Source organism: Dermacentor silvarum, chromosome 2 (assembly GCF_013339745.2).
Source record: "Dermacentor silvarum isolate Dsil-2018 chromosome 2, BIME_Dsil_1.4, whole genome shotgun sequence".
NCBI classification, from domain to species: Eukaryota; Metazoa; Arthropoda; class Arachnida; order Ixodida; family Ixodidae; genus Dermacentor; species Dermacentor silvarum.
Window position 1 is genome coordinate 123,312,520 of NC_051155.1, and position 144,179 is coordinate 123,456,698.

At 48.2% G+C, this 144,179-nt stretch overlaps 2 protein-coding genes across 2 annotated transcripts; one reads left to right on the top strand and one right to left on the bottom strand.

Moving 5' to 3' along the window:
* Window positions 1-6,269: 6,269 nt before the first annotated feature.
* On the bottom strand, window positions 6,270-86,659 carry LOC119440341 (phospholipid-transporting ATPase ABCA3). The gene is made up of 15 exons (XM_037705261.2): window positions 86,635-86,659; window positions 85,057-85,352; window positions 81,677-81,928; window positions 56,978-57,284; window positions 54,862-55,110; window positions 51,843-52,031; window positions 48,799-48,983; window positions 46,691-46,816; window positions 45,476-45,593; window positions 27,241-27,395; window positions 23,743-23,898; window positions 19,690-19,862; window positions 18,424-18,637; window positions 10,612-10,766; window positions 6,270-6,528 (listed from the first exon to the last, which is right to left on the bottom strand). The coding sequence occupies exons 1-14, from the start codon at window positions 86,657-86,659 to the stop codon at window positions 10,701-10,703; spliced, it is 2,511 nt and encodes an 836-aa protein (XP_037561189.2). The 3' UTR covers window positions 6,270-6,528; window positions 10,612-10,700.
* A 27,031-nt stretch (window positions 86,660-113,690) lies between these two features.
* Window positions 113,691-115,436, top strand: LOC125943520 (beta-alanine transporter-like). Its single transcript, XM_049662876.1, has one exon. It carries the CDS (start codon window positions 113,691-113,693, stop codon window positions 115,434-115,436), a length of 1,746 nt encoding a protein of 581 aa, XP_049518833.1.
* Window positions 115,437-144,179: the final 28,743 nt, after the last annotated feature.

Sequence of the window (144,179 nt, forward strand, 5' to 3'; positions counted from 1 at the left end):
AGCAACGAAAACACCCATGGATCGTCTTGATATTAGATGTTTTATCAAACCTCCTTCAGCTTCTGCAACTCGAGCGTTACGCCGACAGGCCCAGCATTTCGCCATCCGCGACGGACTTTTATACCGCCGCAACTACCACAATGACGGCCGCACATGGCTATTAGTCGTGCCCTCCTACCTTCGAAATGACTTATGCCCCGGTTTTCACTCCGATCCCCAGTGTGGTCACGGCGGAGTGTCGAAGACCTACACACGTCTTCGCCTACGATACTATTGGCTCGGGATGTACACCTTCATCCGCAAATACGTACGCTAATGCATTGCCTGCCAACGACGCAAATGTGTCTCGCATCTCTCCACCGCAACTCCCCAGCCAAATCCCTGCGCAGCTCATCCATTTGACCGTCTCGGCATGATTTATATGGGCCCCTTCCATCTACTGGCGCTGGCAACCGATGGATCGTCGTCGCCCTAGATCATTTGACACGATATGCTGAAACGGCCGCCTTACCTGCATCAGCAAAAGACGTCGCCACGTTCATTCTAAACAACTTTTTTCTCCGCCATGGCGCATCTTGTAAACTGCTGAGCGATCGGGGTCGCGTATTCTTCTCGGACGTGCTGCAGTCACTCCTATGTGAATGCCAAATTATTCACCGTACCAGTACCGCTTATCAGCACAGACCAATCGCTTAACAAAACGATTCAACAGAACTCTTGGTGACATGCTATCAATGTATGTTGCCTCGGACCACTCCAACTGGGATCTTGTACATCCCTTCGTCACATACTCATAAAACTGCCTCCCAAGCCACTACCGGATTCTCACCATTCTTTCTGCTTTAAGGCTGCCAACCCTCCAGCACCATTGATGCGGTTCTCCTGTACCGGCCGGACCCTGCCGACTGCTCACCTGTTGCTACGGTCGCTCAGTACGCCGAGAAATGCCGACAACCGGTCCGTTTGACATCTGCTCAACAGTGTCACCAAAAACAGCGTCATGACCTCAAACCACCTTCTCACCCTTTTGCCATCGACTCCCTCGTGTGGCTTTGGGTCCCGCCTGTTGCTGCTCCAGTCCAAGCTCCTTCCAAAGTACGACGGGCCCTACCGGGTGGTTGCGCAAACATCACCAGTTAATTACGTGGTAGAACCTGTGTCGCCATCTTCCGATCTCCGTCGTCGCGGGCGAGAGACTGCGCACATTGGCTGGCTCAAGCCGTACTACGATCCGCTGACCTCTTCCTAGGTCGCCAGAATGGCTACTCTTCCATTCCGGGGGTGATTGTGAGGAAGAAGATAGTCACGCCGAAAAGCCCCGTCGCCATCGTGTGGCTCATCCCCTGTTCACTCGCTGGCTTCACCCTACCTGCTGGTGCTGCATTTGTCGCTGCTGCTATACTACCCGAATAAACCCCCTTTACAGGCGTAACGTGAAGAGACAGGGAGAGAGCGGTGTGGATCATATAGCAAACGGGCATAGCTGCTATTCTAGTTGACATTAAGAGAAATAAATGGAGCTTGACAGGGCCATGTAATGCGTAGAGTAGATAACCGGTTGGCCGATTGGAGTTACATAATGGGTAACAAAAGAACGGAAGTGCAGTCGAGGACGGCAAAAAACTTGGTGGGGTGATAAAATTAGGAAACTTGAAGGTAGAAATTGAGAATCAGCTAGCGCAAGACAGGGGTAATTGGAGACCGCAAGGAGAGGCTTTCGTCCTGCAGTGGACATAAACATAGACTGATGATGACGATGATGCACTACGGTATATTCAGAGCACTTCTACGCAATATGGCTTGCGTTAAGACGTTCGTCTTAAGTCCTTTGTAGGAAAACAGCTTATCTTGGTCGCTAAGTTACGCACAGTGAGGAGATTCGTCAACTATTGGCGTGCACGGGAGGCGGCCTACAAGAGCTGTGCGTGATTACTGAACGGGAGCATTGCAATCACAATTAAAGCACCACGTTGCCATTCACTCTACAGTGTACATTCCTCCACTTGGGGATAACATATGGTATAAAGCGCTGCCGGGATAATGTTTGCACCACTAGCCAAGAACGCCCGCGGGGATAACATTATGTAAAGCGCTGCCGGGTTAATGTTTGCACCCTTAGCCTAAAACGCCTGCAACAAACCGACAAAACTTGTTTAGTGGATCTCTAGTTCCCAACCTGAAAGTTGGGAAAACGTTCTTCCCAGAAAAGATTCAAAACCGCACGTTTCAAAAGAATGTACCTGTTTTCGTCTACAATTTGAAATCCGTAGTGCACGCCGAATATGTAGTAACGCAGGTTCCATTTTGCTACATCAAGACCCTTTTCGTTAACGTCCATATTTGGGTCGAAGGTTTGCAGGAAATAGGACCCTGTGCTCAGCTGAGGCTGGATATAGTCGTTGAAGAACTTTCCATCCTTCGGGTGCTTGATTTGCACGAATCCCTGTAACACAACCAAAAAAAAAAATGTCGCAGTTTCTCCCGAAAGGCGAAGCATCAATTGCGATAGCAAATTAGTAGAGAGCTATTCGGAGTAGGGATAGTAGTTTTATCGGCTGCATAAAGTTGGACACATTCGCTTACTAACTGAATTAACATGCGTGGTGTCAGCGCGCACAAGCAAACATGAATAGATCGCACTGAATGACCGCAGACAACGACTGTCAAAACGCTGGCAGCAAGCGCAGCCGCCGCAGCGGGCGAAGGTCCATGCGGTCTATCGCTTCAACGGAAACTGAGCGGCGAATGCACAGCACATACAAAGGTCAGAGCCGTGTGGAGATAACAGACGGTGCGGGCGACCGCTACAGCCGCGGGCAAAGTACGAGCACAGTTGTTGGCAGAGTAGAAGCGGCGCCCCCCTCCCTCCCGCGCTGCCTTCCCGCTTTCTTGCTTTCGCGTGGGAGATTGAGTGGCAAGTTCCCCTTACGCCCGGTTGCAAGATACGCCTTTGGTGCCGGAGCACAGCATCGCCCCACTTCCCTCCTCCCATACCCCCACGGCCTTTCGCGCGGCGGTCGCGTTCGCTTTCCGCCGTGCGTTTGCTCTCCGTGATAGCATGCGTCCCCCGCGTGCTTTCGCTCGCGCATACGGCGCGCGGCGACGAGTTTATCGCCCTTGGACTTTATACGGAACCTCACGGCGACGGCGACGACGACGCAGACGGCAGAAATCCGGTTGAAGTGTCCATATAATTGCTATCGCAATAAAAAAAAGCGGGCAAGTTTGCACTCGGTCGCGCAATGCTTATGCACAGCGAAAGTGTCAATCCTCAAGTCTTACTGGCAGATACTGCTAGGTATTAACTTGGTTTAACTTAACTGCGCATGTAGGGAAGGTATTCTCGAGCGATCATTTTCAGAGGTACCTTCCCTTTCGCGACATTCCGCGTGACTAGCGCTGGACGCGTCGGCGCCTACGAGCGACCGCGTTCCTGGCATGCCACAAACACAGGCGGGCAGCAGGCAGGAGCCGTGTCTGTGTCAGGCGAAGCGAGCGCGCACCTTCGCCTGCGGTTACTATTGACTCTTTTCGCGGCGCTCCCGTGGGCGCTGCCATGTTTGATCACGTGGTGACGCGTCCATTGCTTACCTAAGCTACCTCCGTTGCCTCCGTGTTTATAATGTAAGAGCGTGACGCCGGTGCGGCGCAGCAAACCTGTTTCGACGCGTATCGTAGACGGTGACTGTGTGCACTGAAACGAAGCTTTGGCCACAGCTTTAGAGGCCATGTAAGTTCTTTCAGATCTCATTACGCCTTGTCCAAACGGCGCGAGCAGCGTATACGGTGCTTGTACTGAAAGCGGGGCTAGAAATGTATTCCAAGCTGTCATAACTTTCCGCTTATGAATTATATCGGGATCAGTGTGCTCTTCGTTCTTTATTTGGCAAACATTCTGAAGCAACGGCTTGTCATGTTTCTGACTCAGTAAAGTTCCTCGGTTCCTCGGTGCGGCCACTATCTGATTGTTTATTTTCAGCCTAATCGCTCGCGGGTGTGCTCTGCGGCTATAGATTTGATCTTGTTGCGCACAAAGCTTGGAATGTAAATGTTCTGTACTTTGTGGTAGCTTGCAGCAAGGACGTATATTATCGCTAGTCCCTCGCTTACCCTGTGGACCGTCACGAAACGTTCTGCTTCCAACATTCGTGTCTTGTCGGTGCAGTCGCCGTCACTCACGCTTCGGCACATTGATTCAAGTGTGCGCCCATTCACTTATTGTTGATACGTTGGTGATAGGGTGGGTGTAAGTTTGCGTGCGAGTAGGGGTGGATGAGTGTAGATAACGTGCGGAAAACTTACTAGGTCAGTAAGTGACGTTAGTCTTTCTTATGTAACGAGCGGCACTCACTGGTAAGTTACGACGTTCCGGAGTTGAAGTCCTTTCTTTGGAGTTAAGCTGTGCAGCGCTGGCGGATGAATTATCTTTTTTTATCCTCAAGGAAAGCCGTACATGGCGAAGGACCGGCAACACAGGCAGTTCTTATGTAGCAGCGGCGACTCTGGTTGATACCATTCTTTATTACGCGAATCACTTTTTGCTGCGAACTACTGCACACGTCTTCCCTTTATCGTTACACATTTTGCAGCGTGAAACGGGCACATTGCATTAGCTAACACCCATTTGCATTTTCGATAGCTGATAGCACAGTAGCATGGCAGAAGCAGCAATGGTTTCGTATTCATCCGCATTCGCTGAGGCAACGTATGGCGCGCCGCCGAAAGCGCCATCTCGTTCCTCTAGAGCAAACTGCTCCGCGAAAACGGGTCAATAGGCAACGCGAGGTAACGTCATCGCTACTGCTTCGGCGCATGCGCGGCTAGGCAACGCGGGCCGCGTCGGCAGCAGCTCTGCGCGTTGCCTCGTTGGTGCTGCTACAATTTCTTTCTCTCTGTATCTCGCTCTCATTTCCTCTTTCCCTCTCCCGAGCATTGCGCGCGCCGCGCGCATGCTCTCCTTCCCACTCCTTAACGTCCCATGTCAAGGCAACATGTGCACGACTCGCAGAGTGGCGTGAGGCACATGCCACTCTGCGAGGTGGTTGCTAGGCAACGCAGTGACGTCATAGCTCGGCGAGGTTTTGCGATAGCAGGCGCCACATTTAACAGCTTCGTTAAAAGAAATTAAATACTGTTTACTGCCCCAGCTATTGATAGCTTGTCTATTTCACACGTACCCGCTCGCGTCATGCCCTGCCCCATCTTGATCGGCATTCGCCTGACCAAGTGCGTGCTATATGACAGGTGCGGTTATATGTTAGGCATTTCAGTCTTGCCACGAGAGAGAAAAAGTATTTAGCCCTTAGACCTGTTCCTTACTGCTTCAGGATGGCTCGGGCAAAGCATTATTTTGGCTTGATGGCTTAAAAATAATCATAAGAGCCTTGGGCTACTGCTCATCAATGCAATCATTGCAACCAAGGCATCCTGGAAGTCCACAGCGTGGGTGAGGCAGGGAGCGAGCACACTCTAGTGAGATGTACTCTGAAAGCGACGACATATTCTCGACAGAAATGCTTTCAGGCATGGTTTGCGAGGTAGCGCAAGTCTATAAGGCATGGGCGTTAGCGGGATAACATAACAGTGCCCTATCAATGGGTGCTTTGATCAATGTCATAGCTATCGTGTAAATATTTCGCAATTTTTTGTATGATACTTTGCGATACGCACAGCATCACTGTCCTTTGGCTAATAGCGTAAAATTGTAAAAACCTGTGGTCATATAATATGTGAGAAAGGTGAAGTAATTAATTCCGGGAAAATTACAGGTATCTGACGGAATCGCATTATGACATTTAACGTTTTATTTAACTGGTAATCCTGATCTACGACAGTTAGCAACGCATGGCTTCGGATGGTACGGGCGTTTTTTGACGTGACCAGGCTTCTATGGCTTACATGTGGACTGCTGCGTTCTGCTAATAAAGACAAAGCTCTGTATGCTTTAAGAACCAAGTTCCCACGCTAACCACTACGGCTCCTAAGTTTCTATTCCTGCAGAGCATCGACTGTAAATTTCGCTTTACTGCGCATTGATTAACGATTTCCATCGGGTCCCACAGTTTAAATTTCGCGCTCGTGTTTACTAGACGACTAAAAAAAAAAAAAGAGACATCTCTGCGTACCTTATGTGCGGTTCAGCATGTACATAGTTTTCATTATTATTTGCAATCTTTCATTGTTTAATTAGCTGCATGGTTTCTTGCGCATGCAAAGTGCTTTTATAAGCCGAACGCGGAAGCCATCGGGACTGGCAGTGCAACGTACCTGTGCAAAGTGCACGACGTCGGGGAACGTGAAGGACGAGCGTGTTGGCCACCCGCTCGACGTCCCAGTTGCTGCGGCGTAGCGCCAAGTACTCAAACTCGAAGAGCACACTCAGTAGCAGCGGAGGCAGCAGCCAGCTCAAGAGCGACTGCTTCTTTTCGCGCCAGATGCACGTGGCACGCTTGGCCAGGACGGCCCACGCTTGTGTCAGCAGGCCCGGACTCTCGGACACTGTGGTGGCCATGACCTTCACTAGCTCATCTGCAACACCACAGCGACCATTCTCTTCCGTGGGCCAGTCCATAGAGAAAGCGCGAAAGGAGATAGCCGCCACAAATTGGCACACATCCGCAAAACGTTTCCCGCATAGTATACCAATAACACGGGCCCCATATCTAGCAAACTTGAACTCGGCGTCGCATCCCATACTGCCATGTCATTGGAAAAACATAGGTGTAAAACGCTTCTTAACGCCTTAGATCGGTGCAGATTTACTGCAAATACTATGATTAAAACAGGCGCTTAAAGGTGTGCAGACACATAAGTTGTATCCTGACTCCTGTTTCTTCTAAGCTAATCAGATTCACCCTTTAATTCTCCTAGGAGCGCATACAAAAATTTTAAGCGGTTTTTTTAAGACATGTATAATACTTTGGAGCGCTGGTACAACTAGTTACTGCCAAAGTAATGAAACATGGCCCCAATTCCTTGGAAGCTTATATTTGTTGCCCCGTCTAGTTTTCCACGACAACTAGAAAAGTTCTGCAGCCTGTTACACTCCTGGCTCTTACAGCATCATCCGCCAGGTGACCCCTATCACATATGAAGCGTCTGCATTGGAAGCTACCGTGCCTCTATCTGACATTATCCACGTCAGCCGCCTGAAACAGTTCCTTTTTGGAACCAGTGAGTCGCACCAATAAGGTGCTTCTTCCGCCAAAGGGGGGAGGGGGGGGGGGTTGAAATGTCACAGTCTGTTGTATTGAGAGAAGATTACATGGATGGTGGTCTCGGAGGACGAAGAAGGTTTTGGGCATCGCTTCTCTACGCATGTTGGCTCAGACATTAAAAGCCATCTGCAAATACACGTACGCTTCTATCTTCCCGTTACAATATAATAACAGATGTGATACGAGAATGTGTGTGCATACCTATCATCACGGTGACAACCGATCAAGAGAATAAATGTGTTCGTACTTTTGTTCCAAATTCTGTGCCGCCTCTGTCGTGTGCTAAACCACTTCGTTGGTTATCCACTTTCATAGAGTGAAATGAGTCATGATTTTGTACCACTCGGCTAGACACCGCGTTTCTGTACGCTGTATGCCTGATTCCAATGAATGTATGCACTGTTCGCTTCACTTTGCTGAGTGCTTGTAGCCTCTGCATTACGAGAGGGATGAGCCACTGCATTTTTGTTTGCTTAGGGGGGTATGAGCTATTGCTGATGATGACAACTTTTGTACCACTGAACCGGACAACGCGTGTTTTTTTCAAGGCCATCGGGGGTATGAGCCACTTATTGCTTTCGCCTTAAAACTATGCGGATAAAGCCTGGGAAATGCATTCGAGCATTAAAGAGCATCTAACCATGTTGTGTAATTGCAGAACAACCAGTGCGATGCCCAGATCACGCGCTGAGGATTGTGTCTGCAAAGACTTTTGTGAAACCACCAAGCACAGTTAAGAACACAGGGGCTTTATTTGTACGTCCCGTCCCTTGATCGACTCCATCGTTTCACCTCTTTTTTTCTTCACTCGCACTACTGGCTCATGTCTGAACCGGCGACGTGCCAGAAGAAGAAAGTTTTGCCACAGGTGGGGCCCCTCTGCGGACAATTGGCCATGGTCACTTGGAGACGTGGTCAAACGGAGGTGTTGATAGTGGTAGCCGGTTTGATCCTTGCGATAGTGACTGTGTCTTCCCCTCCATTGCACGAGATTGTGAAATGGTGTTCAGAAGGTTGGATGACTGGGAAAGGACCGCCATAGCGGGGCTGAAGAGAACAACGTGGCGTGTCAACACGGAAAAAACTGTGAGGGTGTTTGCAGGTTTGAGAGTAGGAAAACGTCGTGGTTATTCGTGTGAGCAGAGGCTGCATGAAAGTTTTGCATGAAAATCTGTACACGCTGGACGAAATAAGACGCATCTAAAATGTTCGGCGTAGATACTGGGTTGACGAGTTAACCCGGCAAGCGGAGGGTGCAGCCGTAAACCATCTCAGCTACAGAGCAGGCGAGTTCTGGTCGGAGTGTTGATCGAAGGCCGAGCAGCACGATTGTAGGGTGAGATATCAAATCCTAAGCGTGAGGATGAGCGGTGAGTGCTGCTTTCAAGTAACGACGTAGTCTCTCCAAGATGCTGTTGGATGCAGGATCGTCGGAATGCAGGATGCAGTTGTGCGAATGCGCGCACAACCCAGACGGGATGTTACACATGCGAAAAGTGCCGACTCAAAACTGTCTGCCTCGATTAGTGGTCAGCGTTGATGGCAGACCAAAACGGCTAAACCAGGTAGACAGAAAATTACGAGCAACTGTCGCCGCAGTTATGTCAGGCATTTGAGCTGCTTCAGGCCATCGTGTGTACCTGTCACTACACCTAATCAAATACGTGTAACCACGGCATGGTGGCAAATGTCCAACAATGTCCAAATGAATGGTGTCGAAACGTGCATCGGGGAGAGGGAATTATCCCAATGGCGACTTGGTGTGTCGTTTCACCTTGATACGTTGACACGCTGTACAGGTGCGGAGCCAGTCGCTTAATCAGCGCGTATGCGCGGCCAGACGTAACGTTCGCACCAGAGCGTGACGTCGTGGTCGGGAAAGTTGGCTTGCTCCAAGCGGAGGGATGTAGAAGATCGGAGTCGTGGAAGTTCATCGTCGGATGCTTGTGCCACCGCGAGTGAGGACAAGGAAAGGTGGATAGGACTTGTCGTGGCGCTGATGCTAATACGACTCAAAGCGTCCGCTGCCTGTTGAGGCTGCCTTTGACGTAGCGTATGTCTGTCGTGAATTCTGCAATGAAAGCAAGATGCCGGAGCTCTCTAGGAGTATGGGTTGCACTGCAGGAACGTAAAACCGAAACATGTGGTTTATAGTCGGGGTAATGATAAATTGTCGGCCCTTCAAGGAAGCACCTGAAATGCTTTACTGCAAGGTAGGCCGCGAGGAGCTCCCATCCGAAAGTACTGTATCGGCGCTCAGTGTCACGTAACTTGCGCGAAAAGAAGGAAATTGGAATTCTTTTACTTTTCCTGAAGGGAATCCACTTCAGGAAGTGGAGATCTACGGACAGCATTTATGACTGCCGGAGCGGCGTCCATCATCTCGTCGGCCAGTTCGATTATTTCCGACAACGACTTATACAGAGCTGTGGCGAGATGATGGGCGTCGAGATGACTTTAAACTCTTGCACGGCGCAATTTCATACGGCAATTTCATACGAAAGCCCGTGCACCCTTCCTCTTGAAGGCCGCATGCAACAGCATCGCTTGTATCCGCAAGCTGGTTCTAATGGCTGCCGTAATAGCTGGAAATTTCTCCCAAGAGATGGGAGTGGCACAGCCGACCGCATCTTACATCGTGGGGGAGATTGTTGGAAGCACGAAGGGCGGAAGTTAAATAAAGAATCTTCTGATTCTAATGACTATCATACTTGAACTCAGTAACTATTAACAGCAGCTATGAGCCCCTGACTCCTCTGAATTGTTGTACAATACTAAGACCCCACCACTCCCGAAACTTCTGAAATATAGAACTGCAGTGCTAGCAGAAGAACTCGTGGAAACTCGTTAACAGCGCTGCCGCCTGGAATACATGGAGCGAACAACCAGCTTAAAATGGACAAACTTCGGTGTATTCGACAGGTCGCTTTGAGTGGTCGAAAGTGATCCGGTGGCTTATTTTAGTTGTATACTCGGCGCTGTGAACACAGTCACTTGTTGAAGTCATCCAGAATTCCGAGATTCAGCAGACACTTTCGTGTCAGGAAGTTCTGCTTCTCAGCACAAGGTCATAGATTTACCCCTGGTCGTGGTGAATGCGTTCTGGCGAGTGGAAGGCAAAAGCGACCATGTATCGGAAATCAGATTTCCGTTGAAGTATTCGATATGCGTTAAAATTTCACCGAAATCATTCGCTATGGTGTCTAGCATAGTTCCTGTACTGCTATGACACGGTGTGCTCCAATAAATCACCACTGTAGCCGGTTGATTCATATAATGTCTCGTCCCACGTGGTGCGTAGCGCCATGTCACTACTGTCGCATGAATAGTGCACGAAGCGTGCGTAAAGTTGCTCATGTTCTTATTTTGACGAAGAGTGAACATATTAACTCACCCTTGACTTCAATCCCGGAGGCGTGCTGCTCTCCGATCTCAAGTTGCCTCACATCGTGATGTTCTTCACCGACCTGGACGAGCACGTCTTCAAGCTGAGGTCACCCTGACGCCGATAGTGTCGATGCCAAGTTCCTGGCTGCGCTGTTCCAAGTCCTGGAGCGAAGAAACGTATTTTCTTTCTTAATGCCCCCGTTAAGAACTCTCTCAAGATGCACGCCGAAAGTTGAGTGATTTGGTCTACATTAAATGTCGGGACAAATCAAAAGGCAGCGCAGTGCAAGACCAAAGGATGAAGCCCAAAACTTACAAGTGCTTCTACCTCAAATAATTATATGAAGCCGACAGATAATGAAGCCAAGAAAACCATAGGGGGAATTATTTGGCTCTGTGTTTGAAGTGTAGAAATGATGAGATAAAGGAAAATGCAAGTGGACGAAAAGCATCTTGCCGCCGGTGTAAGCCGAACCTCACACTCTCCGCATGACGCGTGCGCTGCTCGACCAATTGATCTAAGGCGGTGGCTGTTACCACGTCCACATTCTCGGGTATTAATGTACAACATCTAACCTTGGGAGTGTTAGCCAGCTCCACACATGGCAATGGCGGCGGATGTGAAACATCCTTTTGACCATTGACTCGATGGGTAAAGCAACGCATGCGTAATGCGAAGGGTGTGGGTTCAAATCCCACTGGTGGAACTGGCGGCTCTATCGTCCGTATTCGTGTTATGTCGGATGTATGAAGGTGGTCGGATTTGGGCTAGGCTCAAACTCACATAAACCGTATTTATAGCAATGGTGTCATCAGTCGTCATCATCATCATCATCATCATCATCAGGCTATAGTTATGTCTATTGCAATTGATCTCCAATTACCCCTGCCTTGCGCTGATTCCAACTTCCACCTGTAAATTTTCTAACTTCATCACCCCACCTAGTTTTCTGCCGTCCTCGACTGCGCTTCCCTTCTCTTGGTACCCATTCTGTAACTCGAGTGGTCCACCGGTTATCCGTCCTACGCATTACATGGCCTGCCCAGCCCCATTTGTTTCTCGTAATTTCAATTGGAATATGGGCTATCCCCGTTTGCTCTCTGATCCACACCGCTCTCTTCCTGTCTCTTAACATTAGGCCTAACATTTTTCGTTCCATCGCTCTTTGTGCGGTCCTGAACCTTTTCTAGAGCTTCTTTGTTTAACTCCAAGTTTCTGCCCCATATGTTAGCACCGGTAGAATGCAATGATTGTACACTTTTCTTTTCAATGACAGTGGTAAGCTCCTGGTCAGGATTTGGTAATGCCTGCCATATGAACTGCAATCCAATTTTATTGTTCTGTAAATTCCTTCTCATGATCAGGGTCCCTTGTGAGTAATTGACCTAGATAAACGTACTCCTTTACAGACTCTAGAGGCTTATATTAAGTACGTCATATTAATGAGGTCATAATAATGGGTGTAGTTCAAGGTACGTCCTACGTATTGCTTGAATTTTTTAGAGGTAGGTTAGGCGTCACCGCTCACGATCCCCGTTCTGTGCAATGACGGCTACCTACTACTCATCAGGTCCCGTCATATGCAACGGCAACCTCCTGACGACCTGACCAGTCCTGTGTCACGGCGGTTGCTCCGAGAGCGACACAGGTGAACCAGGATGTTCGAATGGTCAGGACTATGCGATAGCACTGTATATATTGTATATGTTTTTGTTCTTAACGTGGTTGCAGCGTTTGTTTTAGGGTTTCATTGTATCATATCAGAATTGGAAGCTCTGTTCATTACTGGAGTAGAAGACAAGCTTTTAAAGCAATACAAACCCTGCAGTACATCACAGGAAATGTATAGAGGTAGGAAAGAAAGGGAGCAAACAGAAAAATTAAAATCAAGGAAATTTCGAAGGCGGTGTGAACGAGGTAGCCGATTTAATAATGAGAGCCAAAAACGCAGTGATTAAGTAAGAATGCAATATTATATACGAAATTCTTATGCATAGGTAAAGAAACGGGAAACTAAAAGGGAACATTACTTTCGTTTCGTATAACTGATAGAGAAAGTTAATGTATATCACCCGCCGGGGTGGCTCATTCAGCTAAGGCGTTGCGCTGCTGAGCACGAGGTCGCCGGATCAAATCCCGCCCGCAGCGGCTGCTTTTCGATGGAGACGAAATGCAAAAACGCCCGTGCGCTTGCGTTGTAGTGCACGTTAAAGAACCCCAGGTGGTCAAAATTAATCCGGAGCACTCCACTACGGCGTGCATCATAATCAGAACTTGTTTTGGCATGTAAAACTCCAGAAAGAAGAAAAAGTAGTAGTAATGTATATCGAGTTGTCTTGATGATTAGCTTAGTTATGGTATAGTTGTCATTCAGTAGTTTACCGCTTTGACCTATAAGGAACGTTACTGTAGCCTTGGCTACCGTATGAAGTAGTAAAGGACAAATTGGGAAGCAGTTTCTGTTCTATATACGACATCTCTAAGTAGAAAATGCGACCCGGGTATGTCTTACGGTGTTTCTAAAATACGGCCAAATTAGATCAACATTATCAAACAGCAAAATATGAACAGTGTTTCCTAAATGTGTGTGAAAAAGCTAACCAAGTTATTAGCATAGTACTTTGCCATTTGTTGGGATAGATATAATGGGAAGCAGTTGGGCTATGTTATATAGTTATAGATGGTCGAAGCAGAATAGTGTGAAGGCTGCTCGTTCATTTTGTTCAGTTTTGTACTGGTAGTGCTAAGACCACGTTTGGGTGAACACTGAGCCTAAATACTTTTGTTTTGTGCTTTCTAGTGAGATATGGTGCACAGAAGATACATTGGATTTGATTGTTAAATGTGTAAGCGTTGCTATAGAACAATAAACATCTTTGCCTTTCTTCTTCTTCTTCTTTCTGGGGTTTTACGTGCCAAAACCAGTTCTGATTATGAGGCACGCCGTAGTGGAGGGCTCCGGATTAATTTTGACCACCTGGGGTTCTTTAACGTACACTACAACGCAAGCACACGGGCGTTTTTGCATTTCGCCTCCACCGAAATGCGGCCGCCGGGGCCGGGATTCGATCCCGCGATCTCGTGCTCAGCAGCGCAACGCCTTAGCTGACTAAGCCACCCCGGCGGGTCTTTGCCTTTCAAGATCATACTTGTGCGAACATATCGTATATAAAGCGTTAAAGCTGATGTCTTTTTATTTAAAAAGGTTGTCGCAGTTTCACCTGAAAGGTGAAGCATCAATTGCGATAGCAAATTTGTAGAGAGCTATACGGAGTAATGATATTAGCTTTATCAGCTGTATAAACTTGGACATGCAGCAGCACCGGCAACACGCAGAACTGTTGTCGACGCCGTCGGCGTTTTGCCCGCGTTCGCTCAAAATGCGTGCGGCGTTGGTGACTGTTGCCGGAGCCTCTGATATAAATAGGCACTTGGTGCCGCAGCTAAACGTCGCCTCCCTTCCCTCCCCCTCCCCCCCACGGCCTTGCGTGCGTCGGAAGAAGGCACGTTCGCTCTACATATATGGTGATTGTAGAGGAGGAAAGAGACGCCTACTTCTGCAGCACAGAGCAGAACGCGCGTTTGTTCTCCGCCGTGCGTTCACTCCCCGTGAAAGCGCGCGTCCCTCGCGCCCTTTCACTCTCACATACAGCGTTCGGCGCGCGGCGACGATTTCATCTCCATTGACGTCATACGGAACCTCACTGCGACGGCGACGGCGACGGCAGAAATCTGCTTTTGAGTGTCCATGTAATTGCTATCGCAATAAAAGAAAGAACAGAAAGGTGTCACGCGACGTGGGTGTGGTATAAAGAAGATGACAACGCCGGTTGGCAAAAAAAAAGTTGTCGCAGTTTCACCTGGAAGGCGAAGCATCAATTGCGATAGCAATTTGTAGAGAGCTATACGGAGTAATGATAGTAGCTTTATCAGCTGTATAAACTTGGACATGCAGCAGCACCGGCAACACGCAGAACTGTTGTCGACGCCGTCGGCGTTTTGCCCGCGTTCGCTCAAAATGCGTGCGGCGTTGGTGACTGTTACCGGAGCCTCTGATATAAATAGGCACTTGGTGCCGCAGCTAAACGTCGCCTCCCTGTGCCGACCTCGTGCTGTGCCACAAAGATCAGCCGAGGCTTCACCATGTCGCCACTCACGATCCACGCGTCGTGTGCTACAACGGCTACCTACTACTCCGGCCGCTGGATAAAAAAAAAAAGTTGTCGCAGTTTCACCTGAAAGGTGAAGCATCAATTGCGATAGCAAATTTGTAGAGAGATATACGGAGTAATGATAGTAGCTTTATCAGCTGTATAAACTTGGACATGCAGCAGCACCGGCAACGCGCCGAACTGTTGTCGACGCCGTCGGCATTTTGCCCGCGTTCGCTCAAAATGCGTGCGGCGTTGGTGACTGTTGCCGGAGCCTCTGATATAAATAGGCACTTGGTGCCGCAGCTAAACGTCGCCTCCCTTCCCTCCCCCTTCCCCCCCTCCCCCACGGTCTCTCGCGCATCGGAAGAAGGCGCGTTTGCTCTACATATATGGTGATTGTAAAGGAGGAAAGAGACGCCTACTTCTGCAGCCCTTAAGGAAGCACGGCGCAGAACGCGCGTTTGTTCTCCGCCGTGCGTTCACTCCCCGAGAAAGAGCGCGTCCCTCGCGCCCTTTCACTCGCACATACAGCGTTCGGCGGCGCGCGGCCACGATTTCATCTCCATTGACGTCATACGGAACCTCACGGCGACGGCGACGGCGACGGCGACGGCGACGCCGACGGCGACGGCGACGCCGACGGCAGAAATCTGCTTTTGAGTGTCCATATAATTGCTATCGCAATAAAAGTACGGCCTGCCGCGCACATCGAAAACGGTTTCGTCAGGAGGCTGCCGTTGTACAGGACGGGGCTCGTGAGTGGCGACGCGTTGAAGCCTGGGCTGACCTCCGTGGCACAGCACGTGGCCGGAACTGCCACGGGAACTTGCCCGGGTACTGCGATGTGCCGTAGCAGCCCTCTAAGGGGACGGCGGTTCTGTGCGTTGCCGGTAGGTCCCCTCTCCGGACCAGGCCTTGTGCGTCACTTGTTGCTGTCTCCAGGGCACCAGCTGGAGACAGATCCGCGCTTGCCGAACGCCATGTCACTCACTGACCTGCTACCTGATCACATTTGCCTTTTCTTCACTTTCTACTTGCAGTCGTGTAACACTTCTCTGTTCCCTTTTGTTGCTGCTCTTTTTTGCCAACCGGCGTCGTCATCTTCACATCACAAGCACGTGGCTCGCCTGTTACTCATGACACTTCTCGGCGTCAATGTTCATTCTGGGTGAGTTGCAGTAGGAGTGAACGCAGCTGGCCCAGATAGGCACGCCCATCGCTGCTGAAACAACCGCCGCATCTGCGTCCATAGCGTTGGTGCGCGTTTTGAATGAAAAGAAAGGCGCATTCCATTCGGTGCTTCTCGATGCTACACTCTCACAAAACGCGCTTCTCGCAATTGGATCAATGATGCAATTACGCTCCACTACCCATCCGCTTGAGTGATTGGTGAAAATGAGTCTGAGTTGCAATGCGAAGTCGAAGTCAGCAATGTAATCCATAAATTAACATAGACGTTAACTAACCAAATCAGGGAATCTTAACGCACCATTGAATACTTAGCTGTGCGGACCACTCTTGAAGTCGCCTTCAGCTTTCGTTTGCAACCACACGCGAGTGACCGTTGTCGCACCGTTTGCTATGTGGCTTAGAAGCTGTTCTTTTTTGACGCTTCTTCGGGAAACTGTGTTAGACTGCTATAAAAAAAAGAAACTTGTAAATTGGTACCGCGTGTTACGGTCTCGTATGAGACGTCTTTTTTCGAACTACGTTTAAGAGCGTACACGGCCATGTGCGTACACATGACTTAGTTTCGATCTGGCTGCTTCGTGTACCTAAAGTAGAGTATAGGTGCGGGTCTGCGCCAACCTGAGGGAGAGTCTAGGTGCAGTAGATTACTTCGATGGCAATCAGTGCCAGCGCGACTGAGGGCTCACTTTTCTTACGAAACAGGCGCATACAAGTGACTTTACGTGTTTAATACGTTATAGATAAAATGTTATAGTAGAATTTACGTAAAGTGCACAAGAATCAGGCGCGTTAAAGAACCCCTGGTGGTCAAAATTAATCCGGAGCCCTCCACTACGGCGTGCCTCATAATCAGAACTGGTTTTGGCACGTAAAACCCCAGAACGAAGAACAAGAATCAGCCTTAAGAAATCAACAGTCAACCCGGAAATCAACAAAGATCATGCGGCAGAAAACAACAGTTTGAAGTCAGTGGTTAATAATACAAGTATGAAATGTATAGCACGTTGGCCTTTGTTTGATAGCGTCGCGGTAGAAATCCCTATTGCTGCGCTGTTTACCCAACTTCACTACCACGTCTTCTCTTAAAAAACAGAAATTATTTCCGGCAGCTTACATGATGTGAGGAAAAATGTACATTTGACAAGTCAAAGTCACAGTCAGTAGCGCGTCCTCACTGCTGCCGGACAGTGACATCCATCGGACCGTCGGGTGACTCGTTTAAGCTTAATACACTGTTTTGGGATGCGCCAGACAGCCCATGTAAAACAGCGGAATAAACGTAGTGTAAAAACTGCGCAATGAACGTACCTAAACGCACGACTTGACGGTTCAAGAGATCATGACTGTCGAGCCGTAGTGAGGACGCACGGCTTGCTGTCATTTGCCATTGTCAGATCTAGTGGCAAAGAGGTTTTTGCCACTGCCAGGGACTGCAGCGTAGCAGTCAGATTATACAGCAACGTCATACTGGAGCTCGCGTAGCGGTTTCGCCACTCGAAATATTAACCACTGCCGGCAAACTGTTCGGGTTTCTGCAACATTTTTTATTGATTTCAGTGTTTTGAAGGCAAATTTCTGTGCACTTTACGTACATTCAGCTCTAACCTTTTATATATCATTTAGTGCCTAGAGACACATAAACGCCTCTTTCGTTAGAATAGCAAGCCCTCAGCCGAGCTGGCCGCGCTGGCTCTAAATTGGCACTGAAGTGAGCTACTTCACGCGAATTTTCTTCTTCCTTGCACAGAATCCCACGTAGCACAAATGATGACGGCAAGGTGTGCATGTATGATGGAACTCTGTGTACATAGTCTAATGACTCTACTCTGAAGATAGTGGGAAGCATTCTAGGATGCGGCTTTGAGGAAGAGCTTTCTCCTTATGGATCTCCCTTATCTTTAAATGGGTCAACTGGATACGTCAGACTTACCTTTAATAAATATTCACGGGTACCTTTAGACACTTTGCACGTTAAATCAACGCCCATACACAATCCTAAAATTACGTTCATAAGATATGCGTCGCGAGCATCATTTCAAAATACCGATATGTTGCCTCATGCTAAATTTGACTTAAAAGCAACCTCTAAATGTAACCGGATTTTCATTCTGATCGCAACTATGTTACGCACCTTTTCATAGTTCGGCCCCCTAATTAATGCCCTAATGTCAATAGTGTCTTAAATTTACGGTGCCTCATTGCGACGGCCTCGGAAATTTTGATCATTTGCTCAACACGATCTAGACATTGATTACTGGCTATTGCTGCTAAAAGCTAACTTCGTAAAGTAACGCAGTATACACATTTCTAGGTTCATTGGTTCAAAACTTTCAGATATTGAAGTTACTGCGATAGCTGCCGGCGGTCAATGATGGCTTATACGATTGTCCTTCACAGTAATTCAACGATTTCATACTATACTTACATGAGAAAGCGGCAAACTGTCACCGTCATTAATCCACGCATGAGTTACCTTGAACATGGTGACGGTGAGACGTGTGGAGACAATCTGTCCCAGGATGAAGACGGCCTCGTTGTACGAGTTGCTCTCCAGCCTGGCTTTGGGCGCGTACTTGCGGAGAAGAGTCTCAATGGACGTGACGTCACAGCCTTCCGGCACTTTGTTGATGATAATGTGGTAGCCCGTGCCGAAGCGATGTTTCAGAAATGCGGGTGAGCCCGCACAGCTAGGGATAGGCAGATCAACAACGTAGTCAATGAAAAGGAAACTGAGGCACGTATCTAATTAGCTATTCAATCAATTGACTCATTGATCGAACAGTCAGGCAGTCACTTCACCTCACTGGGTCAGCCGAGCGGTAATTCCACTAGCCGATCAATTGCTCGGCCGTAAACTCCACCAGCCATTCATTATTTTATCTAAATGGCTCTTCAACCAGTCACTCTTAAGCGCTTACGTTCAGTGCGCTTTTGCATCTGAAAAGGATTGCTTTTGTGTCTTTAGTCAAAAATCTAAGATATTGACGGCAACTTTCCCAAGCTCGGTTTCCTTGGCCACAAGAACAGAGAAGGTGCTCCGTCAGATGTTATTTTTAATACACTGGGCAGAGGGAGAGCAGCGCACCGAAAGGAAGACACAAAAAGCGATAGACGACACATAGGTGCACTTGAAACTCAAGCTTGCTTCTGAACAACCATATATGCACCAACAAGCTAACACCAACGTGGTAACTCCTTGCAGTAAAAAAATAAAAATAGCCATATTCACAAATTTATCACGCTAAAATTGTTCCTACGGACATGTGTCGGATATATTATATACATGAAGGCTACCAGACAATGGAAATAGTCCTTAAGAACGAAAAACTAAATATGGCCCGACGTCTTTAAAAGGCTGTGCTCATTCATAAAACTCACTTTTTTTTTACTTGCCATGACAATAAGTTATCCACGGTCAATCACAAACTACGAAGGTTTAGTTGCAGGTAAACTTGTCTCAGCGTCGGTAGTCGACTGATAATATCGGCGGGGATTTGCACCAGATGAAAAGTGGCAGCCCCTATTAACCCGGCGCTGTCAGATATGTTTCGCACCGCACACTAACCACAGCACCATCGCGGCCCTATTAAAGGAGATTATTAGTTCGCGTGATAACCACCATAGAACCTATGTATGCTCCGACTAAAATCTGCAAACCACGAGCAGATGCACAATGTGCCGAAAATATGACAGATGGGTGCGACACGCGGTTGCCACACCAGAAAAATATTGCACGCACCGGATATGACCACTCGCCAAGATGATGATCCGGTCACCCAGCACGTCCGCTTCGTCTAGATGCTGCGTCGTGAGGAAGATGGAACAGTTCCGGCGTATCTTGAGGAGCAGTTCCCACATCTCACGACGGCCTTCCGGATCCATGTTGGCCGTGGGCTCGTCTAGTATGACCACCTACGGGTGCGGTTCGTCTCGTGTTGGTGCCCATTTATTGGTGGCGTTTAACATTCCGACGTTAAAGAGCTCCGGTAAATTTGATCTGATAATGTTTGTGCGCCTGAATATCGACACAAAAACAGTAGTTCTTTGCTCTTTGTTACGGAAATTATGAAGACCTCATGGCCGCATTGAACCTGTGACATCGTTATCGCCCGTAGAATGGCACAAACCACTGCGGTGGCTGAAAGTGTGTACTATGCCATGCGCCTTCTGAGCAGCCTTCGAAACGCCAGATGCTCTTGTTTTAGCAGTGGGAGATTAAATGTCAGAAAATTGCCACCATAGCGAAAAGAGTAATAGTTGTAAAACAAGGGTCAACTTTAGGAGAAAATTAGGACTAACTTTAAACGGAGACGCTGAGCAAGAATCAGATAAGGCATATAGAAATATGTGCACAATTCTGTCGCCCTTAAGAAGCTAACAGTATCGTCGCCCTCAGCTGAAACGACTCGTCAGCTCGGCATCTCAAACTGATCAGTTGCGAAGGTGGTTGGTCATCGATACAAACTAGCACAGCGAGCAGTGATGCTTATAAGCACTCTAATGAGCACAATCAAATACACGTGCTCAATCTTTATTGGAAAAAGGACTAGCAGCGTGAAACTCAGAAAATAGGAAAGGCACACATACATACACAGCGCTGACTTACAAATCTAAAAAAAACAACAAGGTTTTTTGCACGGAGGGCATATATATATATAAGGACAACTGAAAAATCTAACATAGCAGCGCGTGCGCCATCTAACTGAAAAAAAAATGGTTAAAAATGGTAGCCACACATGCGCCGATCAGCGTCATTGACGAATGCGTTTCAAAAAATGACGTACCGACCAAGCCAAGTCAGAACTGTCTTCAAAAACATTATTGTAGTCATTCATAGCCCGCCGCGTTGATCATTCAAATCCTGAATGCTTAAGACTAAATTGTATTCTAAACCACGGCCGACAAAGTAAGGTTGTTTCACATCTTGGAATTGCAGATGGAACTCGAAGTTCAAGCAAAGTGATCGAGGTAGTTCATAAAATTTGCAGATATGGCCTATAAATATAGGATACACGAGTTTTAACAAGCTTCAGTTTGTGGGCCTTGTAATATTCGCATGTGCGACATTCACTTAAGAGGAAGCTGTAACTGATTGTGCTGACCCCTATCGCTAATTATGTGTTGCATAATTGTGTCAGTGACGGTGTTGCCGAAGGCTGCGACATGATGCTGTGGTGTATTTGTTCACACCTGCATTGAGCTCAACGTATTCACGTAACACGAAGATTTGTATACAAGTGCAAAATTTTCTGAAATAAATATACAATTAAGTTTATGCACCGGCATATGTGCAAACTAGCACATGCACCATAAACGGGCCCCAGAGCACGTCTTGAACGTATAATGCTTGAGGAAAATATTACTTGCTTCTATGTATCAGAGATCATGTATTATCGCTGAATTGAATTGAATTCTGGGGTTTTACGTGCCAAAACCACGATTTGATAATGAGGCACGCCGTAGTGGGGAATTCCGGATTAATTTCGACCACCAGCTAGGGATCTTTAACGTGCCCCAATGCACGAGACGTAGGCGTTTTTGCATTTTGTCACCATCGAAATGCGGCCGCCGCGCAGGCATTCGATCCCGCGACCTCGTGCTTAAACACCATAGTCGCTAAGCCACCGCGGCGGGTCTTCATTATCGCTCTCAAGATTGATTTTTTTGCTGTGATTGCTGAATCTATGTCACCACCTCAGACTCGTTCCATCAAAGAGACTTTGCGAAGGTTATTCGCAGATTTACTCCTATAATTCAGGCTGTGGACGTCATTTTTTTCCGGCCATGGACGACATGACAAAAAACTTTGTTCATGAATTAAAGCGGCAGAAGAAAATGCCATGAAAAAAAAATGAAAAGGAAGAACACGCTACGTTCCTTCCTTCACCCTGAAGTTTGCAAGAGGTCTTGGGCTCCCGTGTTTCAAGACGGGTGGCGGGCGGTGAGTAAAACAAAAGCAAAAGAAAGCATAGTACAGCCGAACAACGCTGGATGAAGTACTGCCCTGTGCGCAATCCTTACCAGCTTGCTGTGAACTACGAAAAATGAAAGCGCAATGAAGAATTGAGGCCAAATTTTTGCTACTCATATCTACCATGACAAGCAATATTAGCCGGCTGTAGCACGCTTATTAATTGCTAAAATCAAGGTTGCTACGCGATATCTCATTTGGAACTGATTTACGTTGAAAATCATTGTTCATGCCAGGTTGAGCGCATTGAATACCGTATCGTGTTTTTTTTAATGTCAGTCTTAGTGATGAACTATGTGTGCTTTTGCTTCCCGACTCCTATGCTTGTTTCCTAGTGCGTACTGTTTCAAAACGTTGCTTTAAAAACTGAAATAGCAGTGCTAAGAATACGGTTATTAGTTTTTTTTATTCTCGCGAGCAGTGCTGCTAAAGTGTATTCATGTTTTTCTGTTTCTACATCGCGCTGCTTGATTTTCCTAGGACGCAGTCTATCAATCATCTTTCCTCGATTTTAGCTCATGAATCCCTTCTCTAACTTCCAACCATCCCCCGCCGTTTCTCCTTATTCTTGTATTGCCCTGATGTCTGCTTCGTTGGAATACATTGTACAGCTGTCAGGGCCTCAGTCAGGGGTATGTTAGCAGCTTTAGTCCTAACTCTTTTGGTTTTCTGTAAGAAAACTGAAGCATTTGTGAAAAACATTTCGTAACTTTTTCTGCACAATGACAAGTTTTATTAATAACCAACAGATGTTCTTGTTACGGCCGTTGTGTAACATGTATTTTTGTTTACCTGCGTTTCTTGTGCTCTATATTTCCCGATTATCGATGTACCGTCCCGGTCACACAATATTCCGAGTAGAAGCCCGCCAGGTACTCGTACATGAACAAAATCAACGACATTTAAGGAGGGACGAGGCACTTAAATTAACTTTATAATTTTTTGAACAATTTGAGTGAAATTGGCATAGTTAACGTATCTTTACAGCTGATTCAAAAAATGCGATTATTGCCTTTCTAGAAGAAATATTTTTTGATTTCCAAAACAGGATGTTCTTTGTTTAGGGCCTATGCGACTCTTCGAGCAGACCAGCTCATGAACTAGAATTGTGCTTTCTGCCACAAGCAACCTTTAAAATTTTTGAAAGTGGTCACTGAGCATTGGGTGTCACCCAATGCAATTGGGTGTCACCCAATCACCCAAAGGCTTTGTCACCACAAGTATGCAATGGCGATGCAATGGCGTGTCAACAACACCAACGTGCGCTTGCTTCAACTTGCTACAAAACGGCCACTTTCGTAAGTAATGCTTAGCGAAGCACGCGATTCAGTTGTCATGGAATTTGGCTACGCTTACTTATAACGTACGTGGAGTCTTGATAAACGAACATCGCGTAAACAGAACACCATCCTCATGGTTGGTTGGTTTTGTATTCATTCAATGGTCTCTGCAATGTCTTTAAGTAAATGGAGCTCCTGTTAAACGAAACCAATTTCCCTGGTCCCTTGACGTTCCGTTTAAAGAGAGTCCGCTGTACTACATATTTTTAGTTCCTCCAGTGGACGGTCTAACAGCCCATTGAAAAGTGGGAGTTATTGAGCGCTGCTAGAGTCCTTGCTTACATTTCATATAACGTCTCGGCAATGTAATGCATTCCAGTTCCCTTCTCTAGTATGTGCAATTTCCTGTCCTGCTTATGTATGAAGTCGCAGTTTCTTGCACATGATAAAGTTTCGAACCAACCACTCAGGTCGATCTCCGCATGTCTGCTCACTAATAACTACAGTTGCCTGCAGATTATAATGTGCAACAAGGCATTACCTTTGGCTTGGACACAATGGCCACGGCTATGCACAGGCGCCTCTGTAGGCCTAGGGAAAGGTTGACGGGCTCTTCTGAACGGTACGGCATGAGGTCCAAGTCGTGCAGAAGGGTGACAACTTCCAGCCGCACGTCTTTGTAGGGAGTGCCCTTGACCTGCAATATACACTGACGCTAAGAGCAGTGGCTGACGACACGAAATATTCTGTTCCGTCCTTTCATTGTTTTTTAAGTAATTTCGCAGAGTAGGCAGGTACATAAACTCCATGTGCGGAATGCTTGCGTCACCACCACGAGCTTAAATGTGAGGTATAGTTTCGATTTTTTGCCGATTTTCTCACGGCGAGCGAGCTGCTATTTGCCTACAAGTCGTTAATCACGTAAAAACTAGCACTACTTCTCCAGTTTTGAACCCTCATCAAGTACATATACTATATTATACCTTGAATGTTAAAATGTTGCAAGATGTTTCATTCATTGTTCTCACTTGTATAATGGCTGTCTCATTTTTAAATGCAGAATCCTTGCGGCCAAACGTTGCCTTTCACCGTCACGCTGTCATTCTAACCTTCTTTCCCAACAGCTTTCTTGGTAGCATGCGATACATTTTTGCGCATCCTTCTCGCCGCAAGAGGAGCTGTGGTGTCAAGAAGGCAGCAAGACATCCTGCATCAAACTGTTTGCGCCGTCGTGACTGTACCATGCACTGCACAGATGGGTCTGAAGTTCCCGTGCCACTAATAGTTCCAGTACTACGTGGCCTTAATAGAGCCACCATGCCATGCCAACACATATATCCGTACAACGACAGTTTCAACTGCGACAGCTTGTTTTCGGAGCCGGTTTCTGACACCGAAGTTGCGTCAGCATCTTTAAGCCTCAATAACAGTTCAACCTGCGATACACATGAACTTTAAATCAAATCGATTAGATTTGTAATAGAGATTTTATTTCTTCTTTTCACGTTCCTATTTTACCTATGTTTTCTAAAAGCAATTTTGCTTAACAAAATGCCAATCGCTAATGTCACGGCAATTCACAAGAAAGGCGACGAATACTGTTTTGGAAACTACCCACCTGTATCTCTGCTTCCCGTATTCTCCAAATGATTTTAAGTTACCCTATCCCAATTAGTGGCCCATATAGAGAAACAGTCTTATTAATGGCAATTTTGTTTTTGCGGAAAGAAGTCTACTGAGCTAGCCCTTCTCCATAAAAAGGAATACATTCTTAGCATCTTTGAAAACAAATAAATGGTACTGGGTGTTCTTGTGGACTTCTCCAATTATTTTGATTGTTTAAGTCACGCCTGACTGACAAAGAAACTTTAATTAGGGGGTATTCAAGTGGATATGAATAGTGGTCTTTACAACTACTTAAATTGTATATCTCAAATTGCAAACAGTATGTCAGCCTCAATGGATTTGATTCCGACGCTAGAAAAAACACTTGTGTGGTGCATCAAGAAAGCTTACTAGGCCCGACATTATTCAATGTTTACATTAATGATATAATAAATATAGGCAAAGATGCAGCGTTTTTCATATACGCGGACATGATATAGTAAATATAGGCACCGATTCTGGGTATTTCATATACGGGGCCGACACTCCTATTTCTTCCAGAGCGATTAACTGTGAAAGGCTGATAAAAAAGACAATACAGCTCTAACGATGTTGTATAAATAGACGCAGCTGAACAGTGTTCAAGTAAATGCTACTAATATAAATCAGTTATCTTCAGTGCAAAGCGGTACCGTAACAGGTACAGGTAACAAAGTTGTTGAGTCTATTGGTGTTATGTTTCACGAAATGATGCTATGGAATTGCCACGTCGACTCTATTTTGCCAAAATTGGCATGAGTTGGCCAATAAATCGCTATAGAACTCTTCTTCCTCTTGAGATAAAAAAGGTAATATATATTTCCCTATTTTGCTCACATGTTAACTAATGTCATCTTGTTTTGGGTACGACCTCTAAAAGCAATCTCCAGAAAATATACACCTTGCAAAAAAGAAAGAAGAAGCCGTGAGATCGATGTTTCACCTGAAGTTAAATCAAAGCTAATGGCATCTTTCTTGCAATGCCAACATAGCTAGTGCATTCACAGTGTATAATATTAATCTTATATCAAGCTACAAAAAAGCGAAGGCCTATTACGCCCAGTACAACACATCACACAACCCTGCCTCTCTTAACTAGGATCTACGCTGTTTATAATACACGACATGCCTCCTCATGGCTCGTCCAAACACACCGCACAAATTATGGCAGCTATTCTCGTATCAACTTCCCAACCTGATAAATTGCATAATATCGACCCACTCACGCGACATTTGTCAGAACTTCTTTACTGTATGCATTTGTATCAACGATGCACTGACCAACACACAGATCTACACGATCTGTATTTCAGCTTATATTTCAGTTTTTTAGTGATGTTGTAGATTTTTTGTTCACGTGAAACTGCTCTGTCATCATTGTTATTATGCGCACTTCTCAATTGTCAATGTACACGTGGGCTTGTGAAGCTCTTGTAGCTTTAATCCTCGGCCCCCTCATTCTTGTGTTGGAATAAATAAATACATAAATTAATTAAATTATAATTAAATTTATCTATGCTGCGCACACGTAAATAACGTCAACGGGTCACGCAAGGACTACGTCACGCAGCTCCAAGATAAATAGCGGCGCGGTACAACCATTTCCAACACCGAAGCATCTTTACCTCGCTAACAGTGGAGTGCGGGCCACTCTTTCGTGCCAGAATAACTGCCTCACTCAATGATCTTATATCACTCTTCGAGATTATCGTGCTCATCGGCAGAGTACTTACACTTTGCGCAATAAGAGTGATGTACACTCGGCGTCAAAAGTAAACAGACCGCAATATCTAGGATAAAGTCGAATATCGTCGAATAGCCGGGCACTCATCCTCATATTTAGATTTCGAGCCAGAAGAGGTACATTTGGAAGACAGAGCTGCACAGTTTTATTGACTATGGTTGCAAACTGCTCTGAAACTAATAGTTTCTATGATCACGTGGGCCGTAAACTCGGATGATATTCAGAAACATTATCGAACATGGAATTGACTACAGGCCAAACAGTTTCTCCTACAAAGCTTTCAGTCGACCATTATTTCATAGAGGGCACGAATAACAACCTACTGCGTTGAATAGTCGGTCAGCACAGGATAAACCTCTGACAAAGCAATAAAAGTGTGTTCCAATAAAAGCTTCTTCGCTTCGTCCTTTTACGAACCCTATCATCACTGCCTTTCTGATTACGCTAAAAAGCTTTACTTTAAAAACCAAGGCCGTGTTTACAGCTCTGCGAGTTACGTGATTCAATATTTACACACACACGGTTGCTCTTTCATAAGGAAATTGCCAACATTTCATTGCTGCTGAGTGAACGTTGAGTGTAAGAAAATAAGCTAGTTGCGCTACAATGAATGAACAAGAGGTGCTAAAGACAACAACAAAGCTAACTTACTGTAGCGAAGAAGATCAGATGCTCCTCAACCGTGAGGTCGTTGAAGAGTATGACATTTTGAGGGCAATAACCAAAGCTCTCGCGGGCGTCTCTTGTGCTGGTTGTGATGTCATAGCCGCCAACTATGATGTTGCCCGAGCTACATTTTGTGAATCCTGGAGATAAGCGAATTGACTGGAATCAGGACATTTAATATCGGCATGACATATGATGTGCGTCGATGTGATGCGAGTTTCAGCGAATACTAACAGATTCCCGAAGAAGACAGTGCAATAGAAATGAACAGAGTACTTTTCAATCGTGCAGGAATAAGCCGTAAGTATTAAAGTAACTAATCTATGAATACATTTTATTAAAAGAGGGCACACGCTGCATACGGTTTCAGTGCCGGTCAGGCACTGAACGGATATATATGCTTGGTGTGATTTCTGAATGTCCCATCAGTTTCGAGATGTTAGCTTGCATAAGCCACCCAAAGAAGATTGGCATTATTACGCAATTATACAATATTAAACAGCTTTTTTTATAGTTTGCTGGTGCAAATCTCGCATTTTTGCATTGCACAGAACCCCACAATCTCCACTGCACTGTTCTTAAGAATGATGATAGGCCCTCGATGAAGCACTTTATGTCCAAATCTAATGAAATTTCCGAAATTCTGGTTAAGAAATGTTCGCTTGAAATTCACACAGGCATGATCACAAAAATGATACGGCACATGATATACAAATGCTAGGTTTATTGACGCCTTGTAGGAATAAATGAAATTGTACAAGAAAGAAGCAAAGGAACGGCATTGTGGGCAACGCTGTGTGCCACTTTATTATGCAATATTAAGCGGGCTTTTCTGCTCAGTGCCATCGAGAACTGCCTGTTCTTCTAAAAAAAATCAACAATGCACTGTTCTCAGCTCAATTGCCCCTAAGGCCAAAAAGCTTCAGTTTCAGGTGTCATAGTACATCTGAGTAGTTAAAACGTCTAAACAATGTTACATTTCAAACAAAACGTCTGACACCCGATGGTTGTAGAATCCGATGGCTAAAACGCGCAAAGTCCTTTGTTATATTTATATGCCCCGCACCTGAGCGTTCAGCAGAGCGAGGGGTTTCGTGATAGCCGATGCGCTGCATGTGATAATATGTTCACTGATGGAACAGTCTACGTGTGGGGCATGATGCCAGTTGGCTTCATAATAGGCAAAGGAAACAAATTATGGCAAATCAAGGTTCAAGATAGCAAAATCTGCGGTCCAGCTGACTGTAGCACGAAACTACGACAGGAACCTCAAAACTTCAAGGGAACTACAAATATGTGCCCATTTCGGAGAAACCAGTGTGGGTTTATTTTGTGGCTTCATGCTACTGTCGGATAGATAGATAAATAACTTTATTGAATACCGAGGGAGGAGAGCCAGGTTTTACCCCGACCCCCTTGGGGGCCGCTCCCACGTTGGGACAGGCAGGGAGTACCTGCCCGCGGCATCGTGGGCCCCTTGGATTGCCCGAAGCTGACGGTGACGATCCGTGCTTTTGATGGCGGAATAAAAGCCTCCTCTTGAGTTGATTCTTGCCTTGAGTTCCTTGGGTATGTGGGGGCAGTCCCACATCATGTGTTCAAATGTACACACACAGCCACAGTCCGGGCAGTCAGGAGATATATCCATATATACCGAAACGCTAGCTAGACAGGGGTAAACCCCTGTCTGTAGCAGTCTGAGCGTAATTTCTTGTCCCCTGGTGAGATGCGAATGGGGTGGAGGAAAGACCCTACGACCTAAGCGATAATGCGAAGTGACTTCGTTGAATGTCGCTAGAATGCCCCGCGACCCTCGATCAGCCACATCCCCATCCAGAGGTTTGACCCCGGGCGGGGCGGAGCGGTCCAACGACCTAGGGCCGTGAAGCCCCGCGCGGAAGGAAAGTCCTCGCGCCCGGGCGTGGGCCAATTCGTTGGAGTTGGTGATGCCGCCGATCGTGGAGCCCATATGGGCCGGGAACCAAACAATCTCGTGAGGAGTGACAGTCCTACCTCTGAGAATCCTAGCAACAAGCGGGGAGACCCTCCCAGAAGCAAAGGCTCTAACCGCCGAACGTGAATCCGAATGGATATGATAACGGGTGGAGTCCAAACGCCCTAGTGCGATGGATATTTGCTCAGCTATTGCCGGGGAAGCTGCCTCGACAGAGCATGCCGACATTAATGTACCTCGGTCAGAGACCACAACGGCCACATAACGATTCCTATCTGTGCGTGCTGCGTCCGTGAAGGTCGACGATCCCAAGTTTAATTGTACTTGCTCCAAGATTTTCTTGGCTCTAGCCCTACGCCTTGCGATGTTAAATTGAGGGTGCATATTCCTAGGAATAGGTTTAACCACGAGCACCTGTCCAATGGCGGAGTCAAGAGAGGTCATCCGCTCCTCCTGTAGTATTGTAGTAATTCCGGCATGCGCCAAAATCTCCCGACCCACCCGGGTGACCGACAGGCGATAGATCTGCGCCGTACGTTGAACCTCTATAATTTCATACAGCGTGTTGTGTATTCCTAATGCTAACAGCCCCTCCGTGCTAGTTCCGATTGGAAGGCCGAGCGCCCTTTTAACAGTTTTACGGATCAGTACATTCAGCTTCTCCCTTTCAGCAGCGAGCCAATTATGTAAAGACGCAACATAATGAACATGGCTCATGAGGAAAGCATGAAAGAGGTGAAGAAGATTGCCCTCCCTCATGCCTCCTCTCCTGTTAGAAACTGATAATGAGTCGAAGCGTAGCAGCAGTATGTTGCTCTAATCTACGTAGAGTTTCCGTGTTATGTCCGTTCGCAGAGATGAACATACCAAGTATTCGGATTCAGGTAACCTTGGGAATTGTATCCCCACTAGCAGTCAATAATGTGACATCCACCTCCTCCGGAGGGACCCAGTCCTTGGGTCGCCGTCCCTTTCTGGTGGGCTTGTATATTAATAGCTCCGATTTACTAATTGAAAGCTTTAAGGACATACGACTGATGTTCCTTTCGACCGTGTTGACCGCCTCCTGCAATCTCTCCTCGAGGTGCCCTATATACGGCACCACCGCGGACCCAAACTGTGATGTCATCCGCGTAGAGTGCACTTTCCAATCCCTCGAGTTCGTCCAGTTCCCGAGCAATGCGAGCCATGCCAATATTGAAAATAAGCGGGGAGACGGCTGCCCCCTGAGGGGTTCCATGCGAACTATAATTCGTAGCCTCCTGACTTCAGCTTCCCCAACCTAAGAGTGGCTGTTCGCTCACTGAGAAAAGCCGCAGCAAATTGATAAAACCGCGTACCCAGGTTCATGTCGTTTAGGGATTCCAATATGTGGGTATGCGATATGTGGTCAAATGCCTTAGCCAGATCGAGAGCAAGTAAAGCCCTGGCATCGCGAGTGCTATCGTCAAAGATATGAGATTTAAGCAGAAGCATCGCATCCTGCGTTGAGAGATGGGGACGGAAACCCACCGTATCCGGAGGGAGGAGACCCTCGTCTTTGATAAACGCAGATAATCTGTTATTGACAACGTGCTCATAGACCTTTCCAACACAAAATGTAAGTGAGATGGGGCGGAGGCTGTCAAGGCTGGGCTTCTTGCCCGGCTTAAGGATGAGGACCACCTCCGCATGTCTCCATTCCTCGGGGAAAGTGCCAGTGGCCCAGTGGTGGTTAAAAAGGTCGGTGAGAAAGTCAATCGAAGCATCATCAAGGTTTCTCAGTGTCGTGTTAGTTATCTGGTCAGTCCCGGGTGCCGACCTGCCATTGAGATCCATTAGCGCCATTCGAACTTCAGTTGACTGTCGGATAGAGGGCACTCTCCATTTCAGAGAGCGGCTTAAGTAGAGAAGGCGACTGACGAAGGGTCGGAAGTACTACGGGCCATAAAAACTGCGGCCACTGAGCGCACATCGATATAAGAATAAGGGGAGGAAGAGAGAAGGTGAGCGCTATGAATGAGATTTGCCAGAACTCCTAGTAGGGCCCACTGTAAAGGAAATGAGCTCACCTCGTCCTTTTTCCCCCTTATTTTTATGCCGCGCTTAGTGGTCACAGTTCTTATGATCCGTAAAGCCGTATGAGCTGCCTAGCCGAACAACAAGTATAACCCAAGAGTCAAAAGCCGGGCAAAGCGTATTAGCATGACAGCGAGTGCGCGCTATGGTTGTCGCGTGTAGTTGTGGAATATCTACAGGTACACTAGTCGTGCAAAGCGTACCAACGTTCGCAAGGTAGGTGAAAGAGTAGAGTGCATGGGATAGTTGGGAAAGATCAGACGGTACGACTATATGCAGGGGTGCCTCAGGGCCCCATTGCTTTCCTATACAAAAACTGTCAGCCCTTCCACTGGGGTGGAGATGGAAGACCAGCGAAGCTGTGCTATGGTGGGAATTATGTGTTTCCAATTATGACTATTAAGATGTGATGGTGTAATTGGTTATGTGAACTATTAAATAATGAGAAATATACATGATCCGCTAGTCTTCATTTATTTAGTGAGCACAAAGACCATGGCCTTATGGTCGCTACGGTACACCCCCATAGGGTGTACGGCAAAGGTTGGCACGTTCTTCATAAACACGTCACCAACACCGCGCGCTTGGTGCGAACGCGGGCAAAACGCCGCGAGCCTCGCGGTTGCGCTTGGCTTTTTTGGCCCGATTGTCGTCCGTGGCGGTGGCCCGCCGGCGCCGATGACATTGTTGCCTCTGCTGTCGTTCGCGGCGTATATGGCCAACGACCTCTTGTTCGGCTAGGGCTTCCGAACCACTGGACGTACTTTCTGCTGCGTACGTTCTTTCGCTGCGTTTGCGCGCCCATTCGCGCTTCTGGGCACGCAGTCGCTCGTTGCGTTGTTCCCCAGAACGAACGGCACGCGGCCGGGCCATGGCGAGTCGTAAGCGCAACTGATAATTAAGAGCGCTAGCGCGATGTCTACCTGAGGGAACGGCTAAACGCCGTTGTCGACACTGTTAGGAGAGAGGCGGGCAAGAGCCTAGAGAGAGTCAGGGGCACAGGCGGCAGAGGCCGGCAGGGCTAGGCAGGGCTGCGCGCATGCGCCGCAGCGGGAGAGCGGGCACGCGCACGCAGAGTGTAGGGTGCTCGATGACCTCCTCGCCCACCGCTCCCCTTCCACTGGGAAGTCGCGTTTGCTCTCCGTCGTGCGTTCGCTCACTGTGAAAGCGCGCGACGGACGCGCGGCCAAAGAGAGTTTTTTTCTACATCCGGACGCGAACATCGAAAAGTGAGCCCTTTAACAGCTTCGCTGTAAATAGAGTGGGAATTCGATGTCGGCACAAGGAGTGGTTTCTAAAGCCACTGGTTTAGCGACTGTAACACCGGAGTACCCTATAATAACCTTAAACTGAAGTTTTCTATGCCCCCATCCCATTGTTTGGGGTCAGTCGTTCTGCCGATGGCCGAGTTCTTGCCTAGCCGAGTATACGCTTCTCCACTATGAAGCAAAATTATACAGATCCCAGGCACTTTGGTAATCGGTGTTAGCAGGGGCGGATCCAGGTTTTTTTCTGAGGGGGGGGGGGGGGGGGGGGTCAGCTTCTGTCAATGATGATGATGATAGTAGCCTTTCTGATTTACCGAAATGCACCGTTTCTGCTCACGATAAACCCGCGTTTTATACGGCTAGAGCAACACCTGTAGCCCGCCGTGGTGGCTCAGTCAGCTCAGGTGTTGCGCTGCTGAGCACGAGATCGCGGGATCGAATCCCGGCCGCGGCGGCCGCATTTCGATGGAGGCGAAATGCAAAAACGCCCTTGTGCTTGCGTTGTAGTGCACGTTAAAGAACACCAGGTTGTCAAAATTAATCCGGAGCCTTCCACTACGGCGTGCCTCATAATCAGAACTGGTTTTGGCACGTAAAACCCCAGTAAGAGGAAGAAGCCCTTTAGCGAAGCCTGGTATCGGTTTCTCCGAGCTTATAGGAAAAGGACGTTACCCAATACAGCCATGTGCTTGGCGGCTGTGCCTGATAATAGAGGGTGTTCAAAACTAAGATTTATATGGTTTTCTTAAAATTAGGCACGGGGAGGCACGCGAAGACCACCTGTGCAAATAAGTTATGTGGCCATGTGGGCACAAAGTGAGATGATAATTATCGCTGTGAGCAGCCGAATTAACTAAAGTTGAACAATTATTTTTTCTTCGACTGCAGTAAGTGGGTATGTTTGCATTGAAAACTTAGAGACAGTCGTGTTTCTACACAGTATCGATCGGAAGAATCATTCTAGCGTGTTCGTGCTCCGAGATATCCGACTCCAAATTTCAATTGTCGTACTGCGCAGAGTTATCGAGTCGATGCGGGAGTGGTTTATGCTTTGCGTTGCTGTGGAAGGGAGGCATTTTGAACATTTTTTAGTTCATTGACATCCTGATTGGTGAAGTGTTGTCATGAGATTTGTGCATGACAACACCAAACTTAAAGCGGCAGTATGTATGAAATATTCCTTAGCATAGCTAAAAAGGTTTCTGCGGTTGATGGTGTAGTTGTTGCTTTTGATTTCAATAAAACTTACAATACTTGAAAATAAGCAGTCACTTTATTTGCGTATAGTCCAGGCAATGACCATGCCCGGTCGTGTAGTCACCATTACGCACGCGCATTGCCCTCCGGCTTCTCCGCTCGCGCCATTATCTCGGCGTGGCAGCTGTCGCCAGCATTACAGGCTGCGCGGTCGCGTGTTACGACAGCGGTTACGGGTTCTTCGATTTTTTTTCGCCAGCCGTGAGGGGAAGGGGGACAGTTATTATCTTTGTCAATGACTCCGCCGCGTTGTCAGACTAAACGCCGCACTCAACAGCCGCGTCACATCATGGAAGAGCTTTGCGCCAATCTTCCCTCTCTTGCATGCGTAATCATGCGAACGACAATTAAAATTTGGAGTTGGATATCTCAAAGCATAGACATGCTAGAAGAATTATTCCAAGTGAAACTGTGTAGAAACACGACTGCCTCTAACTTTTGAATACAAACATACAAACTTACTGCAGTCAATACTAAATAGCTAATTATTCAATTTTAGGTAATTCGGCTGCTGACAGCGATAATTATCATCTCACCTTGTGTCCCCCTGGCCACATAACTTATTTGCGCAGGTGCTCTTTACGTGCCTCCCAGTGCCTAATTTTAAGAAAACCATCAAGCTTAATTTTGACCACCCGGTATGTCTAGCCTGTATTGTTTCTTAAAATAAAATTTGGGATGATCTTTCGCAGGTTTGTTATAAATGCGTAAGCACGGGTCCGTCTTTGGAGTTCTGTTGGGACACCTTGATTTCCTTAAGAAGATTCTTTGTGTTCGGCTGAGACACCTTCGTTTGCTTTGGAGCTCCAACGCGGCAACCACTACGCTGGTTGTTTACGATATGCGAATCACCGCGTATGAAGAAGACTCATGACGCCAGCCAGAAGAACGATGTGGCCTAGTAGCCGAGAGCGCGAGCCAGGGTCTACATGTTTTGTTTCCCACGCGACGTCATCCTTTTACACAAGGCGCGCATCTGCTCCCGTTTCTCTAACCACGCGTGGTTAGCGGCCAACGCCCGCGCGCTGGCGTTGGTCGCTGACGTCACGCTCCTCCACTTGGCAGCCGCTGCTCGAGGCTTCGCCACGCTCCGCGAGAACGGCCACTCAGATAATAAACAGATCCGGCGGCTTTGAGCCTCCTATGCTTAATGCACGACAATAAAACTGCGAAGTTACAATGAAAAACTTGTAGCGTACGAACGGTACTGTGCTCGTACTGGGTATTGTCAACGTGTAACTGTGATCACACTTCTTCTTTCTGGGGTTTTACGTGCCAAAACCAGTGATCGCACTGAGTGCTACAGTTAAAAAAGTTGCCTATGCGTAGTTCTCATTTTAGCTGTTAGCTGTTATTTATATATGAACACCTCAGTGAGAGATCCATTTCATTAAGCAGGTTGGTCGCGGAACCGATGACAGCCAATGAGGCAACCAACGACACCTCAATGGGAAACAGAGTTGATCAGGCGCGAAGGCGCTCGCGCGGACATCTGCGTGCTCGGCAAAAGGGACGTCCCCTCGTTCATTCGACGCCACCGATGGGACGAGTAAGGCACGGCCGGCGCCAGGAGGTCCAATGTGTTCATGAGAAAAAATAACTACGGCAACTTCGCGACACCACACCCCCACGGAATACAAATAAGCTCGTGAGCGAGCTAGCTTGCTACATGGCTGATACCACTGGTACTCGCGAAAAATAATTTTGAAGAATGCTGGTGGCCATATTTTTTTTTTTTTTTGTGACAGGGCCATCCCTCTGTCAGCGAGGGGGCGATGCAGAAATCTGAGGGGGGGGGGGGGGGGGTCAGGACATCCGGACATCCCCCCTGGATCCGCGCCTGGGTGTCAGCGAAGCCTAGGTCAGTCGGTAAGACGAAGCGGTACATCACGATAACAGCTCGACAGTGGATTTTGCCGACGATGTGCCCCAGAACAATTCATAGTTGACGGCGGACTTTCTAGCAACTTAACACAGCGTCATAAGTGAGAGATGTCCATAACCTTCAGAGGCTTCAGTTGCTTCACTAAACGCGGTATCTCAGTCCACCTTAGGCCTCATTCACACCTCCGTTCTCCGTCCACCGCCAGGTCACTTCGGCCAGTCAGTCAGAAGCCTCCCAACTCCACCCTTAGGTTATGTCGCCATTCCGTGTGTGTTGGGTTCTTCGTGAACCGACAAAATGCCGATGAACATGCCGCCACATGCAACGAGCACCTTTCCCGTCTGCGGTGTTTCTCCACCGCCGCGTGACGCCAGTATTGAGTGCGCTTTGGGTTCTCGCTCAACCGATGAAGATGAAACCGTGTGCAACCTGTGCTTTTTGTACTCATGTTTTTGGCCACCGGCAGGTGACGCTACGCCGGAAATGCAGAAGCCTCCGAAATCCACCTCCACCACCAGGTGGACTCACTGCGCGTGTCGCTCAAGTAGCGGAGATGTCATCGGATGCAACGAGTGGATTTGTCCCACCCCAAAATTTAATTTGGCCCTGGTCCAAATTTCAAAGTTGGCCCACCACCAAATTTCAAGTTGACCCATTCCGATTTTCAATTGGCCCACCCCGAAATTTCAAGTTGGCCCACCTCCTAATTTCAAGTTGACCCAACCCCAACTATAAGCTTCCCCGTGCATTTTCAAGAGGCCCTTTGTTTCCCTAGGGTATTCTATTTTTATTTATTTTTGGTTTAAATTATTTCTCATCAGTTATAAAGCAACCTATTATCTACATTTACACTATTATAGCGATTAGGTGTCTGAACTTCGTAAATTACACATTTTTGTGCAGATACAAGGCATTACACTTTTCGCGTTACGGGGCTGGGGCACTCGCCAAAGAATGCGTACGCATTAAAAAAATTGCCCGCCAATCCACCCTGTGAAGGTTGTTGGAAAGCGAAGCTTTTTACGCCACCCTCACGGTGACTGCGGCGCACTTGATATTTCACACACTACAACGTAACTTTAGCCACGGCCTTTATTATTATTTACTTCACAACAATGTTCACTACTGATTTATGATCGGTGTGATATACACTACTAGACTACCCCATAGTGGGGTAGTCTAGAAAATGAACCGAAGCAGTTACTAGGCTGGAAGGGTTTCGAATGACGTCAACCCTCTTTCAGCAGCTGCTTTGCAACAGCTGCAATCTAATCTTACGGACCGCGCCGAGCCTGTTTCCGTTGTTTGCCCGCAGCCCTTATCATCCATCATGTTGGCTCATCACTTTGAAGCTTATTTTTGTGGTTTTTCTTGCGAAAACGAGTGCTTAGTTGTACGCTGAATGCCTGAATTCAAGTAAGCTATACTGATATACCTGCAATTGTTAGCTGTTCGTCGGGATCGTTTTTTGATTACAACGACGGACACGACAGAACCCGTGGCTGGTAGAGGTACAAAGCATCGCTTTAAAAATGCGCCCGGCAGTGGGATTCAAACGTAGGTACACCAATGAGCAAAAGTATACGGAATACAGGGTTGCTGAAAAATCCGAATTTCTTTGTAAATTTAAAGCATAAACTGGAATTGAGGTGCACAGTGAAAAGTTCGCAATGCCAAGTTTGGACTGCAGTCCTCAATTTCAAGCGGCGTTCACAGGCAGAGGAAGAAATCGGCTTTATCAGGCAACCCCCGGTCCGTATACTTTTGGTCACGGCTGTGCATCAGCATACTAGCGTGATGCCCTATAAAGGTGAATAATGATGAGGCCACAGCCGAAGCACAAACTGCGCGCCTAGCATATAGTTGCAGAGTGGCATCTTCCTCGGTTGAGCAATAACCTAATGTGCATGGAAGGGTGGCATCACCTGGTGGTAGATTTGGGAGGCTTCTGCATTGCCTAGGTAGCGCTGCTTAGTAGTGGACAGAAAATGGTTGGTGTGATTAGTGAGCCATTCCTTGTGTCACCCGAAGGTTAGGTTGGTGATTGAGCTGTGTTGCGTTTCTGCAAGGCCCACCATCGTGGCAGAGGGAAATTGGGCCATGATTTTGTGGGGATGCACTTGTCACCGAAATACGTTGTGCATCTCTTATCGTGATGCACCGTTTCGTCTTACTGGCTCACCAAACCTTAGCTTACACCAAATCCCAAATTGCATCTAATCTGCATGATATATTTCTATGAACGCCCATTGTAGCTGAATGTTTTACTGAACTTGAACCACGACGTTAGCGACGTTGGCCAATGGACACGCCCCTGCACCTTGTTGAAGTGGCACAAAATTTGGAACGCTATACCATTCCAGAGCGGAACGCTATAGCATTCAAAGATACGTGACTGCTTCTCACGCTTCGCGGCAACAGCACCTTATGTAACCGCAATGTTTACCGGGACTAGCTGGCGGCGACCGCTAAGCTCGATGGCGAGCTTTCTGGTGGAAACAAAGCCTCTTGATTGGGCCAATCCCGAAGGCACAGCAGTGCCAAACAAATTACACGATTTTCAGGTTTCTTATGTTGTTTCGCACTTTTAATATTCCAGTCTGAGAAGAGTTCACATAAAAGGCATGCACTGTCGGTGTTTTGCTTTACGACATTTGTACTGAGCTGTCATTCTCAAAATTCTGAGGAACAACTTTGTCAAGAATGCAAGACACGGTATGAGCAACATTAGTGATAGAATTCTGTGGCAATATAACCTGCATATCATCATCATCATCATCACGAGCCTATATTTATGCCCATTGCAGGACGAAGGCCTCTCCCTGCGATCTCCAATTACTCGTCTTGTGCTAGCTGATTCCAACTTGCTCCTGCGAATTTCCTAAATTCATCACTCCACCTAGTTTTCTGTCGTCCTCGACTGCGCTTCCCTTCTTTTGGTATCCATTTTGTAAGCCTAATGGTCCACCGGTTATCCATCCTACGAATTACATGGCCTGCCCAGCTCCACTTTTTCCGCTTATTGTCAACTAGAATATCGGCTATCCCCGTTTGCTCTCTGATAAACACCGCATTTTCCCTGTCTCTTAACGTTAGGCCTAACATTTTTCGTTCCCTCGTTCTTTGTGTGGTCCTTAACTTGTTCTCGAGCTTCTCTGTTAACCTCCAAGTTTCTGCCCAGTATGTTAGCACCAGTAGAATGCCATGATTGTACACTTTTCTTTTCAACGACAGTGGTAAGCTCCCAGTCAGGATTTGGGAATGCCTGCTGTATGCAATCCAACCCAATTTTATTCTTCTCTAAATTTCCTTCTCATAATCAGGGTCTCCTGTGAGTAATTGACCTAGATAAACGTACTCCTTTACAGACTCTAGAGGCTGGCTGGCGATCCCGAATTCTTGTTTCCTTGCCAGGCTATTGACCGTTATCTTTGACTTCTGCATATTCATCTTCAACCCCACTCTTACACTTTCCCGGTTAAGGTCCTCAATCATTTGTTGTTTTCGTTCCGATTGTTGCTGAATAAGACAATGTCGTCTGCAAATCGGAGGTTGCTGAGATATTCGCCATTGATACTCACCCCTAAGCCATCCCAGTCTAAGAGCTTGAATACTTCTCGTAAGCATTAGTGAATAGCATTGGAGAGGTTGTGTCTCCTTGCCTGACCCCTTTCATGATAATATCTCTCTACTTTTCATGTGCACAACCAAGGTAGCTGTAGAATCTGTAGATATTGGCCAAGATATTCCCGTATGCCTCCTGTACTCCTTGATTACGGAATGCCTCTACGATTGCTGGTATCTCTACATAGTCAACTGCCTTTTCATAATCTATGAAAGCCATATAGAGAGGTCGATTGTACTCCGCAGATACCTCGATTACCCTATTGATGACACGGATATGATTCATCGTAGAATCTTGCTTCCTGAAGCCACCCTGTTCTCTTGGTTGACTGAAGTCAAGTGTTGCCCAGATTCTATTGGCAATTATCTTAGTTAATATTTTATACAATACTGAAAGCAAGCTAATGGGTTTATAATTATTCAATCCTTTAACGTCTCCCTTCTTATAGATTATTATAATGTCGGCATTATTCCAGCTTTCTGGTACACTTGAATTCTTGAGGCGTTTCGTGTAGAGGGCCGCAAGCTTTTCAAGCATAATATCTCCTCCATCTTTGATTAAATCGACTGTTATTTCATCATCTTCAGCCGTTTTTCCCCTGGTGATGTCTTGCAAGGCCCTTCAAGCTTCATCGTGAGTTATATAAGAAGCCTCTGTATTCTGTTCGTCACCACTTCGAGTGAATGTAGCTTAGGTGCTCTGGGCTCTGTACAGCTCAGTATAGAATTTTTCCGCTGCTTTTACTATGTCATCGAAGTTGCTGATGATATTACCCTCCTTATCTTTCAGTGCATACATCTTGCCATCTCCTATACCAAGTTTTCTTCTCACTTATTTCATGCTGGGTCCATATTTTACTGCTTCCTCAATATTTTCCACGTCATAATTTCGAATATCCCTTGCTGTCTTCTTGTTGATCAGTTTTTACAGTTCAGAGAATTCTACATGATTTCTCGAATTTGACACTTTCATGCTTTGTCGTTTCTTTATTAGGTCCTTTGCTACTTGGGAGAGCTTACCTACTGGTTGCCTTGGTGCCTTACCTCCCACTTCAATTGCTGCTTCTGAGATCAGCCTAGTTACGGTTTCATTCATTACTTCTATGTTGTCTTCATTTCCTGTTCTAAAGCTGCACAGTTCTTTGCGAGCACCAGCCTGAATTGTTCTGCTTTTACCCTTACTGCATCTAGGTTGGCCTGTTTCTTCTTGACTAATTTAATCTTTCTCTCTTCAAGTTGAGAGAAATACTAGACCTCACTAACCTATCGTCACTGCCCTTTACCCTACCTAACACTTCTACATCCTGCACTATGCTGGGATCTACAGAGAGTATGAAATATATTACATTCCTTGTTTCTCCATTAGGGCTTTTCCAGGTCCACTTCTTGTTGCTGCGCTTCCTGAAGAAGGTATTCATTATTCGGAGCCTCTTCCTTTCCGCGAATTCTACCAACATCTCTCCTCTAGTGTTCCTAGAATGCCGTAGTTGCCAATTGCTTGCTCGCCAGTCTGCTTTTCCCCCACTTTTGCATTGAAGTCGCCCATGACTACAGTATACTGAGTTTGCATCTTCCTCATCGCTAGTTCACCATATTTATAAAACGGTTCAATTTCTTCATCATCGTGACTGGAGGTTGGGGCCTAGGCTCGTACTACCGTCATTTTTACCTCCTATTCAGCTTTATTACGACGACTGTTATCCTCTCAGTAATGCTGTAGAATTCATCAATGTTGCCCGCTGTGTCCTTATGGACTAGAAATCCTACCCCGAATTCTCTCTTACCTGGAAGACCTCTGTAGCAGAAGATGTGGCCGTTAGTCAGCACTGCATAAGCCTGGGCAGTTCTTGTAACCTCACTAAGTCCAATAATATCCCATTCAATGCCTGATAATTCCTCAAATAGCCCTGATAAGCTAGCCTCACTCGATAGGGTGCGCGTATTGAACATTGCCATGTTCAGTTTCCAGTGGTGGCCTGTCCGGACCCAGAGATTTATAGCACCCTCTGCCGCGTCGCAGGTCTGACCACCACCTTGGTCAGGTGCTCCGCAGCCACTGGGGACTGAGGGCGACGGGTTAATTGCAGGAGTCATAAGGGAGGTAGTGGCCGAATACTGCACCAGGAAAGCCAATTCTTCTTCTGGTGAGGGAGTTACTTTGTTGATGCTTAGTGAGCCTTCCTAATTCGGTTGCACGTGGACTAGTATGGCCCCACTAGCTCTCGGCAATATTTTTTTTTTGCTGGTGTGAGGCGCCACTCCATGCCTGAAAATGTAGTGGGCTGGGGGAGGATTGAAACTTACGACCTTCACCTTAGAAGCCCGGTGTTCTACCTCTACTCCGTGCCACCACTGCATATAACATGCATATACCGCATGTCATATATAAAGGCGTGGCATATGCACATACCTAAATATATACGGCAATTTTCGGTCACAGGACACCAGCACCAGTGCCGATAGGGGGCCCCGATTATCTGCGATATGGGGCCCTCAGTGCTATCGCGTTAATATTCAAGGTCACAATATACCGGCCTTCGGCCCGTCTCCCATGCCGGCCAACCACTTTCATTGCGTTTATCCGGACATTATCCCAGGAATCAACAAGAACAAATCACCATCTCCCCCATTCCGCGCAATGTACATCCCCAGCGCAACGTCGGAAGAAGACGAGCCAGAGCCTTGGCCCTTCTTCGCAAGGTCAAAAAGAACCCTAAAGAGAACCGTTTTGTCGACGCCGCCCGCTACGGAGATAGTCGAAGATGGACGGCCGTCCCACTTCACCACGCTGGAACAACCATGAATGCGGAATCGGTTGATGCGCCTCTTCAGGGGCGACCGTGCACGTTGCCATAGCCATCGCGTTACTTGACGGACAACATCCAAAAATTTTTAGCGACTCCCGAACTGCCATCGGCTCCATCACGAAGGAAGCCCACTGTATTCTCAACGGCAAAGCGATCATCCCGCATACGCTAACGTGGTTTCCAGCACAGATGGGGTCCTTTGAAGAGGGGCTCACCAACCTAAATGAGCTGGCCCACTCCAAGGCACGAGGTATCACGTTCCGTGCCCATGGGAAATCCCCCCAGCCCACGACACCCGAGAATAGAGATTCTCCCACCACGTACAACGAGGTCACGCAACACTTTTACTTAAGTAGGAGGGTCTATCCGCTGCTACACAAGAAACTGACCAAAGCGTAGACGGGGATATACCCGAACCCATTTTAATTACACTCAATCTATCCAGACACGTATACTGGCAATACCTGCCCTCAGAGCGGCGATTCAGCTAACTAGAACACATACCTCTCTGCGAAGCCCCGATTACGGGGACCAAATCTGAGCCGTCCAGAGAGACCACGAGGCGGCGGCCAGGCGTCCCAACGTGGGAGCGGCCCGCTGCGCGATAATCGCGTTTCTCCATCCATCCATCCATCCATCCATCCATTTCTGGATGTGATCTCAGATATTTATCCTCATGCGTCGATCTTATCGCACACCGGTTTAAGTCTTATCATCAAACGGGTGTCACTGCTGAGGATATGTTCTGCAAGTTTATCAGAAATCGGGGATTGCCGATTTCGTTGTTTTTTTATTTATTTATTTACACTTCACCTACATCGCCATACGGCATTGCGTAGGGGAGGTACATATGGATAGTAACATAACGCAAATAGCAATCGATATGATAATTACGAAAAATACAACGATACACAAGATATTTTTAAGAAAAAAAACACTCGAATAACAGTGAATTACACAATTTATAAACAGTGACACAACCATACATTAAACACCCAAACGCTTCGGGACAACAAACCACTCTCTTTGGCAGTGGTATTGTGGGTGTTTTTACAGGGAAGAAAAAAAAAGATTTCATTATCAGTTTCATTAACGATATCATCCGGGAGTCGGTTCCATTCCTGTATTGATTTTACAAAGAAGGTACTGCCAAAAGAGTGGGTTTTGCAGGAGTATTCTAATATTTTCCGTGAATTATTTCGTCGATTTGAGACGTACGTTGGTGCGAAGAGATAATCAAGAGGGTTAATGGCATTTCTATTGTAATAAATGCTATGAAGAAATTTAAGCCGCAGTTTCTGCCTCCTCACCATTAGTGGCTCCCATCCCAGGGTTTGTTTTATTTCTGTAATACTTGCAAAGGAATTATAATTGTTGCTAACAAATCTGGCTGCTTGATTTTGAATTTTTTCCAGTCTGTCGATCAAGTATTGCTGATGGGGGTCCCAGATTACACAGGCATAATCAAGAATAGATCTTACATACATGAGATAGAGGGTTTGTTTCACGGTCTGTGAGGCTTGCCTAAAATTTCTGCGTATAAAGTATAGCATTCTACCTGCCTTTGTCACGGTCATATCTATGTGTTTAATCCACTTAAAATTGTCGGAAAAATAGACGCCCAAATATTTATAATGAGATTCATTGCTAATAATTGAATTATTGATTTCGTACGTTATATCTACTTTACGAATCCTGTTGGTGAACGATACGCAGCAACATTTCCGGACGTTTAGACTCATTTTCCAATTTTGACACCACGTTGATATTCTGCACAAATCATTTTGCAAAATTTCGGCATCCTTACGCGATTTAATTTCCCTAAACACTACACAATCATCTGCGAATAACTTAATGGGAGAGGTAACACCATCAACTATGCTATTAATGTAAATCAGGAACAGCAAAGGTCCTAGTACGCTCCCTTGTGGTACACCGGACGTAACGTTTACTGCAGATGATATTGGGCCGTTAATTACTACGCTTTGCTGACGACCGTTTAAGTAGCCGTTTATCCAAATAATAACTTTAGGGTTCTAACAGGTTTCTAAATTCTAACAGGTTGTGTGGGACGGTGTCGAAAGCTTTACGGAAATCAAGGAACACTGCATCTACTTGAGCGTTACTGTCTAAGGATTGTGCAATGTAATGTTGAAATTCGACTAGCTGGGTTATACATGAGCGCCCATTTCTGAAACCATGCTGAGACGGCGTGAAGAAGTTGATTGACTCCAAGTATTTAACTGTTTCACTGTATATGATGTGTTCAAATAACTTGCAACATATTGCTGTTAGCGAGATGGGCCTGTAATTTTCGACGAGAGTTGTTCCATCGACCATCCCATCAGAGCACCGCCACGACTGCGAATCAGCGTTGCGCACGCATCTAACCCTTCTCGATGCTGTACAAAATAACAGTGGCCGTTTGTTGCCCCGCAAGCGACGGCTTTTTCTAACGATTTCTTTACCGGCTGAAAGTCGCGCTTAAGTGAGAATATGCTAGCTCTTGGCTTGGCATATTGCCTGTTGTGCTTTTTCACTCGAGTCATCTGCAAGCTGCTATCAGGTGCTGTTAAGCTGACTTCGCCAATTAGTGGCCACTAACTCTCTTCGGCGTGTAGATCGTCCAGCCAATGGGGTACAATGTGAGTACGTTTGTCTAGGTCAATTGCTCACGGGGGACCCTGATCATAATAAGAAAATGCACAGAAGAAAAAAATTACGTTGGAGTATATACGGCAGGCATTGCCAAATCCTGACTGGGAGCTTACCACTTTCGTTGAAAAGAAAATGTACAATAATTGCATTCTACTGGAGCTAACATATGCGGGCAGAAACTTGGAGGTTAACAAAGAAGCTCGAGAACAAGTTAAGGACCACACAAAGAGCGAAAAATGTAAGGCCTAACGTTAAGAGACAGGAAGAGAGCTGTATGGATCAGAGAGCAAACGGGGATAGCCGATATGCTAGCTGACATTAAGAGAAACAAATGAGGCTGGGCAGGCGATGTGATGCATAGGATGGATAACCGGTGGTCCATTAGAGTTAGAGAATTGATATCGCAAGAAGGGAAGCGCAGTCGAGGACGGCAGAAAACTAGGTGGGGTGATGAAGCTAGCAAGTTTGCAGGAGCAAGTTGGAATCAGCTAGCTCAAAACTGGGGTAATCGGAGATCGCAGGGAGAGGCCTTCGTCCTGCAGTGGACATAAATATACGTTGATCATCATGGTGCCGCATAAACTGTCTGTGCCGTACAATGAGAAGATCACGTGCGCAATATAAGACTGATAACGGCGGTTTAATGTTCAGCGTCTCGAGTACACGTGTAACTACACTGGAAGCCTTATGCCGTATGGTAAGGTCTCACCGGTGACCATGTTCAGTAGCGTCGTCTTGCCGGCGCCGTTATGCCCGAGTAGCACCGTGACCTGGTTCTCGAAGATCCTCAGAGTCACGTCTTGGATGGCGGTGAGCTCACCGTAGTCCTAGACGCCATTGAAATCGTAGGCTTAGGGTGTATCAACGGCAGCCTTTTAAACAAACGCCCTAACATAAATTAAAGCCATAAACAGACGACACATCACTAGTCATTGATTCACGACTATCTGGCAGTATTTCTTGAAAATAATCATGCTAAAGCGGAGTGTGGGCATGAAAGGTGCACGAGTATGCTGCTTTATTAATGGTGTTTAACGTTCCAAAGCAACGCGCAGAGTCTAACACGAAGTAGTTGTTGGCACTCCGATTTCACCTGTCCACGATTCTCTAGCCTGCACCTCACTTTCGGCTCATTAGTGTTTTTACACTCTCTTTCCACCGAAATGTGGCCAACATGGCCCGTAACAACATCCATGACTTGGTCAGCAGAACAGCATAGCAGCAGAACAGCATAACTGCCGAGTCACTGCGGCTGGCGAGACCGACACCGCATTTGGAATCACTTGATTTCAACATCAACGCGTCCAACATGGCGTCGATGGTTCCGTCTCGCTACTTAACTTCTTGACGGTGCTACAATCCCAATACGCAGCAAGAACATGCACACGTGCTCGCATTTACCTTGATGCGATATTCTCCATAGCAGCGCATGTCCATTCGAGCATCCATCAGAAAAATAAAGTTACAAAATTTTCGTTGCAAGCAAATAGGCAGCCAGTATTCGCTTCACGTCTCACTTCTAGTCACGGAAGAAGAAAAAAAAACGACCCCACACCATCTCTGCTTTCCTTCGAAGAGCCCGCCTGCGCATTGATTTGGGAAATAGGCCCGCCTTGGTTTGCCGGAAGCCCCCGTCCCGATTTGCCCTCCACGATACTTTCCCCCATATGTTCCGCGTGCTCGCAGGCTAAATGTCAGAGCTTTTCTATCACGTCGGCGTACTTCTCTTCAGCCTTTCATTTATACTTTTTTATTACTAGTCTTGACGGTGAGGTGACGCTTCCTCCAATATTTTTTTTCTGCCTTCACGCTTCTAGTGACAGTTTAATCTGACAATTCATACACGACATCTAATGCAAACAGTGGTGATGGCGATTCACATTACTAGCATTCTCATCAAGTGCGCATCAAGTGGCCTGCTTACTTTGCTGGCTTTCACAATGTCTATTGCGAATGGCAGGCCCTTCGGATCCTCTTGAAAGTTCAGCATCTCGGCCGTCGTCATGGCCGGTGGCTGAATGGATACGACAGCTGGGACCCAGTAGCTCATCTGCATCGCGCATTAATTAGTTAGTTGCTCGCACCATCAGTGACAAAGAACTATGGTGGCGTCGGCACCCGACCGCCACGTGCTGGGCACGTTCTATCTCGTCAGGCCAGCTTTCGAGTAGCACAAAACGTAAAGGCCGGTGTGCTTCCGCGGCGCACGCTTTTATCACTCGCAGCGTCGTAACCTTCACAAAGGCACAGAGGTTTATATTGACAAGGCGCTCTATCTCAGGAGCTTCTATAAAAATAAATGGGAATGGAGAAATCGGGTTGTTCGGGATCCACTGCACAGAGTTTGATTACGTTCAACTCATTTAAAAGAAAGGTTGATATCTGCTGGCAGGAAAAAGTAAATTTGTAATTTAGGCTATCAATAAAGAAATATTGAAAATCACAAAATATAAAAAGATACCTGTCTTGTGCTTATAACACTGTGTCTCACCAATAAAATAATAAAATTATTTTCTAAAGTGCACCTATTCCGACACTTAGAGCACTAAAAAAGCCCCGATTTGTTAGTAGGGCTTTTGCAAAATCCTCACAAACGCTGTAAGAGCTTCACGCAAGGTGCACAATCTTGTATAACAGTTGTCCGTTTCAGATGCCGTTTACAAAACTGCAGTGTCTGTTTTCCGTAATTATAGTTATAAATTTATAGACGTCGTGCTTTATTTTCTTTTATGTTACTAAGTTTCGACAATTTTTGCAACAAATTATAGGAGGCCCCTAAGTAAAATTTGTTTTCTATATGCGATAGGCTTCTGCGTTGCCTCTTAAATGCAATAAATTTTATTCTTGTCACATCAGCGGTTCTCTAGTGAGACAAATTCTCCGTTTCAAATGCACCCTAATAAAAAAAACAAAATCGGCGTTGGTCAGTTATCCAAGTTAGCGGCCCTTGCGCCACAAAACAACAAATTAACCACCATCGAAATTGCCCCAGGCATCCCCCGGCCCGACACTCTGGTTTTATTTAGAGGTCAATTGTGCTGGAAAAGGAGTGCCCGCATTGCAAATCTGGTCGACCCCTGTAGGCACAACAAAACACCCAAAGCTTCCTTCTTCGTTAAAGCTTCCTCGTTCAACCCTGTTGTTATGTCATCGACAGTAGATGTGATTTATTTTTTGTAGGATATGGTGCAGTTACAATGTATATACAGACTGCGACTTCTCTTATTGTTTTTCCTAGTTTTCTTGCGACGTTCCAGTATCCCTGTTTCTGTACAGCAGCTACGTGTGTGTTGCTTACATATAAATTCGAGTAATGTATCAGTATTAAGTAATTTACAAAGCGTAGTATGGCTCGAATATTTGCTGATGACTTGTCTTCAACGACTGTGGAGATGACTTACAACACATGACTGAGCACCGTAGCCGACAACGTGTAAGAGCAGGGTTAAAGATTAATATGGCAGAAGACAAAGGAATGTCCTATAGCCGGGTAAGAGAACGAGAATTCATCACTCCGAGTCACCCCCCAGAATCTGTTCAAGGCTCAGCTTTGCTAGTTCACAGTGGTATGTGCCATTGCGTTTGGACCCTTTCTGCACTACCGAAAGGATCGGCCTACATCTTTTGTGGATGACTAGCGGACTAATGGCCGGTTTAAACTGTTCCGCTGTTAATAGGAGGGACAGACGTCCCGAAAAGTGCATAAGAAAGAACATTACTTGTTATCGCTGTCAAATCGTCGTGTCAGATATCTTGGTCCGCACCAAGTGGTCAGAATTATTGCAAAGTTTTTTTTTACTGTCGTTTCTGTGATCGTAGGGGTCATTTCAACTGGCTGACATGTAAAACAATGTATTTTATAGCCTTCAGGATAAGGGTGTTAGCCATTGGACAATCTTCAATGATGTAGATTTTTTTACAATGTACGTCTTCAAGACGCAGCCATCGTAGCGTGGAGTCGAGTCTGCAACCTCTTCCCATAAGTTGAAGCGCTAAAACGGTCAAGCCACCGCGGTGGGTATTAGCGAGCACCTGAAACGGGTAGTAAAAGGGCTTGGCGATTCCTGGACCCACGGGCGCCACGTTGTCCAGGTACCAGACCGTGAGCACGATGAAACAGTCGCATACCAGGCCTACGAACACGATATCTGCCAGTGTCACATTGTCCGGAGTGGCGGTGCGGTCGTAGAAGTTGCCCCAGTTGGCGCCAAAAGTCACTGCAAAAATCGTTGGCGTAACAGACACCCGATAACTGGTGTGATTTATTTGGTGGTGCTCGCAGTCGTGTTTTTGTAGCGTTAGCTACACTGGCCTAGCCAAGCCCGTTTCGCGCGGCACATCAAGAGCCGTGCTGCGCATGCGCAAGGATCAGTGATGTCACACGCAGGCGCGGATCCAGGGGGGATGTCCGGATGTCCTGACCCCCCCCCCCCCCCCCCTCAGATTTCTGCATCGCCCCCTCGCTGACAGGGGGATGGCCCTATCGCAAAAAAAAAATATGATCACCAGCATTCTTCAAAAGTATTTTTCGCGAGTACCAGTGGTATCAGCCATGTGGAAGTAAAGCTAGCTCGCTCACAAGCTTAGTTGTATTCCGTAGGAGTGTGGTGTCGCGAAGTTGCCGTAGTTATTTTTTCTCATGAACACCTTAGACCTCCTGGTGCCTGCCGTGCCTTACTCGTCCTGTCGGTGGCGTCGAGTGAACGAGGGGACGTCCCTCTTGCCAAACACGCCGAGGTCCGCTCGAGCGCCTTCGCGCCTGATTAACTTAGTTTCCCCTTGGGGTGTCAACGGTTGCCTCATTGGCTGCAGTCATCGGTTCCGCGACCAACATGCTTAATGAAAGAGATCTCTTGCTGAAGTGTTCATATATAAATAATAACAACTAACAGCTAAACTAAGAACTACGCATAGGCAACTTTTTTTTTAACTGTAGCACTCATTGTGATCACCGTTACACGTTGACAATATCCAGTACGAGCAGTGCCGTTCGTACGCTACAAGTTTTTCATTGTAACTTCGCAGTTTTATTGTCGTACATTAAGCATAAGAGGCTCAAGCCCGCCGGATCTGTTTATCTGAGTGGGCGTTCTCGCGGAGCGGGGCGAAGCCTCGAGCCGCGGCTGCGAAGTGGGGGAGCGTGACGTCAGCGGCCAACGCCAGCGCGCGGGCCTAGGATGACGTCGTATGGTTTGAGAAACGGGAGCAGATGCGCGCCTTGTGTAAAAGGATGACGTCGCGTGGGAAACAAAACATGAAGACGCTGGCTCGCACTCTCGCCTACTACGCCACATCGTTATTCTTGTAGGTGGCGTCGTGAGTCTTCATACGCGGTGATTCGCATATCGTAAACAACCAGCGTAGTGGTTGCTGCGTTGGAGCGGAGCGTTACGCCCGTATTTAAGAACGTTCCTCTTGTCAACACACCACCACGACTCAAGACAGAAGATGGCACCGCCATCCCTCCACAGAAGTGGTCACTGAGCTTTATGATCATTCACGGGAATTCATGAGAATTGTCGCGTCTTTATTCTCGATTATTCTGCGCAGTACGACAATTGAAATTTGGAGTCTGATATCTCGGAGCACGGACACGCTAGAATAATTCTTCCGACTGATACTGTGTAGAAACTCGACTGTCTCTAAGTTTTCAATACAAACATACCCAGTTACTGTAGTCAACAAAAAATAATTGTTGAATTTTAGTTAATTGGGCTGCTCACAGCGATAATTATCATCTCACTTTGTGCCCCCCTAGCCACATAATTTATTTGCACAGGTGGTCTTCGCGTGCCTCCCAGTGCCTAACTTTAAGAAAACCATAAAGCTTAGTTTTGAACACCCTGCATTATCAGGCGCAGCCGCCAAGCACATGGCTGTATTGGCCGGGTAACGTCATTTTCCTATAAGCTCGGAGAAGCCCATACCTGGCTTCGCTACAGGTCTTGTTCCTCTTTCTGGGGTTTTACGTGCCAAAACCAGTTCCGATTATGAGGCATGCCGTAGTGGAAGGCTCCGGATTAATTTTGACCACCTGGGATTCTTTAACCTGCATTACAACGCAAGAACACGGGCGTTTTTGCATTTCGCCTCCATCGAAACGCGGCCGCCGTGGCCGGGATTTGATCCCGCGATCTCGGGCTCAACGCCTGAGCTGACTGAGCCACCACGGAGGGCTACAGGTGTTGCTTTAGCCGTATAAAACGCGGGTTTATCGTGAGGAAAAATGGTCAATTTCGGTAAATAAGTAAGGCTACTATCATCATCATCATCATCATCATCATTGACAGAAGCTGACCCCCCCCCCCCCCCTCAGAAAAAACCTGGATCCGCCCCTGGTCACACGGCTTGCGCACCGGAGCCACCGGAGCCGGCACCTCTCACGCACTCCGCCGCCGCCGCGCGCGACTCACCGCCGCCGGTTTGCGCATTCCAGAGGAGTGACGTCGTAGCCGTGGTAGACGCACTGGCGCCGGCGCGCGCTCGCTGTGGAGTCGCCGTCTGACACTGCGCTGGAGCCGCTGCGCTTCTGACTGGCGTTTGCCAGTGTGGTGTAGCCACGGAGAAGGAGAGCGCAAATGCTGCTCAACAGCGCAGAAGAACGGAGAAGCTTGACTCATCGGATCCCGAAGTAGTTGCCTGGCAATTAGCGGTTGAGCGTAGGAGACAACCAGGAAAGCTAAGAATAATCAGCTGAACCTTTGCTAACGCTACGTATATCCTGGCATAGCCGAGCTAAGCCACTGCAACTTTTTGCTGGGCTTTTACACATATTACTCTGCGTTGTTATGCAGGTAATGAAGTTGCCAAACTTGGACATCGCTTTCAACCTCCGCAGTATCTCTTTATCCACTTCCCTTGGAGCGCTCGGTTACACCCCCCCCCCCCCCCCCCCATGCACTTGTGTTTTGTCACAGTTACTAAACTGTCATGCGGAAAGCGCATTCCGAAACAAGCCCTACCCAGCCGACTATGACATTTGGCTTTACGGAGCTGAACCCCAAGTTGTAGTTTCACATTATAAGTGTCCGTCGTCGAGTCTTAAACAAAGAATAAAAAGGAAATGCAGCACTCACCAAACTTCTCGAAGCGCTCCAGCACCCGGAAGCTCCAGTGCAAGCTCATGCCGGGAAATATGCACGTGGCGAGTTTGTGCCAGCGTCTGATGAAGTGGTAACCCTGGCCTCCGTCGTTCTCCAGAAGTAGGAACGGCATGACGCAGCTGAATGTCCAGTACACCATGGCTCCAGCCACGGCACTGTGTGCTGCGCAACAGCATAAACATCTTGGGCCAGCTCCGCTGATAAGCTCTTTATGTAATCAGCTTTCAACTCAGCTGAGTATATAAGTTGATAGCTGAGCCTACTCAGCTGTGAACCGAGTACGCTTGCGATGCCATTGGAACAGCAGGGGAGGCACATCGGATTGCCCGTCTTTGCCTTTCTGCGTATGAACAGGTCAGACATTTATGCACAACACCTCCACCCCCCCCCCCCCCTCCCCCGGGGCACCTACTTCAGTGTGGGTGACCACGTACTTCTTTGTTCTTCGTCTCGGTGCACTAACCTTTCTGAACGGCCGATGTCGAGATACTCTGAACCTTAACGCATCGTGCGGCAAGTGACCGATCTTATGAGAGAGCTCCGCTCGATCCTACCACGTCTTTCACTTCCTCATACGTCGTCCATGTCACCCACCTTTCGCCCACCAGATTCTAGCAAGCGCCGTGTCGGCACTTTCAAGGCTGGAGGTTAATGGCACGATACTGCGAGCATTACGAGGTCGACGACGTTGGTCATCGTGGTGAGGAATACGACGGAGAGCTAACAGTATAGACTATCCGCTATCTTGTCAGTCTTGCTGTTTTGTGTAATTAGCTTGTAAATATAATTTCATTTATATATTTAGCCGTAACAATGTGATTATGCATGCAGTAGACCCAACGCTAACAGCCAATACATCCCGCTAACAGCGCTGGCTGAAAGTGGCTTCCGCATGCCCCTTGAACGAACGGCTCCCCGTCGAACTGGCGCTCGCGCTGTATAGGCAGGACCTTTCGAAAAGAACGAGGAAGTAAGCGTTAACCAAAAGATTGGTATTACTTATGCCGATTTTTGGTTAACGCATACTCCTTCCTCGAAATTTCATCGCAAAGAAGCTAAATCAGCCGCATCACTGAAGAACTGGCATATGTATTAGACACGAAAAATGCGGAGACGAAGAAACCTACATGAACAGGACGAGCGCCATGTGTGTCTCTACGTCTCTGGTTTCTTTTTCTTCGTCTCCGTATGTCTGACCAACTAGCTCAAAGGAAACCTGTGGTACAGGATAGCGTTGCGCCATGTATTGAAAAGTATCCGCACTGTTTAGTTTTCTCATTACTGGAAGTTTATTAAACATGTTATCCATAAATTGTGCTTCTGCCCATATTCTGAGCCGTATGCTGCCTACCAGGTGTCAATGCTCCATTCCAATATTGACGATGTATGGCACGGAGTTCGTGAACGACTCGGTTTTCTAAGTAGGATAGAGCTATATTTGCGGAATACACTCTTCCGGATGGTAACAGTGGTCGAACAACGAATGTTGCTGGAGCCATCGATTTTCTTATTCAACCACATTTAATCACTTCGGGCCTCCATCTCCCTCCGAACATCTCTCTCTTGTTTGAATTTCGGCACCGTCACTCATGCGACAGTCCAACCCGTGTAACTCATGCACGGTCTCTGCGGTAGAGGCTTCCAGGGAAATTGTGGACATTTTTGCACCTAAGGAAATGCAGGCTTAGCCGACAGAATATAATAAAGCAAATGCTGTACGACCAGAGGTGTACAAATGTTGAAGTGTACTTACACTTCTGGCTGTACAGCATTTGCTTTATTATATTCTGTCGGCTAAGCCTGCATTTCCTTAGGTGCAAAAATGTCCACAATTTGCCTGGAAGCCTCTACCGCGGAGAGCGTGCATGAGTTACACGGGTTGGACGGACTGCGTTGAAATCACGATTTGGAATTCTACGACTGCACCACCTAACGCATTGCTTGGGCTCGTATCCTATCTCTCTCAAAGATCGTATTTCTCTCATTGCCTGGTTTCAAATAGCGGTACTACAAGAGCAGCCTCCCTGCAATGCATTTCGGTTGTAAATCAAGTAGTTGCGTCACGAAATTATAGCAAAAATAAACGTTTTTTTTTTTACACTGAACCATTTTTGGGCTGAAAACTTAATTCACGCTCGCAGGAAAAGACCTGGAATGTTGAGGGCGGCGACTGCAGCATTGCTGAAGATTTGGGAGGCTATGTTCTGGAATCGGCGTTGTATCCGCTTGCCACCTGGTATCGGCGTTGTCTGTTAATGTTATAATGTTATGATCAGGCTAGATGACAAACGCTGGGATTAGCAATGCTACCCGTTTCAGGATTACTTCCGAGTACTGGTTCAGTGACTGTTCTTCCGGACACCGATCCGACAGAGCAGTCCGCGGCCGATCGGAAGTTTCGTTTTGTCGCCGTTGCCGGCAATAAATCTGGCTGAACTACTGCAAATACTACGTGTAGGTCATGCTGGCAACGTTATCGGTGTATTATTTCAGTTTGACATACTAGTAGCAATGTCTATCGGTGACTTGGCCGATAGCTGGCGTCAGAATCGTGCTTCGATTAAAGCTTCCATCAGTGTCGGACTCGCCTGGAGTGATGTAGTCATACAATAGGGGTGCGGTACCTCACACTCGGCAGCCTATGGAAAGGCCCGCCGCGGCAGCTTAATGGCAATGGCGTTTCGCTGCTGAATCCGAGGTCGGGAGTTCAATTCCGGCCTCGGCCGCCTCATTTCAACATGGTCGAAATGCAAAAACGTTTGTGTACTTAGATCTCACTGTACGTTAAATGGGTACTTAGAGCAGGAGGTCTCACGTGTTACTCTAACGAGTCAGGCCTGATGAGTCAGTTATCTGAAACAAATGATCGACAGCTCCAGGCTTAAACCAAGCCCCATATTACGCGGGGTGCGAGCGACGTCGAAGGGCCAGCCTGGGGTCGGTGCTGTGCGAGCGCGCTCACAGCTGGCTATATAGAGACTACGGTACTTACGACTGTTGAAGAACATGGACAGTAGCGTGGCGTGCATAGTGCACGAGCTCCCAAAGCAGAGCAGGATGAAGAACACGAGCATGGGGTCGCTGTACTGGATGAAGGAGCGCCCTTGCTCGTTCCTCTTGACGCACACGAACAGCATCATGAGCGTTGCTATGATGACGTGCACGAAGGCGGCGCTGAGGTAATGGCTGAACCAGTACACCCAGTCTCCTACGCCCACCAGCCGGAGCATCTCCTTCATACCTACGAGGTGACGACGTCGATGATGATAATAATGATTATAATAATAGCCGCTATGAGTTGCCAAGTGCAGGAGGAAGGCCTCTCTAATGACATGATGTCCTAGAAATACCGAGTTTATCCTGTGCCTGCAAATTTCGTAATCACATCACAGCTCCTTGTCTGCCACCATCGACTGCCGACTTTCGCCATTACTGCCCCTTCCGGACTCTTTCGCCTTGTGGAAATCAAACAATGGGGATAGCCCTAAGAGATCGCCGTAGCAGCTTCACATCGTCGTTCTTGCTTTTTATATCTGGCTGTGTTTATTCAGCTTGGTCTTTTTTCTGTACCCACTAGTTTACTGCTCCAACAAGAGGCCGTCAATCTGCCCTATGCCTTACGTGTACTGCACGAGTCCACTTCCCTTGAATCGCAACTAGAGTATTCGTTACACATTTTTGCTCTCTCATCCACGCTGCTATCTGCACTGTCTTTTCGCGTATGCATTAGCAAAAGACAGCAACTATGCTTGAAACCCAAGTCAAAATGAACTGACCTATATTACAATGTGGAACACGACTGTGGGGTATTGAGCTACATGTCTACAGCATGCTACCTATTCTTGAAATGATCTAAAGACCACAGAAACTGTCCCATTACTGTGTATTTCGCACACAACCAGATCCTAATTTCAATGGCAGATACGAAACGATTCAGCGGCTTCGACCGAGAGTCTCCATGACTTGCCACATCAATGAGTGGCGATGTGGGCTTGTTAATCTTTAAATGAGTGAATTGTAGCGCGGACAGGCAACAAAGCCACGAGAGGGCGCAAAGGAATAAACACACGTAGCGTTATCAGTACTTGTTGCTGGGCTAGTTTGTTAATGCCTATTATGGTGCAACAGACGAAAAACCACATCAAGGAACAACCGTACCTGTCCGGTCGCTTCTTCATAAGTCTTGCATCTTCATCATCATAACCAGTGACTTTCCGTCTCAGCTTTAACCGAAAGTGTTCATTCAATCGCGTTAAGAGCAAAGTGCGTTCAGCGATGACGGCGGAAAGAAAGAAGGCTGAGTTAGAGAAATTAAATATTTGAAATGATCCGATGGAGCTAAGAAGGGTGTCAGCCTTGCTGCTCTTGGAGAAATTGCTCTCCAAAATCATATATACGTGCTAAAAGCATTTTCCTACTGGTTTTGTCGCCGGCAGTGACAATGCCGCCGGGCTTTTGTATGGCTCACCGGATGACAGACAAGTTTTCCGCGTATCTGAAACTGTTTTCGTGCGTTCATGCTTTACGCCGCCACCGCTCCTCTTTACCGGTGGTGCAATAATGCCCTCACTCCCTCCTCTGGCGCCGGCTTCGACCCCTCACGCGAGCTCTGACGTCAATCCTTTCTTCATCGCCTGACGCCCATCTCCTCTCACGCTGCTCAACACGAGTATCCAGCTTCACATTTTAGACCTGTCGAGTGATCACTGCAATGCAAAGAAATAATGCGGACGAGAAGTTCGTCGCGACAAAAAATAATAAAAAAACTGACGACATACGTCCTGCATCGCATGTGAAAGACAGTTACTGCTTTCGCTCGCTGGAACGCGACTGTGTTAAAGTTTAAACGCAGATTTAGAGTCAACGCTCTGCGTGAATGACGGCGGTCAGCGGCACAACTTGCGGACAGCTCTACATCTACAATTGCCGATTCAGAGTGCGTCGTAGCGAACCCGTAATCAGCACGAGTCCTCCACGTTCATTCAGCACGCAGTCTTTCGCTATGCATTTTGTACTGGCTCCTTCTTTTGCTCACTTTTGCGCGCCAGAACACGGGAGTACAGCACGGCATACCAACTCGCTCGGAGATTCAGTAAAGTCAGTCATACCCGTGACCTTCTCTTCGCTGAGCATGGCAACGAAGAAAGCGAAAGGGATCAGCATGCCGACGCAGAACCGGGTCAGCACCAGAGCGTAGTTCTGCGTGTCCTTGTACTCGATGTAGCTCGGGTATGGAAAGCGCTGTAGACCCACGGGCTGCAGCAGCTGTGGCGAATGGTTGTGCAGGGACGCCTGCATTTCCAGGTGCAGCTGTTGCAACGTCCCCATGATGGGGAGCAAAGTGTTCATCTCCGGGAAGCGCTCCTCCGCTGACGGTCCCTCTGGCTGAGACAGGATCCGCTGGGGGTAGTGGACCTGTGAAGTTCATGGCACGGTGTAAGAGGCGATCCAAGTCTGCCAGTTTTCTGCGTCCCTAATTGAGGCCATTCGCTTACACTCAACAGAATTAAATTTCACGACAGCATGCAACGTCAATGAAAAATAATGCTTAGGACATCTCTCTATTCAGGCTCACGTCAAAGTGTTGAATGCAGAAACAAACCAAACGCCTTGTGAACCACATATAAGTAAGTGGGAATCGACTGAAGCTTAACAGTGCAACATAAGAATAGCGAAAAAAAATCGATCATCCACCTTCCGTCGTGCAGTAGAATCACACAAAGTTACTTCTACACCTTGCCCGAAGTTCCAGATTTTGGAGTATCCTGCATACGTGCAGCTTATCGAAGTGACTGTTCAGTGCATTCGATGCTCCATACGAAAAACAAACCGTTAACTTCGTGCAGTATTAGTGGCATTATTTCAAAAGTTCCCGAAATATCCTTTCAGTGTCTAGCTGTGCATTTCTTCCTCAGTGGCTGCACACACTAAACGCACTAACGCCCAGTCGAAGGTACTCAGGAGGCTGCTGGCATTAATCTCTCGCACCACGCCGCTAGCTAGCTGGTGGCATTGATCACCATTTGGGGCTCTGTTCAGCCATCATTCATATTACCATAGTCCCTCAATACTTTTTCTGGTCACGCAACTCCGCCGTCACTCTATGGGAGAGCTTGATATGTCGCATGAAGTCGCCGCGCTGCGGCGCCACCGCCTCTGAGAGGCCACGTTTCTCACGGAGAGACTGTAGATGCGGCCGGCGTGGGTCAAAGTTTGGACGCATGCTTTATGTTTGTGGTCGATTTTTTGGCAAGATCCGCATTCTGGCTTTCTGCGGCAGGTTCGCCTAACGATGCCGTTCAGGTGTTGTGTGCCGGGGTGGCGTTCCGGCTACAAAGGCACTACCGAAAAGGTATCGTTATTTTGCCTGCCGAGTGATCGTGAGTACTTCAAGAATTGGAAGCGAGCCATACCACGTCAAGAAACTGGCGATTTCAGCTTCGAGTCAAAGCATGTGCGTGTGTGCGCGAAGCACTTTGATCCATCAGACATTATCCGTACGGACGACTTCAAGATAAACGGTGACGCAGTATCGTTGCCGAGGGACAAGCCGCGCCTCAGGCCTACTGCCATTCCTCGTGTTTTTGACGGCCTCGCAGCCTACCTTACGAAGCCGAAGCCGCGACCACGGTCGCTGACAGTGCGACCGCCACTGAAACGACCTCGAGAGCTGTCGTGTGCAAGGGAAGCGGTCCAAGTTTCCGCATCGCCTACGAGCACGTCGGTTACTGCGCCGGAAGACGACGGTACGTAATCTGAGCTAAGGCGGCTGCTTTTATTCCTTTTGACTACTTGTGCGTGTGATTTACTTCGCATGGCGTGTATACAAGGTGTTTGGTGTGAAGTATGTACATACTGTTGCTGTTTTCAACATTTCCGCAGCTGCAGCAGCCTGTGATAGCACCAGCAGTGAGCAGCGTTGTGACTCCGCCTGCCAAACGGACAACGTCGTCAGCTGTTGCTGCGCGGCGGAAACCAACTCTCTGCAGTGTCAGCTTCGGGCCGTCAGACAGTAGCTTGCACGGTGCCAAACATGCTCGCGAAGATGAGGGTGCAGGTTGGCAGACACAAAAAGATGGAGCAGAACCTTCAGAAGCTCACCAATCGGGGAAGGCTTGTCCTAGATCAGTGTGTGATGAAAGGAAACGCAAAGTCTGCAAAAGCTGTGCGGTAAGGAACTTATCTGAATACTTAAGTATACTGTGTTTTTACACTGCTTGAGAACTGTTAACAATTCTCCAAAGCGTCGACACATTTTACTGGCTGTATTGCAAATTATGCCTTTGCCTTTTCTATTTGTTCGCTGACTGGAAATCACATCCTATATTAAAACATGAGTGTTCTGACGTGTACACTTTAACACTGATCACTATGTTCATAAGAACGATCACAACACTGCTCTATTGGGCACTGAAAGCAACAAAATCATTGTGACTGGATCAATTCCTCGATGGATTTTTGTAATGGTTGCATGTTTGGCAGCCTGTTTATGTGCGTTCGCCTAACTCGGGCATTGTGGCATTGTAATGGTTTGTATTATGCGCATGCTGTGTTTAAATTTACAGCATCGTTTAACGTCCATGGCAGGCACTATGATGGCCAGTATGCTACTAAACACATTTCAGCGGAATTGGGCTTTTGCACTTCGTAATATGTTTCTGAATACAAAACAATTTTGCTATTTCCCCATCAGGTACAACAAAGAGTGGCTGTACGACTGCCTTCTGTTAAAGATCAAGTCAACGTCAGTCTACATATTTCTCCACGAGAATGACTACCTGCCCTTGCCAAATGTGTGAACATTGTACACCTACATGAAGAACCTCAAAGCAGACTTTGGATTTGATTCTGACTTATTTGCTGTGCTGAAGGAAAAGCTGCTTGCTTGCCCCGAGAGGGAACGACGAGGTTTGTAATTGTTTTTTCCCCTTCATTACGCTTTCTTTATATATTCCTTCGACAAGTTACATGCACCAACCTTTTGTTTGCTCCTTTGTAGGTGTACTAATGTTTGATGAGATGAGCGTGCGGAAAAGCCTGCACCTGAGAGAGTCGGACATGAAACTCATAGGAAAAGTGAATTTCGGGGAGCACACTAGGCCATCAGACCACGAGTGAGACGCAGATCACGTGCTAGTTTTTCTATTCCGGCCTTTCCTTGCAGGTTGGTCTCAAACAGTAGGCACGTTCTGTACTTCAAGTGCTGCTCCAGGTTCAGTCATAGCAAAATTGCTGCTGCAGTGCATTGTGCACTTGTGCAATTCCGGAGCTGTTGTTGATGCGGTGACTTGTGACAACTCAACGAGCAACCGGTCAGCTTTGAGATCACTGGGTAATAACTTAAGTGCACTCTTTATGTCTAGAGTATATATGGTAAAATGACGTGCTTAACCTTATATAATATTGTATTTTAGTCATATGTGGTGAAACGGGAAGCACAAAAACATCATTTGAGCATCCATGCGACCCTTCTAGAGTCGTCTATTCAGTGATAGACCCACCCCACATACTCAAGTGTATACGAAACAATCTACTGAAGGTTGGAAAGTTCTTGGTAAGCTACAAATGGGTATTGTTCTTCTCTAATGAATGTGCAATAACTGTTTAGTACTAATGGAACTTGTGTGCAGCTCCCACAGGGACAAGAAGTCTACCACTCCCATTATGCAGCCCTCCTGGAATATGAAGAAGAACAGGCTGGTCTTCGTGCAGTGCCGAAGCTTACAAAGGCTCATATATCACCAAATGCCTTTCAGAAAATGAGTGTGAAGCTTGCAGTACAGGTTAGACACTTTACTTTAAAATTATGTTCTGCAAAAAGCGTTTTTACTGATGGTATTTTGGCAAAGAACGATGTCATCAGAAGAGCATTTTCCTATTTCAGCTATTCAGTGAATCCACAGCTGTAGCCATGGAATTTTATAGCGCACAGAACGGGTGCGAGAAGCTCCACCAGTCCTCAGGAACATCGCAGTTCACAAGACGAATGAACATCCTGTTCGACTGCTTAAATTCTCGAAGGCCGGAACACGTGCAATATAATGAAGCCGAGCATATAGCTGTAAGATATCAGTTCTTTTCCTTAAATAAAACTTTTGTTCTTGAGCCTGAAATTTGACCACTTTGCAGACAATGAAGGAAAACTTGACGTAGCTGGACAGCTGTTGCAAATACCTAGATGGATTACCAAAGCAGAGGAGAATCTGCTTCCTAAGCACGCCTACGTGCCAAGCCCTGCGGATAACTCTCCTCAGTACTATTTCACTTGTTGAAAGTCTTCTCTCATCTGGATTTCGTTATGTACTGGTTGGAAACTTTTGACAGGATCCACTGGAGGTAAATAACTGTTTTTCCACACGTTTTCACTGATAACACACGCTTGTTCTTTCAGAGATTCTTCAGCATAGTGAGGCATGTTACTGGTGATGGAGGGCAGCCGACAGTGCAGCAATTTCTGTTTATATATCGAATGCTTTCCGTAAACAACCTCGTACAACCACCTAAGCGAGCGTCAGTGGCTGGAGATGGGCCGCAATTGCTGCTCAAGCTGCAAGACATTTTCAACCGGACCAAAGCTCCTATAAACCATGTGAGTAAAACTGTGTTGACGAAATGGTTGTTGGGCGATGCAGGAGTACATAACTGTTATTATTTCTGAGTACACAAATACAGTTTCAACCTAAATATAAAAAACGCATGCATGTGACGGTGTATTGCCCTACCTATGGGGCAAACACCAAATGTGCCTTTCTGTCCTTGGTTTATTGCTTACTATACTAACAGTATGGAGGTTTACATTTTACAGGCTGACTCTCTGGCAGTCCTCCTAGATGACATCCTGTTGGAGCCTGAGAACTCTGTGGAGGAATCGTCAGATTTGTGTTGCCAAGAATCGCAAAAAGAGTACATATTAGAATATCTTGCAGGCTACGTAGTTAAGAAGTTCTCATCGCTGAAATGCTCCAGCTGTGTGGGAACGCTGAAATCGGAACGAGTGCCAGCTGGCCTTATACTTGCAAAATCTAAAGGTCATCTTCAAGTGCCCTCTAGCCAGCTGCTTATGCTTCTGCAAATTGTGGAACATCACCTGGAAGTGTTCACACTTGAAAAAGTCGCATGCGCCAATGCATACATGAACATTGTTGAGGGTGTTTTGCTGGACAGCCGCACTGCTTCAGCTGCAGTTGGTTGCAAGGTACATTTCACTAGCATCACTGCTGATGTCATTCATTTTTTTCTTAGGACTCGCCTGCATTTCTTTACAAGAGAAAAAAAATAAGAGCACGCGAGCATCAGTGCGAACAACCTGTCCAGCAAGTGGAGGCAAGAAATCTGCTTGTCCGAAGCAGTAAGCACACGTCGCCCTTACAAGTTAGGAGCACTGCTTGGGTAGTATAGTGTGTGTGTGTGTAAATAAAAACTTTGTTCTGGTTCAAACAATAAAGTATTTATTTCCTGTAACCATGATTGCACTCTGTGTGTTGATATTTATAGGCGGCAACTTACTCGCATAACCACTTAGTTTGAGTTTTTTCTCATGCATCTTGCATGCTGATAGCAACAGCTATTGACAATTATAACATTAGCTTAAGGTTGCTACCTCAGCGATGCGCGGCTTACAAAAGGGCCATGCCACAGAAGTAATTTTGTTTCCTGAACAAAGTATGCTTCTTGCCGTGAGAAATGGGCCATTAGGAACTTAGTGCAACAGGAAAAAACAAGATGTCAGTTTTCTTTGTCAATACAACTTTCAGATCTTTTTTGAGCTCTGCACTGCATCAGGGATGAGTGAAAGCGAAAATTAATTGTTATTTCTCATTAGTTCGAAACTTCTCATTAGTTCTAACTTCATTCACAGCCCACAAACAAATATCATGAAACAACACCAGCAGCGCATGCCTTTTATGTTAAATAGTCTCAAACTAAATCTTAAAAGTGCGAAACAACAAATTGACAGTCACTTTAGCATACGCCAAAGAGGCTGAAGGCGAAAGCCTACGCGCTCAAGTGACTGACATTCATCAAATTAATTGACATTCTCATTCGAATGCACTTGTTACTGTTGAAGCGAAAGCTTCATTACGCTACCTCGGGCAGCCGTCGGCGACTCAACACTTTTCACCTTGAGAGCTAGAGGTGAAACCAGAAGAGAGCATTAAGGCGCGTTTATAGTCCGACGTTATCGGCACGCGGGCAAGCGTCATCAGACGCCGGGCGCGTCGGAGCGCATTGGCCGCGCGTCCGGCTACGTTGGCGGCGCCAGTACGTCGAACCATCGGTCTAACTATAGCCGCTGTTGTTCTCGCCAACGTGGCATAATGTAGTTAGTTAAATTGGGTTGATTGGTGCAAAAGAGACTTAGGCTTTGCTGCGCCAGACACAGGGTGTTAGAAAGTCGATGGTAGAAAAGAGTAAAAGCTGCATTATTTAGAGTGTGTTCAGAAAGCCTACTTCGTCTGAAAAATTTACGACAACTGTAAGAGGGACAACGAAATCGTCTCCCAAAATGAGAGTGGGGTGTAGTGGTACATGTAAATCGTATAGATCGTGGAAATGTTTTTTTCGTTGTCTTTCGATATGTGGGCAAGTAATTAGAATGTGTAGTACCGTAAGTGGTTCCTGACATTTATCACATACCGGCTGTGCTTCCTTTGTGAGTAGATAATTGTGTGAGAGGTGTGTGTGCCCTATTCGCAGCCTGGCTAATATTACCTCCCTGAAGCGTTCTTGGTGATAGCAGGTTTTCCATTCACCTAGCACCGAATTAATGATGGGCAATTTGTTATTATTGTTCATGTTCCACTGATTTTGCCATTTGTCATTTAGTGCTTTGCAAATAGCTCGAAGCCCATCCATCAAATGTAGCTTGATTTTAGATATAGTTTGTGTTTCGCATTAGCAGCATACATATCTGCCTTTTCGTTTCCCGGGATCCCAACGTGACTTGGGACTCAGCAGAAACGAATTGAGCGGTTTTGATTTACGCGTGACAGTGTGTAATGAGGAATAAAGATTATAAACAGGGATAAGGTGCCTCAGAAAGGCTGGCCAACGTTTCGATAGGAGGACCTATCTCAATGATGAGAGGTTTTTGCTCCGATTTTAAGTTGAGGGCTTTAAGAGTACTTAGGGAGTCTGTGTAAACGACTGCTTTTTTGTGCTTTCCATTTACAACTTCTTGCTCTGCCATCCACAAAGCATAACATTCGGCTGTGAAAACAGAAACGAATAGCGGGAGTCTAACAGTCCGTTCCCATGTTCCTGATGTGACACTGCTTCCCACATAATCATGTGTGCGCGCGTTCACGCTACGTCGGACTATATTTAGGCCTTTACGGAGCCCTTGAAGGAGACATTGCCGCCATTGCCCGAGTAGAGTTGGGCCCGGCTGCGAGTTGCAATCAAGTCTCACTACTTTACTGATCACCGCAGTGTCTTCATAGGCATAAAAATGATGAATAAACACTGTATTCATTGCAAACATGTCTGTATATCATTGCGAAACCACACCTCGGCCACAGCTCGACAATGGGCCTAGCCAGGGCAGTGAAGCTTTCGCTATCAACCAGGGTGAACCAAAGCTAAACCACACCAATTTTTAATTTTATTTGGGCGAACTTGCGCCCATAAGAGAACTCCAGGCAAAAAACTATTCGGTGGCGACGAAAACAGCATGCGCGGTTGATCGTCGGCAGAAAAGAATGCCAACACGCTCGCCAGTGCGGTATCTATAACTGCGACGCCAAACGTACTTAAGGTTCAGGGACCTTAAACGTACTAGCACATCAACGCCCCGCAGCGCGCGCATCAGCTGATGAAGTGGGCCCACGGTTTTATCAAACGCATCTCCAACGCGCTATCGACGCGACGCTTTAAACGAGTTGAAAACGGTGCTGCGTAGAGAAACGGGCACCAACAGAAATAAGCGCATGTGGCAATATGTACAAGTGATCAAAATTAGTGAAAAAAAAAGGGGGGGGGGCTGGAGTGGGCCGGAGCTATGGCAAATGAGTATTCGAAGTTAAATGCGCATGTGTGAAATAGTGCTTTTGTAAAATATACCTTTAGCTATATATGCTTGAAACCGCTGTTAACGGTCTTGTTTCCCAATGGTCCGAGAAAACTATACCGCAAGCTTTTATATGCGGTAGTAATGCTTTTTAAGGATAATGATTAGTGAAAGCTTGTTTCTGGCTCAATGATGAGCGTTGGAAATTCTTACTGCGCCCTCGTCTTTTTTTTCTGTTTGTGCTGTCATGCGCTATACGGGCTTCGTAGTACGTTTCCGTAGTGTCCACACTGAACACAGGAACCTTGATTGATCAAAGTAACGACCAGGTTATGGATGATGTGTAGGCTAAGTTCAAATCGGATGCTTTCATTGCGGACTTCACAATAAAGTACGCAAGCAATCGCTCCGAAATGTTAGAACTGCATTTTAAGAGTGGCGCAAGATTTATACGGTTGCGCGGGCAGAAGTACAATTGCCCCCGCGATGAAATTCAACAAAAACTTGGAGAACGCTTAACCTTCGCCTTTAAGAGCGGAACGCGACAGCATTCAAAGATACCTCACGCTTCCCAGCAACTGCAGCTTTTGTAACCGTAATATTTACCGCGAAACGCTGGCGGCAAACGCTATGCACGAAGGGGAGCTTTCTGGCAGAAACGCGGCCTCTTGCTTAGGCCAATCCCGGAGGTAGTCCCACAGCCACGCCCAAAAATACATCGTTTTCAGATTTCTGTTATAGTTTGCACTGTTAATACTTCAGTCTGAGAAGATTTATGATAAAATGCATGCGCTGTTGGTGTTTGTTTCGTTACATTTGTTTCTTGGCTGTCATTGTCAAACTTCCGAGGAATAACTTCCTCAAGAATGTAAGACAAGATATGAGCAACTTTAATGTTAGAATGGTGTGGCAATATAACCCGCATATTGACCCTTTTCGCGAAGCAGTTTGTAGTATAAAAACAAGATGGCGCTTTCGGCGGCGCACCGCACGTGGCCTCAGTGACAGTGAACGAATACGAAAGCAATACCGCTTTTACATTGCTTCTGTGCGATCATCTGTCGGAAATGCTACCGAGTATTCGCTAAGCAACTGTACTACAACTATGTTGTAGTGAATCGTGGATTGAAGTGTGCAGTAGTTGACTGCAAAAATATAGTGACTAGCATATTAAGGAATGGAATGAATCTGTGTGGCCAAGTTCGCGGACCGCTGCTGCAACTGTCCGTACGTGTTACCGGCACTTCGATATGTACGGCTTTCCTCGAGGATACAAAAATTGGCTCATCCGCCAGCATTGTATCGCTAACCTTGAAAGAAAGGGATTCAGCCCCGGAACGTCGGCAAGAGTGAGTACCGCTCGTTAACCATTGACGAAGGGTGTAGCGCCGCTTCCTGTCATAGTAAGTTTCGTGCACGGTATCTACGCACATTTACTCCAACTGGCACGGGTACTTGCGCCCACTCTATCGCCAACGTGTCAAGAATAGGTGAATGGGCGCACACTTGATTATATGCGCACAATAAATGATGGACTACACCGACAGCGCATGAATGGTCAAAGCTGAATGTTTAGTGATGGTCCACAAGACTAAGCGAGTTATTAAAAAAATTAAATTATGGGGTTTTACGTGCCAAAACCAGTTCTGATTATGAGGCACGCCGTAGTGGGGGACTCCGGAAATTTGGACCACCTGGGGTTCTTTAACGTGCACCTAAATCTAAGTACACGGGTGTTTTCGCATTTCGCCCCCATCGAAATGCGGCCGCCGTGGCCGGGATTCGATCCCGCGACCTCGTGCTCAGCAGCCCAACACCATAGCCACTGAGCAACCATGGCGGGCCTGTCCAAACTTTATGACTATGGTATACGTGGTACGGCATTAGGTCCGATGAAGAGTTACTTACCAGATCATTATCAGTTTCCTTTAATCAGGCGACTTCCTTATTTCTCAATATAGAGACTGGGTACCACAGGGATCCATACTTCGTCCTATATAATTTCACCTTTATATTAATAACGGTCTAAGCATTTCTTCCTCTCCTACTATCATCCTGTACACGGATGATACTAATATCAAATCAGAACACATTCTGACAGATGCTGCATTTGCGCACCGCCTTTCCAAGGGCATCATCGATACCCGGTTACCATACCATTGACCGTGCAACAGCCTTCATTTTTGAGATCCCGAGATGCTGCTCGTGCAAGAGTGCTAGTACTACAGTCTTCAAGCTTTCAGGGACCACAACCCTGTTATTCCAAACAATACAGCCCTCGTCCACCGTGAGCTCAAAACGGCGAACCCAAAACGGTTGCAGTTCCGCACTGACAGACTTTGGCCGACCATGCCATATCATATTTCACACAACTCGCAGCAAACTGTCACACCCTGTTGCACGCTCAATGTCCTGAGCGGTCAGCGGCAAATCTGACAACGTGAAAAAGTAACAAAGTGTGTCCTCTTCATGCCCCACTTCCGACAACGGTAGCCGTGACAAAGCATCAGAATGCGAGATGGCGGTGCCCGGCTTATGCGTAATTTTGTAACGATAGTCTGCTAGAAATGTCAGCCATCTGTGCACCCTGGCAGTTGCCACGGCACCAGGCCCCGGAAACTCCGCTGGTTTTTTGTCCACGCGAATTGCAGCGCCATCCATGAGATGGATGCGGAACCAAAATCGCTTTTCTTTTTTTTTTCTTGTCAACCCTCTCTCAACTTTGTCGTTTCTCTCTCGCCTTCAACTATCGGCGGCCCGGCAAGCGCTCGTCGTCGGCTGGGCTGATAACGGCCAAAACCGCACAACTTTTTTTCTGGCATTATACGGTCAGTTTTTCGCCTTCCGTGCTAGCAGTGGTAACCCTGTGATAACCTACCGTTGCACGTTTGTCGGCTTTTATTGCGATAGCAATTATATGGACACTTCAACCGGATTTCTGCCGTCGGCGTCGCCGTCGCCGTCGTGAGGTTCCCTATAGATAAAATCTTCGCCGCGCGCCGTATGCCCGAGCGGAAGCGTGCGGGGACATGCGCTATCACGGAGAGCGAACGCACTCAATCTCCCACGCGCAAGCAAGGAAGCCGGAAGCCAGCGCCGGAGGGAGGGGGGGGGGGGGGGGCGCACTTCTCCTCTGCCAACAACCGCGCTCGTCTCGCCCGCACGGTCTGTTATCTCCCCACGGCTCTGACCTTTATGCGCCGTGCATTCGCCGCTCAGTTTCCGTTGAAGCGATAGACCGCACGTACCTTCGCCGCTGCGGCGTATATATGCGCTTGCTGCCAGCGTTTTGATAGTCGTTGTCTGCAGTCATTCAGTGTGATCTATTCACGTTTGTTTGTGCGCGCTCACACCACGCTTGTTCATTCAGTTAGTAATAGTCGGGCCACATTTTCCAACGCACGCTACACATGCAATGATGCCCGGATCGGCAGTGCTGCGCTACAGGTGTGTCCCTTCGCACGCGCTGCCCACGGGAAGCGCTTCTCATCAACACCACCGTTTCACAAGCGCCTTCTCGTGGTCATCGAGTCTCTCTTCATGTCGGTCTACTTACGGCGCAGCACACCTGCTTACTTAATCAGCCCATGTTTACTACAATTCACATTGCTACCAAAGCTGCTCACCTTACTTCGTATGACATTGCTGTGTTGCTATCGCATTCATTGCTTCGCCCTTAGGGCGAAACTGTGACATTTTTTTTTCGCCATGTCTCGCAGCGGTCCCTGTTCGTGTGAGGTTCAGTGGTGTACGAACACATCAAGACGAAGTGAGCCATGCGACGTGAAATTCTACCGCATCCCTAAAGACAACAGGTGAGCACCGTGCTATTTACTTCCCGGTTTTTATTTGTGATAGTAATGGTGCGCAGTCGTACATGGCTGTCCGGTGGTGAGGTAACATTTGGCTGATTTTAAAACACCACAACGATTCTGTAAATTGTGCCAAGAAGCAGCGAACAAAAAGCTCCTGATAAATATAGTACCACCTGTGCGTATCGCAAGGAACACGTGTGTAGGTGTGCGCTTTGCACTTATTTCTATCTAATTGGTCGCAATCGTTTAAAAATGCGTTTCTGAGAATTAAGGTTAGCATATCACAACTAGTACTCGGCCGCGATGCGAAACGAGTTCTGTTTTGTATGTTCCAACTGCGATGTTATAATTTATGATCTTCACTGTTCTTCAGGATGGAAGCGTTTTTAACCTACGCTGGAAGGATGGACCTAATGGGTTTGCCCAGAGACAAGGTCAACAACCGCAGAATATGCTCGGTGCCCTTCACGGAGGTGGATTTTATGGACCGAGCGAGAAGCAGGCCGTGAGAAGCTATTCTGCGCATTGGCCATTAGATCAATTACAATACATGTTTTTTTTTTGTTTTTTACATGTGCGAACATGGAACACCATCCTCGTTTTGTTGCATTCTATAGTGTGTTGCACTGTCTGCTCCAATTCTGGTTTTCGCAAACGAACACAATTAAATGAGTCCAAAGAACTGTTGTGTTGTAAGTGCAATTATTTTTTAATTTGGGCACATGCTTGCTTGATCGTAATAATGAACGGGATTGCGTGCATGAAAACGCAAAAAGAATCCACTGCGCGCAAGCACGCATCACGAATGCACGAATGGCACGGCCGGACAGGAGAGGAGCGCGGAGCACGCGCTTCGGTCCGGTGGTGCGTCTGATAACGCCCGCGACAAAAAAAAAAAAAAAAAAAAAAAAAAAAAACACGCGGCGGACAGCTAAAGAAATAAAAAAAAGAGCATTGTGCGTGGCATGAGGGGAGGGCGAGGCGAGGCTTGCGAGGAATAGGAAAGTCAAGAGGGAAAGGAGAAAAGAGCGGAACAACGTTATCATAAAAAAAAGGAAGAAAAAAGTTCTATAGCGAAAGGGGGAGGGTAAAAAAAATCGCGCCGCTTTTCTTTCTTTTTTTCGCCACCGTGGTACCGTCATCCATCCGCTAGGGCCTAACTGAAGTGCGCCTTGGCGCTAGCGTCGACTGAGCGTCTGCTATAAAACAACCAATGGGAGGTATAGGAAGATTCACCCCCCTGACGGCACCGCAATGTCGGTGTGGATCGAAAAGAACCATCAGTGGTTGGTGATCCGTTAAAACGTTAAATGCCCTGCCAAACAGATATTTGTGGAATTTTTTTACTCCAAAGGCGATGCTCAGTGCCTCTTTCTCCATTTGTCCGTAGTTCCGCTCGGACATTGACAGCGACCTTGAGGCGAAAGCGATAGGCTTCTCTTGGCCGTTCACGACATGCGATAGTACTGCTCCTAGGCCATACTCTGAAGCGTCACACATGAACTGAATTTCTTTTGTCACATATATTTCCAACACACTTTCATCCGTCAACAACGTTTTACACTTGTTGAAAGCGTCGTCACATAGTCGGGACCAGTGCCACTTGGTTTCCTTGCGCAGCAAGTCATGGAGAGGCTCCAGTACTGTAGCTAAATTTGGTAAAAATTTTGCACAGAAATTGATCAGACCAAAAAACGCCTTTAGTTGCCTGACATTGTCTAGCTAGGGTGCATTCTTTATCGCCCTTACCTTGTCACTGGTAGGGTGCAGCCCATTGCCATCAACTTCGTGTCCCAAGTAGGCTACTCTTCTTTGAAACAATGTGCACTTTCCCGCGTTGACTTTGATACCATATTGGCTTAGGCGCATGAGCACTTGTTCAACTCTTTCCCGACACTGCTCGTAGCTAACTCCCGCTATGATGACATCAAGATAGCAAGCCGTGCCTTGCAAGCCCCTCAGGACTTGGTCCATTACCGCCTGAAATGAGGCTGGTGCACAGGCTACACCATATTGACACAAGACAAAAACCGTCTTTAAATAACGCGCGCAGGTTCGTGCACCCTCGAAGAGGACAGCGGCGTATTAGAAGAACAAAGACGAAGACGTAATGGCACGTGCATTCGCCGCACGCACTGGGAGATATGTGACCGTCGCCAAAAGAGGAGGAAGTGAAGCGTCGCTCGAGAAAAAGAAGGCTTCTTGATCTCCTGCTTGGAACGCTGCAGCTATTTAATTTATTTACTTGCCGGGCACAAGTTCGCCCCAATAAATAGTTATCTCAGAAGACCTTGTATCATTCGTTACAATTCTGGTGGAGGTGCTGGGTATGATTTCCAGCCCCATTCGAGTTGAAGAAAGCAGCCCGGAGCCACGCCAACTCGGACCCAACGAGCTCACGCCTGTCCACCAGCGCACGAGCCGTCGCCTACGTGGTGAGCGACCCGAGTTTTCTCTTTTACCGGAGCCAACTAGAATAGCAGCAGCAGCCAATACCGAAATGACATCCCAGACCGCCTCAACACACGTCGTCGTTGATCAGCCGATGACGCCTAAGCCTTTCCACGGCGACACTTTTGAAGACGCCGAGGACTGGTTAGAAGGCTTTGAGCGTGTGGCGGACTACAATGGATGGAACGAAGACCGGAAGCGCCGCAACGTTTATTTCGCGTTGCAAGACTCTGCACGAACGTGGTTTGAAAACCATGAAGCTGCCCTCCGGTCGTGGGATGACTTCCGACGGGAGCTGTTGGCTACGTATTCGAGCACAGACCGCCGAGAAAGAGCTGAAGCCGCTTTGCAAGCAAGAAGCCAACGAAACAACGAAAGCGTGGCAATGTATGTTGAAGATATGTCCCGCTTATTTCGCCGGGCCGATCCGAGCATGAGCGAGGACAAGAAGCTTCGGCATCTGATGCGCGGTGTGAAGCAGGAGCTTTTTGCCGGTTTGGTTCGAAGCCCTCCACGCACCGTTGCCGAATTCCGCGCCGAGGCGACAACTATGGAGAGGACACTCCAACAGCGAGCGAGGCTCTACAACCGCGATATGAATGTCGCATCTGTGGACGCCATATCAACGGTGTTCGGGAACGGCGTCGATGTCTTACGAGAACTCGTAAGGTCTGTGGTTCGAGAAGAGCTCCAGAGGCAACAGATGAACAATGGCCCTACAGCGGTCTCTTCATTGGCAGAAGTGGTTCGTGAAGAAGTGAGACAAGCAGTCCGCGAACAGCACCCACAAGCACAGCCACAAGCGTCACCAATGGTACGGCCGACAGTATCGTACGCCGAGGTACTCAGAGGAACGCCTGGACGTACTTTCGTCACGGCACCTACCCATGTACCCGAACGTCAGTTCACGCCACCTCCGCCTGAGACGAGATTGCGGAAGGCTGACATATGGCGCACTCCTGATCGAATCCCACTGTGCTACCACTGCGGGGAAGCTGGTCATCTCTACCGGATGTGCGAGTACCGCAGAGCGGGACTTAGGGGTTTTTCCGTAAACGCTCCTTGCCCAAGAAACGGCGAGCGCCCTTTTGAAATCCGGGAGTATTTGTCGACGCGCCAAAGCCCTCATACTTCACAGCAACACCAACCTCGGTCAACAGTACCACTGCGGTATCGATCACCGAGTCCGCGTCCATCCTCCAGCTCCCCGAGGCGAAGTTCCCAAAGCCCGCGTCGGGAAAACTAATACCGGCGACCTGTGGAGGTAAGGCCGCTGTCGACGCAAGAACAGAGCCTCCAGCGCTGACTCCGAAATCTAACGACAGACGCGAGAGCAGTTGCGGAAACAGTGACGTTACTTCCGATTTGTGTGTGGTTGTGGACGGCTACGAAATTACTGCTTTAATAGACACAGGCGCAGACCATTCAGTGATGAGTAAAGAACTTGCCAGAAGACTAAAGAAAGTGCTGACTGCTTGGAGAGGACCGCAAATTCGAACAGCCGGAGGACACCTTATCGACCCGGTGGGCAGGTGCACTTCTAGAATTGGCATACGTGGCTTCACATACGTCGCTACTTTCATTGTGCTGTCAGAATGCTCGAGGGATTTAATTATTGGAATGGACTTTTTGCAGGCGAACGGTGCAGTAATCAACTTGCAGGAATCTTGTGTGTCGTTCTCAACGAAGCACGCTATCGCTACGTTCGAGTGTGAAGAACAATTCGATGCGCTCCAGATTATAGACGACGACGTCACGATACCCCCAAGATCCAGCATAGCTGTCGCCGTAAGAAGCAACGTGTTCACCGACTATGAAGGAATAGCAGACAGTAACATTGGCCTCTTACTCGAAAAAGGGATCTGTATGGCCAGAGGTCTTGTTCGGCTGCGTGGTGGGTGTTCTAATGTCTTTGTCACTAACTTTGGAAATGAAGTCCAGCATATTGCGAAGGGAACTGTCATTGCCCGCCTTAATGATTATGTCCAGATTATGGATTTGAACCCTTCCGAGGCTGCACCACTCAAGTCTGACAACGTCGACTCCATACTCGCATCCATCAAGATCGAAGCAGCACTATCACCGATCCAGAAGCAGCAAATAGAAAGCCTTATACGAGAATTCGCCACGTGTTTCTCAACGTCATCCAAAGTCCAGAGAACATCCATCGCCAAACACCGTATCATTGTCGACGAAGCTGTCAGGCCTATTTGCCAGCATCCCTACCGAGTGGCACCGAAAGAGAGAGAGGTCATCAGAAACCAAGTTGAAGAAATGCTGAGAGACGACGTAATTCAACCGTCGACAAGCCCGTGGGCTTCGCCCGTGGTGCTAGTAAAGAAAAAGGATCAGACCTTGCGTTTCTGCGTGGATTACCGGAAGTTGAACGTCGTCACAAAGCGGGATGTTTATCCACTTCCGCGGATCGACGACACCCTTGATAGACTACGGGATGCGAAATTCTTTTCCTCTCTCGACCTCAAAAGTGGATACTGGCAGATAGAAGTGGACGAAAGAGATCGTGAGAAGACAGCGTTCGTCACACCAGACGGGTTATACGAATTCAAGGTACTTCCGTTCGGCCTCTGTTCCGCACCTGCCACATTTCAGCGGATGATGGACACTGTACTATCCGGGTTAAAGTGGCAGTCCTGTCTTGTTTATCTTGACGATGTCGTGATTTTTTCTACCACCTTTGATCAGCATGTGGAACGACTGCGGACTGTGCTCAACACTATTAGTTCAGCAGGGCTGACGATAAAGCCACAAAAATGTCACTTCGGCTTCCATGAGCTCCTTTTCCTCGGCCATGTGATTAGTTATGAAGGCATCCGTCCTGACCCTGAGAAAACTGCAGCAGTAGAAAAGTTTCCTAGACCAACGGATAAAAAGGCCGTGAGGCGATTTTTAGGACTTTGTGCCTATTATAGACGTTTCGTCAAAAATTTTTCGAAGATTGCCGAGCCGTTAACGCGATTGACTAAAGAAGATGTACCTTTCATTTGGCTAAGTGAACAAGAAGATGCATTCAATGAGCTCCGACGCCGACTTCAAGACCACCCGGTTCTTGCGCACTTTGATGAAGAAGCGGAAACAGACATCCACACGGACGCAAGCAATTTCGGGCTTGGTGCCGTCCTCGTTCAGTGGCAAAACGGAGAGGAAAGAGTGATTGCATACGCTAGCCGCACTCTTTCGAAGGCTGAAACTAACTACTCTGCTACGGAAAAGGAATGTCTCGCAGTAATATGGGCCATAGGAAAATTCCGACCATACTTATACGGTAGGCCGTTCCGAGCAATCAGCGACCATCATTCGTTGTGCTGGCTTGCAAACCTGAAGGATCCTTCTGGGCGACTTGCTAGATGGAGTCTGAGGCTGCAGGAATACGACATAACGGTCGTGTATAGATCTGGTCGCAAGCACAGTGATGCTGATTGCTTGTCACGTGCTCCGGTCGAGTCTGCTCCTGTGGAAGATGGACACAACTTTCCGTTTCTTGGAGCCGTAACCACGTCTGAGATGGCCAAACATCAACAGTCTGACGCCGAGATGCTTCTACTCATCAGGCACCTGGAAGGACACCCCGTCCATGTTCCGCGAGTTTTCAAACGGGGATTATCATCGTATGTGATGAGAAATAACGTCCTCTACAAAAGAAATTTTGAGCACAGCAGAGAGAAATTCTTACTCGTCGTTCCTTCATCCTTGCAATCCGAAATCTTGGAAGCCTGTCACGATGACCCATCCGCAGGACACCTCGGAGTGAGTAGGACATTCGCTCGAATTCATGCTAAGTACTACTGGCCAAAGCTATTGAGTTCGGTGCAGCATTATGTGAGAACGTGTCGGGATTGCCAAAGACGCAAAACGCCTCCATTAAAACCCGCAGGCCTCCTTCAACCAATAGAACCCCCAGAAGCCCCGTTCGAACAAGTAGGAATGGACTTGCTTGGTCCATTTCCGACATCGTCATCAGGGAAACGATGGATTGTAGTAGCGACTGATTACCTAACCCGATATGCCGAGACAGCCTCTCTAATCAGTGCAACAGCCATTGAAGTGGCTGAATTCTTTGTTACCAACGTGGTACTACGACATGGTGCCCCTGCAGTTATTATCACGGACCGAGGAACTGCGTTCACAGCGGATTTGACGCACTCCATTATGCAACTAACTCATACCAGCCACAGGAAAACAACTGCCTATCACCCTCAAACAAATGGGTTGACCGAGCGACTGAACAGGACGCTGACCGATATGTTGTCAATTTACGTAGACTTAGAGCACCGTACATGGGACAAGATACTACCATATGCAACATTCGCTTACAATACCGCATTGCAAGAGACCACTCAAGTGACGCCATTTCAGCTTGTTTTTGGCCGAACAGTTACCACACCCTTAGATGCAATGCTGCCGGTAAACGATAGTGCAGAACAAAACCCTGAAATCGGCGAATTTATACAGAGGGCCGAAGAAGCACGCCAGCTGGCGCGACACCGCATTCAACAAAGACAGCGCATTGACGCCGACCGGTACAACTTGCGGCGAAGAGAAGTCGAGTATGCACCAGGTGACAGAGTATGGGTGTGGACTCCCGTACGGACGCGCGGCCTGTCCGAAAAGCTTCTGCGCCGTTATTTCGGCCCTTACAGAGTACTTCGCCGCATTAGTCCCTTAAACTACGAAGTTACGCCGGAAGGACAAGTGACCTCATCACGATGCCGACGTCGCACAGAAACTGTGCATGTGGTCAGAATGAAGCCATATTATGACAGGCAGTGAATGTTCTACCAAACACCTCTACTCAGTGCCATATACCATTTTAGTGCGGTCAACAGCTTGTCAACAGTTTCGCCACTTTACGCATCGGGACGATGCGTTCTTGGAGGGGGAATAATGACACAAGACAAAAACCGTCTTTAAATAACGCGCGCAGGTTCGTGCACCCTCGAAGAGGACAGCGGCGTATTAGAAGAACAAAGACGAAGACGTAATGGCACGTGCATTCGCCGCACGCACTGGGAGATATGTGACCGTCGCCAAAAGAGGAGGAAGTGAAGCGTCGCTCGAGAAAAAGAAGGCTTCTTGATCTCCTGCTTGGAACGCTGCAGCTATTTAATTTATTTACTTGCCGGGCACAAGTTCGCCCCAATAAATAGTTATCTCAGAAGACCTTGTATCATTCGTTACAATATGGTAGGCGCCTGTAACGGAAAAGGCCCATATGCGTGTTAACGGTGAGCAGTTCCTGAGCGTGCTCATCTAATTCCAGTTGCAGATACGCCTTACTCAGGTCAAGAACAGAAAACATAGCTCCACCTTGCAACGTGGTGAAAATATCTTCAGGCAGCGGTAGAGGGTAATGGTCAACTTCCACGAAAGGATTGACGGTGACACGGTAATCCCCGCACAGTCGAATACCGTTATTCTTTTTCGGCACTACCACCAGTGGGGTGGCCCAAGCACTGTGCCTCACGCGGTACAGAATGCCTGCCTTCTCCATATTAAGCAGCTCTTGTTCTACTTGCTCGCGTAACGGGTATGGAACTGGTCTCGCTTTACAAAAAAAAAAAAAAACGAGAGTAGCGCCTTTCTTAAGCACAATACTAGCGTGAAACCCTTTAATGGCCCCGTATCCTGGTTGAAATACCTCGCGGTACTTATCAGTTAGCTGTGCTTCTTCACGTACGTTCTGCACCCGTACCACATTCGGCCAGTCGAGCTTTATTTTCGTTAGCCACTCCCGCCCAAATAATGTTGGCATTCTAGCCCCTGCGCTATCATTAGCAGTCACTAGTGGCAAGCGAACGTGTTGGCTCTGGTACTTTACATCAACATCCATAATACCTTTGACCGTGACAGGCGTGCCATTGTAGGTGCCATCGGAATCTCTCTTCCGTTTATCAGCAACGGCACTACAATGGCAGGCGTGCCCGCCCTACGGGCTGTGTGACACAGTGTCAACAGCTCATCGCGCGTTGCCTCATTCTACAGGAAATGAATATGCGTTTACACATTTTGGCTACATGACCTTTCTTGTTACATTTAGAACAACGACTGTTCATGAACGGAAAACTTACAGGATAGTGCCGCCCACCGCAACGATGACACACCTTAGTCTCTTGTGGGCCCGCTGGTGAAGCCGTTTTCGGAATGGCACTCTGGGCGTATCCTCCCCACCGGGTGCTTGCCGCTGCCCCGCTGCTGTTTCCTTGTGCCAGTGAACGTCGCTGTCGACTGGGGTCCCCGTTGAGAGGGTCGCCACTATTTCCTGAGTGCCTCTAGTAGCCGATTCCATGGCTGCTACAATAATGCAGGTGCGGTCCCAGGTTAGTTCTGCATCAGGAGTCGCCAGAAGCCTGCAGCGTATGCTGTCGGAACTCAATCCCGCGATGAGATGATCTCGCAGGGCTTGCTCAAGAAATGTGCCGTACTCACACATTGCAGCCAGTTGCTTGAGTCCTATGAAGTCCCCTATGCTTTCGTGCGGTTCTTGCTTGCGTTGGTTAAAACGGTATCTTTCCGTAACCACGGAGCACTTCGGGGTGTAGTGCTTCTTCAGCGTTGCGATGACCACGTCATGCGTCTACTTGGTAGGCGTTTTCGGCAGAAGAAGGCTCCTGAGCGTGACGTATGCCTTCTCCCCGATGGACGTCAGCAGCACTTGCGACCTCTTATCCTCTGCGATGTCGTTAGCAGCGACAAAACACACCAACCGCTCGAAGAAAATATCGCAGTCGTCACCGTCCGGATCAAACCCTGGAAGCTTACCGAGCATGGCACCCTGAACCGCTGCTCTTTTTTCGGCTGCCGGGATCCCATCCTCGCGGCCAGTCATGTTGTAACTTCAGAGCTGGGACATGCTTTTCGAATCCTTTATTCAGGCATGCCAACGAGCAGCCACAAAACAGCACAAAGACACAGTAACGTAGGGCACACACCCATCTATACAAGTAGCTCCAGGTTACACATGCGCAGTGGCGACCATTCATTTATCACTGCAACTTGACAACTGCGACACTTGTAGCCTATCGCGATATGAACACAACAGTACGAGTTTTGCAAAGTGCGGGATTTCCAAGATCTATGGCGACGCGCTCAGATGAATGAGCTAATTGTATGAAGACATGAAATCCAACGCTCGGCACGGCTCCAGTTTCACTGGCCTATCTACATTGACTCTTGGGTTATCACTTTGGCGTTACCTCATGGGCGGCAGAAAAAGAAGGAGTCACGTGGTCAAACCATAGGTTCCAATTGTTTCATTTGTTTATCGTTCCACGCAGTGCATTACATGTGAAAGTTATAGAAATAATGTTATCATTTCTTGTATTCGAAAGAGAGAAATGAGTTGGCGTGAGAATGCGCTACGTCTACACTGTTTGCGTTCGACGGTAGATAGACAGATAATATCCGAAGAGAAAGAGACACGCTAAGCTGCGCCAACGTAGGTGCGCCAACGGCTCGTACCTTTGCGCTTGCTGCAGTCTGACCGCTAAGTTTGCATCGAAGCGATGATCAGCACGAAGGCCACTTCACTCGCTACTGGCTGCCGCGTTTCCTCACGCCAACGTTTTGACAGCGAGTGTCCGCGGTCATCGAGTGTAATGTGTTCATGTTTGCTTGTGCGTGCGTAGTGACATTCTTGTTAAATTTAGTAAGTGAATATTTGCATGTTTATACGGCCGATAAAACTACTATCTTTAATTCATTACTGCGTATAGTTGCCTACTAATATCGCAATGGATGCTTCTTCGCCTTTCGGGCAAAACTGCAACTTTATTCGTGTGTCATGGCTGCATCCTCTGAGCCGGGTGAGTTCTGACGCCTTGGCCGGGGTGCGCAAGTCACACCAAAAGGCAGTGCGATCGGCATTTTTATTGCGATAGCAATTATATGGACACTCCAAAGCAGATTTCTGCCGTCGGCGTCGTCGTCGCCGTTGCCGTAGCCGTCGCCGTGAGGTTCCGTATGACGTCAATGGAGATGAAATCGTCACCGCGCGCCGCCGAACGCTGTATGTGCGAGTGAAAGGGCGCGAGGGGCGCGCGCTTTCACGGGGAGTGAACCCACGGCGGAGAACAAACGCGCGTTCTGCGCCATGCTCCCGTAAGGGCTAAAGAAGTAGGCGTCTCTTTCCTCCTTTACAATCACCATATATGTAGAGCAAACGCCACTTCTTCAGACACGCGAAAGGCCGTGGGGGGGGGGGGGGGGGGGGGGAAGGGAGGCGACGTTTAGCTGCGGCACCAAGTGCCTATTTATATCAGAGGCTCCGGCAACAGTCACCAACGCCGCACGCATTTTGTGCGAACGCGGGCAAAACGCCGACGGCGTCGACAAGAGTTCTGCGTGTTGCCGGTGCTGCTGAATGTCCAAGTTTATACAGCTGATAAAGCTACTATCATTACTCCGTATAGCTCTCTACAAATTTGCTATCGCAATTGATGCTTCGCCTTTCAGGTGTAACTGCGACAACTTTTTTTCCCAAAAGACGAGAAGCGGCGACAAACGTGCAATGCGTCGTGACAAACGGCACCCGTCAGACACCATTGTGCTCTTCTCCGTCACTCGAACTAAGCGGCTGCTGCTTGACAGTGTACTTTACTTTGCTGCTGGATGACGTTAATTTATAGCGTGAACACAAATGGCAACCGACGGGACAAATGAACTGCAGCAGTGAGTGATGTTCAGCTAGTTCGTGTTGCATGGCTTGTGAAGTGGGAAACAGTGCGGCAAGACAAAGACTGACAGAAAGAAGACAGCGCTTGTGTTCTCATCTTTCTGTCAGTGTTCGTCTTGCCATGCTATTTCCCACTTAACAAGAGACGGGACAAATGCGGTCACGTTCGAGTTTACATGACGAAAACAGATGCCACGTAGGCATGTGTTGTTTTGCATCGAAGCATTTTATTGCGATAGCAATTATATGGACACTCCAAAGCAGATTTCTGCCGTCGGCGTCGCCGTCGCAGTGAGGTTCCGTATGACGTCAATGGAGATGAAATCGTCGCCGCGCGCCGCCGAACGCTGTATGTGCGAGTGAAAGGGCGCGAGGGACGCGGCTTTCACGGGGAGTGAACCCACGGCGGAGAACAAACGCGCGTTCTGCGCCGTGCTCCCTTAAGGGCTGCAGAAGTAGGCGTCTCTTTTCTCCTTTACAATAACCTTATATGTAGAGCAACGAGAGAGATTATAGTTGGAAATGGAGAAAATTGGGTTAAAGTGCAGCGCGATAACTGTCTCTCAATAGAGGACACCTCAATCGCGCTGCACAGGGGGATAGGGACTGAAAGATAAGACATAAACGCGCCTTCTTCCGACGCGCGAAGCGAAAGGCCGTGGGGGGGGGAGGCGACGTTTAGCTGCGGCACCAAGTGCCTATTTATATCAGAGGCTCCGGCAACAGTCACCAACGCCGCCCGCATTTTGTGCGAACGCGGGCAAAACGCCGACGGCGTCGACAAAAGTTCTGTGTGTTGCTGGTGCTGCTGAATGTCCAAGTTTATACAGCTGATAAAGCTACTATCATTACTCCGTAAAGCTCTCTACAAATTTGCTATCGCAATTGATGCTTCGCCTTTCAGGTGAAACTGCGACAACTTTTTGTGCTTCGACGCATAAAACGGCGTTTTGTTAAGAAAGTGACTGGAACGCCAATGCATTTCTCCGCAATCGCGAAACTAGTGTCAACCTACGAATTCGTTCCAAGTGGATCCGCCTTGCCGACTCCGCCTTGCCGACTCCACTACTAGAATTTGTAGGTTGCAATATGGGCCATAAGGTAATTAGTTTAAAAAAATATTTAGTGAAGTTTGGTTAATTAGTCGATTATGCATTTCCATTTATTTATTTATTGAAATAAATAAATTGGAATGCATAATGCAATAATGCAATTTATTGTGTAAGTAATGTCCGCCTCTTCGAGTAGACCAACTCAAGAACTAGAATTTTGCTATCTTCCACAGGCAACCTTTAAAACGTTTTGAAAGTGTTCGCTGAAACACCCGGTATATATCGCCAAATCGCACGTTCACCCAGCACTTCGGATCATTCTTTCAGCCATCTGTGAGGAAAGGATTAAAGTGATGCTCGCCACAGGCGAAGAGCTTCTCGACGCATCACTGGAGCATAGTGGGCAGCTTCTGGCATCGAACTCAAGTAGTCGGACGCATCGCAACGCAGTCGATGCCTTGCTAGCAGTGGCGCTAGGTAGATACTTTGCCGCCATCTCTTTGCACACGTCTCGCACTTCACTTGGCTTGTGGCCAGTGACGTCACGATGTTTTCGAAAGGAAAAAGTCCACTGGCTGAGCGTTATCCCGGTCGTTTCATTCTTTCCGTCAGTTTACGTATTCCCCGGCAAATCATGGCTCCTCTTATGAGCTCTCAACGTTCTGGTCCATAGCTCAGGCTACCCCTTTCATTCTACAAATACGTTAATCCTACTGGTAGATATTCTCTCTATTCCCGTCGTCTTTCTCTACGGAAAGTGAATGATAAGAGAGGAAAGCCGTTTCGCTTACGAGCACGTCGAGAGGCAGGCTGCCGCCGAAGAAGGTGATCCGCAGGCTAATCGGCACGCTGTCCTTGTCACCGGGATTCACGTTGCCATAGTACAGCCCCACGGTGTGCACGGGTGTCCGGTTCTGCCGCATCATGGCCGCGACGAGTTCTTTGTTCGAGTGCACTCCCATCACGTCGGGCACGCTCAACATCTTCATGGCTTCTCGCGTCAGCCGAGACAGGTACTTGTTGTCAGCGGGCGCGTATAACACCTGCCAGAGGAAGTGACGAACATTTAAATGATTACTAAAGGGGAAAAAATGCCGAGCTAGATCGATAGAATGTTCGTCTAGAAGTTCATGATCGTTTTCGGTGCGCCAATATGTCACTTTTTTTTGTGTAGAAAATTGTCGCCGAAGGCCCCGCTGCTGCTTCCCAATTTGAACCACCCGCACCAAAACGAATAAGTTGACACAATCTCCACGTGACCTCCCACTATACTGCAGCTATTCCATATACGAAGCACACTGCTGGGCGGCAGCTATCCACGCTCTGCGACTCTGCTTGGATTTAGGTTGCCGGATGTATACGGTCACTTAAGTCTCAGCGGCAGGAGCGAGTGAAGGTAGGGATGGCTTTGGCGGTTGTAAACAGAGAAAGCATAGCGGCTCGCAGTGACGGGACATTGCAGCCGGGATCAGTGAGTCAGCCAGTGCTGACGTCACATGAGAGGTACTCTAGTCCACAAGATGTAGCCCCACTCCGATTTATCATTTCCGTCATTTTTTCGCTTACACAAGTTCATTTTCGCTGCGACAAGTTTGTTATTTCAGAAGCTTTCTCTTCTTCTTGAGGTGAATAAATTTGATTGAATTTCATTGATTGGATGTTACAATCTAGCTTCAATTAATATCTTTCTTTAGTGTCCACTTGAGGATGCTGCACGAAGCTGGTGCTAGAATTTCGAACGAACGATAGTTAGTGTCCGAATCCACGCCCAAGCAATGGTTACCTCTAAGCAGACTTGAACATGTTGCAGAAAAAAACGTCACCAATTTCAATTACAATTGCCTGTTTCAAAAATATAATTCATTACAGTTACTAGTTACTGCCACACAAAAGTAACTGAACAATTACTAAGAACTAACCGATTACTTTAACGTTACCTTCCTCCCTTATTTTATTACCATTGCACAAATGCAGTGAATAGAACAAGCTGACCTGGCTCTTTCAATGCGTCCTCTGCAGCCCTTCACACGTTATCGTCACTAAGAGCGACTTTTCAGAGTTTTCTTCCGCAATGGTCCCTCGTTTCGTCGTGAAGGCGTCTACAGCTACAAAGAAAACTCGCCCGATGTGTGCGCTGGAGCTAAGGGCTGCATTGTAGGAGGCGTAGATATGGTCCGGCGTTTCAAGCGCCAGGTAGCAGCCGGCGAATTCAGATACGCCACGCCGGCGACGCCTGGATTGCCGAAAATTTACCCGCTGTACAGTTCGGCGCGCTGAATGCCGCCCGTAGCAGCGCGGCGATCACCTGTTGCCGCGGAGAACGCGTGCAAGGGCGCAGCGAGCGACCGTTGTTTAGCTTGGCGAAGAAGGCGTAAGAAAGGTACGCGGTACGCCGCCGGTCACACTGATTGCGTCGTGATGCTGGACTGTGGAGCGTCCACTTTTCGTCAGCGCAACGTGACTGCGCCGCACGTGGTGCGCGTCCGCGTTACGAAGGACTATATATACCGCGCCACAACGTACGGACACCTTGCTCACATGTTTGTGGGTACTCAAAGCCGCGGTTCTCGGGTCTGGGTTGCACTGCGCGCCACGGTGACATTTCGAAGGCGGAGCGTTGTGGCCCGGCCGCCCCACCCAGCCGTAGCCTTCGCCGTTCAAGACATTGAAGAATATGGAATGGGAGCACAGCGGAGGCCGTGTTTGATTGTCAATAACTCCGCTTCTGCTGAACGCATTGAAGTACTTTTTGCGGCCAAGTATTTCTGAAATAGCCTATTTCCACTTCAAGTGCCTTTCTACACTTCTATATATGTAGATGCTACTCCACAACTCATTTAAGCTAAACTACTCAGACTTTATAAACCTTAAGTCCACTCGCCAGACACGACAGATGCACCCACATAGACTAGAAGAGTTTTCCTGCAATAATAACGCGTTCTTGTTTTCCTATACTTCCCACAAGCTGTGCGAGAATGGAATGAACTGAACCCGTCTGTCACCGCGCCAACAACGTTTTCCAAATTTGTTGAACTTCCCGAGAAGGTAGTCCTCTCTTTTGCTTATTGATATTGTTTGCGTCTCTGTATGTGTTCCCACCTATCCTGTATTTTCTTAAGCCAGGATTGCAAATGTACATATACGAGTCAAAATTGTTCACCAACTCCTGTAATAAATAAATAAATAAATAAATAAATAAATAAATAAATAAATAAATAAATAAATAAATAAATAAATAAATAAATAAATAAATAAATAAATAAATAAATAAATAAATAAATAAATAAATAAATAAAAAGTGGATCAGGATCCCTTTAGGACAAATAAAACGACCTTCAAATATTGAATATTATCCTGTTCGTTAGCGAGATGTATAAAGGTTACGGTCATTGCGTTTCATAAAGAGGATCATATGTTAATAAAAGTAGGGAGGAAAGTGACGTTAATGTATTTGGTTACCTTTTAGTAACTGTAATGAATTACATCTTTGAAACAGGTAATTGTAATTGTTATCGGTTGCTTTTTTTCTGTAACGTCTAGAAGTCTGCTCGGAAAGCCTTTAGAACCACACCCATGATTATACACGGAACTACCATTTCTTCTTCGCAGCTACTACTAATCGCAACTACATGCCACTTCTGGGTACTATGCAGTACATTGTAGAATTCCTTTGCTGGCCTTATACCCTCAAAATGGCTGATGACCGCTGCCCTGCTCTCCTTGCATATATAATTCCCTCCAGTGACGAGTGTTCCGGCCTCTTGCAAACTTCATGGCTTCCTATTATTTACTGATTCCTCAATCTTTCGAATGTAATAATTTTAAGTTCAATTTTTGTTTCGTTGTTTCGTTTTGACAGTTGAGCTTATTCGACCTAATGTCCGAGGTTGGAGACTTGCATAATCTGTTGTTCCTTTATTAGGTCGTTTGTTGATCCGCGCCATAAATTTATCTATTTACATGTTCTTTAGCGAGCACCAGAACAATCTGCGAGTGGTATTCGAGGTTAGGCTGCTACAAGAAAATCGCTTGATGAATGAATTTTCGCTGAAATAGGCTTATTACCTTTCATTCGCTCATGCGATTATTCCATTTAAGAAGAAAAAAATAATGCAACCTTCGTGTGACGCATGCCAGCAAAAATTTATAGAAGCATCTTCATTTGGCAAACCTGGTTGACTTGCACCATGTCGGGCTGCGTATTCCAGAAGGTGGTTGGGTGGATGGGCGAAAAGATGGTGTCCCCCTTGCGAATCAGCGGCTCGCGCACCACAGAGCTCTCCTGAATTCCCAGTAGGAGCACCACCATCAACACAATCTCGAGCAGCGTGGTGGTGTAGCGGCGACACAGCCGCTTCACGTAGACGTTCTTCCACACCAGCATGAACAGCTGCCGCCAAGGGGACGGCGCTGGACGGACTGAAGGGTCAACCTCAGGAACGGCCATCGCTGCTGCCGGAGGAGGGCCTGAGGATCGACAAATGGCTTCTCAGCACGGGTACACATTCTCTTCTCAGGGAGGGGAGACATTCGGATAAGCACTTGAGCTTGAGAAGCATGACTGCCAGTATCGAAGTCACATGTAGATTCTTCCGAGTAAGCGGAACATTTTTTGTAATACGTTTCACTTACTAGGCTGCTGGACATTCTGTGGAAGGAGATTTAAGATGTTCCACTTACATTGTGACGCTTATTTGTAATGGCATTAAGAGTGAAATACAGTAATAGTGATAATAACCTCGAATGAAGGAAGAGTCGACCCTCAAGCACATTCGTTTCACAAAGGTTCCACATTTAGTAAGAGCAACATGTTTGCAAATATATTTGACTTGCATCGCGGAACCTGTGTGGGAGTGTATGATAGATGCTATATTAATACTTGTTGGCTGAAGTCTTGCGTACCTGAGTGTATGTGCAATGAAAGATGCGCGTCATATTTACAAAACTGAAATAAATATAGCTCAGGTCTGGGTGAACTTCATTCTGGGCGAACTCGTGCCCGACAAGTGAAGAGCTAAGCGATCATTTCACTACTTTTCATTTCAACGAGGTGAACGTGTAGCATTGTGTGTAAAGAACACAGACAAAAGATGGAACACAGTTACTCGCACGGAGCGCAGATTATCAACATTGTATAATGTGTGTAACTGTTCCTTCTTTCGTCTGTGTTTTTTACACGCAATGCTACACGTTCAGAATCAAATACCAACGAACCCAATTGGAAACCTTACGGCAACAAAGACAGGTTTCCAATCTATTTATACATGTAAACAAAGCATAGCTGTACGTCGAATAAAACAAGGTGCGTTGGATCTCCATTTCTTTTCTTCTTTCCCTAAGAGCTAACGAATGGCTACACTTCTGCAATTCAGTTCGTTCTAACAGTAATAAATCCAGAAAAGTTGACATACGACGAAATTTCAGGCAGACTGCATCCTTTTGTCGCCGGTGAAGTCGGTTCTAAATCGTATTGACATGTAATGAAAACTTGCAGCTCTAATGAAATCAGTAAAATGAAATCTATACGGCATTCTTTATCCATATATCCAATTCCAGAACGCCAGCCAACTGTGTAGGCATGATGCGAAGGCTACGTTTTTATCACCCACCAACGGCAGGGGAGCTGCTCAGCCCTCAAATTCAGCTCCCTTGCGCGTGTTCGCCCAATCACATCGTCACCAGGGCTACAAGGGCCATTCTTGCAGAATAAAAACTTGCAGCAAGAAATTTGCAGCAGCCTTCAACTCACCTTGCGGAGGCAAAGCGGCTTGCATTGTCGAGGTCTGGGCTTCGCACGTCTGACGGAAGGGTACCAGAAAAATCGTCACGAGGAGGCACGCGAAGGTTATGATGATGATGATGGTGGTGGTGGTGTCCTCAGCACGCGAAGTTTCGTGTAGTTCTTCGTCTTCTACTATAGCACGTGCTCTTCGGTTCTTGCACGCTTTAACGGCTATGGTTCCGGTCAAATGGACTAACGAACGAAATTCCTGCTTATGATGGTAGACAAAACATAGTGATGCAAAAGAACAACGACCGAGCTTTTTTTTTTTTTTTTTGAAGACTCAGAATTGCGGTACCTATTTTTGCTATCTGAATACCGTTGTTTTTGTCATCTTTGCCTCCTTATTGGCTCCAATAACGGCGACATCCTCAGTGATTGGCCGAAAGGTTGAACATGGCGCAAATCGTCAAAACATGGCGAGACCTCGCTAGGATACTGAAGCAGTCTGCTTTGTTAGTATCTGGTAGATTTTGATGCCGCTGATCAGAGGTCTCAGTAGCTAATGTGAGTGATATGGACCGAAGTGGGAACCAGCGACAGGTCTTGGTTAGCGTAACTCTGAAGAAACGCAGCTTGACAGTCCGCTCCTTTTTTGGCCTGCGTCACTTCGAACCTCGGGAGCCGTTCTCCAATCATTGATGTTGACTTCTGAAAAACGTGCTATGGAAGTTGTTGTTGCCTCGTTTGGTTCGGTTTCCCTTCACTGCTGGCCCATACCCACTATGGGGACATTCGTCCTCTTTTCATCTCCATATGTTTCACCGATTTGGGTGCTTTCTCTTGACGGCCCCGAAAAATAATCTTCATGCGATGCCTCCGGAAAATACAAATTCCATTTTTTATCTTTCTCTCTTCCTAACGTATTTTCTTCGAGGAGATGTGTCGTTGACAAGATCGTTTTGTTTGCCGATGGAGCGCGAGCAGCTTGGTTGCATAGTTTACGAAGACATACGTATGGGAGAGTGTTTGATAACGCGGAGTAATTGCCAAGATATTGCTTTTACGAGCCGCCGGCATGGTGTTAGGGCTCTTTTGTAGCGGTGAAATTTTACTTGTTTTTGAATGCTTAATATTTTGAATGCTGGCCAATGGACGATGTCTGTGTATGCTCGGCAAGAACAAATTGAGACAAACCTAACAACGTACACTTCCATCACCTCTCATTGAACGGCGCCGAGAAATCCTACGCTGAGCGCCACGGGAAGAATATAAAATTTTTAATAATATTGTGACACTCTGACGTGCGTTCGAGGTGTTGCGACTACGTGGTACGTTGTGTCGTACCCAGTACCTCCACCACTGCGGGCTACAGTCCCTTCTTTCTTCTTTATGTTTGTTTGCCTCGTTATACATTGGACACTATCTTCCTGTTTCCAGCCACGATAATCTCTGTATATCCGAGACCGTCTCTCTTGCTGAAGAGACTCGATGACCTGCTTCTCTGCGCACTTGTTTCACAAGGTACGCTGCGGCCGCCGACGCCGACACGTGATATATGACCCCGGTGATTTAGTGTGGCTGTGGAAACCGACAAGAAAACGTGGGTTATGTGAAAATCTATACTGGCCCACTATGTGGGGCCCTATGTTATCAAGGATCGTATAAGCGAATTGACCTAACGTATAGCACGCCTCGCATCAAATGGCCGACGGTCAGCAAAGACTGAACTTACGCATGACGCATGTCGCCCGTTTAAAGCCTTTCACTTGTTCGGCGGGCTTTGTCTGCGCAGAGGGAAATGTGACACTCTTACGTGCATTCTAGGTTTACGCCTCAACAGAATACGGGGAATCGAAGACGGGTGAAGAGGATGAAGACGACGTGCGCCTGGCTAGCTGAATCTCGACAGGTACTAAGCTGATCAAGGCCGTCGCGACTAACTCTGCGTAGCTGTTCAATAAATGCCTTTCGTGGGCGTGACAATATTTATTTCGGCATCAAATACAAATGACAATAGGGAGTTTTAGTATAGCGGAAAACAGCAAACGCAAGGATTTAGCGTTAGCGTTAGCGTTGCGTGCTGCAAACTGCGCATGCGCAGAACGTAAGCGTAGCCAGAACTCTTACGTACTTACGCTGTTTCCGGAATATAGCGTTCAATGCTAACGCACGCAAGGGATTCCGTACGTAGGGCAAGATGGCGGCGCCTGTTGAAGCGAGAGCCGTCCACTTCGGATCTATCGAGTCATCGGCCTGCACTGTTCGGCTCATTCGTTCCCCACTAATGCTCGTGTTTGCTTTAGAATTGTGTGAGGATGCTTCGACAGCAGCGTACAGGTGACAAATGGGCGTTGTTTTCGAAAGACGTTCTCGATTAGCGGCGGAGTAGGCTTAACGAGAGGGTTTGCTCGTGTTTGCTCGTGTTTGCTGTATCCGCCTCGAGGTGGCGCCCAAGTGTATTTGCGTTAGCGTTAGCGTTTTGCTCCGTTCCGCTATTCTAAAACACTACCTTGTACCGGGCAATGCAGCCTTCTTTTCGTTAGCGTTGCGTCGCACGCTAACGCTAACGTAAGCGTTTTCCGCTATACTAAAGCTCCCTAATATGTAGGACAGGACAGTCCAAGCCACAGTGGCTTGTCCGACCGTCTCCGGCAGAAGGTAGCAAAAGCGTGTAATAATGCAATGCTACGATACATGAAAATTATGACTTGGAACAAAATCTCCAAACACGTCAACATAACAACTGTAAGATTAATAAACCAAGGTAGTAAATAAATTACAATGCAGAATCTAAATAATGGTTACAAGTATCACAGCAAATATTACCGGATATTTTCACGTAAATGCCCGTTTATTGAGTGCATAGAACTAACTACCCGGTGAAATGGTACTTGGCATATAATGGAAAATATGTTGGACTTTTGTCCAACATATATGTGGAACTTTTCTTCAGGTGACCAAAGCCTGCAAATGAACAAGGGGTATAAAATGTTGTATTAGGCTGGGCTAGGCTGGTTTATGTAACCACAGGTCTGCAACATGAACGGAACTCACTCAGGCTCAATCATAAATTATTTTTTTTTGCTTACCGTTCTCTCGGACTCAGAGTCATGAGAATTCTACTCAGCCCGGCTCACTTGACTCAGACTCACCATAGTTCTCTGCTCAGCGGGGCCCTCACTCGGACACAGAGTCATCAGAATTCGAGTCAGACGGGCTCGCTCGGACCCTCTCTCCAGAATAAGTTCTGGCTGGAAAGATGGTCTGGCTCACTGTTTGGATCCCAAGGTGGTCCATATTAATCCAGAGTCCCCCACTAGGGAGTGCCTCATAATCAGATGGTGGTTTTCACACGTAAAACGCCCTAATTTAAATATTTTTTTTTTGTTTTTTAGTTGACGGACATCACGCTAAACGCTGAGGATTTCCGAAGTCCTCTTCAGTCCGCATAATCAACAGTAGTTTTGTGTATGATACTGCAGGCCATAAGTGCATATAGGCGCAACTAAACACCATTGACTAGCTGATTCATCAACGCCGCCGCCAAGCAAGGGATCTCAAACCATCCTTTCTGCAACCTGCTCCTGACTTAGCGGTATACATGGGCAGTCCGATTTGTACCTCGCCATCTTCGGTAGACACCCTTCCAACCTGAGGCCACCAGTAACTTACTGACAACAAACCGATCAGCTGCCTCCGAAATCTGGTCCCTCGTCCATCCGCCGCGACCTTCCGCCGCCACATAGAAGAAGCAGATGAGGCACTCCCGACAGGCTCATCCTTATTAGACTCCGATAATTGTTTTCCTTTAATCACCCGATTCTTGGCCAATCCCCCATACTGGGTAGGAGCCACTCCCGAAAGCAAGCAAGCAAGCAAGCAAGCAGGCTCACTGGTGGCCTACACCGTCTACCGTTGTGCCAGGGCATCCATCCATAAGTGTTAATTATGTGTACTGTGTCAGAACCTGTGGTCCCATCGGTCAGTGCTGAGCTTTTGGCCATACGAGACGCAACAAAATTGGTGACTGCTGCTTCCACGTCGCCGGCACTGGTTATAATAACAGTTATAATGACGTCGCCGAAGGGTATCCACTCGGGCTTGTCTTCCTTCCTTACGGTGCGTGGGGTGCATGCTGCGTCGGATTGGTGCTATGTAGAGCGATTCACAGATGCTCGGGGGAATTTTCTTTTCGGTCCGTGGCGGCTATAAAGCTTTGACCGTAGCTGCCGTTGGAGCACTGATCTTCCGGTGGGCATGAGCTTCAGCCGTTCTAGTTGACTGGTTTTGTTCAGCTAGTTCTTGCCAGGTGTTGTGTACGCCCATCTTGAGAAGTCTCGAGGTGGAAGCCGTGGATGGGAGCCCCAGGGCGATTTTTATGGCTTTGCGTATAAGAATGCTTTTGCGTATCAGAATGAGAAGGTATGAGTTTTCCTACCTCTGCATTCTTCGAAATCTAGGACTGCTTTTAAGCAGTCCAGTTATACTCTCACTTGGAGCCACGGTGTTAGGGTATGGCCACGGGAATGTTTGCCGAGCAATTTATAATTTTTTTTGTGACACAAAAAGATTGCCTTATTAATATTTTCCCATCTTTCCATGATTTATTTATTTATTCTTCAATAAATTATAGATTTAGCAAATTCAAAAAGTAATGTCACATAATCACAATTATATTAGTGTTAATATTATTATTCAAAATTTACGTCTATCCCTTACTGTATTTAATTAATTATTAAATTGATATTAATACTCCTATCTAGGTAAGGCTGACTAACTTGGTATAGACTACTTAATTCGTTTATTATCGGTTCGTTTCACATCTTTAATTATTTATTTATTTTCCTTTAATTTTTATTACTTATTTATTTCTAAACTAATTTATTTTAGATTTCTGTCATAATACCACCCAGTTCGTGGCCTATCCCCCACAGTGGGTTGTTCGATTTATTGAGGCATCATCATCATCATCATCATCATCCTCAGCGCGAGGTAGGGCATGCGGTATGTTATTTGATATGTGAGGACTGCTTGCATCCCGCGTAGCATGTCTTGTTCTTTAGGGCCACTTCTATGGCTTGCAAATCTCCTGACGATATGCGTGAGCTGTGACATCGTTCGCTGTAGTCGCGGGAGGGTGGCTGACCCGGACCCGTCTTTGTGGATGTGTAGCCCTAAACTCGTAGGGTTTCCACTTTTGGGATGGGCGTTCCATTGAGAGTGACGCTGAAGGATCCGGTTCATCGCAGATAGGTGGTCTGCCTTTCGTTCTTGACTTGAGGACGAGGTGTTCCGACTTTTCGGGAGCACAGCGGAGGCCGAATTTTCGCAAGTAGCTCTCGATATTTTTTTCTTTTTTTGTAGGACGGCTGAATAAACATAACTCACTCAGTCTGACTCACATAGATTTTTAGGGGCGAAGCTCCTTAGGGTGTGGGTCGTTCCCTCCTCAGTAGTAGTAGTAGTATGTAGCCACCTGTAGTTTTATGAAGTGTTCACTAGATGGCGTTCCGGTTCCGCTTCCACTTCCGCTTCCGGTTCCACTTCCGGTTCCACTTAGCGCGCGTTCGGTGCGAACGCGGGCAAAACGCCGACGGCGTCGACAACAGTTCTGCGCGTTGCTGGTGCTGCTGCATGTCCATGTTTATACAGCTGAAAAAACTACCTTGAGTAGACCCCATGGCTGCTTCGCATACTACTCAGGGTTCCCCTACGGGAAGATGGTGTAATTTTCTCTCTCGTTCCCGACGCGCGCTCTCTTTATCTCTCGTCCGTAGCTGTGGTTTACCCGAATGATCCCCCGGTGCTTCGCCCACTCATCATCATTCACTTCGTGGATATGCTGTGATTTTTTTTTTGCTTAGGGCTTATCCAACTCCGACTCAATAAATTTATACTCAACAGCGTTCGCTTAATTGTACTTAAACTCACTAATATTCTACTCAGCAGGGCTCACTCAGACTCCGACTCACGGGCTGGTCTGAGTCTCAGTGAGTCGACTGATGAGTGAGCTTGCCGACCTTTGTATATATCTCGGCTTAACGTCCTTTTCCAATGTTGTGCAATCCATCATCCATGGATTTCTGTGGTTTCGCCCCTTACCAGCCACTTCCTCAATGCCTTCAGGAGCGGAAGAAAGTCTGGTCTTTTCCCCTCGGACACTGTACTATATTGACCTTGAACTTTGATAGAGGCTCCTGATATGACTACCGCCGGAATTAGGCACACTCTTACATCAATTACCCGACTTTTTCGTGCGCAAACAAGCTTTTCTACAGCCTTAGTCAAACTATAAGACGCTGTTACTACAACAGTGGCTCTATATATAGAATGGGTAGATTGGACAACGGGGACTCTATAGAAGGTCCCTTGACACTAAGGCACAAGTTAGGCCCCTGGAAATTTCCATCAGTGCAACGTCGAGCACTGATTTCTTGTTTGATTACTCTCGATGAACTGACTTCCTCTCAAAACTGTAGGCATTATTCGCACTCGTATAAAATCCTGCAATGAAGTCAGGACAACGTATATGTCCACACAAGTAGGACTCAAAAGCGAAATCGAGTAATATATATATATTTTTACTTTCTTCTTCCTCCCCCCTTCTTTTGTAAGCTTTCTCTCCCCCTCTCCTCCTGCGTTGCAGACTAAGATGTAGGCGAATACTTCTACGCCGGCAAGCCTCTCTTCTTTTGAAATAAAGAGCTCTCTCTATTAACTTTCTTTTAGGACAATGCATTACAGCTAGGCTATGTTTTGTGGCATGGCAGTATGGGAGAAAGTGAATGTTTGCAGTATGGGCAAAGCCAGGACTCGTAAATGTGCAGCACACGTGATCGGTATACCTATATGACGAGTTGCATAGCGTACTAGAGCATATACCGATGAATGCAATTCGACACAGGTTTGGTGAATATGCTCTACAAAACGCGACAATTTACTAAAAACGACAGAGCAAAGAAAGTGGTAAGAATTTTTTTCAGTTCGTATTTCATTAACTACACGTGGTTGGCTGCAGGATGGCACGACCTTCAGCTGGCCAGTGAGACATGTGCTCTTATAGATGCGCAACTCGCATTTACTGATGCGGATTGTCTTGATAACCTTTCATATAGGTCACCAGATTTATATCATGCAGAAATCCAAAACATGGAGAAAGAGAGGGAAAATTTCTGCGCATTATACAGATGACATTAATATAATGACATGTCTACAGCGGCGATCATAGTTATGGCTAGCACGGAAGAAAGTAAGAAAAAAATTACTCCATCTCCCGCTAAAGGGAATCATATGTGGATGCGAAGCAGCGGGGAGATGGTTTGCTTGAGCGAGAGATGGTTTCGCGGCAGCGGCCCGAGCGCTCATCGCAGCGCTGCACAGGAGAGAGAATGAGGCGCGCACGCTACTTAATTTTCATACCGCGGAACTACCATGGCGCCCCCAGCGGAGTATTCAGCTGTTGAACCACCTGTCGAGCGCGCCGCTCCGGATTCCTAGAGGAGAGAAAGGGGGAAGCGTAGGACAGGAGAGAGAGGGGGAGGGGACGCGCATGCGCTGTGGGGGTGTGGCACGCGGGCGCCGTTCCGTACAGGATTCCTAGAGGAGAGAAAGGGGGGAGTGTAGGAGAGGAGAGTGAGAGGGCGAGGGGAGGCGCATGCGCTCTGGGGGTGAGGGACGCGGGACAACACACAGAGCCGCCGGCAAGAAATGCTTCCCATTTAATAAACGCGTATTTTCTACTCATATTGAGAGTCAGAAACATGCATTTTGTCTTCACATTAGGATAAGTCATTTGTTATTGCAGTAACCCACAAAAGTGTTTGAAACACAAGTTTAATTCTTCGCACAGGGTGAGCGTCGACGCTCGACGTGGCGGAATGAGCGCGAGCACCGCGCTCACAGAATCATTTATGACCTCGGCGTGGAACGCTATACAAACAATAATAGAAGGATTATTCCGAATCTTATTAACAGGGAATATTTGACAAAAATTGATAGATCATGGCACAGAACAAGCTATAATGACGCAGACGAGGAACTTTTGCTGTTCAAATTGCGATCCTTTAGCCCCACACCATTCCCATTCTGGCAAGCCGTGTCCCATAGGCGGAAAGTTCTCATTTTTCCGGGGGGGGGGGGGGGGGGGGGGGGGGCTGGGGCCCGATTAGCTTTCCGAAACATATATATATATATATATATATATATATATACCCTCTGCTAACAATTTTCTATTTGTAGCTTTATGGCGCCAGCCATTATATCGACACTGCAGGCAAATTGTCGCGGTTGTCGTTGCCGTCATGTTCCGCATTAAATTCAACAGCCATGTACATGAGCGACCCATACCCTGTGGGTGCGGGAAAAAGCACGCAACAGTGAGCTGAAAAGTATGGCGGCTTGATGGGCATTATTTCCCACGCGCTCAATATTCGGGTTAGTTGCAGGTCACGTAATCAAACGCGAATTGGAAGGACAGAACGCGTCTTCTCCTCTAGCCCTGCCGTAACTGTGGGCCCGCGTGCCATATCTAATTGTTGGTAATCATTGGTGGGTGCAATGATAAAGGGCGACCAGGGATGGCTGCTAACTTCATGCGCGCTGTCTTCCTTGCCGGGCTGTCTTTCTGCGCCCCTAGTGTTGCAGAGTTAAACAACAGAGGTCATCGTAGATCTCACAGAGGCCGTCAGTAGTGGACATAAAAATAGGCAGATAATGATGATGAATCTAATTTTCAGAGTTGCGGTGAATCGCGCAGCTGTACGAACCATTCGCCTCCGCTTCCGGCGTTCTTCACAATGCTTGCGTTGTGAAAGCGAGTGCTCGTGGTCATTCAGTGAGGTATTAACAGGTTTACAAGGTCCGTGCTTAGGTGAATGTTTACTACAATTTATATGGCCACTATAACTAACGTATAGACTCATGTAAGGGCCACACTTTTCTGTCGCGATTTTCACGAGCCTTTCATGGGACCGGGCCATTTGACGTCATTTTTCCAACTACGAGTATGAAATCCGCCGTATACCTCCGCGATCGTAGCGACGCGCGAAAGTATGCTGCGCGCAACAATTCGCTGTTGAGACCGATCAGAATCAGTGCACGGAACGCGATTGCTTCTCTGTTGGATGTCTTTTTTTTTTTTAGGGGTGAAGCTCCTTAGGGTGTGGGTCGTTCCCTCCTCTGTAGTAGTAGTAGTAGTAGTAGTATGTAGCCACCTGTAGTTTTATGAAGTGTTCACTAGATGGCGTTCCGCTTCCGGTTACACTTCCGGTTACACTTCCTGTTCCGGTTTCACTTCCGGTTCCACTTCCGGTTTCACTTCCGGTTCCACTTTGCGCGCGTTCGGTGCGAACGCGGGCAAAACGCCGACGGCGTCGACAACAGTTCTGCGCGTTGCTGGTGCTGCTGCATGTCCAAGTTTATACAGCTGATAAAACTACCTTGAGTCGACCCCATGGCTGCTTCGCATACTACTCAGGGTTCCCCTACGGGAAGATGGTGTAATTTTCTCTCTCGTTCCCGACGCGCGCTCTCTTTATCTCTCGTCCGTAGCTGTGGTTTACCCGAATGATCCCCCGGTGCTTCGCCCACTCATCATCATTCATTTCGTGGATATGCTGTGATTTTTTATATATTGGCTGTCAAGTTATGGGGGCGATCCTTACACGGATTTAGACGCTAAGAATCTTCCTTCGTGTAATTGTCTTCTACTTCGCTACCACTAATACTGCTTCGCCTCCCCGGCCAAACTACACTCTTATTCATTTTTTTAGTACTTTGTGTCCGAGTATAAGCGCTGCTGCGCATGACTTCTAGACTTCTATTTATTGTGATTTTGAGTGAATCCGGCTTGGCATCATTTCGGTCACTGAGTGAATTCTATATACAAGGTGTTTCAGCGAACAGTTTCCCAAAATTTTTAAGGTGGCCTGTGGCAGACAGTACAATTCTAGTTCATGAGCTCGTCTACTCGAAGAGGCGGGCATTACTTGCACAAAAAATTTAAAGTGCATAATCGACTAATTAACAATAATAATAATAATTTTATTTCCATCAACTTGGTGGAGGAGGCTGCAATGTAAAAGCTGCTCCAGTAGAGGCAGCTTGACGAGGCCCGCAGCCCCCCAAGATTAACCAATCAAGTTTTTAGCCAGTTACCTTATATATGGCCCAGGTTACAATTTACAAATTCTAGCTGTGGATTGCGGATCCACTTTGAACTAAATCTCAGGCTGACACCAGTATGGTATGGTATGATAAATCTTTATTACGGTCCCTCGGAACGCGCATCGGCACGTAGCGGGCCGCTACCACGTCGGTAAAGAAAGGCCGAGCCTCTCTGCTGCGTCGCGTGCCCGATGGACACCAGTGTCGAGATATTATTTCTCTAACTTTGCGGAGAAATACATTGGCGTGCCAGTCACTTTACCAACAAAACGTCGTTTTATGCATCAAAGCACAAAAGTATGAAAAGAACAAATTATGAGATTTTACGTGCCAAAACCACGATCTGATTATGAGGCACGCCGTAGTGGAGGACTATGGAATAATTTAAACCACCTGGGTTCTTTAAGGTGCACCTAAATCTAAGTATACGGGTGTTCTAGCATTTCGACCCATCGAAATGCAGCCGCCGTGGCCGTGATTTGATCCCGCGACCTCATGCTTAGCAGTCCAACACCATAGCCACTAAACAACCACGGCGGGTAAGCGCAAAAGTAACTGGAACGCCAATGCAATTCTCCGCAATGTACGGGAATTAATATCTCGAAACTGGTGTCATCCTGACAATTAGTTCCTAGTGCAGCCACCTTGCGAATTCCACGGCTACAATTTGTAAATTCCAACATGGGCCATAAGTTAATATGTTAAAACCTAATTGGTGAATTTTTAATTAGTCGATTATGCATTTCAATCTTTGTGCAAGTAATGTCCACCTGTTTGAGTAGACCAACTCATGAACTATAATTGTGCTATCTGCCACAGGCAACCTTTAAATAATCTTTGAAAGTGTTTGCTGAAACACCCCGTATTTATGGCCTCTGCATGCAAGAGCCGATTTAACATGCCTAATGCGTAAATATTGTAAATAATTAGAAGAGTTTTTTATTTTATTTTGTCGTGGCTACCTCCTTCTCTTTAAAAAATATAATAAACTTTGTCCTTTGTATATATTTAAATATATTGTGTCTGTGCATGGTGTTCTCAGTGGAAATTAAAAAAAAAATCACAGCATATCCACGGGGTGAATGATGATGAGTGGGCAAAGCTCCGGAGGGAATCATCGGATCTCCCGCTTAAAGGGCGAGACACACGATGCGATTTTGCGTGCGATTCGTCGTACGACGCGCCGCATCGGCCGCCGCACTCAACAAGTTTTCAACATATTCTCCTGCAGGCGGCGGCGGACCGCCGCCGCCGCATGCGACAAACCTGCTGGATATAGTCGTACGACTGTGCGATCGGTCGGACGGCCGCGGCCAGTGACAGCGCCGCCAGCGTGTACGTCATGGTGACGTGATAAAGCCGGCGGGGCGGCGCCGGCGAGCAAGCGCTCCGATCGTCCCGGTGCTGTTTTTTTTTTTTTTTTTTTTTTCTCCCTGGTCGAGGCGATGGCCTCTTTGCCGCTAACGGCGTCACAAAAATCGGGTACACTTTGTTTCTGACACGAAATAACCTATAGAATGAAGTGAACTCAAAGTTGTGCATGTTATAAAACGTTGCGCTAAGTAGTAAATCTTTGACGTGGTATCGATTCGGAAGCGGTCAGCGCAGACGCCGCAACAGTCGTCTATGCGAAGCGGCTCGGCTTACTGGCATGTTTTCTCATCGCTACCAACGGCGTCGGGAAAACTAATTGTATTGCCACTTATGAGCGACATAAATGTTCAGACGTTGATTGTGTTGACGAATATGGGCGCTTTATAACGAGCTGCGGACGGATCGCAAGGGCTGTCGACCCCGGATCCGACGGCCAGCGAGCTAGGCCTATATACCGTCTCCCAGCGATCGCAAGCTCGCCTGGCTTGATCGTTCGCTTTCGTCCGCGCCGATAAAATCAAATGTATCGCAATTTAAGCGCGACATAACTGTGTGCACGTTGTGCTGACCGACGTAGGAGGTTTATTACGAGCTACAAGCGGTCGTGTCGCAAGTGACACCGGTCTCGGATTCGACGGCCCAGCGAGCTAGGCCTGGCAGCTCCTAGCCATCGGCGGCTGTCGACGGAGCCCACACTGCGGACGCGGCCTTGCGGAAACACGTCTACGCTGCTCGCACAGACGCGTTTTTATTGTGATCGTTTGTGCGAAACTAGAGAACTGTGCAAACACGTTTGTTGTCACTTTTTTTTTATTTATTGATACTGCAATCCCAGGGAGGGATTTTCGCAGGGTAGGCGTACAGATACAAGCACGGATCAAATATTTACAAACAAAGCCAGAAACAACAAAGGCCGCAAATGATTAGTAAACAAACAAAATGGATCAGCATTGAAGACAACAAAAAAAGTTCAATGATGGTAGTGCAACATAGGGGTACAGCAAGGTTCATGGCATATCTTAATTATTCAGGAACACATATATATTGAGTGATTATATTATTACAAAATGTAAGGGGCATAAAGTCAATAACAATAAGAAATTACGCAAATTCGCAAATTACTTTGCGAAGTTCCGCAGTATTCCGAGCGCCCATGCAGGGCCGCCGGTTGTGGGCGGAGCTACGCATCGCACGTCGTTCGTACCATGTGTCCCGAATCGTCGTATGCGGCAAGTCGGACTCCGACGCGTCGTACGACGGATCGCACGCAAAATCGCACCGTGTGTCTCGCGCTTAAGGGGACGCTAGCACAAACGCGTTAGAAACGTGCAGTACTCTCTAGTAAGGGGGAGCGGCCACAGCGCCTTACGCAGCCATTTACACATGCAGGAACGTGCACCGCGTTTGCCGACGCCATCACATGACTGCTGAGAGAGTATACCCCCCGTATTCATAAACGCTCCTCGACTTGAACTTGACTTGCCACCGCTTTGGGCAGCGCGTTCGAAACACGTTGAAGGTAAGGCGGAGAGGCCACAGCGTCTTACACCAGCTTCTTACACGGGCCGTAACGCGCTAGCACAAACGCGTTAGAAACGCGCTAGAAACGCGGCCTTTCGTTAATGTTGGGTATTTATTGCCATTGTGGTGCGTGTGTCCATGTCCGCTTCGTGGCGTAGTGGGCTAACGCCGCGCGCTCGGAAGCGAGGGGTCCCTGGTTCGATTCCGCGCTACGGACACAACTTCGAAATTTTTTTTCTCATTTTTCTCAGACTGGTTACACACTACTGGTTACACACTACTACTACGACGACGGGGACGAACGGGTGCCGCTATAAGGAGCTTCGCCCCTAAAAAAAAATTTAAAGTGAGCAAACACGGATGAGGTAGCCGCCACTGGTGCTTCTAATGCGCTTGTCCTCCTATTGTCAGGATTTGCCGATATAATGCGAAAGTATAAAATAAAAGCCGTGCACGTCTGCACCAACAATAGTGCCGTAAGCTTTTAGCCACAACAAAGTGAAAATGTGGAGGCAACGCAAGAGAATACTCAAATTATGTGGGTAACAGAACTCCGGTAGTGACATTCTAGGAGCGGGGGGGGCTACGGATCTCCGAGGGGGGGGGGGGGGGGCTCGATCCCCGAAGCCCCCCCCCCCCCTCCCCGTAGTCGGCGCCTCTGCCGTGTCCAACCAGTTCACCACGGTAGCTCAGTGACTCTATAGGCTGCGGCGACTGCATTCAAATGCAGGTGGGATGCAATAAAGGTAGTGTATCGTGCATTGGATGCACAATAAAAAATCAAAGTGGTGCAAGTTAATACGAAGGGGGCCCCCTCTACGGCTCCCTCGTAACTCACTGCGCCATTTCTACTAATTTAGTTAATTAGTGACGAGAAAATGTTTCACATCAGTCATAAATACTCTTGCAAGTTCATGACGTTCGAAAGACGCAATGCTAATGTCTTTAAACAGAACGCGAGTGAAGTTTACACATGGTTTTACATGCGTAAAAAGAATGACATAGGTTTTTGACGCTCATCGATGACGTCGCCTGACCGATTACACGGTGGCCACTGTAATTACTGCAGGTTTCTCACAGCAAGAAAGAGGTCCGCTTTAAGTAAAAACCCTCTCACAAAATTGGCGAATCTGTCAACTTTCTAGTACTGTGACAACCAAATTATTTCAAAGAAAAAGAAAAAGTCAAGAACAGCTGACCGCTGATGGCGCGCAAGTTCGTGTCGGCCAAGCATTTTAACCATCTTAACCATGGCCGGTTGTGGAGCGCCACCAGCGGCTGCTGCGGCCGCCTGCTGCACCCTAGTAGGTGCCGTTCCCGCGCCGAGGCATCGCTCTACCGCGGAGGCGGGAGCCCCTGATTTTGTAGGCGGCCAGCGCCAGCGTGACCGCGATCACCAGGCTGAAGACGAAGACCAGCAGGGGACGCCAACAGCCCGGGGACCGTGCAAGCGCCAGCACCTCCGCGCGCATTCGCTGGCTGTCGTTGTTGGTCCTCCGTCTCCCGCGGCCGGCATTGTCCCCGCCGTCGCCGGACGATGCGAGGGCGCGGCCGGGCGTTGCGTACTCTACCGACGGTGGGGGCGATGCCGCCAAGGCCTGAAGAAAAACAAATGACTGTTGTGCAAGGACGAGACTGTTCATTTTGTACTCTGTACACGAGACTGTTGTTCCTTACATTTCCGATTGCACACTCACACTAAGTGAGAATACACGGTGGACACACAGCGGCAGTGAAGGCCGACGGAGGCATGCGGCGGTGTGGCCGGTAACAAATGTGAAATAATTGCCAGCATTGCAGTCGATCAGCATGCCGAATTTCATTTGAAAACTAATTATCACTAGTGATGGAATAAATGATACCTTGCCTGTACCTGACTCGAGTAGACTCTAACTTCACTGCGCGGGTTTATCTCAGTCAGTAATCGACAATTTTTGGAGGGCTGCTAGTAGGGCCCAATTCGACAAACATGCATGCGTTTCTCTTCTGGGTCTTTTGGTTAATAAAAGTGGGAGTGAAGGGAGGCTATTACCTATAGGTTGATCTAGCCTTCCAAAGAAATGGTAATTGCTCCGCCGAGTGCCTCTTTTTATACCGCAGAGTTACATGTGGCGTAATCATGTCATTTTTAGCTAGCATTAAGAGGAAGCGAAAAATTGGAGGACGCTTAAGCTTCGCCTTTAAGAGTAGAACGCGACAGCGTTATCGGGGCCCGTTCACATGGCATCGTTCGCATACGGCAAGTAGGCTTCATTCACTGCAACACTGAATGTGGGAAACACCGCTTACAAAGACCATGCTGACACCGATCCCCTTAAGGTCGGCATCGCTTTTAAACAGAAATGCATTGTTGGAAAGACGTTTTTCCAGGGGCAATATAGGTGGTCTTATATTAAAATGTGAAGGCTTTAGTACCTTTTTTATTATTTATTTAATTGTTTGATATTGCCCTAACGCGCGCAGGTCTGAATAGAAATGCTGGAAAAGGGGTTTGTGTTTGAGCTTCCTCGCAGCATAATTAGGTTTTCTCGTACATTCAAATTACAATCCGACGCCCATTGGTAAACAATCCGACGGAGAATCCGATGGCGAATGCTTAAGTCATACTTTACCATTTTTCGGACAGATTTCATTGTGAGAAATTCAATTTTTGTTCACCAAAACCTTGCACCACGTGGAGGGCCTTCGCGTTAGGAGTGTTTGGGTGGTTGAGGATGACTTTCTCCGCCACCGAGCCGTCATTGCACGCCGACGCCGGTTGCCGACGCCGAATTTTGGAGCGAAGGTAGGCGACGCGGAGGGCCCTCGACATTAGAGCCCTAAAAAGCATGCTCTAGCCGAATGACCATCTGTTCAAAGAGCAATTCACAGGGCTACATGGTCTGAGTTCTGTCGGATCTCCGTCGAGCACACAACTAGAATGTGAAAGCGTTTCGGAGAGCTCTGACATAAACCGCGGCGCTCTCAATCAACTATGTGAATGTGTTCCGAGCGTACGATTTCAACCAGATGAACGTAAACCGTGCCATCAGAGTGTCCCGCAGCGCTCGAAAACGAACCGTTGAATATACAGTTAGATTCGGCACTTACACCAATGTTGTGATCAAGAACAGCATCGGAAACTTACGGCCAGCACACTGCTGTATAGCACTGGCTGCACTGTCACCGGTGGAGCTTGGGTCTTCTGGCGGCACCCAGTCGAGGCGGTACGAGTTGGCACAACGACGCCGATGGAAGCCATGGCATCTCCGTCGCCTGTTCGTCGAGGTGACTGTACATCGAAGGACATCGCGAAGGTGCTCGTGAACGGTTCGATTATTTATGTAGATGTAGATGTAGATGTAGAGCCTTGAAGTTACTGGCACATACCCAATTACCCGGAGGCGGCTATGTTCTTCGTCTTCCTTTTCTTTCCATTTATGATCTATATCTCTTTCAGGAAGGCAATGGAAATACTCAGATGGAATCTCAATAGCTTGCGCATAAAACAAGCCGCAATCATGGGCTACAATTCAGGCCCAGAAGATAGGCCGTTGATCGTAAGATAACTAAGTAGCGGGACTCTGGAACAATTGGGCATCTTCTTGGATACAATTAGCGCCTACACAAAGCTCCTTGCGCGAAGCAAGCCTTACCGTCACGTGGAAAACGAATCCGGAACAGCTGTGCAAGTGCTGGAAATTGCGCAAAAAAGAAAAAAAATGGTTCAGCTAGCAATGCACCCTCGTGGGTACGAGCCGTGTTTTGGGGTAACAACCGCAACAACACTGTCTCATCGTTTTCTGGCATAGATCATCCTGTAGCACCGTTTACTATGTTACCTCGCAAAGATGATTGCACCTTAAAGGGGCTTATAAATTTTTTTTAACTAATCAGAGAATGGCCTCACTATCAAAGTACGTCGTCCCACGAATCTAATTCCGAAAAAAATATTTTAACTATAAGTGGATGTATCGCACAGACAGCTGATTTTCTCACTCGCTTCGTCTCTGCTAGCGCGCTGAAAGCCGCACAGCAGAGAAGCTAAGAGGGACAAGCCGCGGCCAAAAGTTGCGTCGCAGCGGCGAAGGGGGTCGTTGGGGCCGCGGTAGACTCAAGGAGGTTTAAAAAGATTGCGTGGGTAGACTACGCTACGCAGCATGCAGCTGCCATCTCGAAGGACATGCACAGGAGACGCACCTACGCGCAGTTCAAAGATGAAATGAAGAAGAACGTTAACTTTATTATCAAATCAATCAGATTCGAGTCCGGCGTCTTTTTAGTTGGTCTGGGCACCCGCCGCGGACGGGGTTCCGAGACCTTGTCTCGAAGCGGCTTCCTCGACTCGCTGGATGGCCCAGAGTTGTACTGTCAGGTTCGAGCTGAGCTGTGCGGGCTTCCAGCGCGAGCGGAGGCTTGCGGTGGAAGAGACGGAGGGGTCGGCACTGCCCGAATTGTTTGTTATGCCCTGACATTCCCATAACATGTGATTAAGAGTAGCGACCTCGCCACACGATATGCATCTGTTTGTAGTGTACATGTCTGTATACATGGCGAGCATGAGTCTGGGGTTTATGTAAGTCTCAGTTTGTAATTGCCTGTAGTGTACTGCTTGCGTCCTGTCTAACCTAGCGTGAGGGAATGGGTATATGCGTCTCTGTAACTAGTAGTGTGTCGTGATATCGTGGAACCTGGTCAAACGAACCTCCCACGCCCAGACGTTTGCAGTTCCCCGCAGGGGCTCTTCCTCCGATGTTTCCCGGTGAGTGAAGCCTCGAGCAACGCGGTGAGCCGCTTCGTTGGGGTGCTCAGTCCAGTGTATACCGGAACCCATAGCAAGTGCCTTCGGTTATCGACGTCGACCTCTCCCTGGTGTATGGGATTTCGCTGAAGTATGTGATACGCCTCTTGCGATATGTGCCCATTTGCAAAATTGCGAATTGCCGTTTGCGAATAGCAGATCACGTATGTAGCCTTCGTTTCTGTGAGAGCCAGTGCTATGGCTGCTTCCTCTGCCGCTTCGGCATGTACCGTGTTGCCGGTGACACTCGGGAGGTGTTTGCCTCAGTGGCTAGTAGCTGCCGCCACGAAACTCTTCCTGTCCCGATAACGGATGAGCTGCATAACGATGATAACGATAACGATGAGCTGCATCGTGCTGGTGGCCTTTGCCGTTATCTTGCGATGTGCTTCGCCATTGCCGCCCTTGTGTTCAATCATCATTCCTAGCACCCGGATCTTATCTAACATCGGGATGGGTAGGCCGTTCGATGCCGTTAATGGGATTTCTTCCTTTTCCGGGGGGGGGGGGGGTGTAGCCTTTAGGTGGGCGCCCCTTTCTGACCGGTCAATATAGCAGCAGTTCGGATTTTTCGGCCGTGTAGGTGAGTCCCGCGCCCACCAGGTAGTTTACACGCACTGCATGGCCTGCTGCAAACGTTGCTCGATCGCTCCGTCGCTGCCCGTTGTCGTCCAGATCGTAATATCATCCGCGTATAGCGTGTGGTGCAGTCCTTCGATTTGCAGCAGTCGGTCGGGTAACCCCAGCAGGACGAGGTTGAAGAGCATCGGCAAGATCACCGAGCCCTGCGGGGTTCCCGAGCTCCTTATGTTGATTTGATCCGAGTCTAGTTGTCCCACTCGCATGCGAGCTGTTCTTCCCGTGAGGAAGTGTCGGACGTAGTTAGACGTTCGCAGTCCGAGATTTAGCTTGTCTATTTGTCTTAATATGGCATCGTGGCGAAGGCTATCGAAAGCCTTCTTCAGGTCCAGCTCGAGAATGGATACCAAGAGAAGGGAAGCGCAGTCGAGGACGGCAGAAAACTAGGTGGAGCAATGAAGTTAGGAAATTCGCTCCGGTTCTCGGCCTCGCTCCAGCTCCAAGCCGGGGCACGACACGTCGGGGCGGATCAGGTCCCGGTCCCGCACGCCCACCTCCCTCAGAAGCAAGAAGCCGACGCTCTCCTGGGCCGACATGGCCCGAGGAGGACGTGAAGCCCCCAGAGGCGACGACCTGCGTCGCGATTCGCACCACGCGAACGAGCTTGAGAAGTTGCGCCGAGATAACGAGCAGTTGAGGAAAGAAAACGCGCGGGTTAAGCAAGAAATGAGCAGGCTGGCTGCGGAGATGGCGGAGATTAGGAAGCTCGCGCTTTCACCCTCCCCGGCGCAACCCGCCTCCGTCCCTGTCCCGGTCGCCATGGATACGTCCGAGGCATCCCACGGGTCTAGCGCGCCCAAGCGTCGAGCGGTAGAGAACAGACAGGAACATGAGACTATAAAATTACTCTCGGAACTCAATAATACCGTCGCCAGCATGCAGGCTAGCTTATAAAAGGTCCAGGCGGCTATAGCGCGCCCCAAAATGGGATTAGGTGCACTCAGTGAGCGCATCAGCAAATTGGAAGAGGTCGATGCCAGGCCGGCTCCTTCGCAGGTTGCAGTACAACGCAATGTTCTAGCGCCACCAACGGAAGGCGCGATTCTGAGGGCAGCGTTATCCGCTCAACCCTCCCCTCAGCCTAGACATGGATAGTCCGGACGAGAACTTTAGCATCTGACAATGGAACTGCGGAGGGTTTCCCAACAAGAAGCCACTTCTGCAGCAATATTTACGAACCCTCGCAAGTAAACCGAAAACCATCGCTATTCAGGAAGTTGTATCTAGTACCCCCATCAAACTCGCGAGTTATCTGGTATTATCATCACATTCAGGAGGTAGGGGAGTTGCTACCCTCGTCAACAAAAGGTACAATTCCTCTCGCGCGACCTCGGCACGGTTAGTGATGGCATCGAGTATGTCATGACCGAAATCCTCATGGACCCACCCAGAAGGGGCCTCAGAAGAAACAGCCTCTTTATCCTTAACGTATACTGCAGTCCCAGCTACCGCAGAGCGAGAGCGGAGTTTCTCCTCAAGAGGGCCGTCAGCCTGGCCGGGGGGCACCCCCTTGTCGTAGTCGGGGATTTCAACGCCCCACACAGGGTGTGGGGGTACACCTATGACACGCCCAAGGGACGCGACCTGTGGCAGACTGCGATGGAAGCGGACTTGACATTCATCACCGATAAGGATTTCCCCACAAGTAGAGGCAACTCCACATGCCTGGACACTACCCCAGACCTCTCTTTTGTCAAGAACGCCGGGGAAGTGAAGTGGGTAAACACAGCTCTAGACCTCGGAAGTGACCACTACGTCATCGAGGTCTCCTTCACGGTTGCCCGCTGTAGGACGCGGAAATTCAAGATGATCGACTGGGACGTTTTCCGCAAGATCACAGCGGAGCGTGCACCGACGGCCGTGACACATTTAGAAAGTTGGTGCAAAGGGATCAGGGATGATGCCGCAGCGGCGACCAAGGAGGTCGTCACTGACCTCGACGTTGACAAGATGGATAACAGGTTGGCCCACCTGCTGGAAGCCAAGCAAGCCCTCCTTACGAGATGGAAGGGACAGAAGCATAACAGGAGGCCCCGCAAGAAGGTTTCCGAGGTCAACAGGGAGATCGAAGAGCACTGCAAGAACCTGTGTAAACAACAATGGGAGGAGCTCTGCGAATCCGTCGAGGGCCAGCTCAGATCCGGAAAGAGCTGGGGTCTGCTCAAACACCTTCTCGATGAGAGCAGCACCAGGTACAGCCAGAGACGATCCCTTGCGCAAGCCATCCACCTCGTTTCAGACTCTACCCCGGACGAGTTGATTGTCGACACGCTCATAAAGAAGTATCTACCAGTCGCCGATAGCTCTGCCCCCACCCAGTTCCCAGACTACACGGGGTGTGATGTGCCGGAGTTAGACCAGGATTTCACTGCGGTTGAGATCCGACAGGTCCTCTTCTCCCTGAACAGCAAATCCGCCCCTGGCCCAGATGGCGTCACTAATAAGATGCTCAAGAATCTCGATGATGAGTCGATCGACTTCCTCACCGAAAGGATTAATGAAGTCTGGCGCAGTGGACATGTCCCCATACAATGGAAGACGGCTTGCACGGTCCTCATCCCCAAACCCGGTAAAGCACCAGGAATCGACAATCTGAGACCAATTTCCTGGACGTCCTGTGTAGGTAAAGTCGCAGAGCATGCCCTGCTCAGCCGGCTCACGGTGCACCTCGAGACTAATGACATATACACCCACAATATGATTGGTTTCAGAGCCGGCCTTTCGACACAGGATGCCATGAAGCTGATAAAGCATCAGATCATCAACCGGAGCACGAGAGATACCAGAGCAATCCTTGGAATAGACCTGGAGAAGGCTTTCGACAATATCTCACACGAATTCATTCTCCAGACTATTACCGGCCTCGGGCCTGGAAAGAGGGTCTACGATTTCGTCCGATCATTCCTTAGCCAGAGAACTGCCAAGCTCAAGATCGAAGGATACCTCTCGCAAGAAATCACCCTCGGTTCACGCGGCACGCCTCAGGGCTCAGTCATCTCGCCAACATTATTCAACAGCGCAATGTTCGGGCTTTCCAAGGAGCTCGCCAAGATTCAAGGAATCAACCATACCATCTACGCAGATGACATCACCATCTGGTGCGCTGGCGGGAGTGACGGCCAAGTTGAGGACGCCATGCAGAGCGCCATCGATGCGACCGAGCGCTTCCTACGCCCCACTGGGCTCAGATGCTCTCCATCCAAGTCTGAGCTACTTCTCTACAAAAGACCCAGAGGTGGTGGCCATCGTGACTGGAAACCGGCGTCCGAAAGTGAAATACGGCTTTTCACTGGTGACGGGTCCCCGGTGCCCAGAGTGGACTCGCTCCGAATATTGGGGATGTATATCGAGTCGAACGGTGCCAATGGCGCCGCACTCAGAAGGATCATCGCCAAAACGGAGAGTGCTCTCGGCCTCATCCGGAGGATCGCCAACAGGCACCGGGGAATCAAGGAGGACAATCTCATCCGCATTATACACGCTTTTGTGCTCTGCCACCTTTCATACTCGGCAGCCATGCATAATTCGCATGTTGCAGAGAGGAACAAGTTAAATTCCCTCATCAGAAAGGTCTTCAAGCTTGCGCTCGGCTTACCTGTGAGCACTCACACCGAATACCTGTTAAAGCTTGGAGTGCACAACACGCTCGCAGAAATAATAGAGGCGCAAGAACGTTCACAGCTGCTCAGGCTATCCGGCACCCCGGCGGGCCGCAAGATACTCGATGAGATGGACCTCTACCCTGTCGACCACTGCCCCGACGCCGTGCGGATTCCCAGCGACATCAGATCTCAACTACACATCGCGCCCATTCCCCGCAATATGCACCCCGCAGACAACGTCGGCAGACGTCGGGCCAGGGGTAGAGCTCTACTCGAACATGTCCGTAACAACCACATTCAGGCAAGCTTCATGGATGCCGCGGCATATGTCCAACAAGAGGCGTTCACCGTCTCCATCGTCGACTCTAATTCCAGGATCACTTGCTGCGCTACAGTACGCACTTCGAAGCCATTTGTAGCCGAACAGGTTGCAATCGCGCTGGCTGTGCTCGATGGCCGCAAAGAGGTAATATATAGCGATTCTAAGGCGGCCATTAGGCCTACCAAACCGGGATGGTCTCCCCTCAGGCCCTCCGCATTCTCCAAAGCTTGAAAAGTATCTCTCCGCATTCTCTCATTTGGTTTCCCGCTCACTTGGGGTCGATTGAGGGCTCTCCCTCTAACCCTAACGAGAGCGCGCACGAGGCCGCGCGAGGACTCATTGACCGCGCCGCCTCCGCAGTCCACCTACCCCGCGGGGAACCATTGATGACGTATAATGAGATCACTCAGCATTATTATCTGTCAAGACGGGTATTCCCCCTCCCGCACCCTGCCTTATGCAGGGCGCGGGCGGTGACCCTTCGACTTCTACAAGCTCGTGCGTATCCTAACCTTGCGGTTCTTCACGCTATATACCCTGAAAGGTATCCCTGTGCGGACTGCCCTGCCTGTGGACTAATGGCAACATTTAACCATGTGTTGTGGGAGTGTGAAGCCAGCGGCTCCGCCTTCAGCGAGGATAGGTGGGCTGCGCTTTTGGGCAGCCCCGAACTCAACGACCAAACCCTGGCCGTCCAGAGTGCCCGCGATCGGGCCGTCAAGCTCGGCTTGCCGGCCCCTACGTGGGACTAGCCGGGTGGCGCGGGGTGTCTTCTGCGTCTTCTCTGGACCTCAATAAAGTTATTTCACTCACTCATTCGCAGGCGCAAGTTGGAACTAGTGCAGAACAGAGGGAATTGGACATCCTGCAGTGGACATAAATATAGGCTGATGATGATGATGATGATGATGATGATGATGATGATGATGATAAAAACTCAACCGGAGTCCACACATAGAAAATGTAGCATCTAAGGCACAACGTGCGTTAGGTCTACTGCGCAGACTAAGCAACCGGCAATGTGGGTTATGTAGGGATTCTCTGCTAATGATATACAAAATGTATATGCGTCCAATATTGGAATTCGGGTGTGCATTGTTCTCAGGCGGCCCTGCGTGTAAACCTAAGCTTCTGGTTCTTTTGGAGCGTGAAGCCCTGCGCCTGTATCTGGCACTCCCCTGGTTTGTTGTTAATAATGTTATCTATCAGGAATCGTGCCTACCCTGCAGATTTTGTATGTTAACGATCCAGACATTTCTCAAATTTTACAGCTTTCCGCTTAGACGATCTGAATGCGCCTTTATTGATGATCCAGACTCCTTTTTTCTTGCTCATTGGCCACGTTTTCATGCTCCACCGATCGTTTTTGTTCAAAAGCAATTAGATACTGCCGTTTCTTGAAGTCGAGTGCAACATCGGCGCCCGGCCCCGACGGTGTGACCAACAAGACGCTGCGAAACCTCGATTCAAAGTCGGTAGGGGCCATCACCATGTACATGAACGAATGCTGGAAATCCGGACAATTACCCCCGGAATGGAAACACGCCAGAGTCACCTTTATACAGAAACCGGGCAAGAAACTCGACCTCGGAAATCTTCGACCCATATCCCTGACCTCTTGCTTGGGCAAGCTAATGGAACACGTCGTGTTCTGCCGTCTACAAAACTACACGGAAGAGCACAACCTACTTCCCCCCACTATGCTAGGCTTCCGAGCTCACCTATCCACCCAGGATGCCCTCATCCAACTGCACCATGATCTCCTAAGACCAGACAGTGGTACAAGCACCAAAGCCTTACTCGGCCTAAACCTTCACAAAGCATTTGATAACGTGAAGCACACTGCCATAGTAAACAGCTTGGCCGAGTTGCAACCGGGAGAACGCACGTACAATTACATATGCGCTTTTCTATCCAACCGTACGGTCGAACTCTCGGTGGGCAATCTAGTCTCCAAACCGATCAAACTCGGAGATCGCGGCACTCCTCAAGGAGCAGTTTTATCACCTTTCTTATTTAATCTCGCAATGAAGTCGCTACCACCCAAATTCGACAAGATACCCGGCCTACGACACACTCTCTATGCCGACGACATTACGCTCTGGACGACCACGGGATCCGATGGACAAGTCGAAGAGACCCTGCAGAAGGCAGCCGACACAGTCGTCCAGCATGTGAGTGACGCGGGTTTAGAGTGCTCGCAGAGCAAATCGGAGATACTAATACTGTGACCCCCAGACCGGCGCCAAATAAAAACCCCACTACCCAACATTAACGTGTACGTCAACAACACTGCAATACCTCACGTGGATTAAATGAGGGTCCTGGGCCTTTTTGTACAAAAGAATCGCCACAACAACTTCATCATTGATCGTCTCACCATCGCAGTGAATCAGACGGTCCGTTTAATCACCCGAGTGAGGGCATGCAAGCAAGGTATGAAGGAGAAGGAGCTACTTCAAATCATCCACTCCTTTGTCATCTCAAAACTTAAGGCTCACCTACGCCCTTCCCTACCTACATCTACTCCAAACTCAAAAAGCAAAACTGGACCGCCTCATTCGCAAAGTGTACAAATCTGCGCTGGGGCTCATCCGTACCACCCCTACCGAGCACCTCCTAAGCCTGGGGTTGCACAATACCGTGGAAGAACTTCTAGAAGCACACCGCATGGCGCACATTCACCGACTACAGGGAAGCAAGACAGGCCGTTGGATCCTGGACCGCATCGGGCACAGAGTGTCTCCAACGCACAACGATCCTGCCACCGTTCCCCCCAACATCAGAAAGAGGTTCATAATCAAGCCACTGCCAAAGAACATGCTGCCAGGTCATCACGACGGCAGACGAAAAGCAAGAGCTCAAGCCCTGCACAAAACCCACGGGTCCAACTCCGAAGCAGCATACGTTGACGCTGCTCAATATTCCTTGCCACATAACACGTACGCAATTAGCGTAATTAGCCTCCCCAAGATAATCAACAACAATAACAACAACCAATTTACTCCCCGAGCAACACCAATACGGACGGCCTGTTCTGTGCGTGCCCTCAACTCGGCGGAGGCAGAAGAGGCGGCCATTCCCCTCGCTGCAGCAGCCGGATTTACAACCATAATCAGCGACTCAAAGACCGCCATATCCAACTTTGCACGTGGAATCGTGGCCCCAGCCACACTACGACTACTGCATCCCCTACTCTCCCCTAAACAACAAGATAGTGAAGAAGAGCCCACCCCAATTGAATTGATATGGGTCCCGGCTCACGCAGGGAACCCGGGGAACGAGGCGGCCCACCAGTGTGCTCGAGGATTCGTCAGCCGAGCGGTGGGTCCCGTCTCCGACCCAGGGGACCTGGTCAGCGAGCCACTGACCACATACCACGAAATTGCCCAATACTACCGCCTCGCAAGACGGACAAAACCCCTACCTCATCCTAAGCTCACCAAGGGACAAGAAGTCACCTGGCGCCGACTCCAAACGCACTCCTTTCCCAGCCCACAAATATACGCACACTTTTACCCTGACTTGACAGACCCACACGGCTCATTATGTGGGTCCATAGCCTTCTTAAATCATATTCTCTGGGACTGCAGAGAAGATCTCCCTCCACCAGATCTCCTGGCCGCTCCCTCGCCTGAAGCGTGGGAAGCGATACTCATGAACCCGAACCTGAAGGTTCAACTTCGAGCCATCAAAAGAGCTGAGGAGGTGGCTGTAAGGCACCGCCTGGTAGCCACCCCTCACTAAGCAAATTAAGAAAATAAAGTTGTTTCCTCCTCCTCCTTGAAGTCGAGCTTTTGGAAATGATTTTGGTACTGCGGAAACTCCCTTTGAATGGAATCAGTGCAGTTATTATAACAGATTCGCGTTTTGTCTGTTCTTCGCTTACTGCCTCATCCAATTCACCAGCTCTAAAGACGTTTTTAGCATTAGTTCCTCCACAGTTAAATTTTGTAAAACTATTATAGGTAGCAGGCGACTGTGGATTGCATTTAAACGAAATGGCAGATTCATTGGCCCGAGCATCCCAAAGTGGACCAATAATATCGGTTCTTTGAGTGGTTGCGCACATAACAGCGATTATATATCCAAAATATTCAATCCGTAGAGATGCCATGGAATCTATAACATGGACTGAATTTCAGCATCTCAAATTTCCGTGGAAAATCCAGTGGTGGTGTCAATCAAGGCAATCGGAAGTGGTGATCACCAGATTGCACTCCCGTGTCCTCCCTCCCCCTCCCCCCGTTAAATCTGTATTTACACAGAACTGGTCTGGCGATAGCAGCCCTGCGTCAATTCTGCCAGGATAAAGAATCCCTAGATCACTATTTTTTGGTATGTCGTCGCTATAAAGTATTAAGTAAAAGGCTTCTAGAAATTCCACTTGCTAAACCAGGGCGAATCTTCACATCAGAAATAATACTAACGTTCGGTGCGTCAGTTCCGGGCTTCACGCGACAGGGATGTCTTTGATGCTGTTTGTGCTTTCATGCAATCAACTAAACGAATAAATTTTTGGATGTTTACGGTTAAGTTTTTTTTTCTCTTCGTTTTACATACTTTTTTTCCATATGCAAATCTTCAAACATTACTTAAAATTCAGGCAGCGAATTCTTGGACAATCCCCCAGTGTGGGCACGAGCCAAAGTGTGAGGCCATCATCATCATCATCACCATGGCCGCACACCACGACCAACGGCCCACGATTCCGCCTTCTGTGCCCGCCGAGTCAGCCCTGACTAAGCTCTCACCAGCGCAGAAGCGGTTGGGGAGGCAGCTGCCCTATGGGCACGGTGCCTACCAGCTGCTACACATTATCGGCGCGGTCATCGCAGTCTACAACTACGGGCTGCACTACGAGAGCTTCAGGCTAACAGCTGGCGTAATGGATCACTGGTGCAGGCGGCCCGATTCCATAAGGAACCTCAGCGTGGACGAGTGGAAACAGCTGGCCATACCCGTGGACGAGCAAGGCGAGCACAGCCACTGTACGATGCGCGACCCGCCGGACGGTGGCGATACGGCTCGCGTCGTGACTTGCGCATCGTGGGAGTTCGACCTCGACCAGTACGGGAACAACATCGTCAGCCACTGGAACCTAGTGTGCGACAGGCGCTGGCTCATCGACGTCGCGAGGCTCGTGTACGCGGCCGCCAGCATGGCATCGCTGCCAGTAGTCGGAGCGCTCGCGGACAGCGTCGGTCGCAAGGCGGTACTCTTTTTAACCATACCCGTGGTCCTCATATCCGGCGCCGCCAGTGCCGTGCCGAATGACTTCCAGTTCTTCGTGGCTGTGCGCGCCGTCGTGTCAGCCTCCACGAGTGCCCTCGTGGTACCTATGTACGCGCTGATTTACGAATTGGCACCGATAGAAAAATACCCTCTTTACATCATCATTATCGCACTATCTGCATTGATGCTATCACCGATCACGCTCTTTGCAGCTCAACTCGTGAAGGCAGGATGGGCGGCGCTGCAGCTGATACTGATGATTCCAACATGCCTTCTCCTGCTACTTTATTACACCATCGATGAGTCACCCAGCTGGCTTTTGGAGACAGGCAACGTCAAGGAAGCCGAGCGCATCGCTTTGCGTGCCGCACGTATGAACAAGGTCTCCCCAGAGGACTGCCGAGATCTCATGGCATATCAGGTAGCGGAGATTAAGGCCCGTAGTCAAGATGATGGACTTCGCAGCGGTATCTGCAGCCCACAATTTAGGATTTGCACCATTACCATCTGTTATATGTGGACTGCGATAAGCTACGCCTTCGACTCCTTCGTCGTAAACGACGGTGTTCCCGTCGGGGAGATCATGACCGCCGTGAGCTTCATCGTGTCCTTCATTTCGTGCGTCGTCTCAGCGCCGTTCGTTACTTCTTTCGGCTTTCGGAACACCGTGACCACCTCCGGACTTGTCTTTGCCGTAACACTGACCGCCCTTGCCACTGACCTGCGGGAGATAACTGCGATGCGTGGTTCGCTCGTAATTATGATGCGTGCGACTGGAACCGTATGTTTGACGTTCTTTCTCATCATGTCCGTCATCCCGTACCCGGTCATGACCCGCTGTCTTAGTGTCTCCGTGGGGCTCGCCTTCAGCCGACTGGGGGATACATTATCCCAGATGAGTCCAGTGCTTTTCGGCGGTCGCCGTACAACGTTGCAGCTTGCCATTGCTGCCGCCATCATGTTACTTTTCGTGGTGGGTGCCGAGCTTGTGTCCTGTCACATCGTCACTGGGCTGCAATACCAATTAGCGCCCAGCAAGAGCCCCTACCACGTGACCAGCGAGGAGAGGAAGCGCGCCATGCAAGGGACACTGGTGCGTCTGCCAAGGGAGCCCGTCAAGCGCCGGAGCACCCCCATCACGAAGGACAGAGCAACATCGAGCCCAACGAGTCCCAACAAAACATACTAGAACACACGAGACACATGTCATTTGTACACCATGGCATTGTTTCTGTTACATCTCGGAGTTCGGTATTTGCCTCATTTTGTCGCGCGTTTGCGTTGCTAGGCCTTCAAATGGAGAATATTTCTTGTATATTAGCATGACAGAACTTTGTATTGTTACGTAGCTGTAACCGTTTGAACTTGGGAAGACGGCCGGATCGCTTGCGCTGTCTGTCTGTTCGATGGATCTGTGAAAGTGCACGTGTCCCTAGGCGATAAAGAATGTCCCAGAGTCTCAGCTGTATCGTTCCAGTTTCCTGCGCATACGTCGACCCACGTCGCGTTCGCCACAAACTGTCTTTCGTATGTTTTTTCAAGTGAACTTTTTATGAGGTACAGATTTTGGTGGCGTTCGTATACGTAAAAATTATCATCATCAGCACTGGCTCGAGCGTCGTCGTCTTCTTCCGCAGCTGGCTCGTTGGCGCCCCTCGGTTTACGCTCGTGCTCGTGCTCGGTATACGCTTGTGCCACTGCTTCCACGTGCGTCGTCATCGTCTTCTTCCACAGCTGGCTCTGTTGCCTCTCATCATTCCAGCGTAGAATTTCCCTTCTCCTCTGCCGTCGCAAAGGGGGGGGGGGGGGGGGGCACGTTTACGGGGGTATGAGTCATTGATTCTCTTACGTAGCGCAGAGATTTAAATTAGAAGCAATTTAATTTCGAAGACTCGCAAGGGGCAATGGCAACCATGTCGCCGCGCAAACTCGAGACATCGAACGCAAGCGACGACGACGGACTGCGGGCATACCGTCAGTGACGTCGTTCTCTCCCTCGCAGCCATCCCATCATGGATAGTTTCGGTGCACCCAGGACCATCTTCGCTTACCCCCATTTTCCGGTTGGAGAAGAGTTGGTTAGTTTTTTTTTCTTATTCTTAAACCTAACTGTTCAAGTAAACGAGGTGACTGGATTCTGGCGCCGTGCTGTCACTCGGTCGCCACTCGGAGGAACGAGTGTCGGCCAACTAAACAAGACGCATGCTCTTCCAATTGGAAGAGTATGTGTAACCTTACTCAAAAATGTTTGTCACGTTCACACAATGTTCTTCGTCCTAGTCTCTTGTCGAGTGCCTTACTATTGTAAACGTGTTTACCAATCAGTTCTTTTTAACAGCGGAGCTGTTTAAGCCGGCCGTAATATGTGCCGCCTGCCACTGCGTTGCCTATCAGCCACCTCGCGGAACGGCGTGTGCCTCTCGTCCTCTCCGTGCCAGTGCACAGGTTGCCTTGACGTGGGACGTTAAGGAGAGCGAGCATGCGCGCTACTGCGCATGCACCACGACCTCAAACCGCGTGTCGTGTGCTGCGCGCCGCCCGTACACTGTGCATAGCTTTCGCCCCACTTCCGCTACGTGTGCTCGGACTGCAAGTTCTTCGCGAGGCGTTCCCCGATGCAACGGACCACGACGAAATGCTTGTACACTTCGTATAACTTAGCATGACTTGCATTACTTCGTATAGCCAGGACCAGCTAGGAACCAGTCTGCTCCGCTGTGTTTTTAGCCTTGCGCCACTAGTGCAAGCTATCACGAATTTTTTAAAACGTTGCTTTCTTTACGAGCCCTCTAAGGCTGTCCTAACATTGGCTGTTAGCTGAGTGGGCGCTGCTCCTGCTGTCTTGCCGAATTAAAGAAAAAACATTCTTGGGTAGTACGTGCCAAAACCACGATAAGATTATTAGGCACGCCGTAGTAGGGGACTCTAAATTACTTTTCAACACATCTGGTTCTATCATATACATCCGATGCACAATACACGAGCTGCTTTGCATTTCTCCTCCATCGAAATGCATTTCTGATATATATATAGTAACTTATGTATACGTTTACATATTTTCATGTAAACGCGCCTGTCATCACCAAATTGTACGCGTGGCTGTTAGATGTAAAGCCATTATATACCACTTTCCTGAAGCTTCCCTTCGCATTGATTCCAACATGAGCGTTGGATGTGCATATCTTTTTTACTCTTACTGCACCAAGCAGGTTCATAGTAGGAAACGAGGTATCGCCGTTTCCACTGCACCAGTCAAGTTACAAGTCGAAAAAAAAATCAAAGCCCTTCCACTACTGTGAAGATGGAAGCCAGCAAAGCTGTGACTCGTGGGTCTGCTGTAGTGAATATTGCCCCCACGATGAGAATGACCGTATCGTAGTTGGGCATAACCCAACCGAACATGTCTATCATGAACGTTCCGGTTGAGAAACTCGCGTTGAAAGCTGGCCGTCGCACCGGGGAAGTTGGCCCTAGCGTTTCCGAGGCGTGCACCACCATTTTCCGGTTCCTGGAGGGCAAGACGACGCTGACGTTTGTCTTCAACATCGCCTCAAGCGTTCCGCCGAGGTGAAAAAATAGGAACAACGACAAGCCGAGGAGATACAGGGAGGGTGGCCCGGACAGTCTGGTGCCCTGACAGTCTAAAGTGTAGACATAGGAACACTTGTGTTCCTGATGCTGTCATAAGGACGCGCGTAAAACTGATGCATGCGCGTTCTGCGGGTGGACGGGAAGGGGCGGGACGACGGTTTGCAGGTGCGGCGCGAAGCGTATGACACTGCGGCAAGGACTTACTCAGACTTACTCACGAAATATATTTTTTGCTTAGAGCTAAGTCGGACTCCGACTCCTTAAAAGTTTAATTTTACTCGCCGGGCTCACTCGGACTTACGAGTTTGCCGACTTATGTCGGCAAACTTGCCGACTCGGTTCAACTTTCATTGCCAATGCTGACTTCACAGTTCTTGTGAAAAACATCATCCATGAATTTGTGTGGTTCTTGCCCTTACCAGCCACTTCTTGAATTAGCCTTTAGGAGCAAAAGAAACTGTTTTCCCGTCGGACACTGTAGTATATTGACCTTTAAATTCAATAAGAATCCTAAAACGTATACCCCGAGAATTAGAAAGGCTATACTATCGGCTATCACTTAATTTTGCGTTTACAAACAACCTTTTCGACTGTCTTAGTTGAACTATAAGACGCTGTTCTGACAACTGTGGCCCCACAGAATGGATTGAACATATTGTCATGAGCTCTTGCCTTGAACCACGGCTGCCGCGCAGACAACCAGGGAAAAGAAGAGGATAACGACGTGAGCCAAGCTGCTTCGGGACCGCGCTCGAAACGCTCTCATCAACCAGATTCATCTGGTTCGACATCAAACACCTCGTGTGTAACATTTGGTGGAGCTGTGCTGGGTAACTCCCACGACCTACAACGGAGCCATCAGCACAAGAACTACGCCGAAGCCTTCGCCGAAGCCGGACTTTCGCCGTCGCGCGCAATCATGGCCACCGAGCAAAACACCCTCACCAGAAGTGCCTCGGCGAGCCCAGTCCCTATTAGAGCACTGCACGGGCCGATTTTTGTGGCCCGGGCCCGGCCCGGGCCCGTTTTTACATTGGGCGGCCCGCCCGAGCCCGATCAAAACTTTTATGGCGAGACCCGGGCCCGGCCCGGGCCCGGAAATAATCTACGTTACCCGCCCGGCCCGGCCCGTCACCCCTTTACCTTAAGCCCGAGCCCGGCCCGAGCCCCACTCGAAACCAGCCCGAACCCGGCCCGAGACCGAAAAATACATGTTTTTCAGAGTTGAGAAGCCCGAGAATAACTCGCAGAAAGCCCGAGCCCGGCCTGGGCCCGCGTCAAAAAGCACACGCCGTGCCCGAGCCCGGCCCGAGCCCGTGAAAAAACTCGTCTACCCGGCCCGCCACGGGCCGGGCCGGGCCCGGGCTTTCGGGTAAGCCCGAGCCCGTGCAGTGCTCTAGTCCCTATCCAGCACTACCGAGAGCCACGCACGTTCTCGGCGAAGGCAGAGGAAGATGTGGATGAGTGGCTAACCCATTACGAAAGGGTAAGCCAATACAATAATTGGAACGCTGAAAGTCGTCTAAGGAACGTTGTTTTCTTCTTGGCCCGCACGGCGTTGGTATGGTACGACAACCACGCGGACATGCTAACTACGTGGACGCGCTTCGTTGAGGAGATTAAGAAGTGTTTCGGCGACTCGGACGCAAAGAAGAAACCTGCGGAATTCACATTAGCCCAGAGAGCTCAAGTGCCTGGCGAGACTTGCACTACCTATATTGAAGAAATTTTAAAGCTGTGCCGAACCGTCAACCCTCAAATGACAGAGGAAGATAAAGTGGGGCACCTCTTAATAGGAATAGCGGAAGACGTGTACAAATTCCTCATTGGTAAAGAGAACTTGAGCACCGTATCAGAACTGATACGGCACTGCCGTACGTTCGAGGCGCTGAAGACTCGCCGAATTACACCAAACAAAGTTTGGACGGCTGGCCAACGTAACGACCGTAGCAAGTGTTGAGACGAGTCCTCCGCACCCAGAGCTTTCGTCCACCATCCGCCAGATAGTCCGTGAGGAGCTCCAGCGGCATGACGAACAGGCACGTTATGCGGCGCCACGTTGCAGCTTCCCCGTTTTCCGAGACACTCTTTAGGAACTTGGCATTTTTAAGACTGCAGAGCCAACAGTGCTGACAGGGACTTACACAAGAGAAATTTGACAACAACCTGTCACGGTAATTCGACACCACTTCCAATCAGTCTTCCTCTCAAAACTGCAGCCGTTATTCGGACGCGTATAAAATCCTGCAATGAATTAAAGGAAACTCATATGTCCGGCGAAGTAGGACTGAAAAGTGAAATCAAGATATCAAGTAATAATAAAGTTTTATTTCCCTTACTTCTGCTCTCCTTCTTCTAAAGGCTATCTCTCCACTCTCCTACTCCGTTGCAGAGTAAGTTCTACGCGAGTACTTCTTTCCTTCTTTCTTTCTTTCTAAAAGAGAGAGAGAGCCCTCTCAACTTTCTCTTACGCCATTGCATTACATCTATAGCTATATTTTGTGGCATGGAAGTATGGGGGAAAATGAATGACTGCAGTATCGGCAACGCCAGCACTCGCAAATGTTCGGCACACGTGATCGGTGAGTGAGTGAGTGAGTGAAATAACTGTTATTAGAGGTCGGGCGAGGACGTGAACTCGTCGCGCACCCGGCTATTCCCACGTCGGGACCGGCAGGTCTAGCCCACCGGCCCGGTCGCGGGCACGCCGAACAGCCAGGATTTGCTTGTCTAGAGCGGGGCTACGCAGAAGCGAGTCCCACTCATCCTTGCTGAACTTGGGGTATCTCGACCCGCACTCCCTGAGCATGTGTGCTAGAGTGGAGGTCTGCCCGCATGACGGGCAGGCGTCGTCGCGATATACGTCGGGGTAAACTTCGTGCAGAACGGCCAGATACTTGATTGGTATACGTATGTGACGAGGCGCATAGCATATTTAGCGCATATAAAAATGATTGCAATGCAGCACAAATGTGCCGCCTATGCTCTACAAAACGCGACAATTTACGAGAAGCGGCAGGGCACAGAAACTGGTAAGAGTTTGTTCAGCTGGTATTTCATTAGCTGTATCAGGTCGGCTGCCGAATGGCGCGACCCTTGAGACATGCGCTCTTATAGACGCACAAGTCGCATTTACTGATGCGGATTGTCTTGATAACCTTGCACATTTGACAACAGAATTATATCATGCAGAAATCCAAAAACTGGAGGAAGAGATGAAATCTTTTGAGCATTGTAAGGATGACCATGATTTAACGACACCACTACAGCGGGGATCAAGGTTATGGAGTGAGCAGAAGAAAAAAAAAAACAGCGCGTATTTTATACTCGCATTGAGCCTAAGCAGCATGCATTTTGTCTCCGCATTAGGATGCGCCATTGATATTTTTTTTTGCAATACACACAGAACTATTTAAAACGCAAGTTAATTGCTCGCCCGGTACAGGCGGTCACAGAAACATTTACGACCTCGACGCGGAACGCTACAAACAGTAATAGAATTATTCTAAATCCTACTAACAAAGGATATTTGAGAAAAACGGACATATCATGGCACGGAACAAGCCATAACGACGCAGACGAACGACTTTTTCTGTTCAAATTGCGATCCTTTACCCTCACACCCTTCCCATTCTGGCAAGCCGTGTCCAACCAGTTCACCACGGTAGCATAGCGACTCGCTGCGGCGGCTGCATTCATATGCAGGTGGGATGAACTAAAGGTAGTGTATCGTGCATTGGGTGCACAATAAAAAAATCAAGGTGGTGCAAGTTAATAGGAAGCCCCCTCTACGGCTCCCTCGTAACTCACTGAACAATTTCTACTAATTTAGTTAATTGGTGACGAGTCAGCGTAAACAAGTTTCCCATCAGTCATAAATATTCTCGCAAGTTCATGATGTTCGAAAGACGCAACGGTAACGTGTTTAAACAGAACGCACGTGAAGTTTACACATGGTTTTACATGCGTAAAAAGAATGACATAGGTTTTTGACGCTCTTCGATGACGTCGCCTGACTGATTACACGGTGGCCACTGTAATTACTGCAGGTTTCCCACAGCAAGAAAGAGGTCCACTTTAAGTAAAAACCCTCTCACAAAATTTGCGAATCTACCAACTTTACTAGTACTGTGACAACCAAATTATTTCAAAGAAAAAGCAAAAGTCAAGAACAGCTGACCGCTGACGGCGCGCAAGTTCGTGTCGGCCAAGCATTTTAACCGTCTTAACCATGGCCGGTTGTGGCGCGCCACCAGCGGCTGCTGCGGCCGCCTTCTGCACCCTAGTAGGTGCCGTTCCCGCGCCGAGGCATCGCTCTACCGCGGAGGCGAGAGCCCCTGATTTTGTAGGCGGCCAGCGCCAGCGTGACGCCGATCACCAGGCTGAAGACGAAGACCAGCAGGGGACGCCAACAGCCCGGGAGACGTGCGAGGGCCAGCACCTCCGCGCGCATTCGCTGGCTGTCGTTGTTGGTCCTGCGCCTCCTGCGGCCGCCGTTGTCCACGCCGTCGCCGAACGACGCGAGGGCACGGCCGGGAGTTGCGTACTCTACCGACGGTGGGGGCGATGCCGCCAAGGCCTGAACAAATTAGAAATGACTGTTGTGCACTGGCGAGACTGTTCGTTTTGTTTTATGGGATTGATTACAGAAATAGCTCATATATATGCTGATTCACGAGGCAGGCGTGGAGCATAACATATTGTGGTGCGCTATTTTAAAATATATTATGTGGTCTCGTCTGAAAAGTGCTATGGGCGTTTGTGTCTTTGGAGATTGTATTAGAGACGTTATTCGTGGACTTATGGTCTTACTCTATTCACGCAAACATGCGCACACAAAAAAAAAAGCAGCCTCAAAAGAAATTACCCTGCATCATGCTCGTAGGCAATATCTACAAAGCTCCTTAATTTATGAAGGGGGAACGTGCCATTGAAATAGGTGCCAAGTGCTCCTTACATTTCCGATAGCAGTTCCAGGCTAAGTGAGAAGTAAGTGAGTAAGCAACTGCCGATGCCCCTTTCACAAGTGTCGCGATACTCGGCGGCGGCACGTCCCACCAATCATTGTGTCCCTTTGTCTCGTGACGTAGAAATCGCGCTAGTGATGGTATGAGCAGTTGCCCTTTGGACTCGGTATGACACGGACGCTCGTTTAACCACATCTTCCAAGATCCTTACGTCAGGATCCTGACGATGCCGAGCAATGTGCCGCGGCTATAAACGATGTGGCTCATACGCAAGTCTATGACGATGAGGTAGACTTGGCGTAGCAAACGCACTACTTATCCATCGCGCCGGGCGAAAACAAGACGCTGGTGTCCTTGCTCTTTGACGAACATGCCGAAGACGCTCAATATTATAATATATAAATTCACTATAGCAATATTCACTATAGCAAACCCACCATAGTCACAGCTTCGCTGGCTTCCATCTTCACAGTAGTGGAAGGTCTCTGAATTTTTAAAGCTAATTATCATTAGTTATGGAATAATTATTACCTTGCCTTTACCTGACTCGAGTAGACTCCAACTTCATTGTCCGGTTAAACCCGCCGTGGTTGCTTAGTGGCTATGGCTTGGGCTGCTAAACACAAGGTCGCGGGATCAAATCCCGGCCACGGAAGCCGCATTTCGATTGTGGCGAAATGAATTGAATAAAGAAACGTGTGCTTTGATTTAGGTGCACGTTAAACAAGCCCAGTTGGCCCAAATTATTCCGGAGTCCCTCACTAGGGCGCGCCTCATAATCAAATCATATAGTTTGGGCACGTAAAACACCATAAGTAATTTTCTTTTCATTGCGTGGTTCATCTGAGTCAATAATCCCTAATTTGTTCCTGACGTCGCGTTTCACCCGCTGTAATTGCAGGGCAGCTAGCAGTCCCCAAACCGACAAATATACCTGGGTTTTTCTTCTGGACCCTTTAGCTATGAAGAGCGGAATAGAAGGAAGGGTGTTATCTTCTACAGGTGGATCTAGCCTTGCAAAGAAATGCCGGTAATTGCTCCACCCGAGTATATCATTTTACCTTGAGCGGTATCATATATATATATATATATATATATATATATATATATATATATATCACGTGTTACGTGCATCGTAATAATGCCATTTATAGCAAACGTTGTTTGGAGTAAATGCAGAAGGCGGCCAAACAGAGCAAAGGTACATAGATTACGCGGCGCCCTCGTTCCATTGGAGCCCTAAAAGCCATGCCCGAGCCGGATGATCACCTGTTGACAGAGCAGTTCACGGGGCTACGTAATCTGAATTCCGTCGGATCTTAGTCGAACTGCCAACTAGAATGTGAAAGCGTTTCCGAGTGCTCCGAGATTAAACGCGGCACTCTCAATGCGCTAGGCGAATGTGTTCCGAACGTTCGACTTCGGCAGATAAATGTCGATCAACCACACCATGAGTGCCCTCGTCGAACAGTCGAATGACAACCATTAGAATATGCGCTTACACCAGTGTTGTGATCAAGAACAGCATCGGAAACTTACGGCCAGCGCACTGCTGTACAGCACAGGCTGCACTGTAACCGGAGTGTCTTGGCGTTTCTGGTGGCAACTTGTAAACGCGGGTGCAGGTGGCGCAGCGACGTTGATGGAAGCCACGGCGTCTCCGTCACCTGTTCGTCGTGGGGACTCGGTATCAAACGACATCGTCAAGGGGATCGTGAACGATTCGATGACCCGGAGGCAACAATGTTCTTCATCTTCCTTTTCTTTTCATTTAAAATCCACGTCTACATCTACATCTCTTTCAGAAAGGAAATACTCAGATGGACTCTAATTGTGCATAAAACAATCAGGCCCAGAAGGTAGGCAGATGATCTTAAGATCAATAAGAACCGCGATAATTAAACAATCGGGTACCTTCGTGGATACTGTGAGGGGCGGCGAGTGCCGGCTGCTGGCCGAAACGTAATTAATGCTCGAGAACCATTAATAATCAACTTTATTACGAGGCATGGTACCTCCAAGAATGCGACTAGGCGCGACGAAAACCAACGCGCGCACCGCACTCTCGCGCACACTTCTCACGCCTAGGCTTGGCTTCGGGGTTGGCGGCGTGCTGAGGCTGGTAGGTGGCGCTACTAGTCAGACTACTTACATCCGGCTCCTCTTTGTTTGACCAAGTCCCTTTGGTCTAGGAAAGGGCACTGCTTGATGTATTCACAGTGAGAATTGTCCAAGCGCTCGGGGGGACGTCCTGGGAGTGGCGATCGCTGTAGGTCTGCTGAGCTGTGGTGGGTCATGAAAGCAGTTTTTGCTTGGTCTTCTTCACGCACACGAAGCTGCCAGTAAGCAAACTTTAGGTCCAGGCAGGCAAAGTACCGTGAACTAGCAATATCATCCATGATGTCATCTGCATGCGGAAGTGGCTGCACAACACTCACAGTCATCTTATTTAGGGGCACATAGTTGACACAAAGGCTCTTCTTACTGCCTCTGCTAACAACTACTGCGGGGAATGCCCAAGATCCTAAGGCTGGAAGAATGATGCCTTGGCGAAGGAGTGTGCTTGTCTGGGCCTCAAAAAACGACGGTCTGCAGCCGAGTACCGGTAGGGAGATCGACTGTATGGCACAGCGTCAGGAAGAAGGTAAATTGCATGTTCGACACCTTCTCACAAGCCTAAGTCATCCTCTCCATGAGCGAATACTTCAGCGTGTTTTGACAAAATGCTCGTAAGTTCCTGTTGTTGAGGCACTGGAAAGTGGCTACCTAGCTGTGCAGCACGCAGGGATAGGTCAATGGGAACCTCAAATGTCGAGGAAGCTGATCGGTTGGACGCAGAAGAGAGGTTGTAGGAGAGAGAGAGAGGTTTATTTGAAGAAAGGCAGAGAGGTCGGCTTGAGCGTTAGTTTGCTCTGGCCTGCTACTCCACACTGGGGAAGGGGGGAGGGGATAAAAAGAGCGATGGATAAAAAACGCTCGCTGCCAGCGTTTTGACAGTCGTTGTCTGCAGCCATTCAGTGTGATCTATTCATGTTTGTTTGTGCGCGGTCACACCACGCTTGTTCATTCAGTTAGTAGTAGTCGGGACACATTTTCCAACGCACGCTACGCATGCGATGCTGCCCAGATCGGCAGTGCAGCGCTACAGGTGTGTCCCTTCGCACGCGCTGCCCACGGGAAGCGCTTCTCATCAACACCACCGTTTCACACGCGCCTTCTCGTGGTCATCGAGTCTCTATTCATGTCGGTCTACTAGCTTCCGCCGCAGCACACCTGCTCACTTAATCAGCTCATGTTTACTGCAATTCATATTGCTACCAAAGCCGCTCACCTTACTTCGTATGACATTGCTGTGTTGCTATCGCATTCATTGCTTCGCCCTCAGGGCGAAACTGTGACATGTTTTTTGCCTTTTGCCATTAAAGTTTACTCTCTTTCTCTCTCCGCCATCTTGTTAGGACACATTCTGCTCTCTTGTTTACATTTCTCGCCTTCGACGCGCAGTGATCCGACCACGGTTCCAATCGTGGTCTATCATCACGATGCCGTCGTTAAAGTCATTTCGTCCGAGTAGTGTGCTCTATAGTTGAAAGGACTTCATAATGAACTCCGCAAATTAGACGGTGAAGTCGCTTCCCGCTACTTTTGCCGGCTTTTCTGAGAGGTTGTAGGTGTTTGAAACATCCCTGTGGCAAGATAGTGCCAACCACGGGGGCTCGTCTGGTCCTGGCAGTGGCGACCACTGTAGGCCTGCTGAGCTGTGGGGTCCAGGCACACAGTGACTGAAAGATGATCCTTGGATCATAACAGCATTCGACATCCGTGGCAGCAGTCGTTCATGGCATGGCACACTTGTGGCAGTTGGAGAATGACGAATTTCAGTTGGCAGGGGCAGCTGAAACACCAACTGTGGTTGGCTTGAGCAAAACCAGTCTTCACCCAGTATACATAGTTTGCACGTACGTCACTTCCGCACCGGTCCGCGAGCCTGTCCGCCATCTTTAGGCACCTGCGCGCCTGCGGAAGCGTGCTGGAGCAGGCTGCGCGCGCTGACGCTTTGTTGATCCGAAGTTCTTTCTCGCGTCGTGATCATGCCAATCTTGCGATTTTCGGTTGCTGCACAAGAAGTACCACTGCCGCGAAGCCGAGCTACGCAGAACCGGGCGTAGGTCCGCACCAAAGTAATACATGGCAGTGCGAACGCACAAGATCGAATGCTGTCAGAGAAACGTCCATGCCTGTGGCTTTCCCGGATAAATCGGAAGGACCTGAACAACGTGCGTGCCGTCACTTTGTTTCGGGCGAGTATATAACACGCCGAAACACTGCACATCATGCATGATCGTAAAAGGGCGGCAGCGAAATCCCCTGTACTGGTTGGCGACTGCCTGCTCGCACACGCATGGTCGTTTTTACAGCTCTGAAAAACGCCCGTGTACGTGTGTTGTAGTGCACGTTAAAGAACGCCAGGCGGTCAAAATTATCCCGGAACCCTCCGCCGCGTGTTTCATAATTAGATCGTGATTTTAGCACGGAAAACCCGAATTTTTTTTTTAACGGCCTGCAAACTGCTTCGCACCGTCATTTCTTGGTATGTGTGCTTCGCTTAGCGATATGCTAAGCAATATTTGAATGTCTGCATGCTTTCAATATAATAGGCTACTTCTATTTAACGCAACAATATTCACATGCACGGACAGGCACCGAACTGTAAACCAAAACTCGCAGAAAGAAGCGAACACACGTTTCGAAGCTTGGGGAAAAAGTGCATATAGGTGAACCTTTCTGGCAAGAAAGCTGTCCCTGAATGGAGCAGCACAAAAAATACTGAGATAACTTTCTCTGCCGCACGCCAAGGAACATATGCTTTCATTGACTCACCTCGCCGAGGCCGATGGTAAGACCCGACGACAGGCGCTTCGCTGCAACCTACCTCACCCAACCGCTCGTGAATTGTGTGCCTTCAGCGATTTGTAAGCCTTTATTTCGTTCAGCGTCACGTAGCTCGTGAACGGGACAAGATAATATCCACGTACGTCGTGGCCGGGAGCACCTCGGGGTCTGAACTGGTACCCACGCCAACGTGCAGCTAGTATGGGTCCACGCCGTCGCACATTCCGACCTTTTCTTCGTAGCGAGCCCGCGTCGGCCCTACAAGCTCGTCCATGTAGGAAGGGAAAATTCAGGGCTCCTGACTTTTGCCATCGCAAAGCTTTCACAACAACAAACCTGCGGCGCTGACACGTAGAAGCGAACGCCGAACACAAGCGCAGCGGGCCAGCGGCTAGTAGCGAGGTGCCTAGCGATGGCGGACGGTCGGGGCAGGCGGCGGATATGACGTCACGTGCAAACTATGTATAAGTGGCACAGCATTATTATCGAGGGCGGCTGCTTCGACCAAACCGGTCATAGGTCCAACAGAAATCTTCAAACAGATGGCACCAGCTGGGGTTACTGATGCTCCTCCAACGACGACTAGAGGAGGTCTAGTCCAGGGCAGGAGGGGCAAAGAGTTGGCCATACTACGTGAAACAAGGGTCACTTTAGATCCACTGTCTGGAAATGCATACACTGGCCAATCCCAGCAATTGTGGCGTCGACAAGGGCACATTGAACCAGTGATCCATCAAGGGTCTCGGAAGGGCTGCTGTGGAGAGCTGGCGAAAGATGTGTTGTAGACGTTGGAGCAGTAGATCTAGACGGGCACTTGGATGCGAGATGTCCCTTTTGGCGGCACTGAAAACACAGCTTCGGCCAAGTTCTGGCCAGGACGGTAGGCAGGAGCACCATGCTTAGCCGAGATAGTGAGGTATCGAGCCTCTCGTTGGTCTGGTGGTAGGGCTGAAATACGCTGTGGCCGGCCGGTTTTGTCTGACACAGCCTGGGGTGGGGGTTCGAGTACTCTGTGCTACCTGGGGGTACCTGTGGGCTTGGCGTTATTAATTTACCGCTTGGATACTTTGTGCGTGGGGCTCGAAGGAACGAATGGCTTAATGTTTGATCAAGCTAAGTTACAATGTCCATATACGCTGCGACTGTCTCTGGGCGCTGCGCTGCCAAGTTCGCGTCGGCGATGTCCTGAAGGGCGTACTCTATCGCTGGTGATCAGTGAGGGTAACTGGGCATCCAGAGATTAGCTTAAACTTCGCCAGAGAGTAGCTAAAAAGGTTTTCTCCGTGCGCCTGCACGCGACAAGTGACTGCTTGTTGCCACTGTAGCAAGGTTTGCTTGGCACTGAATTGATCTAGGAACGCTTGTCTGAAGGTTTCCACGTTGGGCATTGACGACCAATGACGGCTTTCCAATCAGCGGCTGCTCCACGAAGTTTTCCCAGGGCGACGGCGAGTAGGGTTGAAGGTTCCCACGAAGCCAACTTTCGAGTTCGTTCCAACTCTTCAACCCAGTGGGACGCTGAAATGCTGTCGTCTCCACTGTATGTAGGAAGCGATGCGGAGAGGTCTGGAAGAGTAGTGACTTGAACTGGGGCTGCAGTGCGTTTGCGACACGTGAAGGAGCTGCTGAAGTAAACCCGTCAGCAACTCGGTAGTTTAGGCTGCATCGACGCTTGGCGGGAGCGGCGTAATGTTACAACGCTGGGTGGACGCGGCGGAGTCTGGGGAAGGCAAGGAGGCGTCGTTGAGCGGTTTGGGGCGATGTCGGCGATAAGGCGACTTATTATTTCTTCCTTCGACCCGGTAGCGTCGAGGTTTCGGCGAGCCAACTCTTCACGGAGGTAATCCGCTGTAAAGCCTGCGAGATCCCCCGGCGTCGCCTCACTCCAATTCACGAGCGGCATGGCGGTTGACAAAGCAGCACAAGAGTCACGAGAAACGATAAAGCGAGTAGGGCGAACCGTTTGGGCACTGCAGGCAAGCTACTTCATCGGGCGGGCAGGCGTCAGCGTCAACACGACGGTCGGCGAAACACAAAGGTCGAAGGCGCGAAATGGCTAGGACGAAGCGGGCGAGAGGCTGCGTCGGGCGGCAGGAGCTGCACAAAGAAAGGAGCGTTGGCTGGCGAGTCACTTCACGAGGCGGGCGAGAGGCGATGTTTCAGGCTTGGTTCGGGGTCGACTGCGCCAGTTGTGAGGGGCGGCGAGGGCCGGCTGCTGGCCGAAACGTAATTAAGGCTCGAGAACCATTAATAACTAACTTTATTACGAGGCATGGTGCCTCCAAGAACGCGACTAGACGCGACGAAAACCAACGAGCGCACCTCACCTCTCGCGCACACTTCTCACGCCTAGGCTTGGCTCGGGGCTGGCTGTGTGCGGAGGCTGGTACGTGGCACTACTAGTCAGACTGCTTACAATACAAGTAGCGCTTGCGCAAAGCTCCTTACGCGAAGCATGCGCTACCGTCCCGGGAAAACGAAGCCGGCAAACGGCTGTGCAAGTGCTAGAAATTGTGCAAAAGAAAAAGAAAAAAGGAGTTGAGCTAGCAATGTACACTATCCACCCATTTCTTGGCCAAGCTCCCACCCTGGGTGGGAGCCACATGCGTGATAGGTGACAACAACCACTGACCCATGGTTTCTAGCATAGATCCGCCTGCACCACCTTTCACTATGTCACCCGGCAAAGTTGACCGCACCTTAAAGAAGCATTGAAACACTTTTCTAGCTAATAATCGAATGGCCTCACTGTCAAAGTACGCCGTCCCACGAATCTAATGCCGCAAAAATGTTTCGAATCCTTTATCTATAAATGGAGTTATCGCACAGCCACCGGGCTTTCGCTCTCGTTTCGTCTCTGCTAGCGCGCTGGAAGCTACTCGGCGGAGAAAAAATAAGAGGGTCTAGCCCGGCCGCGTATTTCCAATTGCTAGTAGATACAGCGCTCGACCGCTGGCGCCACGCTGCACCGCTCGCGCGTACCATGTTTCTAGCCGCCGCCGTTCGAACGGAGGAGGCATTGACGGCGAAAACGCTGGGCTGGTGGTGACTAGCCTGCTGTTGGGATCGGTGGTATTATAAAACGCATCACTGTTTTGATGATCCAAATATAATCTCACTATCAGGGAGGGAGCAGCTATAGTCTATATGACTGGAGCAGTATTTTTATTTAGGGTGTTGCGGAGCGCAGCGTAGCAACCACCAACGACCGCCGCTTCGCGTCGGCGCCGGCACCACGGCTGCCGCCGTGGCGCAGCCGTGGTGGCACTTCCACCACCAACACCACCGCAGCCGTGGCACTTCCACTCTGCCAACAACCGCGCTCGTCGCTCGCTCGCACCGTCTCTTATCTCCACACGGCTCTGACCTTTATGAGCCGTGCATTCGCCGCTCAGTTTCCGTTGAAGCGATAGACTGCACGTACCTTCGCCCGCTGCTTGCTGCCAGCGTTTTGACAGTCGTTGTCTGCAGTTATTCAGTGTGATCTATTCATGTTTGTTGTGCGCGCTCACACCACGCTTGTTCATTCAGTTAGTAATAGTCGGGCCACATTTTCCAACGCACGCTACACATGCAATGCTGCCCGGATCGGCAGTGCAGCGCTACAGGTGTGTCCTTCGCACGCGCTGCCCACGGGAAGCGCTTTCATCAACACCACCGTTTCACACGCACCTTCTCGTGGTCATCGAGTCTCTCTCATGTCGGTCTACTTACGCCGCAGCACACCTGCTTACTTAATCAGCTCATGTTTACTACAATTCATATTGCTACCAAAGCCGCTCACCTTACTTCGTATGACATTGCTGGTGCATCGCATTCATTGCTTCGCCCTTAAGGCGAAACTGTGACATTTTTATGTGCGAGGCACGGGGCGAGGCAACGGAGAAGGAGGGTAGGGGGTGCGTTTGGTGCGTCGGCTGCTGCTCACAGCGTGGCCGTGCTGGTGTCGTATCTTGAAGGCGATCTGCGATGTGGGCGAAGTGCGCGCCCGTGCGGGCCTCACTTGAAAGTGATCTGCGATGGCGGCAAAGTGCATGCGCTACTCCGGTAGCTTCATATTCGCTGTGCTTTCAACGTTTAGTTCGCGTTGCAGCGAGACGAGAGACAGCGCGAAGGTCACTTTGCCAGCTGCTGAGGCGCGCTTTCTCACTCCGGCATTTTCACAGCGAGTTTCGCGGTCATCGAGCGAGATGTGTTCATGTTTACCTGTGAGAGCGTGACGCCGTGCTTGCTATTTAGTTAGTAAGCGAATGTTTAGAACTTTATACGGCCAATTAAACTACTATTGATGCTTCGCCTTTCGGGCGAAACTGCGACTTCTTTGAGATTGCAGACATATATATTTTCATTTATTTAACTCCAGAGTGGCAATCGTGTATAATAATGCGAATGTTCTCGCGATCCTAATCAACAAGTTGCGTTTGTCGGCCAACTGCTTTCGATGACAGCATTGCGGATGCAGGAAAGCGACTGCTCACTGTTTTTTACAGAGATGTATATCCTTTGCTGCATGTAGTGCAATAATATTTGGCTCATATATTATCATGAGGCTTTTTAGCGGCAGCAACGTTTTTATCGCGTAGATATAATAGGACACTTCAGGCGAATTTACGCTGTCGGCGTCGCCGTGAGGTTTCGTAATAATTCCAATTGCGATAGGGTCGTGACGTGCTCTATGATGCAGGTGCGCGAGAGAAAGCACGCGAGGATAAGCGCAGAAGGCTGGTGGAATGATGCGGGCGGCTTTTCGCGTGCGCAAGGGGGAATCCGGGAAATGTGCGCGCGCTAGGAGGGAGGGGGCGGGCGGCAGAGTAGCGCGCGTCACCGGCCGAGGCTGCGCATGGCACTGCTGAGCGCGGCCGCACGCGTCCTGTATTGGAGATAATCTGCGGTGGCTGCCGCTCTTCACACCAGTGTTCTGACAGCGAGTATACACGGTCATTGAGTGAGATGGGTTCAGGTGTTTGCCCTGCACGCGCGTGACAACGTGTGACAATTCTTTCGTAAGCGTATGTACAGCAGTTTATGCGCGGCTTATAAAACGACTAACCTAATCACAGGTTCGCCTGTCGGGCGAAACTGTGATGTTTCTACTGGGTTCAGGAAGTGTTTAGGGCCACCTTAATGCACGGTTAAAGCACCAAAAAGTGGCGTGGAATCGTATTCCACCAAAGTCGCAGGGCCGGGTGGGGGTGTGAACTACAGCAACAACATCAACAACAAAATGACCACGCCCTAACTGCTTCGATGCAGGGGACGTCTAGCGTGTACGCATCGTGGCATTACGTCAGCTCACTGCACAGACGTCAGTGGCGCCCTCATAGCAATGTCATAGTGGTGTGGTTTTTCTTATGTACCCTAAAGGCCACATTCGCACACTCAGCGTGAGAAATTTTCGTTCTTCTATGCATCGCAGGAAGTTTAAAAGGTAAATTTGTTGCACGCAGTTGACATAAGCGTTGAAAACTTTCACTCTTCCTTCAAACGCCTGTCTGCCATGCATGCCCCAGATAACATATTCGAACCTTGGTAGACACTTAACGTCTGCAGTCCACTGCAGTGCTAAGCGGAAATAATGGGGTTAGTGGCCATGCCAATTCAACTACGTGTTCTTGATCCACCGATTCGAGCGTAGTGTCTTGACGGTCCTTCATTCACGTGATGCCAGCGGGTGTCTCACCCCCCTCGAATCCAAGCAACACGCCTTCCAACGATAATCAAGAATCTGCGCGCAAAAGTCGCCGTGCAATGCTAGCTTTTGCACAGCTGCTCTTTTGACCCATAAAGTATGCGGGTGAGCGCAGTCTCTTTTTATAATCAAGCACAAAATCATGGCACAATAGCTGCATCAAATATTTACCTCTTAGGTACCTTTAAATACATACCTGCTAATGCTACTATAAGGGCGCATGACCTCAAACGATGTTGCCGCACTATATGTATTACAAGCGGTAGCCAAACTCGCGGACGGTACCAGGTAAGCGCTGACCAAGTAAAGAGGCTAACTGAAAGTGGTCTTTCTTTCTGCTTGCATGATTGCCCTATTCCAGCCTTGTTTCTGCTGGCGCGGACCGTGGCGTAACTAATGTCATTTATGCACTGAAATATTTAATCTAAAATGAAAGCTTACAATCGCAGAAGCGCGGGCATTGCACTGTGCTGGAAACCGGCTGGCATCACGATCAAGTGCCAAATACAGTTTGGAATTGAAGGTCTGCTTATTTGGCTTCCCAAGAAATAGAAGCGCGAAATTTAAATGGTCGACTTTACCGGAAAAGTGTCTTGCCTCCAAGCATTTAGAAATGATTATATAGGAGTGGCCCGTGCCATGGGGGCTGAAACGAAGGCCTTGCAGACAACCGCACAAAAAACACCGAGCAATAACCATTCGATCCTGTAGAACAAGATGTGCTTAAATCTCGCACTGATTTAATACCGCGTTATCTTCGTGCTAACCGAATCCCCATCCAAAACCCCCCGGTCCTCTTGGAATGAATTTCCAGCCTTCATCGGTAGAAGGCAATGAGGAAGCCTAGCATATTCGCTTGTCTGTGTGGACATACGAACACCCGCCCCGATGGCCAGAAGCATATTCCCCTAAGAGGCCCACAGATCCTGTACGCTCCTTCCGACTCCAATATATATATTATATATATATATATATAATATATATATATATATTCATGTGTCGATATATATCTCTCACTCGGCGATTTCCGACCATAGCCTTCGATTCATATGACGCAATCATTCATCACATTAGCCGCAGATCAGGCCGGCTCATTCGTCAGGTCTGCGGGTCGCATCCTAGCTGGGTACAAAGGTGTACTGGGAATGTCCCCATGCAAGCCCTCACATCACACCATTTTATGAACGTTGTCCCATCATGGACGAGCTGGGATGCAGCACCCAAAGGCCTGCATTAGACTCTGGAGTTGCTCCTGGTGCGCTGAGTCCGCAATATCCAAGTGACACCCATCCAGTGCTGCCAACCTCCAACGCCAACTTTCCCCCAAATAAGGTTTCACAATTCCCTAGACTCCCATAGGTCTTTTGCAAAATGTTGTCGGTCGGTTTGTCAACGTGACTTTTTCAGTGATAATTTGTTTATTGTGTTGTGAAAATATAATGCAAATTGTATAGTTGAATTTTACTTCGAAGCTCGTGTGAAAATAATCAAATAATGAAATCACCGGAGTCAAACTGCAGATCTCGCAGCGAAAGATTTATGCTAACAGCACAGCTTCCTGCGTGAAGTCATGTTTACAGAAGACATCATCACGTATTTACTTTGTTGTTGTACACAGTTGTTTATACTAATATTGTATGCAACCTTATTGCAATTACACGAAATATGGGCGCCGGACCTTATTTACAGTATGTAACTGTGCCAAAACAGCGCACAGCTTCAAGACACCTATGTAAAAATGTGAATAATTTTAATAAGGTGAGAATACTGACATAACACCACCGTACACACACGCGTTCGTGTCATTTGCAGCGAAGCACGAAGATTCGTGCTTCGCTGCACGAATCTGCAGCGTGGTGGGCTGTTTAGCGCCACAATCACGTTATCGTACTTGGCGCTCGGTATATGTGTTCGCTTGCGCCTATAGGTTTGAAACTGCTGCTTTGTTTGGTGTTACAGCATGAGTTTGTTTTGCCGGGGACAGACACATTCTTCACTCAGAGTGCACAGTTATTGGCAGCAGAGCTAGAGTTACGAACGGCAAAATCACAGTCGCAGTACTTAGATAAAGGGCGAAGGGCTTCCAGACCCTGTCGTTTACTTGGCGAGATGCGTTCGCTGTGTTGCTGTACAACCAAATAATAGTTTGCAGGCTGATGCGAAGATAATTCGGGGTGACTGAAATAAGAAAAACACCGTCGCGTCAGCAGTTTTACTGTTTCAGTGTCCTAGGGCTAAAGTTTTCTAGATTTGGACAAACTTTCATATTTCCCTAAATAAATGTGACAATCCCTAGATCCACGGAAACTTCCCGAGAGTTTACAACAATATACCTACACTTCCTCTCCGGGGAGTATCACTCACATGCGCACATGATAAAAAAAAGAATTGGACTACAAACCGTCCATAAGAGAGTTTTATTCTTGTTCGAGGCATCTTACGCCTTATTTCTTTTAAAATTCGGTCGGGAGATCCCATCGGACGATGACTGTCAACAAAAATGCGTTTAGCACTAATTTTGCCCCAAAAAACTCTCCACATGCCAGTTACGAGTACTCTCACGAGGTACCCTTTCAAGAGCCTCATCACATAGCCATTCGACGAGCGCCAGAAACGGCTCGCGAATACTGAGACGGCGCGTGTCTCTCGTACACGCGCAAGCCACAACGCCCGAGTCCAATGAAAAGTGACGGCGTGGCTCCTGGTCATCGGGGCACGTGAAAGTGTGTTCGGTGTGGAGACGTGGTTGACTGTTGACTAGGCTCCAGTTATCTCTGCTTGCCAGCTGCCTGAAAGTGTTTTTACGCGACAGCGTTAAGGGCACCGTGTCGTAGAAAATCTGCTGTTGGCGGCGGCGTCTCCGGCCGAGAAAATCTCTTGAACCACGCATCCCGACCCAGGCAGGCCCTTCGCGTGGCGCAGAGGCGTTACTGAAGTAATTGAACTACGCAAAAGTAAAATGCGTCAGAAAATTCGTAAAGTACGACTTGCACACAACCTACGGACATAATAGCGTCGGACTGTAATTTGGATATGCGAGAAAACATAATTCTCTTGAGCGTAAACTCAAACACAACACCTTTTAACAACTATAGCGTTTTCCAGCTACCGTTTGAGGTCCGTCTTAGTAGGAGCGGCACGGCTCGCTCGGTTCCTTGCTACCGAGTTCCTCGCCTTCATGCAATGCGTTCGCCGCCAGCGTTTCCAGGAAAATATTACGGTTACGTAAACTGCAGTTGCCGGGTAACGTGAGAAGCAGTCAGGAATCTTTGAATGTTATCGCATTCCACCCCTAAAGGGTTAAGCGTCCTCCAAATTTTTAGTCTTGTGTCTCCGGGCACAACTTCGCCCACAGTCAACCAGTTTGTTTAGTGTGCTTCGTTGAAGAGTGCTACAATAGGGCGGCACGACATATTGCTACAGTCAAAACGAATTGCGTATGAGGCGTTTATGGCAGCTGCATTCATCTTTCGCGCTTCCCTAAACACACTCGGCGCCATCTGCTACCGCCGCCGCGAAGCCTGCGCATGGCCTCCGAAATCCGTAGCATGCCGGTGCGTGCGAACGCTAAGAAACGTACCATGCAGCAACCGGACTCCTCTCTCGCACTTCTTTTTGGACACACTGCGCCATCAAGTGGCGTTGCCGAGAAGTCTACGCGTGGCCTCTGAGATGACAAGCGTGGCGCACGGGTGCCTGCAAATGCTGAAAATTGTTCCTTCGGTTGCTGCACACTCAGTGGCACGCAATGAGTGACCCACAATGGCGAGAGGTTCATTGTAGAGTGGCGTATACGCAGTGCATTCATGGCACCGCTCACTAAAGCCTTGGCTTGAAAGGCGCTCATCGAAAAGCTGCATATATGCCAAGTGCAATTGTGGTGCAGCCTGCTAAAGCATCGGGTCGTAGTGCGGAACCCTTGTGTCGAGCGTTGGATTCCGCTCAGCATCGGAGAATTTAGGGGATCTTTTTCATCATTGTATAGCGCCACATTCACAAAGGCACATACCTAGTTGCTCAAGTTGGCTTCAAAGACATTCAAAGACACCTACTGAGACATACCTAGTGACCCGAGTTAACATCAAAGAGGTTCATCAGAAGACAAGCACAGACCGAGTAGCACATACCCGCTGCTCCAAGTCGGTGTCAAAGCGTTTCTGCGAACAGCGGTACCTACCAGTCCCGCATCTGATGTCACCCATGTCGGCGTGAAGAGGTTCGTTGAAGAGCGGCCCATATGTACACATTGCCGCATATTCAGCGACCCAAGTTGATCCGATGGATGGTCTTAAACTATATTCCCTCAGCACAGCAGGCCGATGCGCTACCCATTCGACCAGGATGACCCGGTAGGCAGGAAAACGGTTAGATACAAACATACATAGGTACAGATAGTTGGCCTCTGGGAAGTGCGTGCTGCTAACGCATCTAAATAACTCGGTATTCCAAGCGGGGCTTTGTCGTTGAGAAGTTGTAGAATAAGGACGATAATTTGTGTATTCACTCTGCGTGTGGTGTTCGAAGGAAACGCGTGCGAAGGAAACGAGGAAACGCGGGAAGAGCGCATTTCTTCCTGGCGGTTATGCAACTAGAATGTATATAAGACGCTGGAATTCATTGAGAGAATCACCGTCGCAAGCGCACTTCGAACCTGAAGCTATCGAACATTTTCTACCAGCGTTCTCGCGAATGATTAGAGCAGACGAGGAAAGCGGAAAATTGTACGGCACCAGCTAGAACACAATGCATAGACAATCGGAGTACGTTATGACTCTGAAATGCCGAGTCCATGATAACCATGCATGTTCTGCTTCGATATGTTTCTGCAACGAACCTAAACTCATTACATGTCCTAACAGTCGCAGATGAGCCATCTCTTGAAGACAGCTTTGACCTGTGTTCTTCTTGTCTTTCTTTTATTCGCTCTCGAACGCGCTGTGTAACAAAAGTAATGATGTCATACCGCCCCCGTCATCATGTCCTTGCAATAAATCTCGCAAGAGCAGCAATCACAAAATAGGGTGCCAATTCACTCGTTTGATATGCTGTGAACAGCAAACGGGCACCAATGTGGCAAGGTGAAATGCAAGGACAACAAGGACGATTTAGTCGTTAATGAGTCCAAATCACGCGTTAAGGCCGTTTCACATGGTGCGATTTTGCACTGCGATTATCGCACCGGAAGTGCGATTTCCGTCGCATGCGACGAAAATCGCAGTCGCAGGGCCGTTTCTGCGATTTTCGGCTGCGACCAACCGGTTGGTCGCAGCGTCGCAACGTCGCAGCAATCGCTGCGATTTTTCCGTCGAAATTGCGCCGAGAGGTATTTCGCGGTCTGTTTTGGAAAATGGCGGCGGTCGCTCAACGCAACGTTTATAGATACTTTTTTTGTCTATAAATATTGGATCAACGAGCCTCGAACAGTGCAACTAATTGAGTGGAGCCTTGGATTACGCAATCGGTACGTAACATCAGCACCGACACGCGAATAGTGCAGATAAAAACTCGTAGGTCAGATTCGGTTCTGTGATTTCTACGAGTTTGTTGACACGCTACGTTGCTAATCTGGCGACGCTGTTTTTTAGGTTAGCTTCGGGTGCTGATAGTACGTACTTTTGCGTGATTTTCCGTTATTCACACGCGCTGCGAGTTGGTAAATACTACGAGGTGTCCCTCACGGGAAGGCATGGCCTTCGGATGTCGTCCCAATTTTCTGGTTCTGGAGACAACTCGCGATATACGAAAACGCCACAGTTTTATCGCCGTATGCTTTTACGGACGGAACAATTTAAAGAATATGCAACTACGGACAAATGCTGTGGTCGCGCGTATAGCGTGACCAAATGCTTGGTCACGCTATACGCGCGACCATTTAATTGCAGTTGGTTGGTTAGGGCTTTCATGCGCATTTTCCCCAATGAATTATCTCATTTCAAGGTTCTGTTACTTCCGCTGCGAGACGCAAAGCGAACGTGCAAACTGGATATCGTAATGAATGTTCTACAATAGCATATTTCACGCTTTGACTGGGAATAAGCAGTATTGCCAATTTATTTTCGAAGCAATATTTAAACAGTTTTTTTTCTAATTTTTCTGATGCATTATTTTTCTCCTGAATAAAAAACCAATAAACATTCAGTGTGTTGCAGACTTTGTATCCTTACTGCATCTGTATTAACCCTCACATTAAAAGGTAATTGCACATTTCGCTTACTTCAATGCATCGAATTACTTTTGTTTATGCTGGTTGTAACATATCGCAGTACTCTAAGAAACTACTTAGCCATAAACATCCTTGCCTTTTCTTGCTTCTCTGTCTCTACTTCCTGTAAAACACATGCAATAATGCGAAAAGCAGGCGAACACCTTGTTTTTATAAGCAGTAGATAACTCATTAAACAAAAGCAGATCAAAATTGTGCAGTGAAGTCAGCCGGTTGCATTCCTTCGTATGAATGATAGTATCTTTTCAAGTGTGGGTGGGTCTTGCATGTCCACAGCTCATAAAGTGAGGCGTAGGTATAGCCCATCAAGATGGAGGCAATGGTGCTAATGAGTCTGCACTTACATGTATTACTGCATAAACTCGTATAACCATATCCCATCATTACTCAATCAAGCTTGCTCACTCATATTCACCAAAATTCTACTTATCCGAGCTTGCTCCGACTCATATTCACCAAAATTGTACTTGGCCGAGCTTGATCTGACTAATATTCACAAAGATGCTACTCAGGCAAGCTTGCACCGAGTCATATTCACCAAATATCTACTTAGCCAAGCTTGCTCCGACTTATATTCATCAAAATTCTACTCAGGTGAGCTTGCACTGAGTCATATTCACCAAAAATCTACTTGCCGAGCTTGCTTTGACTCATATTCACTAAAATTATACTTGGATCAGCTTTCCCCGACTACCACATGACAATATTCACTCAAAGTTTACTCAACTGAGCTTGCTATTACTCGTATTCACCAAAATTCGACTCAGTCAGGCTGAAACGAACTCAGACTCACGGTTAGTTCGAAGTCTTAGTGAGCCGACATTTGAGTGAGTTCACCGTGCTATGTATACATTACATTATGTGACCTGTGCGGTGAATAAGCAAACATTGTCTATGAGTATGTGTTGCATCGGGTGAAATAAGGACAACTGTAAACACTGCAGTTAGTTTTCTAGAGTTCAACTGACCGTTGCGTGAAAGCTTCGCCTCATGTCGATTCAAGCAAGTGCATTGGATCTGCATCATATTTTTTGACAATCCTGCTGTCTGTCCTAACCATTACTGGGTGGCCACATTTTGTACATTTCAACACAAAGTTTAATAAATGACTGTAGTGCAATATATTAAAAAAAAAGATTCTTGCATCACTGCACGTATAACAATCAGAACATGACACAAACACATGCACATAAGATGCACACAAACGATAAATACATAAACAGATGAAATCAGCTAGCCACCACCTATTGAAAAAAAAAAAAAGCACAGGACTACGTATAACCATTCCCCTTGCCAGGTACATGGGCTATAGGAGAAACACACGTGCAACCTAGCAGTTACCTCGAGGTAGTAGCTATGGACGCTTTTGCATTCGCAGCTGGCCACTCAACCACTCAAGTGTGTTCAGTGTGCACTTGTACTTAGGCACACTTTTTATTGTCTGTATCTCAAAAATTTAATGTGGCTCCTCAAAATTTTGAGAATGTTTGGATTCTGAGGCTTGCAAAGGTAAATATTTTTATTCCATTTTCGTTCAAGGTGAAGGCTCATACAAAAGATTAGAGATATTGTCAGTGCCCCTCACTTTCTCTCGGAACATAAGTGGTCTGTTATTGAGATACTAGCAGCTTTTCAATAGCAAGAAAGGGAATCAGCTTCCCCTGTTTTCAGCATTGGGTTAATGCAGGCACTTCAGGGAGGCATAAAGTTTTGCTATAACAATAGGTTCGGGAATACCAGATTAGACTGTACCTTGACACTTTCCTTGCACTTTCTTATTTTGGTCAAATAACCCAGTTTGAAATGGCTCCAGTTAGCATGCTCTAACATTGGTCTAATATAGGTTAAGAACATGACTAGCTTAACAGACTGGGATGCTGGCTTTCATTTCCAGGAAAGGAATCATAGCACCTGCTCCAGTTGCATATGTTTTTGGTTATCAGGGGTATTCAGGGATATCAGGGTATCAGGGTTATTATTATCAGGGATATCAGGTGTTATCAGGGATAACGTGCTGAAGCAGCTAGAAGCACACGCATGCCATTAGCGGATAGTTTCGATAGCTTCTTACCTTACACTTGCCACCATGAATACAAAATTTTAGCGTTCGATTTTGTTATTAAACAAACAAACGTACTCCTAACAAGGTGTTTTAATGTTAGCCGTGTGGCTACGCGGCTGCGCTACGTACTGCAGCATATTAACTTAAGCTTCTTGATACAGATTCACAGCACACTAACAGCGCAAGAAACAGGACGAGAAAATAGACGACGCCCATGTCTGCCAGCATGATACGATTCTACGTACACAAGTGACTGCAGCTCCTAAAAAAAATGTGGTGTCGGCTTTTACTCCTTTCGAAATATTCAGAGAGCACTTGTATGAATAATTACAGCACAGGCGCCGAGACGGACGAGTCAGGCTGGCACTAAGATAAACGTTCACAACACAAACTCCATTGCACGTTCAGTAATTACACACAGATCATTTGCGGCTTTGTTCAGGGGCAGACGTGAGCTTTTGGGTTGGTGCTTGCTGCTATGTTTTGTGCAAGAATATTGCTAGGAGCAGGAACCACTAATGCGCAATCACGAGCAATACACACACACATCCGTTTTTCAGAAGCTGACGTTAATCACGGGTAGCGCGAGGGTCTCTGCGTTGACATGACGACTCCGCCGAATCCCGAATACTGCATATGCGATGACAACAGCTATAGGGGCTTGTTGATAGGTCCTCTTGTAATTTGTTTAACCGCAGGTAGAACGACACAGGCATAAAACACACACAGAGACAGCACACAACGCTGAACGACCACCTGCGAACAGCTGTTTACGTCCGCCATTTCTCCTCGTATTGAACTTCACAAACCGCTGTTGCGCACTCCAAAACAAACAAAACTTTGAAGCGTTTTTAAATTACAAAACGCACGTATTATTTGATCCTAATAAAGAGAGGTCAATTATATTATAACGCGCACGTCTTTTTCATTACATTAAACGAATTTATGCGGCGTGTGCGACAAAATCTGGCAGCAAGCAACCCTGGGCGTCGCATAATCGCATTGTTGACATCGCACCATGTGAAATGGCCGTTGCGAATTTCGCATCTGCGAAAATCGCAGCTGCGATAATCGCAGTGCAAAATCGCACCATGTGAAACAGCCTTTACTTGTGAATGAAGCAAACACGACAGGCCCGGCCTACACCGCAGTGCCAACCATGACCACTGACACGCGAAACTATATTATTGTTGGGGTAGAGGCAATATACGTATATACGAGCTTTTATAAGTAACTTCTTGATATGCGGCATGACCCACACCAGAGGCACTGGTACGGATGACTATCATTCGCGCGTCTGTAACGTGATTTACCTGCGCGATTCGTGCAAGTCCTCTTTGCGTGTCTGCAAGAACGCTCTTTTATGAATTGCATTGTGAAACCTTGTCTGTGACGACTTGTCTACATTGTAGTTACACTTCCTGTCATCCATTATTTTCGTCGCCTGGTGCGATGTACCTAGCTGAAGCCATTGAACACTGTTTGATGCAGTCGAGAGTTCTAATGTTATATTGGGATGCACCTTAATGAGCTCACCAAAAAAAGTCACAGGCCTGCGCGGCGCACGCAGCACAGTCAGAGCGTAAGCTGGCGGAGCGGCTCAATTTCGGCACCACGCCCACCAGCCATTGGAGGGTCTTCGCGACAGTTTATTCGCCTCATTTTGACGGGAACTGCCAGCCCGGCGTCGACGGCGAGCTGCGGCTTGTAATGCTCTCTGCACAGCAGTCTGCTGAGCCCGATGATGCCTGGCCGCGCAAGTCTGTGACGTTTGCAGGCACCTTAACTAGATGGCGCCACCATACTGGCGGAGCCTGGAGATCGCGTTTTTTGATTGCGCGCCTCGTCTGAATGACATCTTGTCGTCAGCGCATGCGCACGCTGCGTTTGCAGGCGCCTTAACTAGATAGCGCCACCACACTGGCGGAGGCTCGGATCGTCTCCGCCTGCGTTTAAAGCGCATTTTCCGGTGCCGGATAGCAAGCGCTTGCGTGGCTCAGTAGTAGAATATCTGGCTCCCACGCAGCGGGCGCGGGTTCGATCCCGGCGAGAACCGGGTACTTTTTTCGCATTTCCAGCGATAGCGGTTACGATCACCGGACGCCGTCGGCGGCGGTGGCCACCATAGCGAACCGAAACGGCTATTGGAATGAGCCAATAACAGCTTACGTTCCAAAACACATTGATCTAAATATTCACTCTGTGCGTTATTTGGTGTCAAGTAGTATGACGATGTGCCGTTCGACATGTCTAGTTACAAAAATGCATCGCCTGCGGAAGATGCTCACGTTGGAGCGAAACGCTGAATCTACCATTTCTTCAGCCACCCATTTAGGTCAAATGATCGTCCAGCTGATGTGATAAAATTACCATTTTAGTCCACAATGTTATTTACCCACCGTGTGGGCGCAGTGGCTATAGAATTCTCCTACTGTGCACGTGGACGTCGGCTCGATTCAACGGCGGTCGCATATCCCTGAGGGCGAAATGTGAAATCGATCGTGTAC

Excerpts from the sequence above, each read along its gene's own strand:
- LOC119440341 (XM_037705261.2), bottom strand. The coding sequence starts at position 86,659 with ATGCAAGCCGCTTTGCCTCCGCAAG. Across the intron at positions 57,285-81,676 it reads GCCTGCCTCTCGACGTGCTC|GTCCACTACCCCCAGCGGAT; the intron begins GTAAGCGAAACG and ends TGAACTTCACAG. Across the intron at positions 19,863-23,742 it reads CCATTGTGTCCAAGCCAAAG|GTGGTCATACTAGACGAGCC; the intron begins GTAATGCCTTGT and ends CCGCACCCGTAG.
- LOC125943520 (XM_049662876.1), top strand. The coding sequence starts at position 113,691 with ATGGCCGCACACCACGACCAACGGCCCACGATTCCGCCTTCTGTGCCC.